We start from the raw sequence: 101,922 nt of genomic DNA on the forward strand, positions 1-101,922 counted from the left end.
ATTCAGTTAGAAAGACTGGAGATTTTTCTATTTTCCTAGTTTTTCCCCAATCTCCCAGTGTCATAACACTGTCATAGAAGAAAAGAAAAATAGAGAAAATGTCTAACTCAGAATAAAATGAACGCTATCCACACACTTTCAAAACGTGTTTGCAAGGTTTTTTTTATGACCTTTAACTGCTCCCTGTTCTGTCCAAGCCTTGTTTTGTAGTTCCAACTCTCTCTACTTCCTCCTTGGATTGAATCTCCAGGATCTGACAGGTTATCTTGTGTTTCAAAACCACCTTTGCCATGATCAGAGGAAGGCAGCCATCCCAGGCACAACTGCTGGAGTGATTTCCCCTTCTGTTCAGGATGAACTCTGCCTTTGATATTCCCAGCAGTCCCAAGAGGGTCTGGCTACCTCTTACAACATTCTGGATCTTTTGGCATCAATGCAGCACACATTTTATTCCTTTTATTGAGGAGAGGCTGTGGAATGGTTTAAAGGTACCATGGCCATGTGTCCCACTGTGTGAGAAACAGGGAGCAAATGATTTGGAGGGTCAAGGTGGAAAGCTGTGTTGTTACTTCCCAGCAGTAAATGGACTGAAAGGCTCTGGACTATCAGGAGTAAAAAGAAATCAAATAATTTGGGGGGCAAACAAAAGATTAAGAAAGATGACAAATGGCAACTCCATCCTCCTCTATCTGAAAAGAGATAGATAACCTTCCTGCCAACCACACGACTTTCACAGATGGCCCTCGTGGCTCTTTTGTCCCATTCCTGAAGGTTCCTGCTCCTCTGGCAGCATCTGGATCTCTTCTGGAAAGAGAGATCCTGCCTGGGCAGCCTGTGAACAAACATGGCCATGATTCACTTTGCACCTCTGCACAGCACCAGTGTTCCCCTTGCAGCCACTTCCTCACAGAGATTAAGGACCATCTCTCACAAGGTTTTTATTTTGTACGTGGTTTTTCTTTTTCTTGAAAATGAAAAATACTTTATCCAAGATCTTAAAAGCCAGGAATGAGTGGGAAGTGGAGATGGGCAGGTTCCTCCTGGCTGGGCTGGCAGGGACAGGCTGGGCTGTCACACAGCTCTCTGTGCTGCTCAGACAATTTTGAAGTCTCTGCCCCCTCTCCAAACTCTGGTTTTGTAGGAACTCAGGGTCTATCCTAGGCAGATAAACACCAAGATGACATCCAGTGTGAGACCAACACCTTTATTTATCATTTATCCCAACAGATACTGCAGCTTCACTAAACCTCCCCAACAAGGAATGTATTTTTCTCCCGAAGCTCGCAAGGCATTTCCTCTGTTGTGTTTTCAGCAGGCCAGCAGCAGGGCTGGAGGCAGCCTGCAGCCCTGGAGGTCACTGGTGCAGAGCTGCAGCCTGCAGGAGCTGCAGCCTGCAGGAGCTGCGGGTGCTGACTCACGGTGCTGCTGGACAGACACCTGCTGACTCACAGCCACTCCTGCTGGGCTGGGCAGGTGACACTGCTTCCATCAGCTGCGCTGAAATAAGGCAAAATAATCTCCTTTGATACACTACTGATATCGTTCTTCCGTGTGGAAATATGTATTTACAGGAAGTAACAACAACGGAGTATTCCATGTATTTATGAGGAGTTTAAATTTTTTTTTCTCCCCTAAAGTTATCCCACAGTCTCACTTCACAGTCTTTACAAACCAATTTCTTTTGCAGCTTCATCACACGTGACTGGTATCACAGTAGAGTCCACAGTCAGAAACATGAGCAAAAACAGCTGTTAAATTTTGTGTGGAGCACACAAGGTTCCACAGGAGTAACTCAGTGTTCTCCAGATATTCCCTGCAATTAAAGACAGTTTATGATCCAGGGAAGTTCAGCTCGAGGAATTTAAAGGCTGGCCACCAAAACAGCACCACCCATGAGCTCCCCTGACCTGACACCATGACACAGGAGGTACCACGAGCTTGGGAACAGAACAGACCACACAATGCTTAACTTACATGGTTTAAGCTTTGCTCCTTTTAACATCAGATCTGTTCTGCACACAAACAAGCTGTACAGCTGGCCAGGAGTAAAGCATTTTAAAGCTACAATGAAAGAAGCCACATCCTGTTCTACATCTATGCAGCCACAGCATGAGACACAGCAATAAACCACAGAGATGAGTACAAAGTATCTCCTTCCTGCCTTCTCTCTCATCTAGCTGCGTGAAGCAGTTTTACACAATTTGGGGACACAAGTAAGCCATGCCTATGCATTTATTAAAACCAGATTCTTACAAAACTGGGCAATCCATCAGTCCAGAGCAGTCCACCACAGCCACACGGCCTGAGCACCTGGGATGCCAGAGCCGGTGCTGGATGTGCCTGGATGCGCTGGCAGGGACTGGAGGCAGGGAGCACCGTGCTGCAGACGAGCCGGGAACAAAGGCGCGGCACGCTCACCCCTAACAAAAGAGACCCGTCAGAATTCATTACCTCCCCACCGCAGGAGCTCAGCACAAAGCCACAGAGCCCTCCCACCTCAAACGCCGAGGGTTTCCCAAGGAATCCCGCGGCGTTCCGGCCTCTCCTGCGCGCAGCAGCGCCCGAGGGGAGCGGGGCCCGGCACAAAGCGCAGCGCGGCCCGGGCACAGCTCTGCCAGGGCACCGCTCACCAGGGGACAAACGCCACTCCCGGGGGCCCTGCAGGGCTGGGAGGCTTTGGAAACGCAGCTTTCCGCGAGCGAACAGCCGACACTCCGCCTCTGCGGGCCCAGGCTCGGCCTCCGCCCCGGGGGAAGCGGCTGCGGAACCGCCCGGCCGAACCACAGGGCCTGGCTGGGCGGCGGAACCGCCTTCCCTCAGGCCTGGCAGTGCTCAAACCCCAGCGGGCTCGCGCCGCTCCTGCCCGGGGCCCCTCAGGAGCCGCCACCAGCCCCGCTCGCTCCCCGACACCCCGGGCCGGCTCCACCGGGATCCCCGGGCCGGGCCCGCCATGGCCGCCGCCTTCCCGGCCGTTACCGGGGCAACGCCGCCGCTCTCGCGAGAGCGCGCGCGGGAAGTGACGCGCCGAGCGGGTGGGTGTGGCACGTGACAGCGGCGCGGGGATTCCGAACGGAGCGGGCGGAGGTGAGGGAGCGCCGGGACACCGGGACACGGGGGGACACGGAGGGACAGGGGGACACAGGGGGACAGGGGGCACGGGAACCTCGGAGCACAGGCGTCTGGGACCGCGGGGCTGAGGGGATACAGGAACACAGCGGTACAGGGACATGGGAACCCCGGAGCACAGGGATCCCCCGCCGGGACCGCGGGGCTGAAGGGACACGGGGACACAGCGATATGGGGACATGGGAAGCCCGGAGCACAGGGATCTGGGGCTGAGGGGACACAGGGACACGGGACATGGGCACCCTGGATCACAGGGATCTGGGACCACGGGGCTGAGGGGACACGGGAACACAGCAGTATGGGGACATGGGGACACGGGATCACAGCGAGACATGGGACATGGGAACCCAGGAGCACAGGGATCTGGGACTGCTGGGACACCCGGTCTGAGGGGACACGGGAACACAGGAACATGGGGACATGGGGGCCCTGGGGCACGGGGATCTGGGACCACGGGGCTGAGGGGACACGGGGACACAGTGATATGGGGACAAGGGAACACAGCAATATGGAGACACGGGGACATGGGAGCCCTGGGGTGCAGGGATCTGGGACTGCTGGGACACCCGAGCTGAGGGGACATGGGAACACAGGAACATGGGAACACAGCAATATGGAGACACGGGGACGTGGGGGCCCTGGGCACAGGGATCTGTGGCTGCGGGGCTGAGGGGACACGGGGACATGGGAGCCCTGGGCACAGGGATCTGGGACCATGGGAACACGGGCCGGAGCGGGCGGTGCAGCCCGGGACCAGGATCGGGTCCCCAGTGCCCGTGAGGCTCCTGCGGAGCCGCTGTAGTGCCCGTCCCGGGGCCGTGTGACCCAATTGCTCCCTGCAGTGCCTGGAGGGCCGGCAGGAAAGCTGCAGGGAGCCGGTTCACACGGGCCTGGCATGGCAGGACAAAGGGGAACGGCTGCAGCCTGGCTGAGGGCAGGGGCAGATATTGGATATTGGGAAGAAATTCTCCCCTCTGAGGGTGGTGACAGCCCAGAGAAGCTGTGGCTGCCCCATCCCTGGAAGTGTCCAGGGCCGGGTTGGATGGGGCTAGGAGCAGCCTGGGACAGTGGAAGATGTCCCTGCCACAGCAGGGGTTGAATGAGGAGAACTTCCAGGTCTCTTTCAGCCCTACCTTGGCACGATATCACCACCACAGCAGGGTCAGCACGGTCTGCCCTTCCTTGCAGGCACCTCAGGGGAGGAGCCATGCCCAGGATCACTCTGAACGGGATCACAGTGGATTTCCCCTTCCAGCCCTACCCGTGCCAGGAAGCCTACATGGCCAAGGTGCTGGAATGCCTCCAGAAGGTGAGTGTCCAGCTGTGTGTCATTGCTAACTGCACTAAACGGTTTCTCTAAGGAGAGCTTGTCACAATTCAAGTTTTCTTTATGTGCTTTGTATGGTGCCTTTCCAAATCTTCTCTGACTTTTTACTTGTATTTTTATTTTACTCTGTGGTAACGAAAATCGTGGCTGGCAGGTGGCAGTCAGTAGAAATATAGATGGAATGTTCCTGCCTAAATTGGGAAAGGAAAGGCTGCTTGTATTCATGCAGTCTGTCCTCGGCTGGTTGGGTCTGATTACAAAATCATGAATGGTTTGTGTTGGAAGGGACATTAAAATTCACCTTGTTCCAACCCCCTCCAATGGGCAGGGACACCTTCCACTCTCCCAGGCTGCTCCAAACCCCATCCAGCCTGGCCTTGGACACTCCCAGGGATGGGGCAGCTTCTCTGGGCACCCTGTGCCAGAGCCTCTCCACCTTACAGGGAACAATTTCTTCTTATTCTCCAATATTAACCTAATCTCTCTCAGTAGGAATCCATTCTTCCTTGTCCTGTTACTACAGGTCCTTGTAAAAAGTCCCTTTCCATGTTTCTTGTGGCCCCCTTCAGAAACTGGAAGGTCCCAATTAGGTCACCTTGGAGTCTTCTGTTCTCCAGGCTGAACAATCCCAATTGTCTCAGCCTTTCCTGCTAGGAGGGATTTGGTCTTGTCTTGTTAATATTTTGGCTATTTGTATACTTTTCCATTTGCTGTGTGAGAGCATAATTTTACTGAATGAATGTCAAAATAATAAAATGGTTTTTTCCCAGTAATTTTATGCTGTAATGTGACACACTTCAATGGCTCTAAGAGTGGAAACTTGAATTCCTGTGCTAAATAAATCTGATGGCTGGCTCTGGGTTTTTGATTGAACCTCATTAAGATAATTAGAGGGTTCTACAGGTTGATTAGACCTCGAGTGTGGGTGTTCCTTGGTGGGGCTGCCAGCTGCTGTTTGCTCCTTGGCGGAGAACACGCAGTGCTGCACCAAGACCTGTCCTACTGAACCCTTAAATCCCTCTCTTATTTCTCTCCACCAAAGAAGGTAAATGGCATTTTGGAGAGCCCCACAGGCACGGGGAAGACCCTGTGCCTGCTGTGCTCCACCCTGGCCTGGCGGGAGCACTTCAAGGACACCATCTCAGCCCGGAAAATCGCGCAGCGCATGAACGGCGTGGAGCTCTTTCCTGACAGACCTGTGTCCTCCTGGGGCACTGCTGCCACAGATGGAGATGTCCCAAGTGAGTGCCACCACCTCTGCTCTCAGGGATGGTAGTCGGCACGTGCTTTTATCTGGCTTTTATAATAAATATACAATTATACAAATTACAGAGCTGTTGTTGAGCAGCTGGAGCACAGTTTCACCATTTTGTACATTTTCAAGGTGTTTTATGTAGTTTGAATTTTTTTTGGAGCTCATTTAGTTCTTTATTTTCTTAGAAAATCATTTAGCTCATTTTATGTATGTGAATAGTTAGATGACAGCATTTCCTGCTGTCTCTACAAGACAAACTGTTACCATAGTACCAGCTGGGGAAGGAGGCTAAGAATATCCCTAGTTCTCCTTTCTATGCTTATAATGTCTTTCTGCCTTTTTTTTTTCTCTTTCTATTTGGCAGCTTATTACACTGACATTCCCAAAATAATTTATGCCTCCAGGACTCACTCCCAGCTTACACAGGTCATTAATGAGCTAAAGAACACAGTGTACAGGTGAGTATAATTTAGGGTAGTGTCCTTATTCAAAGAAAAGGTAGAGGAAACCCCTCTGGTGTAGTTATTGTTTGAAATTCTGTGGATGAATGCATAAAAGATGATATCCAGAGAAATGTAGATCCTTTAATGTGCATGTTTAGAATCTGGTTTTCTTTGTTGATGGGTTTGGTTTATTTTAATACTTCACAGCTTCTCTCCTTCAGTCACAGAATTTTCTGAATTTAGTCTGGTTTTGGTTTTTTATTTTACACATTAACTTATAAAATTACTGTTTTTTAATTTTCCCTCTTTATATTTTTTGGGGACATCTTTAAGGCAGTGGGAAGCCATTACCAAGTTGAACTCCTTAGGCTGATGTAAATCTATGAAGAACTTCGTGGTCCTGTTGCAGCAGTGACAGTTTTCCTGTCACAGTTTTCAGCTGTCCACATGCCAGTGTGTGGCTGAGCTCTTTGGACAGGCATAGTCAATTGTTTATGTAGTTCTTGGAAGGATACAACTTAGTAATAAGCAAAAAAGCCCAAACCATGGTGAATGTTTGCAGTGAACCAGTTCTGTCCTAACCTTGCTCTGAACATCACAACCAACTGGGAAAAACTTGCAGTGGATGACAGGTCCCAGCTGCCTGGGCTGAGCTGTCATAACAGAACCCAGATTTTGTGGTGGATGGTGCAAATTGCTGCTTGTGACTTCTTGCTGTGAGCTGCTGCTGCTTATTAACAGCCACTGCTGGCAGCAGAGATGCAGTGCCTCAAAGTCCAGTAACACAGACAGACTAATGGACTTGTTCTGGCTCTGACCCTTGCTTTGGGCTCATCTCTTTCTCCTGAGTCTTTCACTTTTGAGATATTGAATCTAAGCACGTACAACTCTGTTCTTTCTTGCCTTATTTTTAATGTCAGTTTTGTGTCTCCAGGCCAAAGGTTTGTGTGCTGGGGTCCAGGGAGCAGCTCTGCATCAATCCTGAAGTGAAGCGTCAGGAGGGCAACCACATGCAGGTGAGATCAGAGCCTGGAGAGGATGCTCAGGAGAACATGGAGGCTTTTGTGTCATTTCTGTGTCATTCTTCACTCTGACATTGTTTAACTACGAGAGGCTGCAGGGAAACACAGTAGTTGTAAATGTCTTTTTAGGGATGTTTAGTTTCCAGTTATGTGAGTGCAAAATGTAATTCTGAGTCTCTGGTGACATTTTCTATCCAGAGAAAGATATCACTGTGTAGAACATGACAGTTAATAATTTGTAGTTTCTGATCTGCTATTTATGTGTTTGCCAAGAGCAATAATAATTTCAAAACATTGCTTCAGTTATTGATTTAGCTGTTATTTTTACAATATCAAAGATTTCTGTTTTGAAAAGTATTAATAGTAAAACATAACACATTTTTCTTGAGCATGTGAATGTTCTGTGCTGCAAAAAAAAGAGACTAACTTGCAAGGTGAGCAGGGCATGTGGTTTTAAAGCTGAAGAACTGTAATTAGCATTTATTCATTAGCTGGTGTTAGAGCTGATTTCCCTCCTTAACCTGCTTTCAGGGCCTGACAAGCTGTGCTACTCTGGGCTGAAATAGGCTTTGTTTTACAGATCTACATGTGCAGAATGAAAGTGATGGCTCGTGCTTGTCATTTCTATAACAACGTGGAAGGTGAGTGTGGCTCACCCTCACTTCCCCTGGAAGCCAAGCCCTGGTTTTTGAAGAGGGAGGGGTTTGCTAGGCAGGTGGAGAGGCTTGGAAGAGTTGGCAAAATCCACCTGTGTTGTTCTCTGTTACTGTGTTTCAAGAATGAGATATTAGCAGATGAGTTTGATGATCAGGGTAACAATGAATCTTTGTGTGATGCCTTCACCTAAACTGGTGGTTTTGATGTCATCTTTTACAGAAAAGAGTACAGAGAAAGAACTCATTGAGTCAATCATGGATATTGAAGACTTGGTTAAAAATGGAAACAAGCACAGGTGAGTGATCCCCTCTGACCTTCCTCCCCCTGACTTGTGAAAATAATGGGAATTGCTCCTCAGTTCACTTTTATTAATCCATTTGTGTATCAGAGTACATCAGTGTTGAATGCCCTTTTAATATTTCTGCAAGCATTTTACTGTACTGTTTTGGTTTTTTTAAACAGATCTTGTCCTTATTATCTCTCTCGAAGCCTGAAGCAACAAGCAGACATTATTTTTATGCCTTACAACTATTTACTAGACTCAAAGGTAACATATAATTTTGTTTTAAATACTGTTGTTTTTCTGATTGTCTAACATTGGCTTTTAGTGGATAAAGAATGAAGAGTGATGCCTGGCAAGTGGATGCATTATGTATGATTCAAAACTGACCAAACCCCAGTTCAGTTCAGGACCATAAAGGATACCATTTGGGAGTTTTCTCTGTAAATTCTTTCCCTTGATTTAAAAAAAAAAAAAAGTTGGAGATTTTTCTATATTTGCAGAATTAGCTTTGCAGAATGTAGTGCCATTTTTAGCTGAATTTCACCTCCTGGACACAAATTTTCAGTCACACACTGTGCAGTATTTTTGCATGCATCTGAGGTGTTTTTGTCTCTGCAGCTGTTGCATGATTTTCAGAATAAGGAAGCTTTCAGTAGAAACTTGGAAATAATTTCTGGTTTTGTGTACAAACAGTTGTAATAAGCTGTTTGTATTTTATGTATAGGAAGTGAAACCTTTGAAAACTCTGTTGAGGAAACAAAAGTTGCTGACATTTTCATGCAACTTGGAGTAATTCATTAATTATAGTAAAAGCCAGATTGCACCCCACTGCTGCAGGAAGACTGAAAGTTTAATAAATTAAAAAATAAATTTAAAAGATCCCTTAAGCCCTATAAGCAGAGAAGCATTGTGAAATGAAGTGATGTGGTACTGGAGGGGGTGTGTCCAGGATATCCACTTGCAAAGGCAACACAAGCATCAAATTGTAAATATGAGGCAAATCCTCTGCTTCACAGCCCACTTCTCCCAGATCTCTATTGCCATAGAGACTCCAAGTGACTCAAATTAATAGATAAACTTTCTTAAATTAGTTGAACTAATCCCAATATGGCACACCTGGGGTTTGTTTTTTTATTACAAACTGTAACCTCTGTAAACATTTACATGATACATTTTAGCACTTTCATTTCCAGAGAAAGTGATTCTGTGGTTTCTGCAGCAGGCAGCCACTGCCATTACTTGCTGGTTTTGAAAGGAAAAAACCAACCCAACTTCAAAATACATGAAAACCCAAAAAGTATCTCATCATCCACTTTCTCAGCCAATCAAATCCATATTTTTCAGTGGCCTTTTTGTCCATGTCCTTGTTCTGATTTTGTCTTTAGAGCAGGAAATCCCACAACTTGGACCTGAAGGGGACTGTGGTGATACTCGATGAAGCTCACAATGTGGTGAGTTGTTTTGGTCTGTTACCATTTTCAATCTGCACCCAAAGAGTAAAACAGACCCCATCCTATTACCAACAGCCTATAAAATCTGTACTCAGGTGAATGTTGCTAATATTCACTTTCATGAACATTTCTTGTTTCTGTGACAGTTAAATTTTTGTAGTTGAATTAACAGTCCTTTGACACTGCTGATTTTTTTTTTTTTTACGAGGTGATGGTTTCTTTCTAAAGGGTACATTTCCAGATTTATGAGGTGCTTCTTTTCTTAGAGACTTCTAAGGAAACATTGTGTAAGAAATCATGGAAGACCCACTCTTGAAGCTCAGCTGCATCAGCTCTGCCAAGTGCAGTAGATGGCAAACAGGATTCTTGTAATATTTCCAAGTCCTCACTCATAGAGGAAAACAAGAAAAAAATAAATAATGCTGCCTTGGGACTTCTTCCTTTTAGCTGGCTTGAAACTGCAGCTCTTTTCCTAAATGATGAAATGCAAAGGAACATTTGAAATATGTCCCTTTCCCTGCCACATGAAGACACAGTCTCCCAGTGGGATTTCTGCTGAACAGCTGTGGTTTGTTGTCTGAGTGCCTGGTGTCCTTTCAGTAAACAGCCACCCGGGTCTGCTCTGCTTCACTGGAGAGCCTTGCATTGCTGCATCCAGGCTTTGCTCCTTTCATCAGAACATCTTTCTGCTGAAAAAGTGTGTGGAAATCCTGTCACAGTTGTTTGGGGCTTGGATTTATTTTTCCCTTTGTAGTGTGCAAGTATTAATTGATGCCTACATGCAGAAATTAGCCAGAATAGCTTCTCCTTTTGCAATAGTTATCTGATGGTACTGTCTCTTCCAAATTAATATGTGGAAATTTAGTTATTACCCTGAAATAAAATTAATTTCTTTCTGATTAGATTGCTTACGCATGCAGCTCGCTCAGCACTTGTTTTCTTTATAACTTATTTCTTCATAGCTATTACAGTCAAATATTTGTCTAGGTTAGGCCTTATATTTTATCATCGGGGAAATGAATCTTTTTGTGAAAGAAAATTTCTTGCAAAGCAATATGTGATTTAATTTTCAAAGTCAGAGAAAGTTTTGTCAAACTTACTAATCCTGAGTGTTTAAGCCATTACTACTTTTAAAACAGAAAGTAGAGAAATAGCTTTTTTGAAGAACAAACCAATTGTCCAAGTAAAAGAATTTCCTGCTTGAACATCAGGCAATTACTGTCTGTACTCTCTAGAATGTTGATGATGTGGAAGAGGAAAAATCTGTTCTACATTTCAGAAAGAATTATGTTTATTAATAGTCAAAGTCTTCAGGTGTTTATAAAATATCTTATGGCCTGAGCTGGAGATCAAAAATAAGATCAGGCCTGGTTGTCTGGACTTCATCATGTCTGAAGGTGCCTGAATAAACAGCACACAGAGTGGTCAGAATAATTCTTCCATTCCTTCTATTTTAGGAGAAGTTGTGTGAGGAGTCCTCTTCTTTTGACTTGACTCCCTATGATCTGGCTTCAGCAATGGATGCAATAAATATTGTCCTGGAGGAGCAGGCCAAGGTGGTTCAACAGAATGAAATCAATGCTGAATTCAACATGGAGTTGGCCAGTTCAGGTGTGTTGACAGTGACACATCACTGTCTCTCTGGAATTATAAAGTATCACTACCAAGAACTGGAAAATAACTTTTGGGGAAAGTTTCTGGGAAATTTACACTCTTGTTAGTATGTAAATTGTTGTTAATTAGTGGTTGTTGCCAGACACTGGAAGATTTGATCAAACCAGTGTGACATGAGAGGCTATGGAACAGTGAGGGGAACACAAAAAATATCTTTCCATGGACACAATTCTAACATTCATAGCCATAATATCTGGAAAGGCATAAAGAAACTGGGAATGAAATAGATGTGAAACAGTGAAACAACCTCTTTGAAGTCTTCACTTTTTTTCAACAGGACTGAACATGGAACTGGAAGATATAGCAAAGATCAAGAGTAAGTGTAATTTTTGTGGTGTTGAAAATTGTTGTTGAAACAGTTTGAAAAGGTCAGCAATTACAAATCAAGCTCATGTAGCATTGCTATACATTACTTATAACTGAGACATTCATTGACACTTCAGTTTTATCTGGCTTTTCCCAAGAACTTTTTGGAATGTTTAGTTAGTTTTTTTCCTAGAAGAGGGATTTGGCAGATGAATATGTCTTTTCCTTCGTTGCTAGAAGTTCCCATGTTTTCTAATCTTGTCAGCGTGCTGGAATTGCATCATTCTGCTGTCAGAACCTGAAGTTCACATCAAGAGCTTGAGATATCTCATGTATACAAAGCATTTCCAAGAACAACTTTCCCTGTCTGTAAAGAGTTTAACATTTAGCTGCTGACTTCTTCTTCATTAGGAATTGAGTCATGGAAGTTCTTGGAGTTGAATATGAATATTTAGAGGTGGTATCCAGGAAATTGGTTTTGATCATTTTGGTTTGTTTACAGAGTTGAGAGAGCAGCTGGGCTGCTGTCTTTTGTAACAGCCTTTGTAATAAAGTACATTTGAAAAAGTGACTTAGATGTGTCCCAGACATGACTTGCTGTGCACCCTAACTTTTTCCTCTTAATTTTCCTAAAGAAATTCTTCTTCAGCTTGAAAGTGCTATTGATGCAGTGGAGCTGCCAGCAAATGGTAATGGAGTCACCAAAGAGGGAAGGTAATTTTCTTCTCATTAGTGTGTTTAAATGTTAAAAAGAACAGCAAATTGGAGCTGGGGCAGCTGTTTGGGTTATAGCTCTGTTCTCGTTTCTGGGAATAGTATTTATGCAAGGTTTTGGTTTTCCTGAAATCCCCTATCTGTAGTAATCATTATTTTTGGAGGAACTCCCTGTTTTAGTATTTCAAGAGTGGAAAATCCTTTGCTTGGGTTTCCTGAGCTGGAAGAAGCTGTGCTTCTTTCAATTTTGTGTCGTGATTTAAGCAGAGGTACCAGTGCTCCAGTGATGTGTCTGAGGTACCTCTGAGCTCTAGAAGTCCATTATTAAACTGGTGCCTGTTGTACATGGTAAAAAAAAAATCATGGAAATTGCATGCCAATCTTCTTCTAAGTTAGTAAGGGATTGTATGTTGGAGAGGAATGATGGGAAAAGGGAATTGTGTGGTCTGTGTGCTTTCTGCCATGGCAGTATCGTGCACTGTCTTTATAAGCAAGTACTTAATTTTATTTTTGGAAATTTTTCATTCTCATGGAGACAGAAACATGTTTTACTACATGATAGTGAAATTGTTGTTCTGAAAGAGTAACATTATTTGTGCCTATTTGATTCTTTATAGTGTTTACCCATTTCTGCTTTTTTTTTCTTTTTTGTAAATTGCAGCTACATCTTTGATCTGTTTGCACAGGCCCAAATAACACTGCAGACCAAATGCTCCCTCTTGGAGTCACTGGAGCAGATTTTACAGTTTCTTTCAGGCCGTGAGTGCATGAATTTTTAAACTTTTTTACTCAGACTTTCCTCTTCAGTGTAAGGAACTGGAAATTTGTGTTGTTAAGGGAGACAATCAAATGAGAAAGCCTCTATAAGCTAAAATCTGACCTTAAAGACCTGTGTCCTTTTATTAAGATATGCAGGGTCCTCTGCTGGGAAACATATTTTATGTCTGTTCATGTAACTGAACTGATGCTGAGAACCACCTTATGTCAAAACAGGAGTGTGTACCCGTGTTTGGGTCCATCCATGCACACAGAGGACTTTTGCACAGACACAGTTTTTCTCCAAAACCACATGGATTGTGGTGTGAAGTTTGCTGACGTTTTGCTGGTGGTACTTTTCATGTCTTGAGTTCTTCCTTGGTCGTGGAGTTAAAAAACAGGAATGTAGAGAATAGTGTAATTTTTTTCCCTTGATTTAACAAGCTTCTGTTCTAATGTCTGTCAGCATCTTATTCTTAACTTGCTCTTCTGTAAAGAAAATGTTTCAACTTCTACATATGTTAAGAAAATGATTTAGCACTTACCAGCAGACTCTTCAGAAAAAACATTGAAGGGAGTAGAATACAGACTGTCAGTTCTGCAAGGGCATCCTTGAACAACACATCCACCTTTCCTTTTTTCTTTGCCCAGCACCTTCCTCCTTTTAGGCCATTTGCATTCTGGCCTGACAAGTGCATCTGTTGATAATTTCTGCTGCAAAATCCCCACCATCAGTGTATTTCATATGTTAACTGCTCCTCTAATTGCTGCTTTAATAACTCCTTTCCCATTTTTAAGATGAAGAGGATCATTAAGAAGTGTATTTAATTTTCTGACAGCTTCCCAATGTGTCAGACATGGAATGCCATTTTTATATTCTCTTTGCGTCTTGAGTAATGATGAAAAACTTGAAATAAATTATTTGTTTCTGAAAATATTTTCAAGTCATATTCAGAGTGTTGAGCTGTTCAGATAAGGTGTGGCTATACCCAGAGGGTGTATATTTATGTTTTAAGAGTAGTCTTGTGTTGCTTTCTCCAGGTACCGGGATATTTGTCAATACATCTGGATTGCATAAGGTCTCAGATATTATCCAGGTAAATATTTAATGCTGCTTCTATACATATCTGAAGGATAGAAGAGTTGGTTTAAAATATGTGGAAAGATATTGGATCAATTTTATTCTTGCTGGGATGTGCAATGGTGCATGTTTGCCATTTTTGAGGAAAAAGCTGCTGCCCGATGGGATGGATTAATGTGATTTTTACCCAGGCTGTTCTTTTGTAGTTCTGGTTTCCCTTTTTGGAGATGCTGGATTTAAATTTTGCCTGGGCTTAGCATCCACCAGGTGGAGCTGGGTCATTGAACTTGTTTGCAGCAGTGTTTGAGAATATGAGATCTTCTCATGAAATAGCAAGAGAGGCTAAGGAAAAGAGCAAACAAAAGATAATTTAACAGTATTTTTTTCATTTGATTATTAATTTAATTTAATTTTTCATTTAATTATTAACTTATTAGATGTCTAAACAAAAATATTTTCAGTTCCATGGGAATGAATATGACACTTGTGGGTAATGCTGTCTGTCATCTCCCTGTTGTGCACTTCCAAAGCTTTGATTGTGAAGATCCCAAGCCCCATAAAATTCAGAGGTGCAGTGGGCCAGTGGTCTGATGTGTGCAAAAGGGCACCAGAGATTAACACCCTGTTTAAAACTGAAAATGAAAACTTTATTCAAACCTTGCAGACCTGTATGATCAGACAAGTCACCTGGGAGTGTTTTGAATGGTCCTGGCAGGTTTGCAGCACTGAACTCTGAATGCATGGGTGTTTGTGAGGGTGCATTCACAGTGGCATTCACAGGATTTCATTTTTCTAGCAGTGGTTAAACAAAACCTTCATGTGTGTTCCAGTACAGTAGTAGTGATTTATGTATACTGGTACCAAATGGTTTGTACTGGGAGATGTTGCTGTTCTGAGGAAGGCCAGGTGAGCCTAACTTAAATTGGTTCCTCAGGGTTTCAAAGCTGAGAGATGAGAAAATTCAGAAGTAGAAACCAGGTCCCCTGATCCCAGGCTGTTGTCCAAGACTGGGAATAATTGTGTGTGCTCTTTTGGGCTGTGGATGGATAAAAGCAGATTTGTCTTTGGAGGAGAAAGCTCAGATCCCTTTTCTGCTCTGAGCACATGCACATAGACAGTGCCTGCAAAGAATCTGCCAGGGAAGGTTTGCCATCTTGAGATAGGTGGGACATGGACAGAGTTTTTGTTGGGTAAACAGTGGTTGCTTCTTGCAGAGCCTTGAGTCTTAATTTATCACCAGCTTGTTTTAATTAATAGTAATTTTTTTCTTCCTTTTCAAAGAACACTTACCAAAATGCCTTTTGTACACCATATCTTTGGCTATTTTTCAGGAGTAAATATTTCCAGGAACTGTGCTTTTATTTTTTTTAATTGCTGGGGAACATCTTGTAACTAGCTGATACTCTTATGAGCTTGGGTAATTCCTATCAATGTCTGGAGAAATTTTGTTTAGAAAAATTAACAGAGCTGTAAATATTTGAGAATCACAGCTGTTTTCACTGAAGTTGCACTGGGATGCCTTATGTTTGAAAGAGCATCATCTGTAGTCATGAGACATCACATGCAGGAAAGGAGGGGAAAGCATAACTCTGAAGCTTCTAATTGAATATATGGATAATTAGATATGATTACAACTTGATTATTTTTCTAAGCAGAGTGTTATTAGCTGAGGAACCACAGATGAAATTTTAAACTGAAGGACCTCAAAAAGCTCTTCTGTGCTTGGTTGTGACTGATCTCCTTAGGGTGGTTGTTTATCCACAGTCATGAACAGTGTGAATAATGATATTGTCATTTGTATAATTTGAGTATATTTAGATACTGGCTTGCAGTTTTTGGAACAATGAGAGCACCATGTGGGTAGCAGGAATTGCCTGGAAGAACCACATTTATTCAAGGTTCTCTGTCTTATCTGATAACAAGAGTAATGAAATAAATTTAAGGTTATTGCAGCAGTAACTTTTGTGCAGACACTTCTCAGTGCAAAAACACATTAGGGATTTTACCAAAAGGATGCATGTGTATGTATTTATCAAAGATAATGTGGCCAGCAGGATCAGGGAGGTCATTGTCCCTCTGGGCTGGGCAATGGTGAGCTCTCACCTCAAGTCCTGTGTCCAGTTCTGAGCCCCTCATGACAAGAAGGACATTGAGGGCTGGAGCCATGTCCAGGAAAGGGAACAGAGCTGGGGAAGGGGCTGGAGCACCAGAGAGGCTGAGGGAGCTGAGGGAGCTCAGCCTGGAGAAAAGGAGGCTCAGGGGGAACCTTTTCACCCTCACGGCTCCCTGACAGGAGGGAGCAGCCACGTGGGGGTCAGGCTCTGCTCCCAGGGAACATGGGACAGGAGAAGAGGACATGACCTCATGCAGTGTCAGAGAAGTTCAGGTTGGACATCAGGAAGAATTTCTTCATGGAAAGGGTTGTCAGGCATTGGAAGGGGCTGCCCAGGGGTGTGGTGGAATTCCCATCCCTGGAGGTGTTGGAGGAATGCCTGGATGTGGCACTCAGTGCTCTGGGCTGGTGACAAGGTGGGGATCAGTCACAGCTTGGACTCAACCATTCCCAACCTAAATAATTCTGTGATTCTGTTTCTCTCCATTTTGCAGACAGTGTTCAGCATGGATCCCCCAGAAGGAGTCGCAACAGGGTTCCTGCCACGTCAGGCAGTATCTAAATATTACAAGGTATGGGAGGCTTTGTGTGCTGCACTTGTCCTCACAGCATTTAATGTCTGTGCTTTGTGTATCTCAGACTTGGAAGGATGTGGATAGTACAACACATGATGTTGATTAAGGGAGAAAAAAGAGGGCACAACCCAAAGAAAAAACAACCAAAGGAATGGTATTTAATTTAGATTCTGAAGACAACCACAATTTTAATATGAATTTGTAAATTAAATTATGAAAGGGCAGAGAATGGAAATTTCAGAAAATTTTGAAATTGGATATTAAACAAGAATCAAGGTGTTCTTTCAGTAATGTCTTTTTAGTTTAGCCCAGTGCTAAGCAAAAGCAGCAGAACCACTGAACCTCCTCCCTAAAGTTGTTTTAATTTGTTTAAAGTTTGGAATTTATGGGATGTGTTGTTATGATGAATTTTAGGAACAGATCTTTTTGTAGATGTCACATTTAGACTTTATACTATTTTTGTTGCCAAATGAAGCAAATCTTTCCACCACAACAGTGTTCTACATGCTAAATTTAGTTTGTGTGGTTTATGCTGGTGGAAATACCCAAATAATTGGGGTCTTGGTCTCTGCTTGGGTCAGCCCATGAAAAGCTGCTCCCAACATCTGACTCAAAAATGACTGGTTGGATGGTGATGCACTTTTTTGCTCCTTAGTTATGAAATATTGGAAGCAAAATAGGAAAGAGACAGAAAATTGTATAACCTTAATAACACTGTAAAAGTGGCACCAATTGCATTAATGTAGGCCAGGTTTTTTTGAGGGTTGAACTTCAAGTTTGTTTCTGCAGCCATTGCTAGAAATGTTTGTTACTTTCCTTCAGGTACATATTCATGTGGATAATGGTAATCAGAAAAAGAAACAAAGGACAGATCTCTGGAACTCATCATCTTCAAAAAAACAAGGTACAGGACTGTTCTTGGGGAGGTTCATGCAAAAGCTGCATTGAAAACTCCTCAACTGTTCATTTCTGATTCAAATAGAAGAAAACAAGTGCAGCTCCATTGTGGATACAATGAGCTGGGGACAAGCTTTTCACCTTTATAGCTATTTCTGAAGGGGAGGTGGCATGTGCCATCTCAACATAAAAATTCCTTGTACCATTGGTGTTTTGTGCACTGCTGGAGTTCTTTTAGGGCAATGATTTTGGTGGAAAAAGATCATCTCCATCATGGAATTGTTTGTACTGGTGCAGAGAAAATCTTCAGAGCAGCCAAGAATGGGGAACTCTCCTCCAAGCCTCAGGTTGCTACTGATGTTCATGACAGATTCTGTTCTCCTCATAACAGCTACAACTGTTGAGTTAAACACAAAATTGGTGTTGAATAAAGCTGGCAAGAAGGGGGGTTCAGGTACAGTTATAGTGGCAAAAATGTTTGTCAGAGGTGGTAGAAGAGTCAAATCCATTCTCTGTTGAAATGATTTACATCGTGGAGGTGTTACAGTTTGTTGGTTCATTTTTGGAGCTCTGTAGGGAAGTTTCATGTGATGTGCCAGTGATCTTGTCCAGATCATTGTGAATTCTTAGGCAGAATGCCTTGTCTTGGGGCATGTTTACCTTTTTGGGATCTCCTACTTTGAGCAACTTTCGGGGTGTGTTGTCAGTTCCTGATAGTTTCAGCTTTCCAGTTCAACTGGGATTTTTCCTTGTCAATCTCCTCCCACCTGTTTTGTTCCTTATGTTCTGCAGATCCCAGTATCTGGAATTACCTCAATATAACTACTCTTCAAAACCATATATTATATTTAGAAGAAAAGAAACTTGGCTTCTGAATCAAAGCCTTACCCTAATGCTCCTATAAAGCAGCACCCAGCTTGGCTTTGTTGGACTGCAGCATTCATTCTTTCTGATTTTTTAATTAAATTTTTAAATAATTAAGTTGAAAACAATACATTTTCAATTAGAGAAGACAGATGCAGATCCCTTTACCTAAGCCTTCTTAACAGAGCACTCTTCAAGGATTTTTCTAAATACTTTGCCTCATAACTATCTACTTAATTACTCAGTTAAGTGCTCATGAGTGTGTAATTATCTGTTTCAGGCAAGTCTTTCTTCTAAGGACAAAAGTAACATTTTTTAAATAATGAATTTCCAAGAATTTACTGAGTTTGCACATAATGTCCCCTTAAATTAAGGGGAGTTAGTGCTGTTAGGTAATCTGCAAATGTAGTTTTCCTGAGATATTCCTCAATTGGAGTTTTAAGATACAGGAATAATTCTGAGTGGATTTGGTTAAAGATGTGTGCAGGAAGAGGCTAATACAAACATTTTTAGGTTAATTGCGCAGTTTGGAGCATTTATACACAGAAGTACAAAACAGTGAGAGAATTCTGTGATTCAGTAGATGGATTCTGATTTTTTTTTCCAAATAAGAACAGTATTTGTAAGTACCTGTGTAACACACCTGAGTGTGCTGAGACTTGTGCTTTGTGTAAGCCTGGCAGAGGCCAGACACGTTAGATGGGGTCTCTGGTTTCCTGTAGTGATATAGCAAATGGTATAGAAATAATTCAAACATTTAAGAACAGCTGTTTTCCAGGATTTTGTGGAAATTATCCACTCAAACATCATTCTTTACAAAGTAGTTGGTGGGGAGAAGCTTTGGGGTAGCTGATGAGATTCCTGCCTGAGTCATCTGGGAACAGATGCTGTTTATGTCAACAATATTTCACTGTTGCAGTTTAACATTAAGTTAAAATGCTCCCATTCATGGTTTGCTCTAAATCATCATGTTGTAAACTGTTAGCAAGCCATTTCTCCTTGCATTAGCTGTCCTTGTACCAGGAATGGAAAAAGAGAACAGCTTTGTTTAATGCCCAATATTTCCTGCTGGTGAATGGGACCTTGAAAATGGATTTATTGTTGCTAAGCTTAAAGACATAATTGCAGCACACCAGGCTAAAAATCTAGAGCAGTCCCAACTTGTCCAGGAACTGGGAACTGGTGCCTGGCAGTTGTCATGCTGGGTGACAGAAATGTGTTTGCAGCTGAGCACTGGAGGAGCAGACATGAGGGGCTGGTCTCCTTTTCCAGGCCATCCCACATCAGCCCAGTTTGGTTTCGTGCTGGGATTTCTTGGGTTCCTGGCTGAGTGACTTTGTTCTTGTCTGTAGATACTCACTGGCTTGTCCAAACTAATTTGCACCAATTGTTAGCGTGAGTTAGAAAGATAGGGAATTTGCTGAATTTTGGAATGTGAGTCTTCTAGAATTTAGGCATTGTCTGGATGTGTGTGTCCACATGAGATGGAAGGGTAAAACTTTTAGCTAAATGTTCACTTGGAATTCTAAGCAGTGACTCACTGGGCAAGTATTAGTGGGGATTTCCTGAAAGCAACAGCTTTTTCTTTTGGAAATGAAGGCTTTGATTGACGTGTGTAAATTTCAAAGAAATGCACATGATATCTGGGTGAGAGATATTTATTTTTATTACTGAAACTAAGCACGAAAAGCAGAATCAGAAACAGAAACAAAAGCTGATGTTTCATTTGGCCGCTCTTGTTCTTGACATGGATATTTTTTTAATTCCCTTGTGCCTGTGTCTCTGACAAGCTGATGCAGCTTTCAGCAAGCTTGAGCTGAGCAATGAAAGAAACTGCTGATGTGATTTATTTATTTTTCTTAATATTCTTTCTGTTGATATTTTCAGAATCACACACTAAAATATATGTGTGTGTGTATATACATATATATATATATATATGTTACCACATCCCACAAAAGATTTGAGCAGAAATTGAAACGTTTGGGAGATGACTCTGGGGAAAATGAGGAATTCAGGTGAAAGATTTATAGCCTATATAGTTATAAAGGAAATTCCTCATAGAGAAGGGATTATTTTTTCAAGCCAGTGCAAGGTTGGACATACATTCTTATTAGATTATGAGGAAGCAGTGATGTTTTAATTAAAAATCATTAAATCTGGGAAAAACCAAAGCAGGACATACCATACATCTGGAATTTTAAGTTTGGATGCTGTCTGGTTTACTCTCAGAAGTTCAGGTGCAATGTGCCATGTGCTGGTCCTAGTCTAGTTTTTCCACTTTGACTGATTTCTTAGTGTTTTCTCTTTATTTAATGCAGGGAAGACTTTAAGCTATTGGTGTTTCAGCCCTGGGTACAGCATGCACGAGCTCGTTCGGCAGGGAGTCAGGACAATCATCCTCACCAGTGGGACCCTCTCCCCCCTCTCATCATTTACAATGGAAATGCAGATGTGAGTACCTGCATGTGGGAACACTGCCATTCCTGACAAATGCAGTCTGCTCTGGTTTTGTCTCAGGATTTTAAAAGGTTCTGTTTGCCCAGAGAAGCTGTGGCTGCCCCATCCCTGGGAGTGTCCAAGGCCAGGCTGGATGGGGCTTGGAGCAGCCTGGGATAGTGGAAGGTGTCCCTGCCCGTGGCAGGAGGTGGAATGAGATGAGCTTTAAGGTTTCTTCCAACCAAACCATTCTATGATTCTATGGTTCTGGAACTGGTAGGGAATCATATAATGGGTATGACTGGGATCTTCCTCTTTTTTTCTCCAGCCCTTTTCCTGTTTGCCTGGAGAATCCTCATGTGATTGATAAACACCAGCTCTGGGTTGGGATCATTCCAAAGGGACCTGATGGAACTGTGCTTACTTCCACCTATGAAAGAAGGTAATGAACTTCCATGTGGAATCCTGCTTTGAAGTTTAGGGTTCCAGTGTTTTGGGGTTCCATTAACAGGAGTATGCTAGCTAAGTAAGGGATCTCTAGTGGTTTTCTTGGATAAATGCTGAATAACAACACCCTTTAACCACTCCTGCTGAAGATCTGGGAGGGATCAGGTACCAAGGCACTGATAGTCCTTGATGGCCCTGACCAGCCTCAAATGGACCTTATCCATTTATTTTTTTTTCTTGCTGAAGGCTTAATTGACTTGAACCATGACTGGCCTTTGCAATAACTATTTTTACATTTAAAGCTTGTCACCATGCCCAGCCTCTCTTTCACCTCTGGGTTGTCTTCTTAAGGAAAACATGTCCAAATATTTGTCAAGCTTTTCATCATCATTTTTCTTACTCATCTGGTCTTCCATTGCTTTGTCTCTTTCTATCTGTTGTTCAGAGTTGGCAGTGCTTCTGCTGCCAGCAAAGGCCAAATGTTCCATAGAAGTGGAAAGGGACTCAGCAATTGTAATGGATTTCTACAGAGAAGTCATAATCTGGAAAACCCTCAGACTGCATTTCTCATTTTCAGAAGTTTTAGTGTGCCGTTTCAGTGTATTTCTGTTGAAGATGCTGTCTTTTAAAGAAGTAAGGTTGGGGTTTCCACCCCTCCAGGGCTTTAGAACATGGGGACTTTTTGAAGGAAACGGATTCATTGTGTTCACTCTATTTTGACAACATCTCTGTGTTGATACTGGTATTTGTATGTCTTATAAAGGTATATATGTTAGGTTTTTTCCCTGCATATATAAATTTTCTGGGAAAACAGTACACAAAAGTACAGGGCACTAAAATAAAAGGAACATAGAGGCATGAGAGAACAGGGGAGTTTTCAGTCAGGTCCGGAAGAACATAAATATGGCTCATTGGAGAGCAGGACTTCTTCAGCCAAAGACGAAGTAATTTACTAAATAGTAACCATAGTAACCAAACCCTGCAGCAACACCACACCTAATTCATAAATTATTACTTTAAATCATTGTAATGTTAGTCAGGCTTGGCAGACTTCCTGGCAGTACTCTCACGTGTTGCTACTCACATGGCTGCCCATTTTTACCTGTGCATTTTGAAATATTGAAGCTTTGATAATCTTCAGCGCTATTAATAAGAATATTTCATAGTATTAATAAAATGTAGTCAAGGTATTATTAATTCTTGCCCTTAGTGTTGGTTCTTGCCACAGGAGGGAGAGCAACTGGGAGTCTGGAAATGTTATTTTAGATGAATGTCAAAGGAAGTCAGTGTGGATGAAAAACATAGTAAAGGAAATGCAGTGGTGTTATTTGATTTTTCTTCTTTGTAGGTTTTCAGAGGATTATTTATCTTCTCTGGGGAAAACAATTGGTAAGTGAAGTGTGTGGATTTCAGAAATGGGTTCGTGCCCAGGATTTTTGGAAATTTAGAAAGGGCAATGCTAAAGAAGATGCAGTAAGAGAAAGGTAAAGAATTGCAGTGAATAGCTCGCTGCTCTCAGGTTTTCTGTGTTTCTGCTTGCTCAAGGCAGCTGACTGCTGCAATAACACACAAAATTGAGTCCCTGGCTTCATATTTCTGAGTCTGGACTTCATTTTTATTGTCAGGAGTTTGTGTTTGGATCAAAAATGTGATTCCTAAACACTGTCAGAAAGTAGCTCAAACTAGGAAATCAATACCCAGAGATGATGCAGCCAAGGATGAGCAGAGCAATTGAGGATCACAGGAAATCAGTGCAATTTTTTGTGATATTTTAAATTGTGTCAAGCCTGCCTGAAGGCAGCATTTATTGTTTTGGTAATGTTTTATAAATATAATAGAATTACAAAGTCATAACACATAAGGACAGAATAAAAGAAGATCATCTGTGTAGCTTGGCTAACATGATTGAAAAGAATCTGTTAAATCTAGAAATGCTTGAAGAATGTGGAGGAGAAATGAAAGCTAGTTTTGCTTCTGTGTTAAAGCTTACACTTTGACAAGATTATCAAATTATTTTAAGAAATGGAACAACTTCTAATACAAAATCATTCATGTCAAGAAAGTAGAAAATACTTTGGAAGGAGGCCATGGTGTTGCTTTTCCTCTGCAGTCCATGTTCTCCATCCCAGGGTGAAAAAGCCCTCAGCTGCACACTTGTGTTCTCTCCCTGCAGGTAACCTTGTGAGAGTTGTGCCACATGGGCTGTTGGTGTTCTTCCCATCGTATCCTGTCATGGATAAGAGCCTGGAATATTGGAGAGTATGTTCATTGCTCTGCCTTTGTTAGGTGGTTTGGTTACTTGCATCAGGCAGCTTGTAGTTATTCCATTTAACCATGTTAATTAAAAACCTTCTAGTAAAAGTGATCACTGCTCATGGCAGGGGGTTGGAAGTAGATGATTATTAAGGTCCCTTCCAACCCAAAACATTCTGGGATTCTATGAAAAATTCTTTGTTAATTAGTAAATGATAAAATCTGGAATGTAAAATCTCAGGTAAGGCTTCTTTTATTTTGATCACAATGTACTGAAGTGCAGTGCTGCATAAACCAAACCCAAAAGAAAATATATTATTCCATCTGATATCACATTTTATGTAGTTCACTAAACCTTTCTTTATTAAACCTCTGAATTAGAATTGGTCTCTGTGTTTCAACACATGGGGGAAAAAATCCCAATATGAGCGTTTCTCCTTTAATTTGTAACCATTGCAACTGTTACTTCTGGTACTTCTGTGCTCCTGAGTTGAATGGCCCTGGTGAGATTTGCTGGAACAGTTCTGGTTTAAATGCTGCTTGAAAAAGCAGGAACAGAGATTTGATGCTGTGAGTGGGACTGGGAGGTGAGTGCTGGAACTTTCCCATCTGCCTGATGTCTGAGGTGCACCAACTGCAAGGAATCACTGCTCATGCTCTCAGGGGGTTGCATGTTTCTGCTTCCATCTCTTCCTGTGATTGGCAGGAGAGGAGCAGGCTGTGATGGGGAAGTGTAGTGACCATTTCTGAGCATTCCTATTGTGGTGTGAGCACGCTTGGCATTTCTGACCTGCTCCTTCTCTGTCCAACAGGAGCATGATTTTGCCAAAAGAATAGAAGACGTGAAGCCGATGTTTGTGGAACCCAGGAACAAAGGAAGCTTTTCAGAGGTTGATTATTTGCATTACATACCTCTATAATTTTCAGAAACTGTTTCTATGTTTAATGACCTTCTCTACGGTGTGTTTGGGTGTGAAACACCCCAGTTTTTGGCCTAGGGTGAAAGTAAAACTCTGACAGCTACTTTGAAGTGTAGTTTTCCTGTGCATCCTTCTTTTCCTCTCTTGTCTGGCCATGCAGGGTTCAGCCTTCATTTAAATCTGGTGATGTAACAGCAGCTAACATACACAAGTGCTGAGTAATCGAGCTGGTGGAAAGCTGTCACTTCAGTAGTCAGCATTTGTGAATGTTCTGTATGACTTTTCCTCCCAGCTCATCCTGCTTTGGATGTTTTAAGAATTATGCAGTGTCATCCTATTTATTTATAGCCATTCTGTTTGCTTCTTGGAATAATTACTATCTAATAATTGCTTTCCTGTTTTGTCTATTTTGCTTAACGATCTGCAGAAACACAGGATGGTCCATCTTATCAGAAGTATCTGAATTTTTTTATGCTTACCCAAATGTGTTCTGGATTTCACAGGGATATAAGGATTTTGCTGAGAAAATGGCTTCTCACACTTGCAATTAGTTAAAAGTAAAGACAATTATACCAACAGTTTAGATCTTAGTGTACGAGTCAAATTTAGTTAGTACAGGGTAATACCATTCTTCCTCTTAAACTTGTTTATATTTTAGGTTATTGATGCCTACTATGATAAAGTCGCCTGTCCTAAGTCCAATGGAGCTGCTTTTTTGGCAGTGTGTCGGGGCAAGGTAGTGTAACTGAGAATTTGTTTCATCTGAGATCAGATTATAGAATTGATAGGAAAAAAACTTCATTTTGGATTTAAATACATTTCTTATTATTTGACTGTAATTGTATCTGGGGAAAAAATAAGTGCTCTAAAGCTTTTTCAAAATAAGGTCGCATTTCTGTATGATTCACACATTTTGATATCTCTGAAATGGATGAGCATCATACTTGCATTTCATGCTGGCTGCTCACTGAAAACATAACTCATTAGATGAGAACAGCTGTTCTGGAGAACTGTAATGAAACAAGTTAAAACAACACTGCTGCAAACCAAACATACTGCTTAGCTTTGAAACACTTGTTTTATTAATTTCCTGTTCTCTGGACACATTTGATGGCCTTTCCTTTGCATCTTCCAGTGCTGGTAAATTGACTTATGTTTATCAGTGGAAATATTGGTGAAATTGCTCTTAGAGCCTTTTTGCTGATGTTTACTGTGTACCAGGAGAAGATACAACTTCTTTTGCAACTTTGGTCCCAGTCTCCAAAGAGGCTGTTGGAGTCAAGAAAAGATGTAGCTCTCTCAAATCTCATTGTTGAGATTTGGAGAATTGATTCAGGTGAAAAACAAAACAGCTTTTTTTTTCCTTGATTATTTTTTTTTCAATCCGTTCAACTTTATTCATTTCACAAAGTGATTTGCTAGCACAGTGAGCATGTACAGGGGACATGAGTGACAGATACTTGATGGGATGTCAACAGCACAGCTGCTGAACATGGCACTATAGTCTGGTGAATCTGATGGCTTTTTGTTATTGCTTTGAAGTGATTCTGTTAATTTTTACTGTCAGAAGGTTTGCTATGTTGTTATGTCTTTTCAACAACCCAGGGTGTGGACTGTTTACATAAAGGTGTTGACATGTTCTCAATACAGCTGATGTTATCCAGGAACATGACAGCCATTAACAGGGTTGGCTGAGCTGTGCTTTGGCAGGGGAAAAAACCAAGTTTAAACTCCTGGTAAAAAAAATAAATCTAGTTGAAATTATTCATTGACACTACTGATAAACTACACTTGGCTAGCGAGTTAATTGAATGGAGAAAAAGGGCCAACAACTGCTGAATTGCTCTGAAATGTCACTGAAAACTCCATTGAGGATGGAAAACTCTGTCCCTGCAGGCCAGTGAAGGCTTGGACTTTGCAGACATAAATGGACGAGGAGTCATCATTACTGGGCTTCCATTTCCCCCTCGTATGGAGCCCAGAGTTATTTTAAAGATGCAATTCCTGGATGAGATGAGGAGAAGTGGTGCAGGTGCACAGGTAAGACTGGGCAGCTTCTCACTTTTGGCTGTTTGTATGCTTTTGTCATTGATTCTCCCTCTTGTCCCAGTGGGTTTTGGGTTTTGTTATCCTCTCAGCCTCATGGGACCATGAATATCAAAAATTCAAACCGCCTTGGGAATTTGTCACAAATTCCACCTTTTTTTAATAGTGTTGAGGGTTCCAAAATCTGGCACAGTCTTAAATATAGGGCCCAATAAAATTGTAATTAAAGTTTATAAAATCTTTGTATGTGTGTTACCCATCTCTCATTCTCAGGGATGTTTTTCATCCAGAGAGAGCATGGGCAGGAAGAATGGCCTGTGCTGGCTGTTTTGGGAATTATTGTGTTGGAAGTGTGGTGGTGTGTGTTGGGTTGTTTGGGTTTGGTGTTCTATTGCTTCAGGCACAAGAATGAATGACATTACAATTTAGTCTGTTCTGCAGGTCTTAAAGAATATGGTGAGTCTGTTGTACTTCCAAGGCTCTGAGTGCACCATATAGGAAGTACCTTCTCCAGCTGGACATTGCTGCTTGAGTTTTCTGTGCTCTGGAAATCAAGTGTGACTTTTGAGTCCACCTGTCTTTGGTTTTCCTCAGTTCTTTGAGATTTGTCAATACATCTGGTTAATATTACCCAACATCTCTGCTTCACTTTTTATTTCTTTAGGAAAAGAAATAATGACTGTACAGCACAGAGAATACATTTTAAGTGGTAAATAATGTTAATTCTTCCCTCTTGCAGTATCTGTCTGGGCGTGAGTGGTACAGTCAGCAAGCGTCCCGGGCTGTCAACCAGGCCATCGGCCGGGTCATCAGGCACCGCCAGGACTACGGGGCCATCTTCCTGTGTGACCACAGGTAAACCCCGGCCCACTGAACCCCAGAATGTTTGGGGTTGGAAGGAACCTTAAAGCTCATCTCATTCCAACCCCCTGCCAAGGGCAGAGACACCTTCCACCACCCCAAGCCCTGTCCAACCTGGCCTTGAGCACTTTCAGGTTTGGGGCATCAATAGCTTTATATCCTAACATAAGTGCTGGTATTTTGAATATAAATGTGTTGACGCTGCCGTTTGGAAAAGTTCATAATAATAAAATTAATTTATATAACAGGTTATAGAAATATTGCACTACTTCAGGAAACTAACTGGATCGTTATCTTCTGCTCCCCATCTATATAGTCTTGGAGCTGCAGAAGGAGATTAATGGTTTTAATGGAAAATAAGCCAATTTTTGGAATTAATGTTTGTAATACCACAGGAAATTGTGACAACAACTTATGGTTTTGCATTTTTTCCATCTTTCATTTGAGATGGCAGTCAGCAGCACTGCAGTGTTGAGAGAAGAAGAATGGAAATGAGGACACATGTTGCTGAAAAAATACTATTTATAGTCATATCCTATATTAACATTATAGTGCATCAATATCCATTTCTGTAATGCTAATTAGTAGAATATATGTATTATAGGCAACAGGAGTTTAATTGATAGTACCTGGAATCAGCAAAGCCCTTTGTCCTGAGTGAAGGCATCACCCTATTATATTTACTGCCCTGTTATGTCTTTATTTGTGTTGCTGCTCCTCTCTTGTACTTCTGGATAGTGTCTTGGTTTGAAAAGACAGGTGTCTGCTAAAAATGCAGTAATACAAAACAACACTGACAGAATACAACCTGGCACCCTGTGGGTCAGGGTGGTCCCAGCAGTCCCATTAAATGGTGGCTCAGCCCTCCTGCAGTGACAGGTGTGGTTCTCTTGAAGCAGTGATCCTGTAGAAGGCAGTAGTTTTCCTCTGGAGATCCAGTGGTGGTGTAGATGGGCCTGGTCTTCCTCTGGGAATCCAGTGGGAAAAGGCTGCCTGTGGTGTTCCAAATCTCAGATTATATCCAGGTAGGAATGCTTGGCTCCTCCCTCTGGGTGGAGCATCTCACAGTGGGATGATGTAATTTTATCAGTCATGCAGTGAGACTCAATGGCCCATGAACAGAAGATTTCCCTGGAGGGAGGATGGGTGGAAGAAATAAAGAAAACTGCCCCACCTGGCTTTAACAGAAGATAACTGCCCCATCTGGTTCTAACAGATGGCAACAGAATATGCACCCCCAGCCTCATCTTGCATTGCAACCTAGGACAGATAGTGATCTAGGGTTCTTGTAATTAATTTAGCCCAACTTGGCAAATAATTCTCAGGTTTTCCCATCCTGTCCAGGTTCACAACTTGTGATGTCAGGGGCAAACTGCCTTCGTGGGTCCGTCCCTACGTGAACGTTTACGACAACTTCGGGCATGCGGTCAGAAGTGTCTCCCTCTTCTTCCGTGTTGCTCAAGAAATTGTAAGTGTCTTTAAAAAAAAAAAAAAAAAACACAAAATGAATAACCACTTTCCTGAATAGTGTTGGAAATGGGGAATGACAAACTAGGTGGGAGATGTGAGACAATCACAAATGATCTCAAATTGGAAGGGATGCTTAAGGATCACAGAGTCCAGCTCTCTGCTCCTCACAAGCCTGTCCAACACGGAGTGACTTGCCACTTCTAAGCACTGGAAGATTTACTGGAAAGGAGGTATGCCTCATCTTTCCCCATGAGTGATCTGGGACAGGATGTTGTTCTTATGCTGGGCAACTCATTAAGTTAGATCACAAAAATAACTTCCTCTTCCAGTTCCTCCTAAATAAACATGTATTTATTGGCTTGTATGCAAATCCTGGAACTAATATTGGGATCTAGAAGCTTTCTATCTCAGGGAGAGGTTATGTGTGTGGAAGGATCATACCCCAAAATTTAAATTGAAGCTGACTAGTAATAAAGAGTAATACAAACCATCAGTTGTTATTACAGTTCAACACTGGGTCATCTTTACTAAAACAGCTTCTCTATTAGTATGACGAAATTCATGTTGTCTGTAATAGTTCCTTGATTTAATAAGTAATATTGTAAAAAGGCTTCCTAATTCACTGGAGAAAGTCATAGCAAGAAATAGGATGGAAGCCAGAATTGGAAATTCTTTGCTCCCAAAACAGAGGTTAAGATTAAAATAAGCACTTAAAAATTTCATCTACAGACTTGAACAACTTCCCGGAAGATGCTTTAGCCAAATACAAGGCTAAATTAGTTGTTCAGGCTAATTAGTTACATATGTATGATGCTGCAGGACTTGATCTTTTCTGATCAGGAGTGACAGTTTTATGGTAAATCAAAACCACAACCCTATGTGCTTTGTCAGAAGGAGCTGTTTTTGCAGGGGTAGCATTAGAAAGTGATTGTCCTTTAGCAGGTCATGATCCTTTTTCTGGTACCAGGTCACTTGGAGTCAAGCCTCCTTACTGCACTTCAGCTGTGTCACTTGGGAGCTGTTTGATCCTTTTTTTCAAAAGCCCATAAACCCAGAGTGTGCATCAGTCTTGCTAGCAAAGGTTATTTTGGGAAAAGGAGATGTCTTTGGATTGTTGCTGAGATATTTGGTCACAGGTGGAGTGGAAAAGTGGCCTTTGCCTATTGTAACACTTTGTAAACTGCTTGCAGATGCCCCCACCCCTGCCTCAGTGCCCTCCTGGACATGCTGGTTCCCTAAGTGAAAGCAGTGCAGCACCATCTACTTCATCTGAGCAGATCCTCTCCCTGCAAAAAGCTAAAAACCTGGATGATCATGTTCCAAGTTTGAAGAGGAAAAGGAAAGGTAATGTTTGGGTCCTCACAGATGCACTTTTTTGTTTTAAGCTGAACCATGACAAGGAGGATCAAGAGGCTAGAAACTGGGAGAGAAAGCAAGGAGAGCTCAAAGACTGATGTAAAAGTCTGGTCAGAAGGGACACAGTTAAGCATTAGAAAATGAGGAGAAACAGTTGCAATTGCAGAGAAAAGAGGCAGATGGAGCCAGCAAAAGTGTCACACCGAGAAGGAGTTTTAGTGGCGTACCACAGATAGTTTGGAAAACAAGATTAGAAGTCTTTCTGCCTAGCACTGGCTTCCATATGTCCTCATTCCATCCTGTTGTATAGATGACTCCTACTTAGTAAGCTAAGAAAACAAAAAGGACATAGGAACAAAACCATGTTTAAAATTTTCTGGGTACTATTGCTAAAGAATAAAGCATTTCTCATCTCAGATATTCTTTCAGCACTCTAGACTGATTGCTGGTTTGGAACAGAGCAGAGAAGTTTGTTTAAAATTGTGGTTCCTAATCAGTTATGAGTGAGGGTGAGTTCACATTGAGTTTGAGCCAGCTGCTACTGATAGGTAAGGCTTTATAAAGCCTGGCAGCAGCCAGTGTGATTGCTGGTTATTGTTCAAAGGGATTACTTTGACCACCACTTTCCCCCCCTCTCAGTTTCCAGCTGTGCTCTTTTTGCTCCTTCCTTTGATTTGGGTCCATCTTTTGTGCAGTTGCAGAGTGAGCAGCTGAGCTTTGCTGAGCCAGTTTATTTACTCTCCTTACACTTGACTGCCAGGTCCATCTCAAAGGGTGGGCTGGAATGTGTGACTGGAGGTGAAGGGATAAATCTGCATTTCCTGTTTAATAGAGATTTTCAGTTGCATTGCATCAGCTGTAACGTCAAACTCCCCTGTAGTCATAGTGATCATAATGTACTCCCATTCTTATCAAAATAGTGACTTTCCTTAGTAACTGACTGTTGGAGTAATTTCACAAAGTAGTGGAAATACATTTTGAAGGTAATGCCTTACAGAAATATCAAACTGATACTAATTTAACCCTACTTACAGATCAAAATTCTTGTATTTGAAACCTGGATTCTGATTAGTGAGAATATGTAATTTGGGACCTTGGTGACTGTGTCTTATGGCTATTGATACTATAAGAATTGCAAGCTCTAAAAAAACTTGCTCTGTTTAAAAGTAATAAATCGTGTTTTGTACCAAAATCTCTTAAAAAGTCTGGAACTCAGTTTTGGGAAAATCCATAAATCTAAAATAATTGAACACAGCTGCTGCAGGAGGACTTTTTCCAATTGATCCTAAGCCATTTTGGGGTTAAGTGACTTAAGGAAAAGTTTGAGAGCAGTCTGCCAGGTTGTGGTAACAAATGCTTAAGCAATTTTGGAAGTGATGTGTAACAGCAGTCGTCTTAATAAATTATATAATGCAATTTTGCAAGAGGTGGGAGATTATTTAATTCATCAACACGTGTTTGTGGGTTGCTTTATAAGATGGGGAGCTATCACTAAATCAAGGAAAACTTGGGGAGAACATGGAACATGAATTTGTCTCCTGTGTTCTGCTGTGATGGCAGTAAATGCAGATGGAGCACCCAGCCTGTGTGTGGAATATGAACAAGAGTTTGTCTCGCCCCGAAGAAAATGCCTTGGGCTCTTGGACGCCTTGGAGCGCAGTGAGAAGGGCAGTGAAGATGCAGAGGAGGAAACTGATCTGCCAGGAGAGGAAAAGGTAATGGCAAAATACTTCCTTATGAGTAAAAATTGCAGGCTCTAAAGCAAAATGGTTTTGGCGTCCAGAGAACCAGCTCAACCCTCTTTCAAGAAAAGCTCGCTGTAATCAGCACCAGTAACTGCAGGTTCTCATAACTAAATTAGTCAAAGGGTTTCCTTGCCACTTTCATGTAGATGATCAACAGGCATGTGCTTGTTCTGTGCTCCAAGGCTGCTGACCAGAGATTCCTGGAAGTTAACCATACTTTCTGAGGAGCAAGGGGCTCTCAGAGAAGAGGTTTGTAAACATATGATCTGTCCTGGGTGGAGTCTGTGTCAGCTCTTGGTATGAGACCAGATATTGAATTCAAAAAAAGTGTGGGAGAGGGTTTATGGATTAGAAATTGCATTTTCACATGAAAATCTTTGATTTCACCCCAGAGAAAGAATGTTGCTGACTTGTGGAATATTTTATCTGAATCAAAAATCATCTGTCACAAGATCAACAAAGCTGCTTCTGTGCTATTAATTTTCTTTCCTCTTGGATTGGTATTTTTGATACATCAGTGATTCAGCTGTGTTCTTGCTTTCCCAAAATCCCTGCTTGCAGCAGTTGGAGAGGTGGCTGCCTTTACTTGGCTGGAGTATTTTACTGCTGGCTTGCAAACCCATTCAGCAGTGCCTATTGCAGCATTCTTAAGTACTTCCCTCAGGGGAAGAATGCCTGAGGTAAAATGTGTAAATGTAGGAGTGTCTGGGGAATATTTGAGTAGGCCCAAGGACATGAATGGAGACACGTACAGAGCAGAGGGAATGTACAAAGGGCAGCAAATATTTAAATTGTGTGCAGCCAAATGGGAAATGGGCTCTGTCACCCATTGGGTGACCATGACATTGACACCAAAACTTGTTCTTTGGAAAGCCTGGCACATTCCCAGGGACTTTGGTAACTCAGCTGCAGAATATTCCAACACAGCTGCAGTGCTTTTGGCAGAGCTCAGCATTTCCCAGAGTCATGTAAGCTGATAGACCCAACAGCTTGACAGTTGCTCAGGTCTACTTTCTATTTTTGTATTTGGCATTGCTGCTTGTCTGAGAGCTCTGGGGTCACCCTGTGCTGCTCTCAAATTGGTGACCTGGTCCCAGCAGTCTGGTGAGTGTAGTCCTGAGACAGGCAGTGGCTCTCAGGCAGCCAGCTTTCACTCTGAGTCCAGCACTGAGCACTGGATTTGGACTGAGAATGGGGTTGGTGTCATTTCCTGTCTTCACCATCCAGCATAGTATCTGTGTTATCATTTTTCCTTTAATCAAAGTTACACTGCACTCTTGATACCTAAATAGTGAAAGTTTAGCTGCTCTCATTCTGAAAGAATTTGCTTTGTCACCTCAAAAATTCACTGTACAAGTAATAATTTCCCAATCCATTTGAGTATTAACAGTTCCCCATAATCAGATTTCTTTGTCAGTTAACACCTCATGTCTAGGAAGTCTTACTTATTTCTGCTGAATCATGCTTTTCAAGGTGCTGCCTTTACATAGCACAGGACTAAAAAAATGGGTTTGATAATTTTTCTGATTCACTGCATATATCTTAAATATTTGACTTGCTGCCTATATTCCAATTCTTCACTCCCTTAGGTACAGGGAGTTCCAGGCAGGAAAGTGGAGTGTGAACCACTGGTTACACACAGTCTGTGTACACTCTCAGGCTGCCCTGGAACAGTCTGCTGTGAGTCCAGCTTTGCTTAGCCAGGAATTTGCACCCTCAAGACCAACTTTGTGTTTAATTTCTTGTAGTTTGGTCTCTGTGAGTTGTCCAGTAAATTTCTACCCTTTAGACACAGGTATGTGCCTAGGCTCTGGTATAGTAATTTAGGTTGACTTGTTTTATTTTCTTGATTGGTGTCAAAACTGGGTTACCAGGTTTTACTGCTGGAAATAGCTAAATTAAACGGGCAATAAGTCTGAAAAGCACTTTTTGTAGCTTACTTTCTTTTCATCTTCACAGGCACATCGGCTGTCCACACTTTCCCTTCAGTATGAGAAGAGATTAACAGATGAGCAGAAAGGAGGAAGGAAGAAAATAAAGCTAGTCAGCAATACAGTATGTGTTTCCCTGTGTCTGTGCCATGCTTTTGATTTATAGATTGCTTCAATTTGAATTGGAAATTGCCAGGCAGACAGATAAATGATGCTAGAACAAGTGTGTTTTTTCTCCAAATTGGAAATATTCATCAGTGCACATCTGAAAGCTGTTTGTCATGCTCTTTCCCAAATCCACACATCCCAGACCAAATCAACCACAGGTCCACAGAGGGTGGTAGGTGAAAAGAATTGTTTTCTGACACTGATTGGTTTGTGAGCAATTTGACCTGGGTGGTGGTTGGTTTCATTCTTTTTGATTAAAATGGAATAGTTCAGTTGGCAGGGACCTACAATGATCAGCAAGTCCAGCTGCTTTGGTAGAGCCTCAGATGGTTGAACTGACCAGTTTGGGGTAAGGGGTCACATCCTACCCCCATGAGGTGGGTCCTGGTTATGAGTTAACTCTGCAGCTGTGCATTACTGTTCTGTCCTGTCTCCGAACCCAGTTAACTCATTATGCAGCTAATTGCTTAAGTCACAATAAATTCAGGAGAATTCCCTGGGTGATGTGAGTGCCAGTAGTTGTCCAAGGTGCTGTCCTAACTGGATGTTCCTGTCTGTAAATCTGCCAAGCACCTGGCAAATGAAACTCATCCCAAAGCTGATAACATCCAAGAGAAGATAGAAGGAAGAGAACAGGTTCATGCAAAAGGCTGTGTTTGCAGTTTGTTGCTATCTGATGTCATGATGAGTCAGCTCAGCCTCCAGTTTTGGAATAAATACAATTTTATTAACCCTTCTCCTAAGAATAGACTTGTGCAATGATACTTGGCTGCTTTCTCTAGGAATTTTTCCTGCAACTGTCTGTTTTGTCAGTGAGCAAGGTGAATAATGCATGAATTACAGGGGTGACTGCCATAACTACACCTAACTCCTGAAGCTGTCTGTTTTGTCAGTGAGCAAGGTGAATAATGCATGAATTTGGGGGGTGACTGCCATAACTACACCCCGTTAGGTGGAAACCTCCATGGTCTATGGGAGAGGGTGGCACTGCTGGGTGGGCCACTGCACTGAGTGACCTTAGAGGACTTCTCCAACCTCAGCGATTCTATGATTCCTTCCATTATCCTATGCATTGCTTCCACCTGGAATTAACCCCTCACGTGCTGCCTTTGACTGAGGGGCGTTTCCTGCCTTGCAGCAGGAGCGGAGAGCGGAGCCGGCGGAGCCCAAGAAGGCGCGAGCCACGTTTTACATCGCCACTGTGAAGGACACCCTGAGCCAGCAGAACTATGAGCTCTTCTCCAAGGCTCTGCAGCAGTACAAGAAGACAGATGACTTCCATGCCATGCTGTCCCAGATGAGCTCCCTCTTTGTGGAGGATGAAAAAAAGCACGTCTTGCTGCGAGGTATTTTCAGAGTGTTTGTACATCCCTGGTGTATTTGTAGATGTGGCTTTCATCTTTTCAACAGGCTTGGGTACTTCAGAAATGTTTTAGATGTGAAGTACAGCTCAATTAAGATGATTCATCCCTTTATATTCCCAGATAACGCAGAAGATTCTCATCAATCTGATTATCATGTGTTAGCTCACATCTTGACTAGAAGAAAATAATATTCCATGGAAGTTTGTGTTATTTTAAGCTTTGTCTAAAAGTACAGTGACTTATTCCTGGTAGTTTAGGAGATTGCAAGTGTGATTGTGTGAGTTCGAGAGATGCCTTCATAAGGGTTTGGTGCTAAGGCAGCAAATAGACAGAATATAGAGAGAAATTTTCTGTTTAGATAATTGTGAGTATAAAACAAAGGATCTGGGCAAACATGGATAGTTACTGCATTGGCTGGTTTTTATTGCCTTTTAACAACTGTACTGATAGGAACTGAATTCCCACCAAGATTTATTCTAGTTTAACAGTATTTTCTGTGTAATTTTTCCTTTCCCTCTCAGCTTGTGAACAAAAGGACAGATTTTTCTGTGACTTTTTCATCAATTGAAATAATAAATGCATAGTTCTGCATCTTGTAAATAGTTTCAGGGAAATTCTAAGGTTAAAGAATGGGAAGCTCAGTCACTTGGTTTCCCAATTTGCTATGATCTTCATAAATAAGAAAATATTTGATCATCAAATCAAGGTTTAAGTCTAGTTTTGAAAACTATCAGGCACCTGAAACCTAAAGTTGTTTTAATGTTTAGGGTTCTGGTTGGCCAGCATTTTGTGGTGAATAAGTAACATGAGGTGTAGAGTTAACAGTTCATCAGTTATTTGAAGTATCAGCCTAGCAGTTACTTGGATCTCATGGTTTCTGAGGCACCTCAAGGGCTGCTTCACTGAGAGGTCAGTTACTTTATATTTACTGTGAAAAAATAAGGCTTTACCTGCTGGTGGTAATATTGCTCAATGTTTGCATGATAGCTGACCTTTGTGTAATTTGTAAGTGTGCTTATTGTATAAATATTAGATAAAAGCATTTAGATTTTAATTTATTTAGTTGCACCTTTTTATCTAACCTTGAAGTTCCGCTGTTGTAGCTTTCGGTAGCATTTTATTGCCTGTTGTGGATTGATTTTTTTTTTCTTTCTTTCTTTTTTTCCCTCTCTCTGATGCAAGATTTTTACCAGTTTGTCCGACCCCAGCATAAAAAGCAGTTTGATGAAGCGTGCTGCAATCTGACTGGAGTGGGCTGTGGCTACAAACCTGAGCACAGCCTCCCACGGGAGGAGAGGGAGATCCTGGCCAAGAGAATGGGTGAGAGCTTGCTTCAGTTGTAGCACTTGAAGGACAAATGTCCTTGTTCACCCAGTCATAGGGCAGGATGTGTCTGAGATGTAGAAATGCAAGGAAGATCAAGTTAGGCAATACTGAGCTAAGTCTCTGCTCTCCATGATCCTCTTGCCTTCCCTTGAGCTGTGCAGATGCCTGAGCTTTGGTTGCTGCAGAGTTGGTAATGATGTCATTTTGTTTCAAAAGGGGATTTTACTGATCTGCTTAAATCATTTACTCTGGGAAATTAAACAACCTTGTCTGTGTGTTCTTTGCTGCCCACATAGTGCCAGCAGAATTGTGAATAGAGGATGATTGTGTCCTCACAGAACTTGTCAGATATGTGAAATCCTGGAGCAGTAAGGTTCTGAAAAAGTGGGGTTCTGAAAGTTCTGAAAAAATTCTGAAAAGCTCATCATCAGAGAAATAAATCTGTGTAGAATCCCAGACTGGTTTGGGTTAAAAGGAACTTTAAAACTCATCCAGTTGCTCCAAGCCCCATCCTGTCAGGTCACAAGGGTAGATCCAGCAAGAAGCAGTTTTGATTGTTTCTTTAATAGCGAGTGTTCAGACAGTATTAGACTGCTGAATCATAGTTGCTGTTGGGTTTGTGCTGTCCTCAGTAGGTTCTGAGGGTGACTGATAACCTCAAATGGTGTCTGGGAAAGTATTTTAATGGTTTTTGTGGTGAATGCTCCCTGAGTATAGTAGCTGAAGCCGAATTCCTTTTTTTTTAATTTTTGCTTTTCTTTTAATGACCTAAAACCAGAGGTCTTCTGGGTTAAACCAGTTGGAAGGTGAAAGCCCTGAGAGAGGGAGCAAAGTTGGCACCTCAGCCTAAGCTGAGGGCTGTGGTGGTCTGAAAAGCCAGTTGGAAAGGGTTAGACACCATTGGGCCTGTCACACTGAAAAGGCCAATCCCAAAACTCTCATATGAGCTTAGTGCCAAAGGCTGAAGCCCTTTAAGCACTCGCCCATGCTTTAAATTAGTTTAAAATTTGCAATATGGACCCACATAACCCGTTTATTACAATTAAATGCCCATTTTATCTTTGCTGCCTACCACCAAAAGCAAACATCAAGTCAAATGGACTGTTTAAAACATAGTCCTCTCAGCAGTGGTATTTATTTTGGTGCTACAAAAGTGTATAGTTACTGCTTCATTTTTTAAATTATTAATTGTCATATTTCTCTTTATCTTTTCTTTCTAACGAAAAAAGGCTGATGTGTAGTGTTGCATTTTAGTTAAATGGTTTGCTCTGTCTCACCCCTCCAAAATGTACAGTTTATTCCAAGCTGTGATCCTCCCCTGAAGTCTCATGTATCTGTAATCCCATTGGCCCCAGTCTTATTCTGCACCCACTTTGAATGTCCCTCTGAAGCTGTGTGAGGGGGACCAGATTCTCTGTTGGCCCCTCCCTCCCCCTTTCCCCTTCCCCCTCAGTAACCATGCTGCTCCCAGGGCTGAGACCCCCCCCAATAGACCCTCACCTGATCAGCATCCTCAAAAGCCATGTGGAGTCTCCTTGTGTTCCTGCTGCTGCCACCAAACTCACAGCTTAGGGGACCCTCCAGGGACTCCCCAGGGACCCCCTGCTTCACATGAGCTCCAACACCATCCAGCCTGGCCTCGGACTCTTCCAGGGATGGGGCAGCCTCAGCTTCTGTGGCTTGCTCAGATGTTTTCAGCACAGGATGGCATACATTGAAATGTACCATTCCATGTTCATTCTTCCCTAAATTCACTGTTAATGGACTGGTTTCATTTAACAGAGGAAAAACAGAGCCAGCAGAAAAGTACATTCTCCAAGGCCTTGTGTGCTCAGCTGAACCCAGGGCTCCACCTGAACCAAGGAGGATCCCACTTGGCAACAGGACTGAATAGTGCAGGTACCCTCCATGTTCAGTAAAAAACAGTCTATTCTGCTTTATTTCATCACTGACTGGAAGTTCTCCTGGGGCAAACCAATGTTCTTTATGCTTGCCTGGCACAGTGGATCACTCTCTGTAGGTGGGAGCGATGGTAATTCAAAATTTTCAGCAAGGATTGTGCAAAACAAAACACAAAAGTCAATAAATTAAATCAAGGTGGATGTGAAAGAAACCAGCTGAAAGCAGACATTTTTACTAGAGGCTTAGCTGGGAAAAGTGGGGGTTGAGCACCGGTCTGCTGGGCTTCCTGTTTGTGCAGGGTTCATGAAAGGGAGCCAGTTGAGGAGTGTGAGTTAAGATTACCTCAGTCTGAATTCAGGTATGAAGAAACTGTTTCATTTTGTTCTTGGTGTAATGTGTACACTCCCTCTGTGGACAGCCTGTTTTCTTCTGCAGAAACAGAGAGTACTAAGTGTAATCTCTGTGTGCGTCCCTCTAATCTCACTCTGTCTAGTATTTATCTTCAAGCTCATGGGCTCATTTATTATTTAATTATGGGTTTTCCTGAGAACAGCTGGGAATTCTTTGAGTTTCTCACAAGGAAATGAGTAGGATCATTGGACAGCTCAGAAGTCTTTCTTTAGAGGACAAAGAATAGTCAAATGCTAATCCTTTCTTTAAAAAAACAAGACAGTTGCCTGGAAGGCTTTAAGTACTTTTAATGTGTGAAGCCATACTGTTTCTTTTGATTTCTTTTCCCATTTTCTTTTCTATTTTGAGGATACTTGAATAAAGCAGAATCTTTAGTAATTATCTTGTCCTGAAACCATTAGAATGGTTTCACAGAAACTTGTTTCCACAAAAAGTAATTGAGAAAATAATAGGAGTAAATGGATGTGTTATTTCTATTCCTTCTTAAGAAAAGAATGCTTCTGTGGAAATATAAGAAAGCTCTAGATATGCAATGAATACTGATTATAAAATGCACACCCAAGTTTTTTCCCCTTCCAGCAAATTGAATGAAGTCTGTGTTTTGAAACCTAATTATCTTTATCACCCAATAAAGAACTTTTAAAGATCCAGATATCAAAATATATGGCAGGTTAATTTAAATAAGTTTCTTATCATATCCTTCATTCATATTTGCATGCTTGTGATATGCAAACCAGAACTTTCTTCTCTAAAAGATACCAGAAATGAGGGAATAGTATTGTAAATAAAGTTCACTTGGCATTTAGCAAGCTGCTCCTACCTTTTGCAGGCTTCCTACATGGCTCTTGTGCTCTCTTGAGTGTTTTTTTCAGGTTAGATAGTTTTTTTGGACATAGTTTTCCTGTTAGGAAACACACACGCCACCCCTTGTCTGCTCTTATTACTAAGGGGTGAGAAATCTGAACTTTAAAATTACCCATTTCAGGCCAGCAATGGTGGTTTACCCATCTGTTTAAGATGCTTTTACTCCTTCAAAACCTGATTTACTGTGGACCTCCATGCCCCTTTTCCTCATTCCCTAGTGACCTTCTGACACATTTCTCCATTTAAAACGACCAAGGAGCTCCAGCAGATGCTAAAAGTGATCCCCAGAATAATTTTGCTCTGTTGCCATTTCCAGGAGCAGGTCTGGCCATGCCACAGGGAGGTGTATGGCTGGGCAGGTGGGGTTGGCTTCACCACTTTGAAATAGTTCAGGAATTCCCTCCAGAAGGAGGGAGAAGTGGATGTGATGGAGTGACCTGTCTGTTCCTAAAGCCCTGCTCATGCTTTCTTTGTCTCCCAGGGCAGAATGCCAGTGCAGCTCCAAGGAAAGAGGCTGAAAAGGCTCCAGGCTCCAGGAGAGAGCATCACCAGGCCCTCAGGACTGCCTATCTCAGTGATGTGCAGAGGGCTTTGGACAAAAGCAGCTACAGCCAGTTCTACCAGGCTCTGCTGGCTTACAAGAAGACAGATAATTATGATGCCATGGTGTCAGTGATAGCAGCCCTCACCACTGAGAGGCCACAGGACTTTCATCTCCTACAAAGTAAGGGTTTTTTAAAAATCACTCTTATTTATTTGAAAGGAAAGTGTAGGTGCTGTGATCTCATGTGAGGTCTCACCTTTTGGTTTAGCTACCCAGATCAGTGGAGCAGCAGAACAATGTGTTCAATGAATGCCATTCAGAGAGCAAAACATCTCAAGGTTATAAAATGTTATCTCTGTTCAGGTAGAAATTGTCCATTAAAAACCTTACACAACACCTCAGTAATTGCAGTCCTAACCTTCATCCCACCAAACTGTTTTTTCTCCTCAATTACTACAAATGCTCTTTAGAAAGGACAGTGCTGACTTTTGAGCTGACCCAGTTTTATTCCCATGACCAGTGATTGCTGTAGTGGTGCTGAGTTCTTAGATCACTTCCAGGTTTCAGGATAAGCAGGCTTTTGATTTACTATTCTTCTACAGAGCTTTAGCTGAAAATATTTCTGGAACTGTGACATAATTTATTTTCTCAGAAGTGATTTTTTTTTTCCTTTCATGGATTTAGTGATGGAAAGGTTTAGGGAGCTACAGGTTTTTAAAATTTGAAATTGTACTTAATTGTTTGAAAGAAGAAGAGGCATTATATGCTGATCCTGACTGCCTCAATGGTGATATCTTGTGTGATGTGACACCTCAGTTTCACCTTCTCCCATGTCTCTGAGGTGACTCTTCTGCTGGAAATGATGCATTCGGTGTATGCTGGGAAATGCTGATGGAATTTTGTTTGTTATCTTAAGCAGATAACAATAAATATTCCACTGACCTTGAACAGATACCACAGTCTGCAAGCTGTGAGTGAATACCCTTATCCTGGTGTGGTAACTAGTTGGATTAGTCTTGGCAAAGTGGAGAGTGGGAGAAAATGAGCTGTGTGACACTGTGAGTCATAACCTCCCCCTGAGCACTCTTTCACAGTCTGTCTCTACTGAGCAAATGGTTTGCCCTCAGAGGACCTTGTTTTTGAATTGTCTGTGCTTGGCAGTAAGTCATAATTGGGGTTTTTTAGAATTTCTCTGTGTGTGTGTGTTGTGAATCCTTGTCAACCAAATAGTAAAAAGAAATTTCCTTCCTGAGACTCTCTGGATATTGTGTGTATACCTGATGTTCTTAGATCACTTGTCAGGTGAAGTGCTGAGGCGGGTGTTTATTCTGAGCTGTACAGACTGGAAGAATTTCAAGACAAATTGAGATTATTTTCAATGCTAAATACTCATCTGCCTTCTGGCAAGGAAAGCCCCGTAATTATAAAACTCACAAAAGCATCAAGTGTTTCACTAAGCTGAAGATACTGAGGAATCTGACTGATATTTTTCAGCTTCCAAAGAATTTCTTCCCTCCAAAGCAAGGAGTCTTCCATGGCCAGGCATTGCTTTTCCTAGGCATTTGACTGTATTTTCCTATGCATTTGACTGTGTTTTCTTTTGGCCAGGGTTTTACATGTTTGTGCGTCCTCACCACAAAGAGCAGTTCAGAGAGCTGTGTAAGGGTTTGACTGGAATGGTCTGTGGTGATGGAGAGAAGCAGCTGCAACAGTTGGAGCAAAGTGAAGGGAAACCCCAGAGCTTGGAGAGCTGCACAAAAGGAATCAGCCACATACAAGGTAGGGAATGAACAGTTGTCACAAGTTTAGAATCTTGCTTATTATTATGATGGGTAGGGCTCAACAGCCTCAGAATCATAGAATCACAGACTGGCTTGAGTTGGAAGAGACCTTAAACCTTGTTCCACCCCCTGCCATGGGCAGGGACACCTTCCATAGACCAGATTTCCCCAGGCCGTGTCCAACCTGGCCTTGGGCACTTCCAGGAATGGAGCAGCCACAGCTTCTCTGGGCACCCTGTGCCAGGGCCTCACCACCCTCACAAGGAAGAATTTCCCCCTAATCTCTAATCCAAAGCTGCTCTCCTTTAGTTTAAGGCCATTTGCCCTTGTCCTATCACTCCCCACCCCTGTGAAAAGTCCCTCTCCTGGGCTAGGGCCTCCCTGCCTGAGGCCTGTCAAGGAGATCAAAGGCATTGGTTATCTCTGCATTGGGTTAAAAAAACCACACTCAAACAGGAGTAAGATAAAAGGTAACATGAGATGGGGAAATGCGAGGAATAAGAAAGAAATTAGTTATAGTTCTGCCATGTTTAAACTGTGTTAAGGGTGAAGGCAGAATTTTTACGTCTAAGTGGGATGGGAGCAGGCCCGTTCTGGGATCAAGGCCATTCTGAAGGAAGAAGTGCCATAGAACTATTTCAATATAAAAGATCTCTTCAGTAATATTGCATATGTTAGTATCTATCAAAAACATCTGTTGCCAAACACTATGGCATAAAAGCTAGTTCTTTAAATTAGTTTTTATTCTTATACAATGACAACTGAGTGAATTTACTGCTGACTGTGTTTTGCAGAGTTGTAGTGTTTGTTTTGCATAATACAGGTTTATACACTGGTTTTCTCTTTTTCTCCCCAGACGCAGCCCCTTCTAAGAGTGGGGCACCAGAAAAAATTCAGAGTAAGATTTCTTCCTTCTGCTTCAGCCAGAAAAGTGAACTTGAGTTCCCAAAGACTGAAGTGTCCAAAGAAACCAATAATGTGAGAGCACCCACAGACTCTGGAGTTGTGCCCATCTTTCCCCTGGAGATGGAACCAGAGTGTGGTAGGTACAAGAGAAGTTTGGGATGTAATTTTCTAATACTTGGGAATAAAGATAAATTACAGAAATGAGGCTGCTGGTGTATGAAACCACTGGTTCCTGCCTGTATTTGCTCAGGTACAGTGTGATTGGTGTGGTTTGCTGAGGACAATCTGTATTTCTGTACCTTGCATGTGCTCTCAAAGTTCTTCATTGTCTTTGTCACAATGCTTTAGTGATTTCCTGAGAACTCAAGGGATTTTTTTCTTGACAACTTCCTTGTAAAGGAAGGATGTAACCCGAGTTCCTACTGGGATCTGAAGCATCAAGAGTCTGTGAGGTCACTTGAAAGAAATAATGTGGCAGGGCACTGTTGAGGTAGTTCATGACACTCATGGTCATTGTTTTCTGGACTGTACTGGAAGTGTGGCTACATGAGAATTTTTCAGGTGATTACAGGAATTTAGTCATTTCCTCCCTCTCTTTCTCTCTCTTCACCTTCCCCTCTGTTCTAGGAAGATTCCACTGCTCTAACTGCAAATCCAAGGATGATGTGCCTTTTAAATGCCCATTATGTGACTTCACTTGCTGCAAAACGTGCTGGAAGCAGTTCTTAAAGGTTCTCCTGTTTTTTGGTTTGGTTTTTTCCAAAACTGCCGGGGAATTTTGTGCTTTTCAGGAGAATGATGTGAACAAGCCTGGAATCAGAATTCTTCTGTTTCCAGGAAGAACACCCAAATGCTGATGGAAGATTTACCACTTGATCCATTGTTTCCCGTGGTTTGCAATATGATTTCAGGCAGATCTGTGCCCTAAGCTGGAGTTTTTACATTTTTGCATCTTTCCGAGCTGCTTCCATGTGTTTTCTGGTCTAAAACTACAAAGGCAATAAGCTGTGGAGTAAACTTTAAAAACTGTTGTTTTTTAAAATATTTTAATGTTTATTTAAATATTTTTTTTCTCTCTCAGTTTCATAGTTTTTCCCATCAAAAGCCTACTGTAAAGCTCTATTATGAGAATGAGGCAAACAAGGAACAGGCTGCCCAGGGAAGTGGTTGAGTCACCATTCTTGGATGGCTTTATGATGTGTGGATGTGGCACTTAATGGTATAGTCAAGAAGTAAACTTGGCAGTGCTGGGTCAACCACTTGACTCTGTGACCTTTAGGGTCTTTCCCAACCAATTCTGTGAATCCATAATTCTGAATTCCTGCTCAAAGATCTCCCGTCTCTTGGTTTTCCCAGCTGAGTAAACAGAAATTCTTTACATGAGAGGATGTAGCTGGTCCCAGGGTGCCAGGGTTTAGGAGCATCTTACCCAGCATTTAATTCAGCAGCCAGGTGTTCAAAACTGGAATAATGCAAGAGTTGAGGGGTTTCTAAATGTTCATATGTGATGAGAAGGCTGCTGATCAGTGGAGCTTAGGAATGTCCAAAAACAGTACAGAAGGGAAAGAAACTTCTTCAGCTTGTCAATCTATAAGCAAGTACAAAATAATCTGTTGTCCAAGTTCAGAGGAAGGTCTTTTGCTCAGGAGGAAGACAATGAATTGTCAGGTAAGCATAGAAAACATTTGGACTGACATCCAAATAAAATACAGCAGCCAAGACAGAGTTGGTCCAAGAGGAATATAGAATAAGCATAGGATCAGGGTGGTTTGGGTTGGAAGGGACATTAAAGCTCACATCATTCCAACCCCCTGCAGTGAGCAGGGACACCTCCCACTGTCCCAGGTTGCCCCAAACCCTGCCCAACCTGGCCTGGAACACTTCCAGGGATGGGGCAGCTTCTCTGGGCACCCTGTGCCAGGGCCCCTCCACCCTCACAGGGAAGAATTTGTTCCCAATATCCCATCTAACCCTGCTCTCTTTTAAGGCTTCTCCCCCTTGTCCTGTTACTCATGTCCTTGTCCAGAGCCCTCCTGGGGAGGGGACACAGGGGGTGCTGAGCTCTTCTCCCTGGGATTTAGTGTCAGGATCCATGGGAGCTGTCCAAAGCTGTTACCAGTGAGCTTCACACTGGATATTAGGAGACATGTCTATACCAAGTGGTCAAACACTGGAAGAGGCTTCCTAGAGAGGCCCTGAAGCTCTTTAATATTACAGTGCCATAACTTCTGTTCAACCCTTAAGAGCTCAGGCACTTGGACTGTAGGTCCCTTCCAGCTGGAAGTGTTCTTTCTCTTCTGTTTAGACATCCCGTGCATCCCAGTTCCATGTTTGAGGAAATGAGTCATGGGTCATTTGCTAATAATGATTTCCATATTTGCTACTTACTGAATAATCTTACTTTTATTATTAATTATTTTCATATTTGCCAATTACCTGATTAATCCTACTTACGGACACACCTGTGTAGTGATTAATGTTCTCAGTGTACAGGAGTGTTAAGTGGCTCATGATGTGATTCAGGTGTTGTTTGGTTAATGAAAAGTCAAATAGAGAGTCATAGAATCATTTATGTTGGAAGAGACCATCAATCCAGCACCACCATTGTGTTCATCTTAAGCCACGTCCTGAGGGGTCACAGCCACAAGTTTTTGAACTCTCCAGGGATGGTGACTCCACCACTTCCCTGGGCAGCCAGTTCCAGTACTTTACTACCTTTTCCATGGGGAAATTCTTCCTGTTGTCCAAACTCCCCTATCCCCTTGTAGATTAGGATGTGACTTGTGCTGATGCAGAGATGCTTCTCCAGTGATGAGGCTGTGCTGCTCATGCTGCTGAGAGGGAAACACAGGATTGCAAACAGGAAGATGATCCAGTGTTTCTCCAGAGCCATGTCCCACCACATCCATCCCCATTCCCACTCATGCCCAGTGAGGTTGCACACTTAACCCTATCCATGTGTTTGGGACAGGGGCACCTTCACCAGCAGGAAATGAGCAACCATGGCTGAGCTCTGAACTCTCATCCCATGGGACTGGGCTTTGTCACTCTGGCAGGGCTGCACTTAAAACTCCTGTTTTTCTTTCCTAATAACTTACTCACTGTTTTTTCTGCTCAAAAGCCCTTTGGTGCATATTGTCCCACCAAGGAAGTGACTCAGAGCATCATTCACAATATGGGGTTTGCAAATTGTGGTCTTGTCCAATTTGTTATTTTAGCAAAACACTGGTGGGGAGAGGTGCTGAATAATTTTGGAAGCAGCAGAGCAGATGGATTCCCTGCAGCTAGAGGGGGATTATGGGGATTAGTGCTGGAGCATGTTGGGTGATTCAGTGTGTTAGAAACTGGACCAGGATATGCTGCTTTGGGGTGTGGTTTTCCCTCTAGAGGTTCTGTTGCTGCTTCCAGGTGTTTAAATGCATTTATTCATGCAGGTCTTCCAAGAAGACTGAGTTATTTTCATTTGGACTATCTGCAATATGGGGAAATAATCAAAGATTTCACAATTAAATGTTACAGTTAAAATTGCCTTTGGCAAAGCACTGGCTGTTGGGAGATGAAGTGACCTCTCCTCTCCCCTTGCACTTTTGATATTTCAGTTAATGTCACCAGAACCAAAATCCTACTGCCTGAGCCTACTTTGCAGTCTGCACCTTTTCTTGCAATGGCTCCCCATGCCCCAGGTTAGATGGGATATTGGGAAGAAATTCTTCCCTGTGAGGCCCTGGCACAGGGTGCCCAGGGAAGCCATGGCTGCCCCATCCCTGGAAGTGTTCCAGGCCAGGCTGGGCAGGGCTTGGAGCAACCTGATCTAGTGGAAAGTGCCCCTGCCCATGGCAGGGGGTTTGGAATGAGATGAGCTTTAATGCCCCTTCCAACCCAAACCACTGTGATTCTAATGAGGAACTTCCACACTTCAGGGAAGGCTGTGCAGTGCCACTGATGCAGCTGACCATCTTTTTAGGCCTCCTGAGCTGGCAATCTTCTCCCAATTTTTTTTTTTTTTAGTTTTTGTTGTTGTTGTTGGTTTTGCTTGTTTGTTTTTAAGAAAACAAATTTTCTATCTCCCTTTTGAAATAAACAGAGCAGTTCAGTTTTACCAGTAATTTGCAAGCTATGAGAAGAACAGTTTGGATTCATCTGCAAGTCAAATTACTTTAAAACTGATGATTAGTAAAGAAGCAAACTGAAACCTGAGTGGAGAAATGATGCCTCGTGTGTCTTCATGTCTTGTGCTGGTAATCAGAAAGGTGTGGGGTGCTATGAAGAAATAAATGTACTTGGTTCCCCTGCAAAACTCTTGGCATGACCACGTGTGTCATCCCTGTCCGGGTATGTCCAGGACACATTTCCTTGTCATCTGTGCAAGAGGAAGCAGAAATTCAGGGAACTCAGCCAGTTGCCAGGGTTTTACTCACAGGTGCAGCTTCACAAGAGCTCTTGCAGCTCCACGTTTCCTCGTTCCTGTATTTCAGTTCTCCAGATGTGTCATAGCTGGAGCAAGTGCCTGGTGCCACTTTGCATGGTGCCACGAAGCCTCCTCTCCTTTTTATTGCTACCAAGGAAATAATTGCCTGTGTGGTAACAAACAGCAGATAAGATCTCAGGGACTGTCAGGTGGCTGCTGGGGCTTGTAGTTCATATTGGCCAAAATGTGGTTGAGATATTTCATATCGGAGTGGTTTGGGTTGGAAGGGACATTAGAGCTTATCTGCCATGGGCAGGACACCTTCCTCTAGACCAGGCTGCCCCAAGCCCCATCCAACCTGGCCTTGGACACTTCCAGGGCTGGGGCAGCCTCAGCTTCTCTGGGAAAGCTGTGCCAGGGCCTCTCAGCATCCTCTGAGTAAAGAATTTCTTCCTAAAATTTAATCTAATGCTTCCCTGTTTCAGTTTAAAACCATTGCCCCTTATCCTTATCACTATTTGCCCACATGAAAACTCCCTCCATTTATGGCATTTCTTCCACAATAAACACATTCCCTGTGTTTTGTTTGTTGGTTTCTGCAGGTGGTGAGGAAGTGCCCCAAGTGCAGCAGTGATGTGAAGAGGCAGCGATTGATCCAAGTTTTCTTCTGGTCCTGATGCCACCCCGGAAAGGGCAGGAAGCCCTTTGTGCCAGCAGAAGGCAGAGGCTGTGCTCTGGCTCTTGCTGAGCAGGAGCAGGATGGAGGTTCCTTTAAATCCCTGAGATCCTTGGCTCTGCCCTGGGAGCTGAGCACCAGCACAGATCATTTTCCAGCAAAGGTGGTCAAGTCTGAAAGGTCTCACTGCAGGAGACAAAGCAGAACATTGTCCTCTGTTAGAACTAAGAAAGTTAATTTTTTACTTGTTTTATCCCCTGAATTCTCCTGTGGCCACTCTTAGGCTGAAATTTTATATCCTGGAGACAGCTGTCATTTTATGGGCCCTTCAGGTAATTCCAGATCATGGAAAAACCCCAGGAATGCTCCTGCAATGGAACTGAGCTGGCTGAGGATGCCAGATTACCCATCCCTAACCCACTGGTGTTCCTGGAAGAGGTGATTCACATCCACTCTGTGGGGTTTGGCAGCAGCCATTGTCTCCAACAGCAGAAGACACTGAAAGGATCATTTTTGCAGATTTTTTACAGAATTCCACAGGTGGATGGTGAGCTCCTCTCACCTGCAGTGCATCCCAAAGCCTGATCCCATCATCCACCATGGTGGGATTTTTTGGAACATGCTTCTAAGGAGGCTTTCTTCTTCACTCAGTGCTGGTGTTTCCACGTGCCTGTGCTACCTGATTTGCTTTCCAAGAAGAAAGATAAAAATATTTTAAACCACTTACATTAATCAAGTTAGATGGTTAAAAACAATTCCTTAATATTTCCACTCTCTGTGAGTAGTGGATATAAGTGGTTAACCTAAAAAGTTGTATCAATTTTAAATCTTCTGTAACTGCTGTAAATTAGGCTGTAAAATAAAACCATTTTGTCCAAATGTTATTTGGTTTGATTAAAAAAACAGGAATTAAAAAAACCCAAACCAAACAGATATAAAAACATTGGCTTCTGAGTCCTAATGGCCCTGGTAGGAGCAAGTGGAAAGGTTGTACTCTGTAGGTGGTTTTTATATCTATAGAATTTGGAAAATTTTATGTTAATAAAATTTTATTGTTAATAAAATTGAAAAGTGAGCTGCATTTTAAAAATTTTCCAGTTTCTCCTGGTTGTAGAATTCAAACCCAGTGTCTCTTCAAATCTCAGAGTTGCTGGCAGTGAAATGGAAACTTTTGTACTTCACTAACATTTAACAGAGGCTTAGGCAGGAATTGAGGTAGTTCTGGGCTATCACATATTCTGTCCTGTTTAATTTTGTGGATGAATATTACCTTCTAGCTGTGTATCTATTCAGTGCAGCAAAACAAGAATAAACAATGCAGATAAAGTCCTGGATGTGTAAGTGGGGGGAAAATACAGAAAAATGTTATGTAAATACAGGCGTGTTGTAAAAATAGAAAAATATTTGGGGTGAGGCTGGGAGCAGTGAGCAGTAAAATGCCATTTTTGGTGGCTTGCTCTCTGGGGAGGTGTCCCCAGGACGCTGCAGCTGCCAGTTTGTGCCGCTGGAGGGAAGCCACAGCACAGCCACGAGCGCTCAGGGCGGTGACACCGATGGGAATTCTCTGCCGTGGGCTGTGACAATGCTGCCAGAGCAGCAGGACAGAAGGAAAAAACAGAAATGTTGTGGGGTTGAATCGCCCCGTGCTTGGAAAAGGGTTGGCTGGGACAAATATGATGCTGCTTTTTCCCCTCAGCTGAAGCAATTTTAAAGCTGTGCCTTTTCCTGGAGTTGTTTTAGTCTGAAGGCTGTTCCAGCCTGGGGATGCTCTGTTCTGAGACAGGGCACAGGAACAGTGCTAAGAATATCTCAGAGCCCTCAAGAGATTCACAGAATCTCAGGTTGGGGTTGGAAGGGAGCTCTGGAGATCACCCAGTCCAACGCCCTGCCAAGGAAGGGTCACCTGGAGCAGGGGACACAGGAATGCATCCAGGATGGTTTGGAATGTCCAGAGGAGACTCCACACCCTCCCTGGCAGCTGTTCCAGTGCTCTGCCACCTCCATGGAAAGCTCTTCCCCGTGTTGAGATGAAAATTCTTGAGTTTTAGTTTATGGCTGTTGCTCCTTGTCCTGTTGCTGAGCACCATAAAAAGAGTCTGGCACCCCTTGGAGATATTTCTGTGCATTGATGACCCCTCTGAGCCTCTCCAGACCAACCAGGCTCAGCTCCAGGCCCTTCATCACCTCTGTGGCCTCTGCTGGATCCTCTCCAGTAGCTCCTTGCCTTTCTTACATGGAGGGGAAAACTTGCTGAGGGTTTTCTCTCCCTTCACCCAGAACGTTCCATCCCTTTATCCAGGGAACTCCTTCTCTCCATCTCTCACTCTCCAGCAAAGGGATTGTCTTGCTGAAGAGGTTCACAGTCACTGCCCTTCACCAGCTGCACCCACCCAGACAAGCTCTGGACACACCAGTGTCCCACCAGTGGATCTGCCAGCGCAGATGGGTTTGGTTTGGGATTGGTGCTGATTTCTGGTGCACTGCAGTGGATCTGGGAATCAATCCCTGCTGCTGGTGGCTGGGGCAGGACAGATGGATGCAAAGAGGTCCTGGAGATGGGAGAACTGGGTGAGCTTTGGGTCCCTCTCAACCCAAACCCTGCTGTGATTCCATGAGACCTTGAAGAAGAGGGACCCCAGCAGGCAGAACTGTTCTGTTGTCTAGAAACTTGTTGAATTTACAAGAAGGAAAGACAGGGACAGTTAATTAATTCTAAGGAACAGAAAGTGAGAAAACTGTTTCAGAAAAAATCTGTATTGCTTTAGGTGCTTAGAGGAATTTATGCAAATTACTTAATTCTTGGGGGACAAAAACCTTTCCCTAGACACTCCTTGCTGCGTTTCAGAAGCAAATGACACATGGCTTACAGATCATGAAGGAAGTAGATATTGATTTTTTGATTTCCCTTGCCTTGCAGTGCTATGACTAGACCTAGAACATTTTGGTGTGTCACTGAACAAACCTTTCCTGCTGTTCCCCCCCCCGCCGCCACCCAACAAACTGAAGACTCACAAAAGAGACCAAAATCAGCAAAGCAAAATGTTTCATCAGGAAAGAGATAAGCCCTGTCTCTGGCTGGCAAAGTGATTACTGATGGGAAGCAAGGGATTTCTTTGCTTAACAGGATTTTCTATGATATAACAAGAAACCTTATTTTGCAAGTGTAGTTTTGGAAGGTGGTGCTGCTGGATGCCCTGGAGTGTGAAACTATGCCCTGTGTGGAGACGTGAAGTCAGAGCCATGGCAATGGGATGCTGAATTCCATTTCTGTGCTACCTCCGCTCCCAGAGTCTGCAGTGAGTTGTGTTGCTGCTTTCTGGTACTCAGGCAGTGACCCCTGAACCCATTCTGGGGTTTGTTGGACCAACAGAAGAACAGGCAGAAAAAGATTAATCAAAGGTCATTGTTCCACCGGAGCGTTGGAGTCTGAGGATGTTGTCTGGGGAAGCCCTTTCTGTCCCATTAACGTGGTGTTTGCTCTCCAGGAGCATCCATCTGACACATTTTTGTCATTATCACACTCACAACAAAAACAATTGTTGATGAGGCATCGCAGTGCAGCGAGGAGCTGCGGGCTCAGGGTTCCCCAGTGCATTGTGTCCATCCAGCAGGGGCATGGCTGGGACACAGGGACTGCCAGCAGGTGCCATTCAGGGTGTCACCAGCTGCTATTGTTTCACACACCTTGTGGGTTCCATGTGAAATCCAGGGGCAGAAAACTGAAATTGTGTTTCTGCCTGTGGAGAAGGAAACACTCTGCAGCTCCTGGGTGGTCAAGCATCAGGCAGAGGGATCCCACTGAAACTCCCCAGCTGGGTGAGCCCAGGGCAGGGCTTTCTATTGGAACCCATCAAAAAACCATCCAGGGGCTGTGCCTCAGTGCCAGAGCAGGGCTGGGAGATTAGCTGATTAATTACTGAGCTGATGCACACTGACAGAGCAAAATCCTGGCAGTCTTTGGCTCAGGGATTATGTCAAAATGAGTCAAAAATCATCAGGATTACTTTGGACAGCTACAGGGGATCGAGATAAACAAGCAGTAAAATGAAAAACCACTTTAGAGTGGCCTGTGTTAATCAGCCCATCGCCTGTTCTGTGTGAAGTGCAAATAAACACAGCCAGACCCTGCTGCTGGACTGTAGTACTGACCCCCCTCGGCTCCTGCTGGAGTCAGAGGATTTTCTTTAACCAAGGTGGGTAGAAACGGACCTTACTGGAAGGAGCTTTGAATTCTTTCTGACCAGTGGGGTTTCCTTCTCTTTCTGGGTTGTGGAGAACTGGGTTTGATGTTCTTGGTGAAAGGTGTGTTTAACTCTTGTAGGTCTGAACTTTAAGAGTGTTCAGAATAAAGTCCACGAGATTCTCCATCCACAGCTCCAGTGGCTGAGCTGGGTGACAGAGGCAGAATTGTTAATTCTCTGGAATGATCTGCAAGAGGAGCTGGCTGCTGATTCCTGAGGAAAAAAACCTCCACATCCTCTCAGGTCCTCACTGTGGTTCCCTCATCCTTGCAGAGACTTGCATTTGCTTTTTGAGCATTTTCTCTGGTTTTGACTGTTCAGCAATGTCTGCTCAGAGGGAATCTGGTGTGACAGAGCAGGACAAAGTGCAGGAGTTCCATGTCTTGCAGCAGGCACTGGAACACATGGTCTGCCAAGGCTGTACCTGCAAGGCTGAGCTCAGTTTTCATTTGAATCCTTGGGCTCCGAGGCTTGGGGCACCGTCACCTGTGAGGGATTTAAGTGCTGACCTCCTCAGCTGCTGGCTGTTGTGCCACTAAAGGTGCCCGCGTTCAGTGTCACAGGTGGAGGTGGTGCCGTCCTGAAAGGACAGGGCTGAAGGAATGCAGTGCCCAAGCACCGACGATCGGGGCTGTTTTGGCAGGGTCAGCGCCCTCGGAGGTGAGGCGGGATGGGACCTGGCCCCGGAGCCGCTGGGCAGAGCTGGAGCGATGCTTCCCCCGGCGCCGCTGCCACCGCCCGCAGCCGCAGCCGGGAGCGCCCCTCGGGGCTGCCTGAGACAGGGAGAACTCCCAGCGAGGCAGCTGCTCTTACTGGGAAGTTCTTTGGCGCTCACCGCCGGGGAACTGAACGTTCACAGGGGAATTTCCCTGCCTTTCCCCTTGCCAGAAAACGATTTCTCACCAGCCCCCTGTAAAACTTAGAGAGCTTTGAAAAACCGTGCGAATCCCGCTCTCCTCCTTCCTCCGCACAGGTAAACAAACTTCATTGCTCCGAAAGCTTCACTTCAGCGGCGCGCTCAGAACCGAGAGCGAAAGCGCCGGGGGGAGGGAGGGCTCCGGCCGCGAAGGCGGAGCCGGTGCGGCCGCGGCGGGGCACCGGGAAGGGGCCGGGATGGCGCCGGGGCCGGGGTGGATGTCACCTCCCCTTGCCCAAGAGGGGTCTTTCCCACAGGCCGGTTTATAAAGGCGCTGCTGGCTGTGGGGAGCGGAGGTGCGAGGCGGAGGTGCGGTGAGCGGGGCCGGTCCCCAGGGATGGGATGGGGAGGGATGGGATGGGGTGGGAAGGGAAATCTTGGCTGCTTCCCCGCCAGCTCTTACTCCCTCTGGGCTAGGGTGGGCTGGGGGTGGTTTCCCTCCCCCGGGCGGTTCCACGTGTGCTGGATTCCACTCTGCGGGGGTGCCCGGAGCCTCCCGCCCGCCGCCGCTATAAGGCTCGGCCCCGTCCCTGCGCTGGGAGAGCCGGCATCTCCCTCCCAGGAAGGGCTGACTCGGAAGAAAGCAGGCGAGGAAACCCAGTCTTTCCCAACAGCCCTTCCCTATCACCCCTTCCTTATCAGCCTTTACCTATCAGCCCTTCCCCATCTCCCTCTGTTTTACCCTGGCCGGTCGGGTGGAAGGTGCTGCTGCAGAGGAGCCGGGCGCAGGCAGCAGCAGCCTCTGAGGAGCCCTCTCTGTCTCCCCAGGTTCCTGATCCCGGCGCTCGGAAGCCCTCGGTGCGATGCCATCCTGCCACGTGCCGAGTTTGAGGCATCCGCCCAAGGTAAGGGATCTTCTGCTTAGGCTGGGCACGTGGGCTCTGGAGAGGAAAGGGAGGATCAACAAGCTCTGGGATTCAGTCCTGTCCTGAGCAGCTGGGCTTCTAAAATGTTAAATGTCCTAGGGAGCATGCTTTGTATCTGCTAGTTTGGAAAACTTCCCTTCTGCTTCTTGGTTTGCAGAGGTGTCTCTTTCTGCAGTGGTGGGGAACTGACTGGGGTGAAGGAGGGGAATGTGCTGGAGCTGCTCCAGGTTCTGGGTGAGGGATGCTGGGTTCTGAATGCATCACAAACGGTTTGGGAAAGATGCTCTGTCACCTGGGATGGCAAAGGAGGGCAGCACTTAGTGCTTGGGCTGGGAACAGCATAGGGAGGGAGAACAATTTCTTGTACCTACAACAATAACAAGTTCTGTAACAGCATCAGCCGCGTTGGCTGCTCCCGCCTCTGCCTGAGGACGAGCTCAGGGCTCTTTGCGCTGTCTTTGCCGTAGTGGATGCTCCCCCCTCTCCTCCTCTTGCTGGCTGAGCTCGCCTGCGATGCCCAGCCCACGTACCAGTGGAAGGATGCTGCGACGGGCGAGAGGATCACATGCCAGCAGTGCCCGCCGGGGACCTTCGTGGCACAGCACTGCTCCAGGGACAGAGCCACGCTGTGCGAGCCCTGCCCGGATTTGCACTACACTCAGTACTGGAACTACCTGGAGAAGTGCCGCTACTGCAACGTCATCTGCGGGGAGCGGCAGGTGGAGGTGCAGCAGTGCAATGCCACGCACAACCGCGCCTGCCAGTGCCAGCAGGGCTACTACTCCAACATGGAGCTCTGCCTCCGGCACTCCGAGTGCCCGCCGGGCTCCGGGGCCCTGAGGCCGGGTAAGTCATTCGGGAGCTGTGCGAGCTCACACGGCTCTTGTCACGCCCCAAAATCTCCGCGGGAGATAAAAATCAAGGACAAATCAGCAGCCAAAAACACAGCAGCCGGTGCTTGCCCACAGCCTGACCGACTCCCTTCCAGCTCTGGTACTGGCACAGAGCCCTCCTTGCCAGCGTGCTCCTGCCTCTTTTCCAAGGAGGAATTTAGTTGGGTTTTCCCCCAGCTATCGCTTTGAAAGCTTCTGAAATCCCCAGCAGCACACTCGGGTGGGATGTGTCAGTCCCAGCTGCCTGCCTCACCTGCCACAGCAGGCACAGCCAGGCTGTGACTTGGCCATCCCCGGAGCAGCCACGGGCCCTGCTCCACAGGCAGTGGGAAGGTCCAGGCTGCTCCTGACCATTCATCAGCTGCCTTCTCCTTCACAGGCAGCCCGGGAGCTGGGAATGCTGATTATCTGGGCTGAAGAAGGTGGCTGATGATGTAAGGGCAGGGCTGGGGAATGTGTGTAGCTCTGGGGCCAGTTTTGTGGTTTTTGATTGAGCAGTGTGGAGAGGCTGTGTTGAAAACACACAGTGGACACACAGCCAGGTTCGAAATCCACAAAACCAGCTTTGTTTTGACTCCCGAGTCTGAGATTCCGTCTCCTTGTGTGATCTAAGTCCCAAGGTATTTTAGGGGATTTATGCTCCTGTTGTTTCCCCAGTTTTCTCTGGTCCTTTAATTGTTCCAAATGTGTGTAAACTCATCAGTCAGTGAGGACCAGGCTCTGCCTGGCAACCACAGTGTGGGCAGCACCAGCAGACCCAGCAGCATCTTACTGCAAACTTTGAAACAGGGAGGCTTTTGAAGCATGGAATCTTCTGAAAGCCTTCCACGTGTGGCACAGAAGAGCTCCAGCTCACCAGCCATGGGGAAAATGTCTGCTGTCTTCAGCTGATGTTTATGATTGAGATCTGGGGTTTAATTTTCTATAGGACATGACAAAATGCAGTAACACAGCAAAGGGGGAAGAAGACCTCCAGGCATTACAGGAAAGCACTTTGAAATGAAACATGAAATTTGCCTGGAGGGTTGGCTTTAGGACTGAGGAGCCATGCAAGCAAGCTGGGTATTTGAGGAGAAGCTGGTTTTTTTGTTACTATTATTTATTTTTTGCAAATGGCTTCTTATGAGGGGAGGATTTCCCCCCAGCCCAGCCACATGAACACCACAGCAAGGACTGAGTGTCCAGTGTGGTGGGCAGAGCCCTGGACCTGCCAGTGCTGCTGCCTGGGTGGGGAAGGGGTCGTGGGGGGCTGTAGGCAGAGTTTGCTGCTGTCTGGGTTGGATGAGGGCTTTGATCCTTGCGCAATCCCCCGGGAAAACCAACTTTGGGATTTCCCATTTGTAAATAGTGGCTCAGATGTTGGGGGTTATGGCTGGGCCTTATGAATGGGCTGGGCTGGGAGGGACCTGAAAGATCAGATTTTGGGAGAGCCTAAAGGCGGCAGCAACAACGTAGGAACTGCTTGTAATTTGATTAGTGAGGAGGAGGTGAAAGGGGTGGGAATTCTCCTGCCCCAGAGCAACATTCCCAGAGAATGGGAATGCTGCTCGGTGCGGTCCTGCCCGTGTGGCACCAGCCCTGTGACACAGGGCAAGCGCTGGCCCGGGGCAGGGGAGCAGCGACAGCGCGGCCAAGGACAGCTCAGCTTTCACCTCCGCTGGGAGTTTTGCTTTCACTTGCTCGGGAGCCTCGGGCTCTGGGAACAGAAGGGCTGGTTCAGCAGCCCAGCCACCAGCCTGGCTGCTGGCTCCTGCCTGGGAGGTGGCCTTTTCATAGTGAGATGTCCTCTTGTTGTCCTCTCTTGTCTGTGGGCTGCTGACAATTTATCAGCACAGTGAAGGAAGCACTGCTGTTTGCCCTGTGTGAGGACATGCAATTCCCAGGGGAGATGCTGGCAGCAATCACTTCCAAAACCTCACCCTCGTGCTCAAATGGTGTCTGGCACCATCCGCAGCTGCCACCTCTGCCAGTTTGTCCCCTGACAGTCCCGTTGTCTCCCCATGCACAGGTACCCCCTTTGAGGACACCCAGTGCCATGACTGCCCCCACGGCTTCTTCTCCTCCCAGTCCAGCACCAGTCCATGCCAGCCACACCAGGACTGTGAGCAGCAGGGCAAGGTGACCAACGTGCAGGGCAACAAGTACCACGACACCCTCTGCATGTCCTGCAGGCCAGGGAGAGGCAACAGCACACAGGAATCAGGTGAGCCAGGGCACAGCCTGCCAGGACTGATGCTGCCAGGGTGAGGGCACACTTCCTCATGACTTTCTCCTGCTTAGATGCAAATGAGGTGAAATGGCTTGTAAAAACATGGAGTGATCCATAATTAATAATAATTGTGGATAAAATACTCTGTCTCCCTTCATTCCTTCCAGTGTCAGTCCCATAGAACAAGGACAGGGTGCTGGGCTTAAGAACAGTCACTGCCCAGTGAGAACAAAGAGCTGACAGTGAAATCCTGCTGGATCTCACCAGGGACAACGGGGAATGCTGAGACAGGGGATTTTGGAAGCTGAGGCACTCAGCTTGGCTGCTGGCACAGCTCCTGCACTCCCTTTCCCTGGCTGGACCTGCACCTGGAAGATTTTATGGCAGCCTGGTCTTGTGCAGGTTGAGTGGAGCAGAGCCCAAGGTTCATTGGAGCTGGTGTGGGGTGGATTTTGACCCATCAGGTGTCAAAGTGGAGATGTGGTGTCAATCATGGTGGTGCAGATGCCACAGTGCTGAGCTGTGGCAGAGGTTTGGGTAGGAACAGCCAATGGGCACAGATCAGAGAATCGCTGAATCCTGAATCCCTGAATTCCAACCCTGAATCCCAGGTTGGAAGGGACCTCAAGGACCATTTGGTTCAATCTATCTTGGCAAAAAAACAGGGGAGAGGTGCAGGGCAGAGAAAAAGGCTCTGTTCCAAGGGTGCTTTGTAACACGCTCCCTCCCCAAGTTAGGGAGTGAGAAAGGGACTGAAAAACCATCTCAAGAGCCCCCAGACCCATCCCAAGGGCTTGATGCCAGCTGAGATGAGGCTGGAAGCTGTTTGGAACCACCTGCTCCACCCTGAGGATCCAGACATGGGAAACTAATTTCGTGTAACTGGTCCAGCTGGCAGTGTCCCTTCACCTTTAGGCTTCCAAAAATAGAATCAGTCATAAAGCCATAGAAGGGCTCAGGCTGGGAGGGACTTGGAAAATTTATCTGGTCCAACCTTTAATGGGAAAGTGAGCCTGGATGAGATTATCCAGTGCCATGTCCTGAAGATCTGAAAAGCAATGGGGACCTCATCACATCCAGGGGAGGTTGATCTGGAGTGAAAAAATGTCATTTTTCCATCAGGATGAAGCTTGGTAGAAAAGCTTTAATGAAACTCACCCACAGGGTGGTCAGGCACTGGAACAGGCTCCCCAGGGAAGGGTCATGGCCAAAGCTGTCAGGCTTGTTGTAGGGGTTTTGGGTGGTCTGTGCAGAGCCAGAACTTGGAGTCAATGAACCTTGTGGGTCCCTTCCAACTCAGGACATCCCATGGCTCTAAAAGATTTTCCTCTGCGGTGAGGGAACGTGGAGCTTCCCCCCCACTTGGCAGCTCTCACTTTTCCACGCTCTCCTGGCACCACCAGCGCAGAGATTTCTCCCTGCAAAGCCTGACTCACACCATGAGCTGCCTGCCAGGAGTGTGATCCTGACACAGACTGGGAAGCTCCGTCACTGGGATGCAGTCCCGGGGTGGGGATGGCCAGGTCAGAGCAGTGTCAGCAGCACGTGCATCAGGCACCACCCCCGCAGCCAGACCAGCCCTTTGCAGATATTTATAGAGGGAGGAGGCCCCAGCAATGGGAGCTGAAGGGTTTTTTTAACTCCAGTTTATTGTGCTTCCTCTCAGGAGGCACACAGGGATCTGCTCATCACCAAGCCGAGCCTGCTGGAGAGGCAGAGCTGGAGCAGTGGAGCTCAACCCACCCCACTGTAACCACTGAAACCATTCCCAGTTTGCAGTGGCATGAAACTGGGCTAATCTCTCCCTGATTGAGTAATCCTTTGGCCTTGACCTCTTGAAAATTCTTTCTGTTTTCATTCCTGGTGCTGGATGCACTCCAGCAGCTTCCACCAGCTGGGGCCGGATCTGCCCCATCCCAGAGCCCTGACTGGGGCTGTGCTTGGGGCTGGGCCTGTTACAAGGGTTACAGATCTGTGGGGGAAAACAGAAACTCTCAGGAAAAAGAATGTGTAAATAATTAGTGCAATTGCATCAGATTTGTCTGGGCTTTTCCTCTCTTCCCTGATGGGGAGGAGCATGGAATAGGTACACTGACTTTCTGCAGAACTTCTACCCCTTGTTTTCCAACTGCCCCATGGAGGATGCATCCCTGGTAGGAAGTTCAGCCTTCCACCAGACCAGGTTGTTCCAGCACCCATCCAACCTGGCCTTGAACGCTTCCAGGCCTGGGCCATTCACCAGCTCCCTGGGCAGATGTGCCACAGAGAGCCTTGGCAGGGCTGTGCCCTGCTGTCCCATGCCCCTTTAACCCCCGGGCTGTTTCCCCCCAGCTGCAGAGGATGACGACTGCGATCAGGCCATGATAGACTTTGTGGTGTACCAGAACATCCCCGTCAAGAAGCTGAAGCGCCTGCAGCAGCTCCTGGAGCGCTCACCAAAGAAGCAGGCAGCATGGACCAGGGCAGCCATCCAGGAGAAATTCCGGGCTTTCCTCACTCACAAGAAGCAGGAGGACTCTGAAGTCACCAAGGAGCTGCTGGTCGCGCTGCGCGTGGTCAAGCTCCACTCCATCGAGGAGAAAGTCCGTGAGCGCTTCCTGAGAGCATGAACTGGACTTTTTGGGTGCTCTTTGTCTTGGTTTTTATCTTCTGAGGCTTCATTAATTTATTCATCTTTCCAGACATAACTTGAAAAGTAGCGTGAGAGATGAGCGATGGAGTGGCCTCGTGCCACGGCAGCTGTGTCACTGCTGATGGATGGGATGGGATGGGATGGGATAGGGTGGAATAGGATAAAATGTGTGAGCAGAAGCAGCAGCATCCCCTTGCCAGAGGCTGGGGCAGCTCCTGGGAGCTCACCAGGTGCTGGCCACTGATTTTCCAGCCCTCAGCAAGAGTCAATATTTTATCAGAAGGAAAACCTGCATTGAGGGTCATTATTTCTGGGGAAGAACATGGTCCCCTGTATAGAAAACTGTTTGGCTTTGTTTTAAACTGTATAAGTTTGGGCTTGTTGGGGGTTTTAGTCATTTAACAGTATTTCCCACTGAGGATTTGCTTGCGATTTTTGTCATGCTTTTGTTTGAGAAGAGAGTTTGCTGCTGAGGCACAGGAAAGGGGAGGATGCCCCAAACTCACTGGTACAGGTTGCTTGAAATTTATTTCTTAACTACCTGTTTTTATACCTGTTTTCTAAAGAAAGAAACCAAAGAAGTTATTTTGTAGTACAACTCTCTTTCACCTGAGTCCTTTCCTAGTCTCACTTGGAGGTGGTGTTGGGAGTCCCAGACGTTGTATCTGACCCTGCTTACCCTTGTCTGTTTTTCCCACGTTCTTTCCCACATGTTGGCATTCCTGCCCATGGCAGGGCATTGGAACAAGATGATCTTGAAGATCCCTTCCAGCCCAAACCATTCTGTGATCACACAGCCCCAGCCTGGCTGTGTGCCAGCGGGATGCAGACAGTTTGCACTGGGATTTGTGGCCAGAGTGACACTCCTGTCTCTTGGGTCAGCCCAGCTGTGCCCCCCTGAGCCCCAGCTCTGTCCCCAAACCTGGCTGTGTGCTCTGTCAGCCAACAGCTGGGCTTGGGGCAGTTCTGCTGACTGCAGGAGGGTTTTTTTAAACAGATGTTGCTTAGGGAAGTCAACAAGACTGATCTCCTCTGGCATTTTCCAGCCTGTAGCAATGACGATGCAGAGCTACATTTTATGCTGTGAATGAGTTTGACCTTTTATAGCTCTTTTTTAGTTGAGCCAATGCCAGGAATAGTTTGTGGTTCAGAAGATATTTCCCCCCAGCTTGAAGCTGTTTAAAGCTCTCTGAAGCAAGTGCTACATGAAAGTGCCCCCGCACTTCCTTCGTGCAAGGCAGCTGTGGGGGGAAGAAGGGAATTTTACCCTTCCCTCACTGCCCACAGACACATCCCCGGCTCTTCCTGCTGCAGTGACAAGTTAATCCATGGCAGTCTGGATGACAGGGGATGATCTCAAGGGGCAGTGCTTGCCTCCTCACTGCTCCAGAGCCGGGGAGTCCCTGGATGTCTGCTCACACCTGCCTGGCACCACAGGCTTGAACTGAGGATCCCAGGCTTGAACTGGGATCTCAGACTTGCACTGTCTCACCCCAGTTTTGGGCTCTGAGGGTGAAGCAGGTCAGGGACCCTGGCATTGTCCTGGGTCAGTTCAGCCAGGGAAGAAGAGAAGCAAATGGCTGAAAAGATCTGAGGGGAGCACTCACCCCTCTGTGTTGAGCTTGGGCTGATCCTGGGAATCCCCTCAGTCCTGCCAATCTCCTTGAAGCTTCATCAAGCCTGGCCTTGAAATCCTGCTAAGGAGCTTCACAGGGCACCAGAACTCCCCTTCCCAATGCTCAGTTTTTACCATGTCTGATCTCTGCCCTCCCAAGCTGCTCTATCCCAGTGGGATGCAGCTCAGTCTCTGAGCATCACTTCCTCCCAGTCCCTTGGCAGGAGCGAGTGCCACTGGCATGGTCTGAGCAGCTGGGGTAGGACACGAGGAGGGTTTCCATCAGCACTGTGAGAACTGAAGCACAGCTGCAGCGCTTTGCTCCAAGGCAGAGAGCAAGGCAGGACACCCAGTGCTGATGGGTTGAAGGCTGGAGCAGCCGGAGCCTCCGGCGTTGGCTGCAGCTCCCTGAGGGATTCCCATCCTGCTGCATTGCAGTTATCCTGACTCAGCACAAAGGATTTGGAGTCCTTGCTCTGAAGGGGAGCAGGGATGGAGAGCTGTTGGTGCAGGATCTGCCTCCCACACTGAATGAGGGTCTAACATGTCCAACCCTCCTTAGGGCACATGTCTGGCACCCTTGTGCCTTGGCAGGTTGCAGTGGGGAGCACAGAGCTCAGCTTGGTGAAGGAAGAGGGGGATTAAATAATGAGATGGCCCAGCCTGAGCTCTGCACTCACTGCCAGGCTTCCCCTGCCACCAGCCACTGCAGCACCCAGGGCCTGGCAGGGGATGATGCCCTGTGGCACCAGCAGCTCCCCAGCTTGGTGCCACGAGCCTGACTTGCTGTGCCAGGGTATCTCCTGAGCGCCCACGCGTTGTCATCGTGCTCTGTTCAGGGGATTTGGAGCCTCTCCCAACCCTGTTCCCCTCATTGCCAAATTAGCTGGAATTTCTGCACAGGGAATTTTCTTCTCACGTGGGCTCGTAGGCAGGGTGACTGAGAAAGATCTTTCTGATAAATATTAACCTTTGTAAGGGTGGCCAAACACCCTGGCACGTGAGTCCTGCTGGGCTTCCAGGAACTGGGCTTCGCTGGAAAAGCCAGGATGGGCACCACACAGACAGCACTTTCAAACCACCTGTGGCTTCATCACAAGGTATTTCACCTTTTCAGCTAATTGACATTAAGAGGATAAAAACCCCTTTTGATTTCCCCTGAAGTTTCCAAAGCCCAGAGAGAGAAGAGGAAGAGCATGAGCACCATTTTCCTGATGGTTTAAAAGACTCTTACCTCACAAACTGTGGCAGAGGAGAGCACATGGTAACATCTAAAAGTAGATGCAGTGCTATCCCAGGATGACTCAGACATTTAGTACTCAGAGGATAATTTTCCAAATGCTACAAGCACTACATAAAAAGCCAAGCCCACACTGCTCTCCACGTCAGGCTTCCCCCTGCTGTTAAACACTTAAACCCAGAAAAAATCCCACAAAACCACTGGTTGGTTTAAAGTGCTGAGGTAGGTTAGGTTGGTGCCATGGGCTCCTTGGCCACCTATTACCACAGCCAGGTGTGGCAGTGACTCAGGCTGGTGTCTCAGACCCTGGAGCACTGGCAGGAGCTGACGTGCTCCCAACCTGCTCATTCAGGAGCAGTTGGGACACGTCTCTCCCCAGCCAAGGAGAGCACAGCAGGTTCTGGCCCAGGTGCAAAGCTTGAAATGAGGTCAGGGAATTACTAACGTGAGTGGAAGGAGCCAGAGGGAGTTTTTTCTAGTGAGGTCACACATAGCTGGTTCATGCCTGGGGCTCCAAGGAGGGAGAGCCAGGATTGATAGAGGAAACAAAGCGGGGGAATTTTCTCTGTGCAGAGAGACATGAGGGGATGAAACCAGGGCAAATGCACAATTCATCTTGTTGCAAGTCTGCAGGCCTCTCAGCCCTGAGGCTGCCACCTTGTCGTGCACAAGACAGGAAAATTCACTCTCCTGCCTGCAGATTTTGCCACCCTCCCATGTTGCTCGGCAGCTGACAGTGGGCTGAGCCCTCCAGGCTCTGTGGGAGAGGACTCAGGGAGTGCTAACACACACCACACTTGTTTGCATTCTCCCATCACTATTCCAGAGGCACCAATTTTATCTTATTTTGAAGCACATTTCTGTTTTCCTCCTGATGGTAACATTTTCCTTTCTGGCTGTAAATCTGTGTGACATGTCCAGGCTGTCCCTGCTGGGACTCATCCCTCACAGCAGTCACCCAACAGTGGGACCTAATTTCCTGGTGCCAGGGCCAGAGGGGACAGTGCCAGCCCTGTTGGAGAAGCAGAGGTGAGCCTGAGGAATCAATCTTGTCCTAGAGCAGGAGCAGAGAGGGCTGAGACGGGCAGGGCAGCCCAGCCTGTGGGGCAGAGGATGTGGATGTTGGGACATCTTCTTTTCCTACAGGGTCTCACCTGATTCCCTGCCCTCATTTCTACCCCTCCTCAATTTATAATTTTTGTTCCTTTCTGTGTTCAAGGAGCCTCCTAAGAGTGGGAAGTCTCCAAAAGCAGAGAAGGCAAAGGCACAGCAGGTGACCTGTCCCAGATGGGGCCGGGGGACACAGGGGAACTGAGGGGTGAGGACAAGGAGCCCCATGACGAGTCGGTGTCACTTTGGCCAGGTGAGGAGATGGGTCGGGTGCTCTTGGGCTGACTGGGGCTCATACCATGGATCTGCACCCAGAGCTGGGTGAAACTCTGCCTGCTGAGCACATACCATGCGTTCTTTAACGGAAAGAGAATTTTTGCCTTGCATTGACCAAAACCAGAATCTGACTGATAAATCCTTCCAAGGAAACTATGAAAACCTTCATGAAAAACATCAATAACAAGAAACAGTTTGGTTTTTCAGTATAGTCCTATTAAAGAAGCTCAAACTCATTTTGGTGGCCTGATGACCCTACAAGTGTTGCTGGAGGGATCACTAGTTTTGAGCCATGTCAGGCCCTGAGTTGCAGGAGGGGCTGGGGGTCATTCCCCACCCTCACCTCCCTGTCCAGCTGCCTGTGCTGGTCCCCAAAAGGCCTTTTTGTCCCCCTTGTAAAATGGCAGAGTTGGAACTCTGGTTAAGCCCAGATTTATGGTGCTCTCCCTGACCCAGGATCCAGTCCCTGACTCTGCTGGTTGTGGAAAAAATCCTGTGAAACCCAGGTTATGGCACCAAACCCCTCTGGGACAGCTGGAAACCAGCACTGGAAATGGGAACATGGAAATTGTGGCCAGGGAGGGTGGGGAGGGTGATCCTGGGGTGCAAATTCAGTTGTGGTCTGTTTTTAAGAGGAGAGCAAGAATGGGAGATGGTTTGGAATCTGCTGAGGAGAAAGCTGAAATCTCCTAGGCAGGTTACAGCAATGCTGGTAAAGCAGTCCCTGAGTGGGGGTTTATATGGAATTAATAGGATTTTGATTATGTTTGCTAAGTTTCTTGAGGCTTAGACCCAAAACCAGATTGAAGATGAACAATTCACATTGTGAGCTTCACAAACCTGCAGTTGAGTACAACTCAAATAGAAGTTACTGTTCAGACCTAACTTAACAGTCCCTTCCAGCTCAAACTGTTCTGTGGTTCTGTGAAATGGGATGATCTTCCCAGGTTCCACATTCCAAAGGTGTTGGGATGTCTTTGGAGTAATCACCTTCCAAAAAAGCAAATTATTGCTGCCTGCTGCTGAGTAAGCTGAGAACAGATGACAGTCCCTTTTATCACCATCTCCCAGAGTAAATTCAATTACTCAAGAATATTAAGTGCTCAACAGACTTATTTAGTGCACTACAGACAATACTGCAGTGCTGAATCAACCATTTAAAAGGCAGCTGAAGAAGTACTAACATGAAATTGCCTTTTTAAACAAAAACTTGGATTTGGTTTCTTGTGGTAGTTCCAGAGCACAGTGGTAATTGGTAATACAGAGGTAGTTACAGAGCACAATGCTGTCGTTTTCACTTCTTCCAGAGTTTGCTTCCAAGCAAGTGTTGAGACACCACTTGCCCTTCATAGGACAGCTTGGGTGTGCCCTGGCAGGTTTAAAGGGTCACTTACAGGGGCAGCCTGGCCTTTGCTCTCTGGTGACCAGTGACAGGACCTGAGGGAATGCTGGAGCTGTGTCAAGGGAAGTTTAGGGTGGATTTTAGGAAAAGATCTTTCTCCCAGAGGGTGATTGGGCATTAGAACAGGCTCCCCAGGGCAGTGGTCATAACCCAAAGCCTAAATCAGAGCTCAAAGCCCATCTGGACAAAGCTGTCAGGCACATGGTGGGATTTTGGTGTCCTGTGTGGGGCCAGGAGTTGGACTCCATGACCTTTGTGGGTCCCTCCCAGCTCAGGATGTTCTGTGGTTCTGTTTGGTCAGACATTGTTTGGCTCCCCTGGCCTTGCTCACAAGGTACTTGGGCTCTAATGATCAGGTCTGGGCACTGCCCTCTCTTAGCTAAATAGAATTTGAATATATTAGTAAAGGTGTCCTTTAACTTAAAAGAGTTTTCTTGGTAACAAAGCCATGGCTACAACTACAATATCCATACACAACACCCTCCTGTTTAGAACCATGAACCCTTGACATGTTATTGTCTGAGTCCACAGGAGTCTTCCCTCAGCTACTCTTTGTTTACTTGAAAAACAATTATAATCACACAATGTTTAGGGAAAAAGGGCAGAAAACCCACTGTGTCTAAGTGGCTAAGCAGTATTGGGGACCCCAGACCTCACAGTGCCATGGGGTGTAGGGAGAATTGAAGTCTCTCTTGTGGTGTCCTTTCTCACTGCTCACCCAAGCATCACCCTGGGCCACCCAGTGCCCCAGGATCCTGTGCTTGGTCTGAAGAGAGAGCTCCAGCAGTGTGGTGACTTAGCTGTAATCTAGGAGTGGAGCTGGGAGACTTGATCATTTTCCTATGGAAACACAAGGAATGACAATTCCCAGCTATTGCTGTGAGGACACGAGCTCAGCAAGGATGTGTGTTGGGTGGTCAGTGCTGCTGAGCCTCAGGAAAGTGGATTTCAGGCTGGTTTTGAGTGGGAAGTGTAAGGTACCAGATAAGGAGCCAAGATAGGCTTAAGGGACTTGATCCAATGTCCTTGCTCAGTTTTGGTCAAATCACACAAATTCCTTACTGCTGGTTTCTACTCCTGTCTCTCTCCACTTCCTTCTGTGATACTGCAGCTTGGCAGGTGATTTATTGAACTTCTTTTGATCTTCCCAGAAGCTGAGAGCTCTTCAGCTGGGAAACTTGGGAGATAAGAATAGGAGTGTACATTCCCCACTTCATGACTCTGAACCTGAAAGGAAAAATCAGCTCTGAGAATATTAACCCCAAGTTCTCCTTTCACACCGTTTCATGTGTTTGTGTGCTGTCATGCCATGGAGAAAGAGCCTTGCCTGTGATTCAGCACCTCTTGTCTGCAGAGATCCCCAGCCTTTTGACACACCACATGTACTCACAGGGTACTTACTAGTCTTTCCCAGCTTGTGGTGAGCTATCCCATGATCCTGCCTCTTCTCACAGCATGAAAATGAGCTGTCAAAATTTCTATCATGCTGAGAATGTGGGTACAGCCCTGGGAGGGCTTAATCCTTGCCATGTGGGATTGGCTGGTTTTGGCTTTTGTCCTTTCCAGGAGGCTACAGCTGCCTTTGCCCCAGTGTTACTGTCTCTGCTGGTGGTCAGTACTGGGGGTTTCATGTGTACCTGCCAATATCTCGATTAAAAATCAATCTTGGTTTTGTCAGAGGAGCAAAATCTTTCAACGGGGCAGTTGAAAATCTTTCAACCTCAGTATCCCCCAGGTCCTCTTGTTCCTGGCAGAAGAGCCCATCTGAAAGCCCTTGGTCACAAAACCCAGCAAAAGCTCAGCACGAACTCGATGATCCATGCTGGCCACTCCCAGCTCAGGATATTTAATGATTCTCTGAAATACTGAGTTGTCCATACATTCCTTTGCCTGTTACTGTTACAGGCAGTGAGGAGGTGCTGTGCCTAACACCAGCTTCTGGGAACAGCCCATTCCTCTTTATGACTGCCTTATAGAATGCTTTTATTCTTTGTTGGAGTCTGACTCAAGGAGGAAAAATTTCTAATTAAAATCTCCAATGAAATAATATCAGGTTCTCTGAATTCTGAGAACTGGCAGAGGAGTTCCTGCCTATGAACTGAACTGCAATGCAACAGAAACAACTCCAGAGGCTCCTGTTTCAGGAAAACACTTAAGAATATACTTAATTTCACAGTGAATTTAGTTTGCCCTCAGAGAAGTGCTTCTGGTATGTGCTGAATACAGATGGCTTAAGGCTACATGGGGTCAGAGGTTTGGGTTAGTTCCTCCAAATGTTTAGCATGAAATACGTTCAGCTGAAGGATATATTCTGCAAATGATGAATAACAGAATCCCAAATTCCAGACTGGGCCTCAAGGATCATCTAGTCCAACCTTTCTTGGCAAAAGCATAACCTAGGCAAGAGGGGCTAAGCACAAAAATAAGTTACTAGTCATGAATTAGCAGTGTTGGTGACAATGCTACATATTGGTCCAGAAGGGTTTTGTTTCAAGAAAAGGATCCTGTGTGTTCTGAAGTGAATGTATCCACTGCCTCACCTTCACAGCTACCTTGGGCAACACGTGGGAAAGGTGGGACTGCACAAGACAGCTCAAGAGAGATGTGAGGAATGTGGTATTCAAGAGGACTCTCATAACAACACAGGAATTTTGAAATTTCATTTGGCATCAGCAGCTTCAAGGAAAAAGTGCAACCAAGGAGGAATGAAGAGATTCCTGTCTCCTGATTTTGTGTTTAAAAAAAAAGTCAGGCAGAATTCCAGCACTGTGTAAACTGCCAATGTTCCTCCTCTCCTTGCTTCCAGTTGACGAGGATCTCATTTATGAAAAACCTTTAGGTAATTTTTTCCCCTGCTACTATTTCATACTGTGCTATCCATGTTTTCTGCGTGTGATGTGTGTCATTTTCCATGAGGTCTGATTCTTTTTAGCATTAGTTTGTTGCTTTACCAGGAATTTTAGGCATCACTCCCTTCTGATGTAATGGGTGAAGGCTTGTGATCAGATGCAAGTTGTGCAGATGAAGAGATTTGAGAGCAGACACTGCTGAGAGCTGGGACTAGATCATCATGAAGGCACTTTGGGAATAAAAAAAAGCTTGAATGTGTGTAAAGAAATGAATGGAAAGCCCCCAGGAGTCGACATGGAAGCTGGTTTTACCAAAGGAGCAGAGAAACAGCTCCCTTAGGGATTGCAGAAGGACAAAGAACAAAACCCAAGGGTAAAATTGCAGGAAATGCCCAGGGTCAAGTAAACAATAATGTGTTATCCCAGGAATGTTTCACATGGGATTTCCAGGTGGTATAAAATTCCAGTGTAAAAAGCACCTGCTCCAGTTTTTCAGCATTCATTGTAAGAGCTCAACAGAGGGGAAAGGCTCTTGGCATCTCACCACTCCCCCGTATCTCTCAGGAGAGACATTTGAGGCAAATTTGAGTAGAAAACTGTGCCAGGAGGGAATTGTGAGAGGTCACCCAGCCTAGAACCTGTCTGCACGGCAGGGGAAATTCAACCTGTCTTCATTCATTGTTCCAACTGGTTTTGGGAAATCTATAGACAAATACTCAGGAGCCTGAAAACAGCCCCAAAAGTGAAGGCAAACTGAGCCTGTGGTGCTGCTTTGGGTAAAAGCTGAGGAGCAGCAGCAGAGCTGGACATGGAGGCAGGATTCACTGTCCTTCATGTGTGGACACTGCTGGTTGTGTGCCAGGAATGACCATCAGATTTTTTAATTTAAAGAGATGTATGTCAAGTGCAGTGACACCACCACTCGTCCTTTCTCTAGAAGTTCTCTCCTTGATACAATTTGCCAGGAGAGAGATCCCAGGATAGTGTTAAAAATCCAGTGAAACACCTAGATCAATTCAGAACCCTCCAAAAGTACTTTAAGGCAGGTTTTTAGCTGAGCCTTACATTTCCAGACCTGTACTGGCATGTCAGAGTCAGCTGAACACTTCTGGAAATCACGATTAACCCAACAGTCTCATATACAGCTAAAACATCACTGCTGAACAGACTCATTCACGATTGTGATCTGTATTGTATCAGCAGATCCTCTCCCTAAATAAACTGCTGGATTTGCTGGCTGGATTTGTGGCAGCAGTACACAAGCAAGATGGTAAGAAAGGAGAGACTAAAAATAGCTCAGTTGGCAATAAAACCATACTACAGCACTGGATATTAAGTCCACTTATTGATGATGGCTTGATTTCAGTTTATGAGTCAGAAGGATGGCCAGGGGCACAGACCCCAAAGAGCCTCTGTTTGCTCCACTTTCTGAGACAGATGTTAGCAGCCAGAGACTGGACTAAGATGCTGGACTTACTCTGAAGCTGGGTCTGATTTGTCTTGGCATTTTCCATGGTTCTGTGGAAGGGAATGCCGTGGGAAGTGGGATGAGCTGTGACCTCAGCACCTCTGCCATGCAGACCCTCAGCGCTGCCTTGCGTGAGGCTGGGATTAGATCAGAGCAGCCAAGAGTGCTGTAATCCACTTACTCTGCATCCTTCCAGAGCTCCAAGTGAAGATGGAATTGCCAGCACACACACGCAGCACTGGAACTCAAAGAAATGCTTCAGAAGTGTTTTTTTTTAGCTCGTGCCTCCTGCTGCTACCAGCTATTGCATGTTAACGTAAGAAATTCCAGATGGGTGAGAGAAATGTAATCATCTGTCAATGCTCAAATAAGGCCAAGTGGGATTCTCTGCTGAAGTCATTGAACTCTTACCTTTATTTCATGGACAGCAAAGGGAACAGGGATTGCAAAGTGCAGAGGATCAATCTGTAGCCCCTTGGGAAGATAAACCAGCTCTTTAAGCAATTTCATTGCTGTGAACAGGCATGGGCAAAACATGTCCAATGCAAATGTATAAAAAAATCTGGAAAATGGACTAAATTTGAATTCGGAAACATTCTTGCTTTGTTTGAAGTCTGGTAGAGGGGTCATTTGAAACCAAAAAAGCATTTCAAATAAGTCTGTGCTTCCCATAACTATAAAATATAAAAATTGTTTCATTTCCGATCAAAATATAAAAAATTGTTCCATCTGCTGGGATACTGCTGTGGAAAGTCACTCTGAATTAGAATGAACTTTACACTGGTGGTTTCAGAGAAATCCTCCCTGATTTGTTGTTGCCAGAGCACACTCATACATACCTACCCCAGCGTGGGTATGTCTCTGGGAAATCGACTCTCCTACGCCTGAGAACTCGGAATCCTGAGGTCAAAACACTGCCTTTAAGACACCCTGCTGATATGGACCACAAAGCAGTCTGTGTCTAGAAACTGTTTTGTCCTTTCTGGTTTCCCAGGCAAAAAAAGAGAGCAAGAGATCTGAAAACAATATGTGGAAATCTTGGAAAATCCCTTGTGTCCTAAAGAATAGACATTTCAAGCTACTTGACTGAAGTGTTTTGACTCTCAGCAAGGAACTTTTGTTCATTAGTTACTGTTTTACATCTTCAGTTTAATTGTCAGTACCAACTCTGCCAACCAAAGCAGCCAGGGCCACAAAGTCACCTTGAAAACACCCAGGCTTTCCAAGTGTTTTAAAAGAACCCAGTGACAGAGATGCTCCTGATAATCAAAGGCCATTGGTTTTCCAAAACTTCAGTATTCTTGAAAATCTCAGCCCAGCATCACATGCAGCACCCAACAAAAGTGCCACTTCCTATAGTGGGTGAGTGATTTCCAAGGGATCCTGCACATTCACAGAACACACAAAAAAAAGACTGGCTCACAGGTCTGAAGGAGCCTTATTTCTCCTACTCAGAAGCACAGATTCTGCTCTTCAGTTTGCAATGTTTTCTGAAGAAAACATGAACTTAATGACACAGCCCAGCTGCCTTTGTGCTTTGACCCAAATGTGAGCATGATGTTCTCTCTCAAAAAATATCTATGAGTTCCATGCAGGAAATTTAGCAGAAAGTTCTTTGACAGATGCCAACTAAGAGACTTTAAACAAATACTATGGACTGGCTCAAGTACAGCTTGAATGATGGCTCCTTCATTATTATGTCAGCAAACAGCACAGAACGTTCACCAGTGCCAGGAGTAAATAAAACAGCAGAGGAGCAACACCCATTGCCAAACCACCATGAAATTCAGGTAAAAACTCATATTCAGGGAAAAGATAATGATATATCAGCAGATCTAGCTGAGTAGGTGATGTAAGCACTGAGCACTGTTTGTTTTTTGAGTGCTGCCTTTCTGTTTTTTCTACAATTCAAAAAAAAAAAAACCTAAGGGCTAAGTACTCTTACTTCCAAATACCACTGTTTCAGCCAGGGAAGTTCAAATAAGTAGGAAGCTTTATTGCATACTGATTTCTTCCTGCCTAGAGGTTGTTTTCAGCTTAGAAAGATCACAGAGAGGGCCTTGATTCACTCCAGTTACAGAAGATTACTCTTAGGATTAAAGAGAATGCACAAAGAGACTGGCAGTCAGAGCAAGGCAGTGCTTCTGGAATCTGTGTCCTGCTAGGAATATCCATTTCAACCAGCACAGCTGGATTTGATGAGGTCTTTTCCAGCATTAACAATTCCATGATCCAATGACCATTGTGCATTTGCTGATTTCCACATTTGCTTTTACCACAGGTTAAAGTTATGAATCAACACCCCGAGTGAAAATCAAGTTCTAATCAATGCTGTCTCTCCCCACTACACAAACAGCAGCATAACAGGGCCACAACACCCTGGAGGAACATGGGGCTGGAGCAGCAAGGACCTTGGCAGCTAGGAGGAACAGCCATTCCCCAGGCTGCTCCTCCCCCTTCCACATTCACCTATGCATTTCCTTCAGGAGTTCCTTCATGTCACCAGCCTCCAGCTTGTTAGACTCACAAATCAGGAATCACAAAGTAAGATAGTAGAAAATTAAGTCTTTTGCATTGGCAACAATGTGTAGGTTGCTACATAGGATGCTTGGAGGCCAATGACAATACTTAATGTAAGAGATTCCCACCCCCCACCCTGTTGGAATCCTTGGCTCAAGGTTTTTTTGGACACAGGAAGAGAATATTTGTCTCCAAACTTAGGAAAGAATCAGGTGTAATAGGAATCCAGTGGATCACCTTCTTTAAAGGGAGCACAAAGTGTGTGGAAAGAGACTGTCCATTGCTTGGGTGGCTCGGAGCTCCTACGTGATGTCCTTCTTCCTTGGGGGGCGGTGGATGTTCCTCACCACACACTTCACCATCCATTCAATTCCTTCATTCACCCCTTTGCTGAGGGAGGAAGGCAAGCAGAAAAGGTTTTAAAATAAAGCAACAACAAGAAGCAACCAAGAACAGAAACATGGATCATACAGGCCCTAACTAAGCCCTTACACGAGGAAGGGAGGGGCTCTACACAGTTATTTGTTGGCATTTCTGTGTTATTTTTCACACAGGCAAACAACAGGGATCTGATTTCTTTTAGCTCAGCAATATATACCTCCATCCTTTATTTTTCTGTTATTTGTCCAAGTCTACACCCAACTTAGTCACCAACTCTGTGGAAATCTTGGGATGAACAAGCATCAAACCCACCTGACAGCTGGTTTGAGGTCATTTTGCCACAAACCTCACATTAGTTGTATAAGATCTTGCAATCTTGGCTCCATCTTTGTGTAATCATCTGTGCTGGGGCTGCCAAGCAACACCTTGCTGGTCTGCACAGCTCCCCAGCCATGACTTCCATGAGTTATTCTTTTAGTGCAAGCTCAAACTGGAATTTTGAAAGGAAATTCCACACAGATCAAAACTAGAAATGTTTGCACAAATAAAGTTATTATCTACTACTTCTCTTCCAGTCAGTGCTTGAACACTGTTCTTGTGGTCATTCACCTGCTTAATGGCATGTGATTTGTAGCAATGCAGACAACAGATTTTTTTTTTTCATGGTTCAGGAAGTTTTTGTTATCCTTTGCAGTAACTTGTATGATAACACAGAAAAAAATTCAAAGCTCTCAGTTCAGCCCAGGCAGTAATTCAGCCAGGAGTGTTTCCACCACATGGAACAAAACTTTTGATTTATGCCAAGAGGCACTTTTCACTGAAAGAACTGAAAGTACAAAGAACAAAAGTACTGCGAGACTGGATACGCAATAATGATGCTGAGATGTCAAGAATCCAGTGGGCTGGTCAAGGTCGTGGCACGCAGCTTTGTAAGACCCAAATTAGGGTCTGTTTTAGTCATCCAATCTTAAACCACAGGCATCCCCATGTAAGAGGACTCCTGGAAACTGTGATATCATCCCCATCACGAAGCTCTTCTGCATGCCAAAGAATATGAATGCAGAAACATAATTATGGCAGCAGCAGTGAAGCACCACCCATTTCTCAGGCAGAGGCATCAACAGTGGTATTTTCAATTGACTTCTAACCTAAAAACCAGGAGTTGCAGCAAACCAACATCTGCAGGGATTATTGTGTAAGGAGAAGGGATGATACAGGACAAGAAATATGCCTCCAAGTCCCTCTGCTCTCAGCCAGGAATACATTTCCACTGTGTTTTACAGGCAAGACTGACAGCTGAAGTTACTGAGCTGGTGCAAGCCCAAGGATCTCAAACAAGTGTCTGACAGTGCTGGAAGGAAGCACAGCTCCTTTTCAAGGCTTAATAACTCGTGTAGTGCTGCTCTGTGTGTGACATCCCACAGCTGCTCAGTCAACCAATTCTCAGTCTACCCCTTCTCATACTCACCCAGTAAGGGCTGAGCAGGCTTGTGTCAGGCAGTCTCTCTTCCCAATTTTGTTAATGCAGTCACTAAATGCTGTCTTGATATCGGGTATCGACAGACAAGTCTGCAAAGGAAACCAAAGCAGAGCTTTTTTGTGCTACAAGACATGGTGACCTTTTTCCACAATGAATCCTACCAGGACTGCAGGCCTACCATGACATCAGTCAGGATGGTAATGCTATCAGGTTAAACCCACCCACCCACCAACACAGTAAACTCACCTCTTCACATTCCAAAGAAATGAGCATATTCTTTTTTCAACCAAGAGAATGCTGTTTGCTGACAGCACACACTGCCTCACCTCCCTGATCCTTAATCTGTACAGTTCTAAGCAAACAGTCCTGAAAATGAGCACAACCTGCACCCTCTAATGATATCCATTCCAAGCTGCTCAACAGCTCATATTTACCAGGACACTACAAGAGCTTTAATATTTACAAAGCCTTTTGAAAGAGTGTCCCTGCCACAAGCTCAGCTGACTCTTTGCCAGCATCCTGGGCACTCTCACAAAACAAGCTGTGATTTTTCCTCAGTTCTCAGCACTACAGCCATGTCCCACCAGCACTTCTCTGTCTGCATTCAGAGAAAAACACTGGCAGCACTGAATGCAGCACACTTTCTGATCACTGTGCTCTTGACCCCCAGCAGGTCCTGAGCTTCTGTAAGTCTGCAGGAGGCTGCTGGGAGCAACACCACAAATCATAACCCCCCAGTAAATCAGTGGATTACTTTCCCCACATAAATCACACTTTCACCACAAAAATCTTAAAAGTACAACAAAAGCAAACCTGCCCAACTGAAGCCTGGACTTGCACCTCCCTGAGCACTCAGTGTTCATTTTTCCCCCAGAAGCCTTGGACAAGCCATTTAAGCACTTCAGCTGGCCATGAGCTCACATTCCCTCCTCTCTGCAAAGACATTCTGGACCTTCAACAAGTCTCAAATATGTGTTTGGAGCCTTCAGTCAGGCCCACATACGTGTTTTGGACAAATGTTTACACAAATGCCAAACTGGACCCTTTGTGAGTCCTGAGGATTGGACAATTGGACACAAACTCTGAGAGAACAGAAATATTAAAATTGTTACCAGCCATCCATTTGCAAAACAGTGATTCTGGAGAAATTAAACACTGGAAATTTTTGTGGACAACAGAAGTAGGTTTCATTGCTTATACGTAGGAAGAGATCTTAAGAAATGGCTTCCAATTCACCCAGTGCCCTTGACTCCATTAACTGTGCAACTGTTTGATGACTGTACTTTCTTATGACCTCAGATGCATTTTAAACTTGCCCTTTCAATCAGTGACCTGGAAACTGTATCCAAAAACATTACTGACATCATTCTGCAGAACCCTCAATTTAGGTCAGGATTTTTGACAAGTGAAAAATGCGCAGTTCATAGAGATGAGCTGTCAGCCACAGGATACACAGTTAATTAAAAAAAACAACAACAACAATTACTAACTTTAGACGGCGTCAGACTGGGCTTGGGAGCTGGAATTCAAACCAGTAGATCTGGAAGATGGGCAAGAGATTACAACCAACCCAGCATTCTCTACGGTTTGTAAAAGCCTGGCATGGTGTCCACTGCCCAGTAAGAAAGGCAGGTCCAAATGCTTCTTGGTTTTACCCAAAGCCCTGGACAAGTCCATTACCCAACAACTGGGAAGGAGAAGCATGTCAGTAATTTGAGCTATTTTTCACATCTTTTTTCAGTCAATGAGACTTGGCAGCTGAAATTGAGCAAATGTTTGTTGAAATATACTTGAAGCTTCTCAGAGTTTAATGTCATTGTATAATCATATACCTTTGAGTATATCCTTTACAACTTCCTCTTTCTACCATTCCTTCTTCAGTCTACCCTTCCTTTTCTGAATGATAATACATTTTAAAATATTTTAAAAGAAATCAGATAGTGTGTTCAAGATACAAAGTAACAACAGAGAGCACAGTCATGCTGTCCTTGGTTCCTCAATTTCTACTTGCACAGGTAGCAAAGCAATCAGGCAATGAACTTCCCCACACCACCAGCAGAAAAGGACACCTGCACATACCCAGCAGCACAGAGAACCCACATCCTTCACCCTGCCCATCCTTGAAGCCTTTAAGAGTCCATTTTGCCCAGTGCAGCTAACAATTACAGCCATTTTTATCTCCCAGTGTAAACCATTGTTATAATTTCCCTTTCTCACCTTCAGGTAGAGCTGTGGCCTGCCCCACCTTCCACAGAGCTGCCCAGCCATGGCTTTCCATGGAAAGCTGTATCAGAAAAGAGTTTTGCTTCTGAGGAAACTTTTGTTTCACACTGTCACAGCAGGACTGCATCACCACTCCTGTTTTGGGAAACATCATTTTCCCCTTGGGATGAAGCAGAGCAGCACAGCAGACAGGTAACACCAAACTATCAATGCTTTGTTTTAGTGTTCCAGGGAAAGCCATGAGCTGGAATTTCATGTGACAGCAGAGGCTGAGGCAGATTATCCACCACTTCAGCAAGGGGTATCTGAGCTTCTCATGCTCAGGGGGAAATGTCAGCTGTGGCTTCCAAGTTCCCCTTCTCCCCAGCCACATTACAAAATGTTTGTTTACAGATTTGCTTTGTTTCTCAGCTGCAAAGCCATAAGCCAAGGGCAAAGAAGGGAAGCTGGACCTGTGATCACATCAACAGTGCTCTATTGCAATAACACAATCCACAGTGACCTTTCAGGAATGATGGTATCTCTGAGCCAGTTCACAGGAACCTCACACAGCACACACAATGAACCAGAACCAGATTTCCATCTCCCAAAATAACACACTGCAAAACAGCTTTGGATGAAGACTCCTCCAGGCATAATCTAGCCAGGACTGAACCAAATTCCTCCTGTGAAGGGTTCAGAATAGCTTTACCCAAAGTAAGACTCAGCAATGGCACACCTAAAAGTCTATCAAGCAGCAAGGCAAGTTTTAGCCAAAAGAAGGTGGCATTGTAGAGCCTTTGCCCATTTCCCAAATCCACTGCAGCAAAGACAATGCTGCTGCCTGCTCTCCTGTCAGGATAAATCCAGAAGCATGCATAAAATCTCAAGTGGAGGCTCTTCAGTCATCTCAAGAGTAATCAACCATCAGAATGGAACTAAAAGAGAAACAAGAGCAAGATGGACTGCCTAAATAAAGTGCTATTTCAGATAAAGTCTGACTCACCTGACCTATGTCTGGGCTACCCTTTTTACGAGTTTGTTTTAAATTAGAATTTAAACTTCTTTGAATTTAAAGAAGAAATAGTATAGCCTCAACTGAAACTATCTTATTTAAATTAAAATTGATTTTACAGGGAAGCTGTGGGAGGCCTTCAGTTGGAAACCAGAATGACTTTCATGCAGAAGGTCTGTTTTCTAACAGCTGTGTGGAAATGAGTACTCTGCTACTCACCAGGACTCCTTGCTTTTCCAGAGGCATGAGGAGGCTTTTCAACATTCTGGAGATTTCAAATTAAATTTCCAAAATTTATCATTAAATGAGGATGGCAAAACTTCCTCCTATACATGAGTCATCATATCATCATGCAGCATCCAGTAATTTTCAGATTGTTAAATTTCAGATGCTGTTTTTGACAGGTCATGCTTTTGCAGCATTTTGAATAGTGTTGCATAATGAGCCATTCTATCCTCAAATTGTAACAGTTCATTGGAAAGCATAGAAATATAAACCTTGTGTACATCTTTCAACAGCTGCATTCACATCAAAACAGCAAATACCAGTTCTGATTTAGCTGGTTTTTCTGCAATAAGTCATATTTTCAAAAGTGGCATTCTGAGTTGAAAGGGAGTTCACAGGAATTAGCAGATCTTAGATAATTTATTTTTCCTGAAAAGCAATGGTTCCTTTAAAAACCTAAACAAATTCCATTCTCCAACCCATTTGACTCAGTTTTTAAATTATTTATAAAATAATCCGGTTTTGAAGCCCTTGCTGAACACAGAGCTTTCTCCTGATACCATTAAATGTCACATTCAGTATTGTGAGAATTAGAGCTGGTGTTTTGCAGTCAATTACCACATTTTATCTCCTGGAATGACCAAATATCACTCATGCTTGGCAGTGCTGAGAGGACACAATGTACCCTGGGGTTCACAGCAGAATTCTTAATGCTTCATGCAATCTCAGGCTGCATCAGCACTTTTGATATCTTGATAACAGAAAGTAAACTTAAAAACAAACTATGTCAGATGTACTATTTCTGATGTATTTGACCACAAGCCTTCTGCTGGCCTCTATAGAAATCATCAATCACCCTTAATCTCCAAATACCAGCAAGGTTAAGATACCACTTATCCTCCCTTATCATGGTTCAGGACAGAGGGATGCTGGTGAGAATTTCCTACAGTTTTATGTCTGGAGGTCCAGAGCAGAAAAATCTCTATCAATGCTAATTATCATTCTTGTTCCAGAGGTCTTCCATTCTGCTAAATCAGAGGAAGAGAAACAGGCTACTGAATTTTCTCAACCTTAAATGAACCTCAGTAATTACTGAAAAATAAGCTATAATCCCCTTAGTGATTTGTTGGTAGCATTGATGTCTCTTTGCTGGGTCCATATCCAAGATCATTCTGTAGGAGTGGACCTCTAAATATCCAGTGTAGGTCTTTCTTACAAACAGGCAAACCTCCAGTGGGTTTAGCTTTGCTGATCTCTTGTTGTAGCTCTACAACTGCATACAAGCACTAAGTCTGTGGGCTGGTCTTGGACCTTCCAGAGAGGGCAAGAAGCCAGATTTTCTTTTGAAAGGCTGTTCCACATACCTCTTTCTAGCAATTTAAAGAAGCCCAGTTGTTCAATTATTTGAACAATTATTTGTCTTTAGTCTGGTCAGAGTGTCAGAAGAGCCAGTGTCTGCAGCCTGTAAGAAAATATGCATATACAACCAAAAGAGAAACTGGAACAAATTTCCAGGTCACTGCTTGGATCTTATCCTCAACAGGTCAAGGCAAGAGTGCAGGCTGTTCCCTGCAGAGAAGCTGTGGGGTTGTACAGAAATATGAGAGTCAATATTCTGGTTTCCACAGAAAAAAAGACAGACCATTTCCCCACATTCCAGAGACCAGAGCAAAGTCAGGACCATAAATCAGGAGCTCAGTCCTGATCTCATGCTTTTACATGGAATTACATTTCTCTTATTTCTAATACTAGATAATCTAGATAAATTAGATCATTGAAAAACTAATCTGTGTTGTACTCATGAAATCCTGCTTCAGAGCCAAGTGATTTCTATGGAAGCCTCACGTGTTTCCACAAGTGCAATCGCTCGGACAAGTGTAAAGTGCAGAGGAGGAACCCGAGAGTATTTGCATCTTTGGAACACAGACTGATCCCAGCTGCCAGGCCGGCTGCTCCAAACTCTCCTGCAAGCCTCTGGCTCCATCTAGAGACCAGCCACGGGGGCTGCAGTCCTGGAATTCCCGGTGCAATTTCCAGGAGGAAAACACAAAAACCATCACGACCACCTCGGGCACTCTCTTCTCTTTTTTTCCATGCTGGGGGAGGTAAGGATGGCCCAGGATGTGTCACCCAAACACTGCACCACCCACGAACTGCCAAACCCAAACCAAGAGCTTTGCAGCCCTGAATACACTGGAAAGAATTCCAATTGTATTATCAGAAAAGAGCATTCCTTGCCATTCACTGCTGTCACTGACGGAATGCTCTACACCAAACAAGTGTTTCATTGAACAGATCTTATCCAATTATGGGGAAAGGATGATTTGCTTCACATACATCTGTTGTGCTATTCCTGGGTTTTAAAAGAGCAGCATAAACAAAGTGCACTAAACATTTTTTGTCTGAATAAACAGGAAAAAACAGCATCAATATAGGCAGTCACGATACAACAAAGAGCCCCCATAGCTATGCAGTTTGTTCTGTTTACATAAGGAGTTCAAAACTATGTGCCTGTAGGAAGCTCATTCATGGCACTGAAAAAGGGCTGGTGGAGAAAGGAAAAAAATACAACAAAATTCAAAGTACTTATTTCCAGTGGTGGGAAAGTACCATAGGATGAGCTCAGGACTGTGGAACAAATTCAACATGAATGCAGAGTTCACCTTTCCAAAGCTTTTTTTCTCATTTTTTGCTCATTTATGTAAATCCTCCATAGTTTACCTCTACATCCTGCTTGTTGGCCAACACCAGAATGGGAACCCCTTCCAGAGCTTCACTGGTAATCATCTTCTCTACAAAGGACAGAAACAAAACCCGGTTTAGCCAGTTCTGGAAGTTGTACCAATGCCTGGCACAGATTCTCTGGACAGAGGGATGAAGCCAGAAGCTCCTTCCTGCATTAGTTTCATTTGATACAACCTTTCAGGTCTATTCTGGTCACACTGTACTCACCAAAAGCTCTTTTGGACTCAGAGAGCCTCTCCTCATCAGTGGAGTCAATGACATAGATCACCCCATGAGATTCAGCATAGTACTGGAAGGAGAACACAGATATTGGTGTCAATCCACCAGGATCACTTGTCCCTCTTCCTGGCTTGGTTTTGGTACAGTTTTGGTACATGTGGAGGAGCTCAAGCAGCTAGAGGCAGCTGTATGCACAGTGTGCCTGGGCAGAATGGAGGCACACAGCCTGTGCTGCCTGTTCTGCCTGCAGGCCTGACCAACACTCCAGGTGGAAAAGCTCACCTGTGTCCCCCCAAAGCTTATCTCCATGGCACCACCCTGATCTGGGATGGCAATTGCTGTCTGTAAGCAATAATGCAATTATTAAGCACAGAAATAGTGGAATTTCTGAAAAGGTGTTAATGCTAAATACTGGGGATGTCAATGAGCCTGTGTGATTATCAAGTGATTGTGGTGGTTCAGTTATAAAAGTGACAAAACCACTTCTAAAAGAAATCAGAGAATCACAGGATGGTTTGTGTTGGAAAGAGGCAACCACCTCACTGCAAACCCCTGCCAGGAGCAGGGACACCTCCCACTGGATCAGGCTGGTCAGAGCTCCATCCACCCTGGCTTTGAACATTCCCAGGGATGGAGCAGCCACAGCTTCTCTGGGCAAGAAAATCAATCAAACATCGATTCAAATAAATATCAAATATTTGTAAATAAATACAAGTATAAATCAAACAAAACAAAAGCACAGCTCTAACCTTGTCCCAAAGTGACTGCAGCTCCTCCTGCCCACCAAGGTCCCAGAACATGAGCCGAGTTTTGCCAACATCAATAGTTCCAACTAGAAGGAAGGAAGGACAATCCAATGAAAACTGTGGGTGCTGTAAAGCACAGAGAGCTGCACACCCCACTCAGAAATCTGGGGTGGGACAGGCTTGTAGGGGAACAAACCACAGGCAGCAGCTGCCTGCAACAACACAGCAAAACCTGCAGGGAGTGATCACAAATACAGAGCAGTATCAGTGCAAATAATTCCAGAACTGGGCCAAGGAATGAACTCCAGGGAAATACAGTTTGAGGACAGCACTGAAATAGGAGTTTTAATACCTCAAGAGTTTCTCCTCCTAAGCTAAGAAAAGCTATTTTATTCTCTACAAAAAGACCTGGACAGTTGGGAGATACAATCTCTGCACCCAGGAACTATTGTGCCCTTCTGAATTCTTAAACGTTTCAAACAAAAACCAGATATTGTCTAACTGTGCAAGAAAGCTGAAAAAGTTCCACATGGATTTACTTACTGTTTAAACCTACAGTGGTTGTGATTTTGGACAAACTCATCCCTTTGTAGTTCTTGTTAAACCGGGTTTTAGTTTGTTCAAGGAAGGTCTGAAAAAGAACAAGATAAAATATTTACTGTCAAACATTTTACTGGCTGGGGCAATCCTACCCCAAACCTGTTTAATTTCTGCACAATCCTCCTAGAGCAGATACTGCCCTGCCTAATTTTGGACAAACCACTCTTCCTCCTCCCTGTTTTAGCAAGGAAAGAAGGGATCACAAGTGATTATGGGATTACCAAAGCCTCAGCCACATCCCTGAGAGCTTGTTCTAAATTTAAGTAATGAGGAAAAGTTGATTGCTTGGTGTGACATCACTAAAGTAACTCAGGCCACAGCTGAAGAAAGACTGACCCTTGTTGGAAGATTTATCCCTGGAGGAGGTTTAGGATGGTGTGTGCCCCCCACAGGGTGACAAAGAGCACTTACAGTTTTACCAGCATTGTCCAAACCCAGGATCAGGACACAGTACTCATCCCTCTGGAACATGTATTTATAGAGCCCTGACAGCAGTGTATACATCCTGCTCCTGCAACAAATGCCAGGAAATCAATTAGCAAACAGCTCATTCCCAAAAGCCTCTCGTGCCACCACACAAATTTCTCCCCAAGCCAGACAAACAAATGATGTTACTCCTTTATCAGTCAATCTCATATTTAGGCAATCCCAGGGAAAAAAAATCAGAGGTATAAGAGAGATCATGAAAATAGTTCAAGATCAAATGTGGGGTTTAAAGGGGAACTGAGGAAGGACTTGAATTCTTCTTGCAGAAAATGAACTTCATACAAGTCCGAAGAGCAGGTATTTTGAACAAGAGCCTACAGAAGCTCCCAGCTGTCCTTTGTGGTGCTGGATGTGCACACACAGGGCTCTGCTGGCTGCAGGAAGCACTGGCACCAGGCGCTGCAGCTGACTCACGAGCCATTGCAACAGCCCCGCTGCTCCAGCGCAGGTAAAGGGAACCTGGAGGCAGAGCCTTGGAGAGGCAGCAAGTGCGTGGTTAAACAACCGCTCTGAAGTCAAACACCATTACCTAAGGGGAAATAAAAGTGTTCCAAAGCACTTTTGGAACTGTCACGGTACGGGAGGGCAGCGCCAGGGGCTGCGGTCCCACAGGAACCGGGGCCACCCTCGGCCGCAGCCGTGCCACACCGGGGCTCCCGCTGCCCCGGGGAACCCCGGCCCGCTCCCCTTTTGGGACAGCGCCCGACCGCCGGCCTGCTGCTCCCCGATCCGGGAGATCCCTCCGGACCCACAGGATCCCGGAGGTCCGGCCCTTCCCTCGCTGCCACGGCCCGTGACGGCTGAAGGGGAGCACCGGCCCCACCGCCATTTCCCCCAATGGCCCCGCGACACGCCCCGGGCCAGCGACAGGTGCCGGGCCAAGCTCCCGAGGGCAGCGGGCGAGGAAGAGAGCCCCGAGCCCGAGGCCGCGGCCCCTCACCTGCTCCTGGTGCCGGTGTCAGCGCTGCAGCCGGAGTCGCCTCTCACGGCTCCCCAGCGCCACCAGCCGCCGCCATTCCGCGCCCGGCGCTCTGGGAAATGTAGTCCTGCCGCCGCTGAGATGGCGGTGCGGAGGGCACCTGTGGACTACAACTCCCGGAATGCCCAGCGCCGCCGGCCTCCCGGGGACCCCGAGTGCCGAGCGGGTGACGCGCTGGCGAGCGCAGCCGGAAGTGGGGGCGCCGGTGCCGGAAGTGGGGGTGTCATGGCGGCTGTCATGGCGGCGGCCCGCGGGGACTGAGGCGGCCGGGGGCGCAGTGGCGGCTCAGGGAGGTGCTGCAGCCCTGGGGCTGAGGGAGCGCCCAGGCTGCGGGAGGAGCGGTGCCGTGCGGGGGCTCGGTGGGCGAGAGTGGACTCCGTGGCGGGGCCAGGCCCGGCCTCTCCCGTCGCCTGTTTCCAGCAGGAGCAGCGCCCTGGTCATTTCCGAGGGAAGGAGCGGCACGGCGGGTCGATGTCGCTTCTGCGGGCGAGGACTTGTTATCCAGAAGCGCTTGAGGAAGCTGTGGATGCGTTGTGAGCTCGTGGAGAGGACGCGGGCGCCCTTGTTGCCGTGAGGATGGACGAGCAGAGCCTGGCCGCGGCGATCCAGAGCTACAGCGCGCAGCTGGAGCAGGTGCGGCTGGCGCTGGGCGCCGCCCGGGACCCCTCGCAGCGCTCGGACCTGCTGCAGCTGCAGGAGGACTTGAAGCAGCTCATAGAACTGACCGAGTCCAGCCTGGTGGCCGTGAAAAAGAGCAAACTGCTGGCCACTCTGGACACGGATGGCGCCTCCTCCTCCTCCTCCCCAGCAGGGGTCCCGGGGCAGCATTCCCACCTGGAGGGCTCTGCCCAGGATGAGGAGTACGCTGCTTTCCAGGAAGCCATTGCTGGGCTGGGAGCAGATGGGGAGCCTCCAGCTGATGACAACGAGATCCCCTCAGAGAGAGAGGGAGAAACGGGGGACAAACCCAAACCCAAGTGCAGTGAAGAGGAGGAGGAGTCTGAGAGAGAGGAGGAGGAGGAGGAGGAGCTGAGTGGCATGAAGGTTAAAGCCCCCTACTACAGCTCCTGGGGCACCCTGGAGTACCACAATGCCATGATTGTGGGGACAGAGGAGCTGGAGGATGGCAGTGCAGGGGTCAGGGTGCTCTACCTGTACCCCACCCACAAGGCCCTGAAGCCCTGCCCGTTCTTCCTGGATGACAAGTGCAGATTTAAGGAGAGCTGTCGGTAAAGAGAGAGGGGTGGGAGGGGGGTCACAGGGAGAAACCTGCTCCTCAAGTGCTCTGGGGCTTTCTCACCCAGAGGAATGGTGCCCTGGTGTTTCTGAAATGGGCTGTGCTGAGCAGTGCCATCAGTTTGGCTGCTCTCTGCAGCTGGAGTGGGAAATCCTGTGGGGAAGATGCAGAGGTGTGATGAATTAACAACTGATGAAGCATTTTGAAACAAAGCACCCAGGTCTGTGGGTGATGCACACATCCCAGTTGTACAGGGAAGTTGTGTAGGCTCTGGTTTGGGGGGTCTTCACCAGGATCAGCCTCAGGGGCTGTGAGGGTGCTGGGCTGTGAGCCTCACCTTTGTGAAGGTGCTGGGCTGTGAGCCTCACCATCCTCACCTTTGTGAAGGTGCTGGGCTGTGAGCCTCACCATCCTCACCATCCTCACCTTTGTGAAGGACTGGGCTGTGAGCCTCATCATCCTCACCATCCTCACCTTTGTGAAGGTGCTGGGCTGTGATCCTCACCATCCTCACCTTTGTGAAGGTGCTGGGCTGTGATCCTCACCATCCTCACCATCCTCACCTTTGTGAAGGACTGGGCTGGAGCCCTGGAGGAACCCCCCTCTGATCCTGTTTCTCCCCAAAGCCATGAACTCTTTGACTGGCTGTCTCACTAGCAAGGAGGTTTCACTCTCTGGGCTGAGGTGCATTCTTTGTCCCGTGACATAAATAACGTGTTTGAGGTGACACATGAACAACTCCGTAATTACAACAGCACGTGGTCAGACTTCCCTAATTATGGTGAAGGCTCCTCACCTCTGACACTGGTGTGCATTCCTTTGGAGGAAGGAAGGGTTTCCGTTTGAAAACTCCTGTTCCTCCTTCCCTGCAGGTTTTCCCACGGGCAGGTGGTGCCTGTGGAGGAGCTCCAGCCGTTCCAGGAGCCCGACCTGAGCAGTCTGGGGGTGGGCTCAGCCTGCCTGGCCAAGCACAGCGATGGCATCTGGTACACGGCCAAAATCACCGGTGAGGGGGGCAGGGGCTTCCCCGGGGCCCGGGGGGAGGTGGAGGCTGAGGTTTCTGTGGTTCGTGACAGAAAAACATAAACTATGTGGCTGCTGCCCTGAACTCAAAATCTTGACCTAGCTGAGGAAGCAGTCTGAGTTTTGTCGGGCTAGAGGAGGGAATTGACTGGGAAATAGGGGATATAAGGAGCAAGAATGTGGAAAGGAAATGACTGCGAGGTCAGCAACTGCTCCAGGGAAGAGGGAGGGACGGCAGGAATTTACATGTCTAGTAGGTGAGAATGGCAATAATCTGGTCTTGTTTAAACAAAAGCCTGGGGAGCTGGCCCTGCCCAGCAGCTGCTGATACAGCCTTCCCTCTGTCCTGGGAAGAGGGAGGGTTTATCCCTCTTTCCATCTTCCTTTTAACTGTTATTAAGTCAGAAGGGAGCAAGTCTAACTTCTCTTTAATTCCATTTCTCAACAGCCCATCTTCCTTGGTTGGTAGAGATAAACGTTTGGGTATCAACACGGGCATTGTGGAAACAGCTTTTCATTGCAGTGGGTGCTTCCCCCTCCCAGACAGAAATAAAAATCACAGATTAAACCCAGAATGTTCTAGAGCTGTTCCTTGGGCCTCCCCCTGTCCTGTGCCGTTCTCTGGGGCTGACTCTGGTTTAGCTGCCGTGTGCTGCAGCTCCTGTCCCTGCTGTTCCCTCTGCAGATGTGGACAGCGGTTACTACACGGTGAAATTTGACTCCCTGCTCCTCAAGGAGGCCGTGCTGGAAGGGGACAGTGTCATTCCCCCCCTGAGAAGTGAAGAGGCTGCTGAATCTGGCGAGTCTGATGAGGACAGTGTGGATGATTCTGGTTATGCCAAAGGTAAGGGAGCGGGGACAAAGTGAGCAAAAGTGACTCGGGATTTTGTTCTGCTTTTCTCTGGGACTGGCTCACTGTCCCAGAGCTCTCACTCTGTGTCTCACCTCTGATGAAAGAGCAGTTGATCTCTTTATGTGTTCCTGAAAGACTGAGAACAGTAACTGGCTGTTATGCTAAAACTGCAAACTGAAAGCTTTGTTTTGTGCAAATCCCTGGGCTAATGAAGGCTGGAGGTTTCCATGGGAACTCCCCACACGTGCAAGAAGAGGGTGTGAGATTTTGGAGTTCCTGTTTCTTAGGTGTCTGGCTGAGCTGAGTTAATAAGTGAATCAGATTTTCTCATCCTTGGGAGCTCCATGGCCCAGGAATGTGAGACCCAAGGAAATGGGAGTGTTGGGTCCTTCTGGTGCCTCCATGGGGCTGCAGGAACAGCCATGCCCTGTCTGACTGCTGAAAGGTGGCACAGAGAGTGCCCAAGTGACTCCTTGGAAGTTGCACAGGCAGCACTGTCCCTCCGGTGGTGCCACAGCTGCATCACAGGGACAAAGTCGTGTCCTAGAGCTCTTTACATTTAACCTGACAGAGGTTATTGGATCCTAATAACACAAAATTAATGCTGTGGCCTGGAGGAGCCTCATGCCAGAGACAGGAGCTGGGGGCACAGGGTAAGTATTAGGTGCCACTGTGCTAAATTCTGCTCAGATGTGTACATTAGTCTGTATTATCATCCTGGAAGGAAGGAAAAGAATCATAAAACTCCTGGGTGATTCTTCCTGGAACTGGGAGATATGTGCATTAAATCCAATGAAACCTCACATTTCAGTCACTCCCTGTGCAGTGTTCATGGAAGGTGACAATTCATTAGGAACTGAGTAAAGCTGGAGGCATGACCAAATGCTTTTAGTGTTGCAGAAGTGTACTGTGCTGTGAGGGGTGCTGCACACAGCAGCTTTACTCACAACTCCTGTTTGACTGATTCTCCTCTTGTGTTCCACAGTGATAGACTCAGGGGTTCCCGAGAACGGGGAATGGAGCCCTGCCTGCAGCTCCTCTTTTGCTGGCTGGGAGGCCCATACTCGTGGCATTGGCTCCAAACTGCTCGTTCAGATGGGATATGAGTTTGGAAAAGGTAAGGGGAGAGGGTGGTCCTGGGGCTGTTAAGAATAACTCAAGATTTTGGTTGAAGCCGGAGCTTTGCTGTGCTGAAGGGCCACTTGACTGAGGCTGAACCAGTGTGGTGGATCCCAGCAGTGTTGGAGGGAAGAGGGATGAGTTATTTCATGGAACAACAGGCATGTGGGGCACCAACCCCTGTGTGGTAATGGCAAACAGGGGAGGCACTGGAAGCACAGTCAAGTTCATGATCAAAGCCGTGAGAACCTTGTGGAGTGTTCAGAGGGGGAGGTGGAGGGGAGCTGATCTGCACAGCTTCTGATGTCTCTGTTAATGCATCTGCTGGCCTGGACACACGCTTCAAAGCCTGCTGAACTCGCTGCTCCCACCCAAATTGCATCGAGCCTTGGGGGCTCTGGGAGGGCCTCTGTGTCTCTGGTTCTTCCAGAGGAACCAAACCAGTTTGAAGTAGAACCTGGCTTGAGAAGCTGAGGGTGTGAGGCTGAGCCTGGTTCCACAGAAACCGGCCTGACGGATGGCCTCGGGCTTGGAATCACAAATCTGCTGCTGTGAAAGGCTCCTGGCCTGGCCTTTGCTGGTCCCCTTGGCTCGGACAGGAGTTCTAACTTTTGGTACCTCAAAAGCCTGTTAGCTTGTTTTAAGCTTGTGACTGTCAATGTGGGCTTGAGGTGACTCGGAGAGGGGATGCTGTAATGACTTGGAGTCTCTCCACAGGCTTAGGGAAGAATGGCGAGGGCAGAGTGGAGCCAGTGCAGGCTGTGGTGCTTCCTCGAGGCAAATCCCTGGACCAGTGTGCTGAGGTACTTCAGAAGAAGAAGCAGGGGAAGCTGGAGCCAGGCAAATCGAGGAAAAGCCGAGCAAAGGGAAGCAGCTCCGGGCAGCCGGGCGGGCGTAAGGCCCCGCGCAACGTGTTTGACTTCCTGAACGAGAAACTGCGCGGGAAGAGCGCCGGGGACAAGGCTGGGGGCATGGCTCTGCCCCAGAGGAGCAGCAAAGAGATCTACCACGCCAGCAAGAGCACCAAGAAGGCCCTGAGTGTCAGCCTCTTCCAGACCGCGGAGAAGATTGAGCAAACACAGAGGGATATCCTGGGAATCCAGCAGGCCCTGGAGCGCAACATCGGGCGGTAGGGAAACGTTCCTGGGGATCGAGTTTGTGGTGCCGATGGGGAGGGGTGGGCTTGAAATGAGATGTGGGAGGAACAAGTGAAATGTATCTGGATGGGTCTTAAGGGGAAGTGGAGGAGGTAGGTCAGTGTGTGCCTCAGACCAGTGTGGACACTGGCAGATGTGTCTGGGGTCCTTTGGCTGGAATTCAGGCTTGGCAAAGAGAGGAGCTCTCTGAGGAAAGGTGCTGGAGTCCTTCTCGTGCCCACCTCTGCAGCATTGCTGCTGAGGATCCCAGGAGGACATTCTCTAGCCCAGACAGTGCTGAGCATCAGCTGGCTTTCAGCAGGTCCCTTGGGCTAATCCTGCAGGAAAGGGCAAACCCTCGTGGGATGGAACAAGCCTTTGATCTTACCATGCAGGATGACATTGGCACTGTGCTTTTTTGCTTTCAGGCACAGCATTGCTGCAGCCCAGCTGGAGAAGAAGCTGGCTAATGCTCACAAGCAGCTGGGGCAGCTGCAGGCCCAGGAAGCCAGGCTACAGCGGGAGCAGAAGAAAGCAGAGACCCACAAGAAGATGACTGAGTTCTAGGTGCTGAGGAAGGTGTTGGACTGCAGGAGTTGTCCTTCTGGTGCTCCTGGCCTCAGAGTCTCAAGGAGCTGTCCTGCTCTGCTGGGCCTCAGGCTGTTCAGCCTAAAACTGGGCAAAAAAGCAGCAGTTTCTGGATGCTTCTGAGCTCTTCTGGGAGGGGGAGTAGTGCACATCCGTCCAGCCCCAAAAGCATTCAGTGAGCTGGGCCTTGGATGAGGCCTAGCTGCAAGGGATACAATTCTCTGCTCTCTTGCACTCTTCTTTCCTTCATATTCCCTGCAGTAGCAGCTCCATCCAGAGTCTGTGGGTGCTCAGGTGACAACACTGCTGGCTACAAACCAGCTGAGGGGGCTTGGACAGCCCCACATCCTGCCATTAACTGTGGCTTCTATCTGTGGCCACCTGCCAAGCACAGGTGCAGGCAGGGTCCCAACCATGGCTGGGTGAAAACATCAAAGGTCAAGTGCTTTAGCTGCTCTCTGCCTTCTGGTTTTTACTAAGGGATTTTTCTGAGAACTCTGTTTTTGGGGGGGAGCAGTTCTTTGTAGCCCTAGTGTAAGGCAGAGACAGAAAACTGACAGTTTGGAGGTGGAACCAGCAGCCTGGAGCATCAGATTTCAGCAGTTTGACTGTTAGAGTATCCCAGGCCATGCTGTAGCCAAACTCACTGGCTTGGCATGGAGAGCTGCCTGGTTCCACACGTAGAGTGCCATAGCTGGGGGGATAAGCCAGCAGCATATCAGAATTCCCAAACCTATCCAGGAACAGCTTCACAGGGAACCTTGTGATTTTTGCCACCATTAGCTGGGTTTTTCTGCCCAAGGTGGCTCACTGGGCATGGGTCCTTTTACTGAAAAACCTCAGGACCCAGATCCAGGTTGGACTGGGCACTGGATGAGCACAAGGAGCAGGATCTGTTTGAGCCCAGTGTGCAGCCCTGCAGTGGGAGAGCTTGGGGCTGGGCTGGAGGCAAGCCAAGTGCTCTTCCCTGCTTGTGGGAGGTGTTTGGACAGGAAGGTGTCCTCTCCCCTTGGTTGCACTCTGTGTTGGTGGTGGCCAGTCCTTGCCTCAGAGAGGCTGGTTTCATCATCTGGTGGGATTTCTGCATTGTAAAGGCTTTTTTTAAAAACAAAAATAGTTTGCAATTCATGCCAGTATCTTAAAGACACAATTTTTTTTTTTAATTTAAGGAACCAATTTCCTTTTATTCTGTGAGTAATTTTTCTAATTAAAAGGTTCCTTTAGTACCTCCTTTTTTATCTATCCCTAAGAACAGATTAAAAACAAGCTGTCAGCCTGGGCAGGGCAGTGCCTGATTTGCAGGGTCAGGCTGCCAAACGAACAAGAAAATCTGAGACTGAAGAAGATAGGATCAGAGCTGTGCAGGTTGTGTGGGATTTCACATTGCTGCAGACACACCTCAGAAACACAGCGAGACAGCAAAACCAAACAAGATGAACATCTTCAGGAAGTCTGTGGGAGTGAGTGTGTGCTCCTGAAGAGCACCTGGATCGCCCTGCGGTCCTGGTGGATGTGGGATGTGTCATGGGCTGCCTCAGGCGCTTCAACATCCATCGGTTCCTGTTGGAATTGGCTGTACTGTCCTCATTGTTCTGAATTCGTGTTCTTCGCACACCAGGCTCAACTCAAGGGTTTAACAATGGCCCTTCCCTCACAAATGACTGTTTGTTTCTCACACTTGAGTGCTAAGTGGTGACAAGGATTAATGTTCCCAGCTTAGCGTGGATGCTCACTGAAGTGGCCCATGACTGGAGAGCTGGGCAGAGAAAACTTGGGGGTTTATTTTGTGCTCTGAGACTGCTGAACATCATCATCTCTTTAGGAACTGTGTGTATGAGCCCCGTGTCTTTGCCAAATCCTGTTTTGACCCTTCCTTGGCATCTCCACAGCCTGACTTGTCAGACTCCTGTTCCAGCAGCCGCCACCTCCCACCCAGCGCAGTTCACACCCCTGATGAATAAAGCTGGTGTTTCTTTTTCCCCTCTCCCCCTGCGAGGCGTTGTTCATTTGCAAGGTAATGACGATCTGGGGCTCCCCGTTCTCTCCCTGCGTTGCCCCGAGCTCCCGGCGGAGCCGGGCGGGGAGCGGGCGCGGCCGGGGCTGCGAGCGCAGACCCAGCCTACCGGGGGGAAGCCGCCACCTCCGAGGCCAGGAAGCCGTGGGGTGTGTGTGTGTGCTCGGTGCCTGCTCACAGCCGGCTGCTCCTCAGGGAGCGGGGTGCTGGAAATGTGCGGGAGGCCCTGACTGGGACTTGCTGTGGGATAAGGAATGGAATTCTGCAGGGAAGAGAGCATGGTTGGATCCCTGCGCTCCACGCTCACCGGGTTTTGAGTTCTTGCAAGTAAGTGGTGGTGGCTGTCCTGCCTGGGAAATGAGGAATGTGCAGCTGAACTGGGGGGGAAATACCTTAAACCCCCCCAAAGTATACAGGAGTCACAGCATTGTCAGAGATGCTCTTGGGGCTGGGTAGACTGGACAGGCAGGATTCCTGCTCTGCTCTGGGAAGCCTCAGCTGGGTTCAGCTGTGTGAGTTGGGCTCCAAGCTGTGTCATTCCACGCTTTGTGCTCTGTAGCTGGGCTTAAAAGGGAAGAGAAGGTGGTGGAGCTTGGCAGTGCTGCTGGGATCCCATGGCTGGGGTCTGGAGGCTCAGTGGGAGCCAATTTCTCTTGGGGTGAATGAATTCAGTTCAGAGGTGTGTGGCATTGTGGAAATTTCCAGTTGTTTTGTGAGGAAGGGGACAGAAGTGTTGCTGGTGTGTGCAATTGGAAAGTGCTGAGCTCCTGTCTCTGGGTGGGGAGGCTTGAGAATGTGGTGCCTGAAATGCTGTCTTCTGAAAACCCGAGACGATGTAGAAGTAGTGCGTCTGTGGCAAAGGAAACCACGGTGGCAGGCAGATGGTTCTGGAGGAGACACATCTCCTTCTTACAGCCGTGCTGCAGTTTGGAATCTGGCTTGTCCTTACAGCAGCTCCGGGCTCTCTGCTCGTCTCCTGCTGTGGCTCAGCTCTGCAGAAAACCTCTTGAGATTATTCTTGCCTTAAAAGAGCATTTTTCTGCCCAAGTGAGTGTTCAGCAAGCAGGGAAGGGCAGGAAGAAAGAAAAGTGCTGAAATGGTGTCAGCCTCGAGCAGAGCCCTGTGGTGTGGGCTGACAGTCACTCACCTGAAAGTTTTGAAGTTGTATTTTCTCAAAAGCCACTCCAGCATGTGAGCAGCGATCAGAACTGCAGCTAGAAGTCTGCATCCAAGTTTTCAGGCATTTGGGTCTGGCATTTACAAGTATGGTTGGCACTTTCTAAATGAAAAGCCCCCAGAGGTGTTTGACCGTGAAATCTCATTGCAGAGATAAGCAAAGTGGGTAAGACCTCATGCCTGCTTTTGTGAAATAATCTTAAAATTCACTAATTTTAGTGAATTTGGGCAGATTCAGTGTTGTAACTGACTGTAAACAGAGCTTTCACTTTTTGTAATTGAAAAGAAAAAAATCCATCTACTTCTGCTTCTTGGGCCTTTTTTGAAGCACAACTCCCTGGGGTACCTGAGCAGAGTTTGCTGCAGCTGTGTGCAGTTGCTGATGAAAATCAGCTCAAAATGTTCCTCTTGGTTTTGTGCAAATAGGCTTTGAGTAGCTTTGCAGACTTTTTCCTTGCCACCCTGCACTGAACACTGCGTGGTTTTATCTGGGGAGATGAATCAGAGGCCGGGCAGAATCATCAGCAGCAGCACTTGGTTTTGCAGTGAATTTAATCTTGCTTTCAGGACGCCCAGATGAGTTATTTGCACCTTTTGTAGGAGTCACAAAAAACTCCCACGTCCTGGAGGAGCAGCAACCCATCTGCCTTAAGGGTGCAGGGTGTCACAGAGAGGAGTGATCCCTGCTCAGAGGGCTGTGGGTGCTGTCACACCTATCAAACACTGTGACTGCCCTCAAAGGCCTTCAAAGCCGCCTGGGCTGGGCTGGTGGAGCCAGAGCCTTGCGAAACCTCGTCTGCTCAGTCTCCTGCCCCGGGGAGCCGCCCCAGGACAGGGAGATCGATATTCCTGCCTTTATTGGCAGGAAATTCAGGTGTGGGTTTCAGAAGGTCTGGCTGAGACTTTGCCTTGCAAACCTGCTCAGTCCTACCTGGGTGTGGTTAGTCAGGCACTGGGTTCTGCTGGCAGATCTGTGGTTTTGGGAGACCCAAGGGGTTGTCCCTGTGGATTCTCCCGGTGACTGCTGAGCTGAGCACTGAGGAGGGTGCACTGCACAGCTTCACTGCTCAGAAACCCTGGAGCAACCACCACCTGCTCTACAGAAAGTAGGCCAGAAGAATTTCTCTGCGTTCGTTCCTGCTCAAGGAAGTCTCTCCTTTCAATCTTCAAAATTCAGGGATGGAAAATCCCCCTGCTTTGGGATAAGGTGCCCTGTTCCTGCCTCATGCTGAAAGCTCCCACCTTGATTCCAACTTCACACCAGCTCCCGGCCGTCAAACCTTGCTAGAACTTTGTCTGCTCAACTCCAGAGCCTGCTGAGCTCTGCCCTGCTCCTGCAGCCCGTGATTCCATCACTCTAATGAGCTGAACGAGCCCAGCGAGGAGCTCCAGGCTCTGTGTAACACACCGGCCCTGTTGCAGGTAATCCGAATAATTAAAGTATGCTCAGACAGAAAAGCTGTGTTGTCTAATTAAAACGTTGGAAAGGGAACAGCCTCCCCTTCCCAGCTCTGATCTAAGCCAGTCTGTCCAGCCTGGTTAGTCCTTAAAACCTCTCTGTCTCACTTTCTACCTTGAAATAATTGCTCTCCAGGGTTCATGCTTCAGTCAGGGCAGTTTCCAAAGGCATGGGAAGTTCGTAGATAAAAGGATGCTCACAGATAAAAGGGTGCTGCAAATGGGCAGGGACCTTCTGGTTATTGGGGTAAAAATGTGCCAAAGATGCTGCTGTGTGACCCGGGGTGCAGAGGAGAGGGGGGCTCCTGTGGGCCTGCAGTAGCTTTTGAGATTTACACAAGGCAGGGTGGCTTCTCACCAGAGCTCATCTGGGTTATGTCATGCGGATGAAGATATGCAAGAGGGTGAGTAAGAGGTGCTCAGCATGTCCCTTTGGATCTCTGGGTTCCCATCCATGCTCAGCTCTGCCCAGGGACCCTACTGCTGGCCTCATCTGGATCAGCTACCGTGTCTTCTTGAAGCTGTGTTTTACTCCAGGAACTGCCTCCATCTCCTTTCAGATCAGGCATTTCTGGGGTGCTGGTGACAGGCCAGCCTGTTTTTGTAGAGCAGGGTGCACAGAGCTGAGCTGTGCAGAGCTGGGAGCTGCAGTCACCGTCGATGCAGTGAAGGTGAAGGGTGTCAGCTCTTGCTTTGGGTTTGCAGCGTGCTGGCAGCAGAGCAGGGACGGGCATGGTGGCGTGGAAATGATGGGACAGAGGTCACCAAAAGCCTCCTGGGGAAGGAGGTGATCCTGACAGGCTGGGGAGCACCCGTGCTTTGTGTCAGGACCCCCTCCTGCCCCTGTGCCGCTTGCTCTGCCGCGGTTGCAGGGGATGGTTTTTGCCCTGGGGAAAGCACAGGGACAAGGGCTGGGTTTGGGCAAGGCACAGCTTTAGGCTCAGGAAGGGGTGGGAAAATGGGGTGTTTTCTGCTCTGGTGTCACAGCAGAGAGCAGCTGCAGACCTGGGGTTGTGGTGGCACAGGGAACGTGTGAATCCATTGCAGAAGGAGGGTGGCCTGGTGTGTTCTGCTGAGGCCAGGGCATGAGGAGGGAGAGGAGGGGGAGGAAGGAGATGCTGAAGCTCCCCCTGTTTTCAGGAAATTGAGTCATACTGCCTGTCTTTACTAACCTCCCCTGTGCTCAGGAGCAGTGCCACCCCCATCCCACAGCCCGGGTTGGTGTCCCAGTGTCCCCAGAAAGCACTCTGTCATTCCTAGGGTGTCTCCAGAGGGTTTTCAGGGCTCCCGGGCATCTCCTTTTCACCATTTCAGTGGCAAATTGTGAGCTTGAATCCCGCTGGTTTTGTTGGATTGGGGTTTTTTTTCCGAAAGGAACCAAAATTTGAAGATTTCCCTGGTGGTGACAGAGCACCCACTGTCAGGTGTCCACACGGGGCTGGGCACTGGAGGTGTTACAGTGACTCTGGGGACAGCAATTGCTGGCCCAAAAATGGGTCACCCAGTGGAATGTCCCCATCCAGAGCATCCCCCTGCTGGGGGACTGTGCTGCAGGGGTCCCTTAAGCCCTGGGGGTCACAGAGCACCCTTTCATGCCATGGGGAGCCCAGCAGCTCAGGCTGAACTCCAACTCGTGTTCTCTCTCCTCAGAGCTCAGCCCTGCCGTGGTGCTGCAAGCGGCTCCCCCATGGCTGCAGCCAGCAGTGAGGGGACAGCAGGGACCCAGCTGCTGCCAGCTGGCACTGCCCTGGCCCTGCTCGGTGGCCTGGTCTACCTGGGCACCCTGTGTGCTGCCTGCAAACGGTACGTGCTGCCCACAGCTCCTCCACTCTCCCTCCTGGGGCTGGGTGGGGCTGGGGATCCCTCATTTGGTGGCTTTTGGTGGCTGCGTGTGGGGACTCTGTGCAGCCATCCTGAGCTGGGACCACGGGGTCAGCAGCTCTGCCTGGCTTGATCCTGCATCCCTATGTGTCACAGCCCCCTGGAACAGCCCCTACAGCCAGAAACCTCAGAGGAGCAGCCCAGAGAGGGCTGAGCTGTGAGCAGGAGGGGCAGTGCCAAGGGTGGTGCCAGTGGTGCCCTGCGCAGCTCAGTGGGGTGCAGGATGCAATTGTGATGTCCCCGGGCAGCACAGAGCCTGCTGTGGGGCTGGGGAAGGAGCAGGACGTGTGTTTTGGGACACTGGGGACCCAGGACACCTGCTCCTCACCCCTGGCTCTGCCACCTGCCTTGGGCTCAGCCCCACTTCTCCCTGCAGGAAGGGCAGGAAGAAGGTCGCTCCCGACGGGGTGAAGCTCGTGGATGAGGTAAGAGCACGTTTGGGGGGCAGGATCAGCCCTGGGGGGGGTCTGGGCTCCCAGCCCAGCCTGAGGGTGTCTGTCCCCCCTGGCAGGCCCTGCTGTGCCAGGCACAGCTGCGGTCACTCAGCAAGTCGGACACGAAGCTGCACGAGCTGTACCGGGTGAAGGTCAGAGAGGATGGTGAGTGGCCGTGGAGCAGGGGGGCCCAAGGGGCTGGTGGCCCTTGGCAACTGCCTGCGGTCCCCATGCTGCCCATCGTGTCACGGGCAGACGTGCCACAGCCTGGCACAGGGGTTGTGCCTTGCATCCCCTCATTTCCTCTTCTCTCCCACAGTCCAGCGTCCGGCCAGCCTGGATCTCCCCGGTCCCGCGGCCCCTGGAGGGGAATCCCTGCACAGCTCTGGCCTCCTGCACCGTGAGCTGCCCCAGATCCCCGTCCCTGAGCCCCCGGCCGCTTCCCCAGCCCCCGACCAGACCTACTCCAACCTGCTCTTCAGCCCGCTGCGGAAACCAGCGCCAGACGCTGTCTATGAGTGCCTGGCCGTGGGGGGAGAGGGCACCCCGGTGCCCCCCATGCCAGCTGGCACCCAGCTGTCCCCTCCACGGGCCGTGCATGGGGCAGCTGACTACGCCTGTGTCCATAAAGTGAAGAAGGCAGTGTCGGTGGAGGTGCAGGATGGGGCTGGGGCAGGACCCTCCGGAGCACAGCACTGCTGGCATGGCACAGAGAGTGCCCCTCATGCCAAGGTACAGCTCTGGGGACAGCAGGGATGGGGCACATGGTGGGGGGTGGGTCATTTAATTCCTTCTCTCCTGGCTGTGCCCATGTGTGGAGCAGGGTACAAGTTAGGATCCACTGCCAGGATGGGGATCCTTGGCATTGCCCCTGGCATTGCCCCTCCTGCTCACAGCTTCCATCAGAAGATGGGGGGGACAAAATCATGAGGGTACCCTGCAGTGGGCAGGGGTTGCCCCCAACCCTCCACCCCCAAAAACAATTCCTTTTGCAGCTGGAGGAGATGTACTCGACGGTGTGCAAAGCCACCAAGAAGAAATCCCAGGCCCCTGCATCAACCCCGAGGGCTGTGAAGGAAGCGGGGTCCGGGTGGCTGCCCCCCTGCCAGCAGGAGGGGTCCCCAGCAGCCCCAGGTCCCCCTGACCCCTGTTACGAGTCCATCAACGACAGAGCATGGCCTGCTCAGGCCCGTGGCCCCGAGCCTGACTACGAGGCTGTGGACATGAACTGGAAGAAGGCAGCAAAACGGGACAAGCCGGGGAAGGCCTGTGTCCCCGAGAACCTGTATGAGAGCGTGGTGGATGTCTGGGCAGGGGCGTCCCGGAAAGCCTCTGCCCGGACAGCAGCCAATGGGCTGGAGGTGTACATCACCAACCTATAGCCCCCCAGGGCCAGGGGCAGTGCCACAGGGGGGTCCCACCTGGCTGGACACCGTCGGGTGCCAAAGGGGCAGGTGCCAGCAGCCCTGTGCCCACCAAGCCCTGTGCCCACCAAGCCCTGTGCCCTGCACTCATTCTCTGTTTATATTTTCTGTTACTTTTCTACGAGTGTCCTTGTCCCACCCCAGCCCAGCTGCTGCCAGCAGCTTGATGGTGGGATGTCCCCAGATGGGCATTTGGGGGTGCTGGGTGTGACCCCAGTGAGACAGGGCTGGCACCAAGATGGGAACAGGGTGGGGACCAGTCACGTTTTGGGGTGGGGGGTGACGGGGCTGCAGCCAGCCCCATGCCTTGGGCTGCAGGATCAGACCCCCATCAGGAGCTTTCTGCCATGGCTGAGGGTCTCTGTCTTCCTCACACTGCCTGGGGGAGACCAGGGCCCCCTCCAGCCCCCCGTAAGCCCTGAGGAGCTTTGCTCCCCTCACAGAATGCCCCTTGTTATGGGGAGATGGGGTCAGCCATCACTGAATCACTGAATTCATCACTGAATTCAGGGATCACTGAATCCATCTCCTCACCCTGTACAGGACAACACAGAAATTTCACTGGTGTGGGCTGTGGGCTCTGCTTCATTCCCACCCTTTCAGACCCATGCAAGGGTGTCTCCATGGGCAGCCCTCTCCCAAACACCATTAAAAGGCTGAGAGAAAGTTTACACTCTTAAACTGAGTCTAAATCCCTGTTTCTGGGGGCTCTGGCTGCTGCTGCTGGTGCAAGTGGTGCTGAGAGAACAGCTTTGAGCGTGTGACTGTGAGTGCGCCCTGGATGGGCGGTTTGGCACCTCTGAAATGGGGACACAGCCACCAAGAGCTGCTGTGGGGGGTGATCTGTGCCACAGCAGAGCCTTGCACAGGGCTGTGGTACAACCCAGGCTGTGTTTGCTCAGCGTTTGCTTCCTTGCTCACCTCCCCATCACTCCTGCGGGTCCTGCAGCCTCCCAAAAAAGCTTGGGCGAGCTGGATGGGTACCAGAGTTAAACTTCCCTCCTCTCTTCCCCGGTGGAGATGAGGCAGTGACGGTGGCCCTGGGCACATGGCCAGTGGCTGCCCGACCTCGTGGCACGGCGGCCTGGAGCCGGGTGGAGCCCGCAGCCCCCGTGCCGTGCCCTGCCGTGCCGTGCCGTGCCAGGCGGTGTGGCAGGAAGCCACGCGCCTTCCCTCAGCATCTCGGCAGGTGAAGAGATTAAAAGCGAAAACGCAGCGCTCAGCAAACCCTGCTGAAGGCGCTCGGGCTGGAGGCACCCCAGGCTCTGTCAGCCCCGCGCTCGACGCCAAACCACAGCCGCCCTCGAGAGCTTCTCCCATCCCCCTGCGAGATGAGGGCGCTGATAGAGCCCGGCTGGGGCCGGAGCTCTTCCTGCTGCCAGCCTGCCACAGGCACGGCTGGGCTCCCCACGCTGCCATGCCCTGCTCCCCTTCCCAGCACCCCAGCGCACACGGCTGGGTCCCTCTGTGCCACCCGGGTCCCCTGGGAGCTGTCTCGGGCTGTGTTGAGGCACAGGAGCATCGCTTGGTGTGGGATCAGAGGGGTCACTCCGGTCCCTGCGCTGCCCGGGGGGATGTGGGTACCACTGTGCCACCTCCCGGGAAAGGCAGGCTTGGAATGGCACCAGGGAAGGGAAAGCTGCTGTGGCGGCCAAATTTGGTCTCCAATTTGCCCCAGCAGCAGCAGAAGCTGTGCAGGGGTGCCCACTTGTCCATAATTCCTGTAGGACTTGGGAGAGCCCGACTCAAATAAGAGAACAACTGCCCAGTCCTGAGGGTGCTGGAAAACGTGCCTGGAGGCTCGAAATCCGGCTGGTGGATGAAGAGCCCATCCCAAACACCACCTGGAGCCTCAGGGTCTGCTCGGGAGGGTCGGGGTTGGGGTCAGAGCGAGGGGAGAGGGCAGGGCTGGGCGTGCCCCCCTCAGCCCTGAGGGACAGAGGTGAGCGGGGCTCTGCCACGCTGCGAGGGACGGTGCTGAACGGTGCCGTTCCCACAAGAGGGAGCGAGCAGGAGCCCCGAGAGGCGGAACGGGGCTGCACGTCCTGTGGGATGCAGCTGTGGGTGCTGCAAGGCGCATTGCACACTGCGCGGTGCGACACCTGCCCGGTGTGACACCTGCCCGGTGTGACACCTGCCCGGTGTGACTCCTGCCCGGTGTGACACCCTGCCTGGCGCTGCCGGGCGCTCTGTGCCATGAGGATCCGCACCCCCTGCGTCCCTGCACCCCGCGGGGCTCCGCAGCCCAGCTCTGTGGCTATGCTGCAGCTCAGGGCTCTCCACCCAAAGCAGCCCCACTCCCCACCTAGCCCCCCACCCCTGAGGCTCCCCCCGTCCCCCGGCAGCTCCGCAGCTCCGCAGGCAGCCAGGGGACACGGGCAGTGCGGGCACGACCACCTGGGCGAGGGGCATCAGTCCAGCCCGCAGCCGAGCCCTGGCAAGGGCGCCCCGGTACCCTCGGGCATCCCCCAGGGATGGCGACCCTTGGGGGACTCCTGTGCAGGGCCGGGGTCGGACTCAATGATCCTCGCATGGCCTTTCCAGCTCAGGAGTGCTATGATCACTTTTAAATTCGGGTTCCCCCTGCCGAGCCCCCCTGCCCGGGCTGGCGGCGCCCTGTGCAAGGGGGGGCGATGCTCGTGGAGTTGCACAACACCGAGCGGAGCCGCCGGAGCCTCCAGCCCTGCTCCTCGGCCGCCGTTAACCATTAAACCGGAGCGGGGGCGGCCGCGGAGCCTCCCCCGGGCCCCGCAGGCTCCGGCAGGGCTGCGCTGGCGGGGGCTGCGGGATCGGGCTCCCCAGGGACGGGGCAGCATGGGGAATAAAGGCTGCTCCCGTGCTGCCCGGGCGGCTTTTGGGGCCCCGCGGGTGTCCCGGTTCCCGGCTCGTGCCCCGGTCCCGTGGCGGCCGTGCCGGGGTGACACCGGGCGCTTGGCCGGGTTCCTGGGGTTTTTTTCCCGGTTTGCTGCTTTTTTCACTCTCAGGAAAGCAGCCGGGTTCGGCGCAGGGTGGGAGCGGCACCTCCAGCCCCCCCTCCACCAGGGCAGGGAGCGAGGGGGGCCGAGCGCCCCAGGGCCTGGCTGGGAACAGGCAGGGCACCCCGGGAACAGGCAAGGCACCCCGGGGTGCCGCCCCCGCAGCCCCGCAGCCCCCGAGCCGTGCCAGGGCAGGACGGGGGGGCACAGGCGGGGGCCGCCATCCGGGACAGCCGCACGGACTCTGTCCCGGCCTTCGGGCTGGTCGATCCAGCCGCAGCAGGAGCTGGTGGCCCCTCGCCGCCGCCCGGCGCGGGTTCTGGGGCAGCTGAGGGGCAGAACGCGGCTGGGCGCCAGCCGGAGCGCCCCAAGCACCCCGTGCGCCCCAAAACCACACGCACGCCTGGGATCCCCCATGGATCCCACATACCCCCTGCTCTACAGGTACCCCCTGCCAGCCCAGGCACCCGGGGCACCCCAGTGCACCCCAAAATCCCCGCACCCCGCGCACTCCAAGCGTTCCCTGCACCCAGGGCATTCCGTGCATCCCACATGGGCAGCCCACGCTCCCCGTGTACCCCCCACGCACCTCAGCACCCCCGGCACCTCCTGCACCCCTCGCACCCGCCCTGCACCCACCCCCAGCCCCGCCGTTCTGGGGGGGGTTGGCAGGGATTCCTCGTGGTGGCCAGGACTGGCGGTGGAATGAGGGACCTCTTTCCTCCTGGGAACGGCGCACGCACCCCAAAAGTCCAGACCACACCCCCTTTCTAGCAGAAGGTGACTGTAACTTTTGGGGAAGCCCTAGAGCTGATGGGGGAGCCCTATAGGCGAGTTATAGGGGATTTAAAACTTTGGGGGAACCTACAAGTTTTGGAGAATATAGCTTTGTGAGGAGCTCTGCAGCGTTTGAAGAACCCCTGTAAC

At 47.2% G+C, this 101,922-nt stretch overlaps 5 protein-coding genes and 1 long non-coding RNA gene across 15 annotated transcripts; 5 read left to right on the forward strand and 1 right to left on the reverse strand.

The window, feature by feature from the left end:
• The first annotated feature begins 2,815 nt into the window (after positions 1–2,815).
• RTEL1 (regulator of telomere elongation helicase 1) lies at positions 2,816–49,688 on the forward strand. Of its 6 annotated transcripts, none has more exons than XM_064391198.1 (36): positions 2,816–3,084; positions 4,324–4,435; positions 5,496–5,694; positions 6,073–6,166; positions 7,086–7,167; positions 7,754–7,814; positions 8,050–8,125; positions 8,293–8,377; positions 9,499–9,564; positions 11,022–11,175; positions 11,516–11,554; positions 12,180–12,258; positions 12,920–13,017; positions 14,056–14,111; positions 16,703–16,780; positions 17,606–17,687; positions 20,866–20,998; positions 21,312–21,425; positions 22,779–22,819; positions 23,604–23,689; positions 24,496–24,573; positions 25,262–25,339; positions 26,500–26,643; positions 27,389–27,504; positions 28,855–28,978; positions 30,171–30,324; positions 31,897–32,051; positions 34,041–34,136; positions 35,319–35,526; positions 36,727–36,864; positions 38,653–38,769; positions 40,529–40,771; positions 42,200–42,370; positions 43,229–43,414; positions 43,906–44,009; positions 48,289–49,688. In XM_064391198.1, the coding sequence occupies exons 2-36, from the start codon at positions 4,334–4,336 to the stop codon at positions 48,361–48,363; spliced, it is 3,912 nt and encodes a 1,303-aa protein (XP_064247268.1). In that variant the 5' UTR covers positions 2,816–3,084; positions 4,324–4,333; the 3' UTR covers positions 48,364–49,688. The 6 variants fall into 6 exon arrangements, with proteins under 6 accessions (XP_064247268.1, XP_064247267.1, XP_064247265.1 ...); XM_064391197.1 differs by having other exon boundaries at positions 2,816–3,032; positions 4,315–4,435; XM_064391195.1 differs by having other exon boundaries at positions 3,014–3,084; positions 4,315–4,435.
• A 3,449-nt stretch (positions 49,689–53,137) lies between these two features.
• TNFRSF6B (TNF receptor superfamily member 6b) lies at positions 53,138–60,717 on the forward strand. 4 transcript variants are annotated; one of them, XM_064391252.1, is made up of 6 exons: positions 53,138–53,263; positions 53,492–53,576; positions 54,288–54,364; positions 54,853–55,231; positions 57,287–57,481; positions 59,819–60,717. In XM_064391252.1, the coding sequence occupies exons 3-6, from the start codon at positions 54,323–54,325 to the stop codon at positions 60,094–60,096; spliced, it is 894 nt and encodes a 297-aa protein (XP_064247322.1). In that variant the 5' UTR covers positions 53,138–53,263; positions 53,492–53,576; positions 54,288–54,322; the 3' UTR covers positions 60,097–60,717. The 4 variants fall into 4 exon arrangements, with proteins under 4 accessions (XP_064247322.1, XP_064247323.1, XP_064247321.1 ...); XM_064391253.1 differs by lacking the exon at positions 53,138–53,263 and having other exon boundaries at positions 53,378–53,576; XM_064391251.1 differs by lacking the exons at positions 53,138–53,263; positions 53,492–53,576 and adding an exon at positions 53,615–53,828.
• A 188-nt stretch (positions 60,718–60,905) lies between these two features.
• LOC135281920 (uncharacterized) lies at positions 60,906–78,255 on the forward strand. The gene is made up of 4 exons (XR_010348328.1): positions 60,906–64,003; positions 64,194–64,337; positions 68,311–76,875; positions 77,799–78,255. It is a non-coding gene; the product is annotated as an uncharacterized LOC135281920 (long non-coding RNA).
• Positions 72,055–83,774, reverse strand: ARFRP1 (ADP ribosylation factor related protein 1). 2 transcript variants are annotated; one of them, XR_010348327.1, is made up of 9 exons: positions 83,639–83,774; positions 82,624–82,723; positions 82,156–82,243; positions 81,616–81,698; positions 80,855–80,936; positions 80,624–80,694; positions 74,449–74,549; positions 73,293–73,470; positions 72,055–72,989 (listed from the first exon to the last, which is right to left on the reverse strand). XR_010348327.1 is itself a non-coding variant. In XM_064391259.1 (8 exons), exons 2-8 carry the CDS (start codon positions 82,714–82,716, stop codon positions 72,902–72,904), a joined length of 606 nt encoding a protein of 201 aa, XP_064247329.1. In that variant the 5' UTR covers positions 82,717–82,723; positions 83,639–83,773; the 3' UTR covers positions 72,055–72,901. The 2 variants fall into 2 exon arrangements, 1 of the variants encoding a protein (XP_064247329.1); XM_064391259.1 differs by lacking the exon at positions 73,293–73,470 and having other exon boundaries at positions 83,639–83,773.
• Positions 83,775–83,878: 104 nt separating this feature from the next.
• Positions 83,879–91,617, forward strand: ZGPAT (zinc finger CCCH-type and G-patch domain containing). The gene is made up of 6 exons (XM_064391220.1): positions 83,879–84,906; positions 85,787–85,920; positions 86,623–86,781; positions 87,776–87,907; positions 88,627–89,038; positions 89,474–91,617. The coding sequence occupies exons 1-6, from the start codon at positions 84,254–84,256 to the stop codon at positions 89,610–89,612; spliced, it is 1,629 nt and encodes a 542-aa protein (XP_064247290.1). The 5' UTR covers positions 83,879–84,253; the 3' UTR covers positions 89,613–91,617.
• Positions 91,618–95,968: 4,351 nt separating this feature from the next.
• LIME1 (Lck interacting transmembrane adaptor 1) lies at positions 95,969–98,673 on the forward strand. The gene is made up of 5 exons (XM_064391244.1): positions 95,969–96,084; positions 96,539–96,587; positions 96,674–96,761; positions 96,916–97,328; positions 97,592–98,673. Exons 1-5 carry the CDS (start codon positions 95,969–95,971, stop codon positions 97,976–97,978), a joined length of 1,053 nt encoding a protein of 350 aa, XP_064247314.1. The 3' UTR covers positions 97,979–98,673.
• Positions 98,674–101,922: the final 3,249 nt, after the last annotated feature.

The sequence above is a fragment of the Passer domesticus genome, chromosome 16 (genome assembly GCF_036417665.1).
Source record: "Passer domesticus isolate bPasDom1 chromosome 16, bPasDom1.hap1, whole genome shotgun sequence".
Taxonomy (NCBI): Eukaryota; Metazoa; Chordata; class Aves; order Passeriformes; family Passeridae; genus Passer; species Passer domesticus.

Excerpts from the sequence above, each read along its gene's own strand:
- RTEL1 (XM_064391198.1), top strand. The coding sequence starts at position 4,334 with ATGCCCAGGATCACTCTGAACGGGATCACAGTGGATTTCCCCTTCCAG. Across the intron at positions 11,176-11,515 it reads CATGGAGTTGGCCAGTTCAG|GACTGAACATGGAACTGGAA; the intron begins GTGTGTTGACAG and ends TTTTTTCAACAG. Across the intron at positions 27,505-28,854 it reads ATCTTCCTGTGTGACCACAG|GTTCACAACTTGTGATGTCA; the intron begins GTAAACCCCGGC and ends CATCCTGTCCAG.
- TNFRSF6B (XM_064391252.1), top strand. The coding sequence starts at position 54,323 with ATGCCATCCTGCCACGTGCCGAGTTTGAGGCATCCGCCCAAG. Across the intron at positions 54,365-54,852 it reads GTTTGAGGCATCCGCCCAAG|TGGATGCTCCCCCCTCTCCT; the intron begins GTAAGGGATCTT and ends TCTTTGCCGTAG. Across the intron at positions 57,482-59,818 it reads CAACAGCACACAGGAATCAG|CTGCAGAGGATGACGACTGC; the intron begins GTGAGCCAGGGC and ends GTTTCCCCCCAG.
- ARFRP1 (XM_064391259.1), bottom strand. The coding sequence starts at position 82,716 with ATGTATACACTGCTGTCAGGGCTCTATAAATACATGTTCCAGAGGGAT. Across the intron at positions 82,244-82,623 it reads TGGACAATGCTGGTAAAACT|ACCTTCCTTGAACAAACTAA; the intron begins GTAAGTGCTCTT and ends GTTCTTTTTCAG. Across the intron at positions 81,699-82,155 it reads AACCACTGTAGGTTTAAACA|TTGGAACTATTGATGTTGGC; the intron begins GTAAGTAAATCC and ends CCTTCCTTCTAG.
- ZGPAT (XM_064391220.1), top strand. The coding sequence starts at position 84,254 with ATGGACGAGCAGAGCCTGGCCGCGGCGATCCAGAGCTACAGCGCGCAG. Across the intron at positions 86,782-87,775 it reads TGATTCTGGTTATGCCAAAG|TGATAGACTCAGGGGTTCCC; the intron begins GTAAGGGAGCGG and ends TGTGTTCCACAG. Across the intron at positions 87,908-88,626 it reads GGGATATGAGTTTGGAAAAG|GCTTAGGGAAGAATGGCGAG; the intron begins GTAAGGGGAGAG and ends GTCTCTCCACAG.
- LIME1 (XM_064391244.1), top strand. The coding sequence starts at position 95,969 with ATGGCTGCAGCCAGCAGTGAGGGGACAGCAGGGACCCAGCTGCTGCCA. Across the intron at positions 96,588-96,673 it reads GGGTGAAGCTCGTGGATGAG|GCCCTGCTGTGCCAGGCACA; the intron begins GTAAGAGCACGT and ends CCCCCCTGGCAG. Across the intron at positions 96,762-96,915 it reads GGTGAAGGTCAGAGAGGATG|TCCAGCGTCCGGCCAGCCTG; the intron begins GTGAGTGGCCGT and ends TCTCTCCCACAG.